The sequence below is a fragment of the Semicossyphus pulcher genome, unplaced genomic scaffold (genome assembly GCF_022749685.1).
Source record: "Semicossyphus pulcher isolate SPU_LCO1_2020_fin unplaced genomic scaffold, fSemPul1.0.p SCAF_18, whole genome shotgun sequence".
Taxonomy (NCBI): domain Eukaryota; kingdom Metazoa; phylum Chordata; class Actinopteri; order Labriformes; family Labridae; genus Semicossyphus; species Semicossyphus pulcher.
In genome coordinates this window covers 7,812,749-7,951,821 of record NW_027211691.1, presented here as the reverse complement: position 1 = coordinate 7,951,821, position 139,073 = coordinate 7,812,749, and the positions used below count along the sequence as shown (strand labels likewise).

The following is a 139,073-nucleotide window of genomic DNA, read 5'->3' as shown; positions in this document are numbered from 1 at the left end:
GCTCTGTGGGGGCCATACCATCACTTCCAAAGAATTGCTGAACCTTTTTGCGGCTATCGGGTGTATGCCACTGAGCCACAGCGTTAACTTTTGCTGGATCCATTTTTATCTTTCCAGGAGCTATGATGAAGCCAAAAAAAGATGGTGTCAGCATTAAACTCACTTTTTTCAGCTTTAACATACAATCGATTCTCTAGCAACCACTGGAGAACCTGACGTGCATGGCGAACATGAGAGTCTGAGTCTGGTGAAATGATCAAGATGACCAAGTAAACATAGACAAAGTGGCTCAGGAAGTCTTTAAGAACATCGTTGATCATGACTTTAAAGACAGCAGGAGCATTAGTCAACCCAAATGGCATAACAAGGTATTCATTATGAACACCAGGTGTGTTAAAGCCCGTCTTCCATTCATCCCCCTTTCGGATTCAAACCAGGTGATATGCGTTTCTCAGGTCTAATTTGGCCTGCTGAAGCTGCTCAAAAGCTGATGACAAGAGTGGCAGAGGGCACAGATTTTTAGTAGTAATGTCAGTAAGTGGCCCATAGTCGATACATGGCTGGAGAGACCCATCTTTTTTCCCCACAAAAAAGAACCTTGCCCCTGCTGGAGACGAAGAGGGATGAATAAGGCCAGCCTTTAATGAAGACTCAATATATTCAGTCATGGCCTTCCATTCAGGACCAGAGATAGAATACAGTCTACCCTTAGGAATATGGGCTCCTGGGATCAAGTCTGTGGAACAATCATATGGTCTGTGAGGAGAAAGAGAAGTAGCCTTACTTTTGCTAAAAACTTTACCCAGGTCATGGTAACAACTTGGGACTGACGTCAGGTCTGGAGGTTAAGGGGGTTTCGTTTACGCTCCTGTAAACAATTGTCAGTTCTTATGGCTAGGGCTATCAAAGAGTCTAGGTTAGAAGGCAGATCAAGGGGCACTAACAAATCTTGAATCTGGTCAGAGAGTCCTTTAAGAAAGACATAAAGGGCTGTGCCATTCCATCCGCTGTCGGTCGATAGGGTGTGAAAACGAATGGCATAATCACATACAGAGTCCATACCTTGCTTCATATTACTCAGCTCACGTGCTTTCTCTCAGTCTGACGAGATGGGGTCAACAGCTCTCCCCAGAACCTCTCTGAATTCATCGAGGGATTCACAGATTGATGAAACATAGGACCACTCAGCCGTAGCCCATGCCCTCGCCCTCCCTGTGAGATGAGAAACCATAAATGCCACTTTGGACTGTTCTGTAGGAAAGGCTGATGGCAAGTGTTCATAATGCATTTCACAGTCAACGATGAAAGGTCGGCGTTCTCCAGACGCACCGGAAAACTTTTCTGGCGGAGAGAGGCGAGGAAAACCCGGCCCGACGATGCTTCGGCAGGCGCCGGAGAGGGTGTGGCTTCTGTGGCAGGAGAGGAGGGATCCTTCGTGAGGTGAGTGAGGACTTGTTCTTGGGCAGTCAGGAGGTTCACTTGGGTGGTCATGGCTGCTTTGAAATCCTCCTACTGTTCGCCAGCTGCTTCACTCCATGATGCAGAGAGGAGATGATCCTCCTGTTGATTCAGATGGACACCTTGGGAGCGAATGGCTGCTGTTAGGTGATCTGAGTCAGCTGGGTTTATGTTGGCCAGTTCATACTGTCACAACTGAACTAGAACTTGAGACCAAATGCACGACTCAGGAAACAGAGTTCAAATAAACAATCTTTTAATAACAAAGTGCAAAATGAATATCCCTCTACAACAGCAAAGAAACAAAAAAATCACTGACAAAAAAACTTCTATGACAAAAAAAGGCTAGACAAAGTATCAAAATACCACAAGCAAGAGTAAGACAAAGTATCAAAATAATACAAAACCTGACTTGACAAAGAGCATGGTATAGAAATGGCGTTGGGTTTATGACTCACGGGACAAGACGAACTGGCACATAACAAATAAAAAAGGCAGACAATATATAGACAAGGTAATGGGGATCAGGTGGAAACAATCAGGGCAGTGAAGACAATCAGACCAGCTGGCAACACACAAGGGGAATGGGCATGTTACCTAAAACGAGAGGAGAGTTAGATTTCAAAATAAAACAGGAAGCCACAAAACACAAAACAAAAACTAATCAACAAAACCAGATTTCTTTGACATGACAGATAAGTATCTGCCTGTATTTCTCAGCATTGAGGACACCATTAATCCTGACCAAATCTCTAACTCCATTTGCAGAAATGCAGCCCCAAACTTGCAAGGAACCTCCACCATGCTTCACTGCCTGCAGACACTCATTATTGTACTGCTCTCCAGCCCTTCGGTGAACAAACTGCCTTCTGCTACAGCCAAATATTTCAAATTTTGACTTGCTTGGCCTTGTTTACATGTCGGAGGTATGGCTTTTTGGCTACAACTCTTCCATGAAGACCACTTCTGGCCAGACTTCTCTGGACAGTAGATGGGTGTACCTGGGTCCCACTGGTTTCTGCCAGTTCTGAGCTGATGGCACTGCTCGACATCTTCCGATTTCGAAGGGAAATAAGCTTGATGTTTTTTTCATCTGCTGCACAAGTTTCCTTGGCCAACCACTGCATCTACGATCCTCAACATTGCCTGTTTCTTTGTGCTTTGTCAAAAAAGCTTGAACAGCACATCTTGAAACCCCAGCCTGCTTTGAAATCTTTGTCTGGGAGAGACCTTAATGATGCAGTATAACTACCTTTTGTCTTGTTGCTGTGCTCATGCCATGGTGTATGACCTGTGACATGAAACTTTCTTCCACAACCTCACCTTGGTAGCAGAGTTTGGCTGTTCCTCACCCAGTTTTGAGCCTCCGACACAGGTGTTTCTCTTTCAGTTGATGACTGTGTTTCAACGTCAAATTGATGATCATTAGCACCTGTTTGGTGTAATTGGTTGATCATACACTTGACTATAATCCTACAAAATCACTGACTTTGTGCAAGTGTACCTAGAAGAATTGATGCTGGATTGAAAGCAAACTTTTCTTATCCGCTTGGCTTATCCATTTTATGTTCCGTGGATCTAAAGACGACGGAGTTGTTGTTGTTGTTAAACTACAGCTGCTGATGTGACGGAGTCTGACTAATGACTGCCTGTAAAATCCGGACTGGACTCACGGAAGTATTGTAGGATGCGTGAGCTTTACTTAGTTTGTTTCTTTTTTTCTTTCATAACCCTTTTCCACATTGAATTGCAATGTTGTTTTCTGTTGGAAATTAACTAAAATTGAACTGAAAATGCCAAAGGTTGACTTTGATGAGCGGTTTTGAGTGTTGATTATGTGCTGGTGAAAAGAAATCCCGGACTGGATTGTTTAACTTCTGGAAGGAAAGTGTTTCTTTTGTCTTTGTTTTCCCTTTTTTTTGCAATAATAATCCATTTAAACTGAATTTACTCTGTTTGTGTGCTTAATTGTTTATTGAGTGTCTCTGTTGCTGGTTGATTGTGTCTATTTTGGGTTATATATATTATATTATATTATATTATATTATACAGTACATATATATATACATATATACATATATATATATATATATATATATATTTATATTTTTATATATTTATTTTTTGGGACCTTTGTATGGTTGACTTTTATACAAAATAAAATACTGACTTGGGGCGGCTCTGGCTCAGTGGTAGAGTCGGTCATCTTTCAATCGGAAGGTCGGAGGTTTGATCCCCAGCTCCCTCAGGCTACATGTCGAAGTGTCCTTGGGCAAGACACTGAACCCCAAATTGCTCCCGGTGGCATAGCCAACGGGTATAAATGTGATATCTGATTGACAGTTGGGCACTTTACGTAGCAGCCTCTGCCATCAGTGTATGAATGTGTGTGTGAATGTGACATGTAGTGTAAAAGCAGTTTTGAGTGGTCGCAAAGACTAGAAAAGCGCTATACAAGTACAGTCCATTTACCATTTCCCATTTACTCACAGACCATGACATCAGTATTGTTAGGCTGCAACCTAACTGGCACCTCGGCATATGGTCAAACTGCTTCAATATATAAATGCAACTTCGCTGTCAGAGTTTTCGAAAGAGTTGCTTGTGTTTTGTTAGTCACTGCTAGCACAGCCTCAAGCAGCTAGCCTCAGGCAGGGATGAAAAGTGTGCTACAGAGATCTGTCAAGCTTACTTCTTTCTAAGTGGGCCACCACTTTAGGAAACAAGAAAACAAATACAGAACTAAAACACGATACCACATTATGTAAGTTAGTCAGTTTTTTTTGTCATAAAAATGTGCAAGCTTTATATTTATTGTTTCAGAACTTCAAAACTGATTTTATTTAACCCTCTAGACCCCATAGCGGCCGCGGACGGCCGTACTGCATTTCCCTGTAACGGCCGCGGACGGCCTTTGTAATTAAAGCATGTTAATCATATCAAAAACTAACAATAAAGTTGTTAGCAGTTGTTAGACAGCTGGTCTAGGTTGTTGCCAGTTTTACTAAACCGGAAATCATGTATGTTGTCATTGTCGTTTTTCGAGCATTCTCCTGTCAAAGTTTGTAGTCCTGAAAATGTCGGATCAGCAGCAGCCTCCGCGGAAACGTCAGCGTCTTTATAATTCAAAGTAGGCAACGCAACTTATTTTCGAAGAGGACCCTGATCTACCATGTAATGTGGAAAGTGATGATGACATTGTAAGCTGTAATTGATAAGTATAATTATATCTTGCTCAGTAAAGTGACTCACCATCAACTATGCTATGAAGAGGGACTCCGCCGCGGGGGTGAGAGTGCTGCTTTGCGGGGGGCAGAAACAGCGATTACGCTCACCCTGATTGACCGGTTGTTGAAGCGATTTCAATCTTCTTTTGTTCGTGTCATCTGATCATATCCTTATCTGTATACACTGACTGTACGGGATATTCCTGTTGATAGATGTTGTTTCGATCCGACTTTTCACAGCGCGCGAAAGTTGACAGGGGAAAACAACATGGGATGGCGGGTGTTCCAGTATGCTGCTCTCTGGGCACGTAGGGGAGACCGGGGACAACTGTCACATTTTTCTCAATTTCCTTCATAACTCACTGTTTAATTGAAATACACTTGTCGTCTTTTAATACAAGATACATATACATGTGCACGACTTATTAAAGCTATCAATATATTTAAACCAATAAGCATAAGAATATTTTATTTAATTTAATAAATGAAGTCTGCCATTTCTTCTATTCAGTGAACTTAGTATGAACTTACTATTTACATATTATGTACATATTAGATGTCTTTCTAAGACCAGTTGGTTCACTTGAAGATTTCAAAATACATTTTTATACAGATATTTATAGTTATTGGTTGTTGTTTTTGTTGTTTTTTCAAAAAGTTATTTATTAAACCGATTTTTACAAAATAGACAAGAATCCGTTTGGCATATATTTGGTATCATTTTAAAGACAAAGTTGTGCTCTTTAAAATAAAAAAAACTTGTAATTGTCAATTTTGCTTTGTTTTTGAGCTTCAGCTGTTTGACTTGAAAATTTCAGTAAACAAGCATTTAACAAAGAATTCTCAGGGAGCTGGAGCAACATTCTAAAATTCCATTGGGGTCTAAAGCTTATACAACTGTTTATTTTCTGTATTTTTTTTGGCCAAACATTGATTTGTCTTTTCATTTGTTTTTCTGAAACCTGCAGAGTTGCAAGATTTGTGTGCAGTTTATGTAGATTAATAAAAGTCTGGTAATGTGCTGATATACCAGTATACCTATGCCACCAGCAATGATAGTTTTATTAGATTTTTGTTGTCACTCCAGATGATGAAAAACATGAGTCAGTAACAGCTGCTTGGAAGGTAAAAAACCCATTTGTTTAGTATGTAACAGTAGAAACCAAACAAATTGTACATGTACCAATGAGGTTAATGTTACATGTAGGGTGGATATCTCACTGGTGCTGAGGGTTTTTTATTCTGTTTAGTTAATTGCTGTTAATTGCATTTGGTTGCAGCTAGTTGCATCACATTTAACGCCATCCGTTATTAGGTTGATAGAAAAGCAGGTTGGTTCTTGGTTGTCTCAGCATGATCAAGCTGACGTGACTCATACTATGCCAGTGCCATTTCTGGTCCATGTATTAATTTCACAAAAGTATAATTTCTATAATTACTTGGAGCCAAGTATAGACCTAGAGTAGGGATTCATTTTTTGGGACAGTTCATCTAAGATAAATAAGAACTTCTGTTTTTGTTGTTCTTCTGTGATATCCTTGCCTTTTTTTGCCTGATACTGGGGGGCATATCATGAAATCACATCACATCATAGAATCTGAAAGAAGGACTTAGCAATATGTAATATGTGTATAGCCCGTTGCTGTAAATTTTGTGCAATGAAAAAAGAAAACCCTTGTCTTTGTCTTTGCAATAGTTTCTTTCAATCCTGAGAGAGGCATATTTTTTCTCTGATATCATGGAAACATTTAGAAAATTGCAGTGGGACATAAGTGAGCAATGGCCAGGGTTGGTCATCATTATCATCATTCTTCATCATTATTCACTGTATGTCATTTGTAAACGTATTTAAGACTGTTGAGGCCATTCAACAAGTATTTGGGAAATTCAAATACATATTGCTTCATCATATTTCCCAGAAAGCTGGGTAAGCAATTTTTAATTGTTTATTCTGTAAAATCAGTGATTGAATGGCACTGAGCTCTTGTTGTTTAATAATTCACCACTTGAGGGTGCAGCCTGTACACTCGGTTGAAGGTGGAAATGAAACCAGGGCTATACACATACAGACCCTGTAGTTTTTCCAGTCCTGTAATACTGCTGATGTTTTTCTAGAACCTGCACCCACTGAATCTAATACTTAACTACTCTGTCACATCTAGTGAAGTTTTTTGCTATTTATCTGTGGTGTCACTATTTAAGGAACATTCTTTCTAAGTATGCTTGTCAATGGACCGGCATGCTAAACTGAACTTTGCAACATTTAATTGCAGTGCACTAACTGCTGACCTCGAGCCATACTATGTTATGTTAAAAATGCAAACAACGGGTGCTGGTTGGTAGCTCAGTTGTTAGAGCAGGCACCCCATGTATAGAGGCTACAGTCCTCAATGCACTGATCACAGGTTTGACTCCCGGTCTGCCTTTTAGATGTCCTATCTAATAAAGGCAAACAACTAATAATCTTAAAAAAATGCAGAATTTATTACATAACACAATGAAACACATCAGCTTTCATTTTACAACACAATGTTTAAAGATATTGTATTGTTGGCAAATGAAATAATTATATATTTTCATGTGGATGGCAGCCTCGTTATGTTAGTGCTTATTGTTGTTGTCTTGTTGATACAGTGTCTTCAGCAAATTATTTATTAATTTACTGGATATTTCCCATCATGCAGTGGAATGCTGGAGAAGGGGAAAACATGCCTGTTTGCTTATGCATCTCTGCTGGCATGAACTTGCCAGTGTTAACAGGAATGTTTTTCCAATATGCAATCACTGTGCAACAAACTGCATGATGAAAAAAAGTCTATTTTATGGCAGGGAAAATACTATTTTTCTTCATCTTCCTTTTTGTGCATCACTTAATTGTGGTTGTTTTGATCACAACCGGAGTGTGCTGCAGCCAGCAGGTTTACAACTTTCCAGAGCGGATAACAACACAGAGCTTTCATGCAAAACAAAACGTTGGGATATCTGTTGTTACACAACCAGTGTTAGGCTAAGTGTAAAGATCTTACAGTGATTCTACACCACCTTGATTGTTATGATCTGTGCACATGAGTCTGTGGCACTGAGAGCACTAACGACTGACTATTTTAACATTTCAGTTAATTATTCAGATATAAAACTCTTGTTCTGGTCTGTGGAAAGAATTACAGGCTTTGTAATTAATAATTCCAATTAATCACATATATCAATGATTTCTGTGAGAAGCACATCACATGTAGTGATTACTCAGTCTGGATTACCCTCTTTCTAGATGTTATATCTTACTTCCACACTTGAATTGTACTCTCTTCTTCACCTTATTAAGTTTTTATTCACAATCGACTTTAATCTGATCACTTTGCTTTGCTTCAGTCCCCCCAACACACCTGCACCTCTGCTCTCTGCACAGCTGCTGGCACCGCCCCACTCTTTCTGTCTGTCTCTTTGCGTCCGATGTCGGACCCTCTTTTGTCGTTAGAACACTGTGTGAGGAGTAAACTGATCCCTCTGTTGTTTATTTGGTTGCCATTACTTCACGTGTGATTGATGTCCTGTCACTGTTTCAGTGCTCTTCCTCAACGAGGAGAGCGGGCAAACGACCGTTCATTTGGATCGGACTTTTTGTATTTTTGTGTATATTTGTTGCTCACACCAGTTTGCCACAGGTGGCAGTGTAGGTCGGTGGTGGTAGATTTACTAAGAAGGGCACAGGTGAAACGGCTGACAGTGGGTGGGTGAGGGGAAGACACACGGTTTTTACCACTCGTCACGCTTGCCGCTCGTCATGCGTGATCATCACCTCCACTATCACTGAAAAGTAAGTTTTGCTGTTTGATTTTTTAATAAATGGGAACATCACCCGACAGTGATTACAGCTCTGATCTTCTTTGTTTCTGCATTCATTGATGGAAGTGTGCAGAAACATGTCAGGATAGTCACTACAGACAAGGAAACAATCAATTTAATATTTAAACCTGCAACTTAATAAAAGTGACAGAAACTAACCCATGACTGTGTGTTTGCTTTAACTTACTCAAGTGCTTTGATTAAACCTGTAACATAATGCTTACACAAACAAACCAGGGATAGTAAGTGCTGCAAAGGTAAATTATAGCTACATAAATTAATGTCCATAGTTTTGTGATATGTAAATGAACATAAGGGACAAGTGGTGAGAAAGGAAAAAGGTCTCACCCACTTTGTCACACTCTCGTCTCCTTAAATCATAATATCGCTTTCAGTTTGGTGCCAATCTGGCGGTGCCAGAATAAGTGTACAAGCTCACCGATGCCTCCACACATGCCTGCCTCACATCAGGGAGATTCCTGCTAGAGCCCTACATGGGCCACAAACTCAGGCCTGAGACCAACAACTAAGAAGTAAAGTTATTATAATCCTCCAACATAACCACCTGTGGCACAGACAATTGTGCCCACAGATAATTAATACACTGTCCAGTGTCCATTATGCAATCACAGGAGAATACAGCTGTGTGATCCAGCAGCAAAAATAAGTAAATAAACATGTAAAACTTACCTTTCTTTGATGGTAATCACACAGAACTTTAATAAACATAAGATCCTGTCCGAATCTGATGGCGTGTCTGGAGATTTAAATAATGCGTAAACGTACATAGCGTCTCTTTTCATTTTCCTTTCTGCTCTGCAGTGGGATCGCTTCAGTGGTTCTAACATCAATCCGTGCATTGAGATATATTGTACAATGACCTGTGTGTGTCATGCGTGTGCAGTGGCACAGTGGAAGGAAGTTATATATGCCGGCTCAAGCCTGGTTTATATAAGAACAAAGGCTGAAATCCACTGTGTAAATAGCAACACGCCTACCTGCAGGCACACCTGGCTCTTAAAAGGAAAGAGAGCTGACACTCAGTCGAGGCAGATGGCTGTTCAACATGAGTCTGGTTCTGCTCGAGGTTTCTGCCTGTTAAAAGGAAGTTTTTCCTTGCCAATGTGCCGAAATGCTGAGTGCTACTCATGGTGGATTCATGTTGGGCCTCTCTTTAAATAACTTAACAAAGAGTCGGTCTAGACCTGCTCTTTCTGTAAAGTGTCTCGAGATAACCCTGGTTATGATTTGGCGCTATACAAATAAAATTTGATTGATTGATGATTGATTGACTCTGATTGGTTTGATTCATGTTATGCCAAAAACACACCTTTGGATAATCAAGGGACCTATAAGTCAACCTCTTTGCGCCTTGCGTCTCACTGTTGAGAACACTTAGCCGTGAGGGCACAGGCACACATAACTATCAGGAGAAAGTCCAAAATAGTAACACTGCCTGGGCACTTCACAAAGATATTTTCAGCCACTCCGCCATGAAACAGTAACCACAGACATCTTTGAAACATTTTTGAAAACAAATACACAGTTTGCTTTTCCTCATTCGTCTTCTTTGGTTAAATGGTCTTTGTAGTGTAAGCCGTAGGTTACAATGGAGGGATGGGCAGTTTTTTCAGCTTTTGTGGACACAAACTGGCTGACACTGCACACACTGAAGAAATTGAGCTTGACCGTATGAGCATTCGCGGTGGAGGGTTGCTGCGCAGTGTGTGATTGACAGCAGCCTGAGAGACTGCACAGCTCGGATTGGTTGTTGTGGACCGGGAGCAGTGGATTCTTGCAAATGCCATTTGGAGCAGTAGGAGGAGCCAGAGGAACATGCATGGATAAAGTGACAGAACAAATATGACAACAAGTTAGGTTTAATAATATTACCTACTGAACCTTTAACTAGCAAAAGTGGGTTGGACTTGTCCTAAATCACTTAGCGCCATGACTGTGCGCTGTGTAAATAGGGCCCAAAGATTTCTAGCTGCAACCAGCAGCTCTGTTGGTAGATTGGTCCACAAAAATTTTCCTTTCTTTGGCAGTCACAGATTCAGCCCGAGGGAGACTGAAATTGGTGTGTGTGTGTGTGTGTGTGTGTGTGTGTGTGTGTGTGTGTGTGTGTGTGTGTGTGTGTGTGTGTGTGTGTGTGTGTGTGTGTGTGTGTGTGTGTGTGTGTGTGTGTGTGTGTGTGTGTGTGTGTGTGTGTGTGTGTGTGTGTGTGAGAGAAGGGGTGGATTTGTGCTCATACCAGATAAAACCTAGAAGGGGATGTGGCAATTGCAGTTGCCTATTGCAAAATGTTGCATAACTTTCAGAATACTTGGAAAATATTTTTTGGAGAGGTTGGTCATGAACTATAGGACAGCTAGAATATTTACTCACATAGATTGATGTTCATCTGTAGTTGCAGCTCTTGCTAATTTGCATTTGTTCAAATAAAAATATTTTACTACAGCTTCCTAACCTTATTCAAGTTTACAGAATGATGAATTATGAATGCCACGACTTGTATTCCATTCAGAGCCATAGTCGTCTCACTCAAACTAAACGTATAACCCTAGCTATGTGAAGCCAGGCTCTACAGCAGCACCATGCTGCACACACTGTAATAACCATCCATCTCCTTCCTCCCCATAAGGGTCTTGTTGGGTCTGGTGAATGGGTTTGTGTACAGATTGACTTGTGATCAACGAATGGCTTTGTTTTTTCCTGAGAGGGGTGAGGAAACAATTAGTTTGGATTAGAAAGCTAATGCTTTGATAATGATAGAGGGCAGAGCATGTGCTGGCCTGCTGTCACCTCCTTTCTAAAAACAGAAAAGCAGACAGTTAACAGATGTGTTGTTTCATCAGCTATTTGGTCAAGATCAAATCATCTTAACAGCAAACAGATATCAAGATGTTTTATTCGGTATTTGTATTATTTATTTGTCTTTATGTTTATTGTTTAACAAGGACAGTGCACTTTTATATTTGTGTAAAGCATCTTAGCCAAGAGGCTATTTTTGATGTACAGTCACTGTAAAAACAGAATATAACATTAAAGTTATTGAGAATTATAAGCATACAGAGCGATGATCAGAAAGGAAATGGACATTTATGTTCGTATCAAACATCATACATGAACAAATGATAGTCCACTATGCTCTTATAGCATGAATACTTGCAGTGAGTAAGTGAAATTCTCTGGACTTCGTGACCTGCCCTGGGTGTGCGCCAATGTTTGTTGGGATATTTTCTGGCCACCCACAACCCTGCAAAAGATGAGCAGTTAAGATGGATGAATGGTTGACGATGATGGAAATTTAAAAATGTATGAAGAGCTGTGATTGCTCTCAGCTTCTGATGGGCTGTGACCAAATTTCAAATCAAACTTTGAGAGAAATCACACTTCTTAGAACCATCTTTGATCAGTTTAAGAAGATGGTTGAATTACAATTAACTTTCCCTATAACTTTCAGTAATTGAGTCACCTTTTTTCATTTGCCACTCATTTGGATGTGTTTTTAACAACATAAAGCAAAACTGTAAGCAAAACTTTGTTTTTGCCAACCCAAGACTAGCCCTCCATGGCTATCACAAACAACAACGTCAGCGGATATGTGCACTCATTCTAACCTTTCACCAGAGTTGATTGTATGAGAACCATATAATCAACTCCATATAAGTTTTCTCCTCATTCTAAGATTTTGCATATTGACACTGTTTGGAAGTTTCACTTGTGCAAATACAAAATATAATAACATTGATTGACTTATCTGTCAGACATCCAAAGAGCTGTGATACCAAACGTCAGTCATCAAAGTCTGAGCTGCAGCCAGTATCAAAACATAATTATTGTTTAATTTCAAAAACTATTGTGGGACAAGCCATATGTTGTATGTCCTTATGTGTACGTATGTAGGACATAGGATACGTATGGGATCCTTTACTTTACCAGACCAGAAAGACCAGGTCATGTGCATAGGGGCACTTAGGATATATCATAGCCCCCTGCCTTTTAGTAGTGTAGCGCTATGGATGAATGTGTCAGCCTTTTACTTTTGTCTAGACTAAAACAAGCAATACTATGTGGTTCAGACATCAATGTTTCCCACCGGATGACTCATGATTACTTTGGTGGTACTTAACTTGCTTCAGCGCAACGTGCAAACTGACATTTTTGGTTCAGAGTGAAATGTCTCAACTACTATTTGATAGATTGCTATGAAAATTGGTATACATATTCATCCTCCTCTCAGGGTGAATGTAATAACTTTGATGGTTCTCTGACTTTTAATCTGGTGCCATCATCAGGTCAAGCTTTCAATTTGTCAAGTACTTTGGATTACAATGTTAATCCTTGCGGAACTAATTACATTCCCCTCAGTCTTAGCTTTACACTCTGAAATGAACTCTGCAAAGTGAACAGTAACTAGTAACTAGCTAGTAAGTAGTTGTAGGTTATTCTGAAGTATGTGCACTGTAAATTTAATCACAGTACCTTTAAAATAATCTAATTATTAATTAAGTAAGAATCAAAGTACTTTACTTGTTGTCATCACAGTATTATTATGCTAAATGTTTTTTATAAAAGCAACTATTAGATCACTGTAACAGGCATTAGTTAATTCTTCTAAACGTTTATTTTACTTTTCTTCTACAGACAAATATAAAAAGGGCCAAAGAAAAACAACAAAGGGAAGGGAGTGTTAATCATTGTTATGTGCATGAAAGTAACAATTCATGTTCTATTTACAAACAAAACTGTAAAAGCACTGAAAGCGATCCATACTAGACAGGGCAGAGAACAGACATAATAGTATTGTTAAATAGGATCAGCAGCTCTTTGATAGGTTGAAGTGAGCTGGTGCAGGAAGTAGCTCTGCTGCAGAGGCACACGAAGACACCTTTAGTTTGCAGCAGCTGCAACTTTGTGATTCAGTATGGTGATGGGAGGAAGTTTGTGATCCCTTAAGTGGTGTGGGTTGACATAGTAAGCTGGGTCAGTCTAGAGTAAAACATTTCTGTAATAACAGTTTAAAGACCAAACTGAAGTCCTCCAACAGGATTCTTGCATATGACCTGTAGCCAGACCTGGGGAGGATGCTTGACGGCGAGCGTCTGGTGGCCGGCCTCTCATCCATAGGGCTCGGCCGGGCGCAGCCCGAAGAACAAACATGGAGCTGCCGCCTTGTTGGGCCGCCAACCGCAGGGAAAGGCGTAGGGGCTGTGTGCAATGTAAACTGGGCGGCAGGCAAAGACGGGGGCCTTGGTGTGCTGATCCCCAGCAGCGAAGACTGGTTCTTGGTACTTGGAACTTCACCCTTCTGGCAGGGAAGGAACCGGAGCTGGAGCGCTACCAACTACATATAATTGGGCTCATGTCCACGCACAGCTCCGGTTCTGGAACCAAACTCCTAAAGAGGGGATGGACTCTCTCCTTTTCTGGAGTTGCCCAGGGTGAGAGGCGCTGGGCGAGTGTGGGGATACTCAAAAGCCTTTGTTGGCATTTTCCCCAGTGGACGAGAGGGTTGCCTCTCTGCGACTGCAAGTTGCAGAAAGGAAGGCTCTGACTGTAGTTTGTGCTTATGCACCAAAAAGCAGTAAAGAGTATGCCGCCTTCTTGGAGTCAATGGGTGGAGTCCTGGAAGAGGTTCTGCCTGGGGACTCTATAGTTTTACTGGGGCACTTTAACGCTCACGTGGGCAATGATGGAGAAACCTGGAGGGGGATGATTAGTAAGAACAGCCTGCCCGATCTGAACCCGATTGGTGTCTTTTTATTGAACTTCTGTGCTCGTCATAGATTGGCCATAACAAACATCATGTTCGGATATAGGGTGATTCACAAGTGTACCTGCTACCAGAACACCCTAGGCCGCAGATCAATGACTGACTTAGTTGTTGTGTCATCAATCTGCAGCCGTATGTTTTGGACACTCGGGTGAAGGAGCAGAGCTGTCAACTGATCACCACCTGGTGGTGAGTTGGATCAGATGGCGGGGAAGGCTGCCGGACAGACCTGGTAAACGCGTAGTGCGGGTGAGCTGGTAACGTCTAGCGGAGGCCCCTGTCCATGAGATCTACAACTCCCACCTCTGGAAGAATTTCCCTTGCATCCTGGGGGAGGTTGGCAACATGGAATCCAAATGGACCGTGTTCAAAGCCTCCTTTGTGGAAGCGGCTGCGAGGAGTTGTGGACAGAAGGCCGTCGGTGCCTGTCATGGCAGCAACCTTAGAACCTGCTGGTGGATGCCAGCGGTGAGGGAAGCTGTCAGGCTGAAGAAGTAGGTCTCCAGAAGCAGCAGACAGGTACCGGGTGGCCAAAAGGGCTGCAGCTTCAGTGGTTGCGGAATCAAAACCCGGGTGTGGGAGGAGTTCGGGGAGGCTATGGAGAAGGACCTTCGGTTGGCCTCAAAGAAGTTCTAGCAAGCCATTCGACGACTCAGAAAGGGTAAGCAGGAATTGGCTCAAGCTGTTTTCAGCAGGGGTGGAGAACTGCTGACCCGGATGGTGGAAGGAACACTTTGAGGAACTCCTAAACCCTACTTACACATCCTCTGAGGAGGAGGCAGAGTTTGAAGGTCCAGGGGAAGCCTTATCTATATCCTTGGCAGAGGTCGCTAAGGTAGTCAAGAAGCTCCTCAGTGGCAAGGTGCCTGGTGTAGATGAGATTCGCCCTGAGATGCTGAAGGCTCTGGACATTGTTGGGCTGTTGTGGCTGACACGCCTTTTCAATGTCACGTTGAGGTATGGGACAGTACCTATGGAATGGCAGACCAGGGTGGTGGTTCCCATTTTCAAAAAGGGGGACCGAAGGGTGTGCTCCATTTATCGGGGTATAACACTTCTCAGCCTCCCGGGTAAAGTTTATTCCAGGGTGCTGGAAAGGAGACTCCTGCCAGTCGTCGAACATTGGATACAACAATGCGGATTCTGACCTGGCCGTGGAACAGTGGACCAGCTCTTTACCCTTGCAGGGCTGCTTGGGGAGGATGCGAGTTTGCTCACCCAGTTCACATGTTTTGTGGATTTGGAGAAGGCCTATGATCGTGTCCCCCAGGGGGTCCTATGGGGGGTACTGCGGGAGTATGGGGTACAGGGGCCATTGTTATGAGCCATCCAGTCTCTGTATAACCAAAGTGAGAGCTGTGTCCACATACTCAGCACAAAGTCAGACACGTTCCCTGTGCGTGTTGGCCTCCGCTAGGGTTGTCCCTTGTCACCGACTCTGTGATTTTCATGGACATGATCTCAAGGTGCAGCCAGGGGGAGGAGGGTTTCTAGTTTCTGGACCTCAGAATTTCATCTGGCTTCATCAAACTGGGACCTCCCACAGGCATTGGAACGGTCTGCAGCTGAGTTTGAAGCGGTTAGGTTGAGAGTCAGCACCTCCAAGTCTAAGGCCATGGTTCTCTGCTGGAAAATGGTGGATTGCCTCCTCCGGGTGGGGAGAGAGTGTCTGCCTCAAGCGAAGGAGTTTAAGTATCTCAGGGTCTTGTTCACAAGTGAGGGTAAAATGGATCGGGAGATTGACAGACGGATCAGTGCAGCATCAGCAGTAATGCAGGTGTTGTACCAAACTGTGATGGTGAAGAGGGAGTTGAGCCTGAAGGCAAAGCTTTCGATTTACAAGTTGATCTACGTTCCAACCATCAACTATGGTCATGAGCTTTGGGGAGCGACTGAAAGAATAAGATTGTGGATGCAAGCGGCTTAAATGAGTTTCCTCTGAAGGTTGTCTGGGTTTAGCCTTAGAGATAGGGTAAGGAGCTCAGACATCTGGAGGGAGCTCGGAGTAGAGCCGCTACTCCTTTGCATCGAAAGGAGCCAGTTGAGGTGGTTCGGGCATCTGATTTGGATGCCTCCTGGGGCCTCCGTTTGGAGATTTTCCAGGCACGTCCAACTGGGAGGAGACCCTGGGGCAGACTCAGAGCTTGCTGGAGGGATTATACATCCCATCTGGCCTGGGAACATTGCTGGGGAGAGGGACGCCTGGGTCACCTTGCTTAGCCTGCTGCCACCGCGACCCAGCCCCGGATAAGCGAAAGATATTGGTTGAATGGATGGACTGTGGCTCATACATTAATATCATGAGGTCATTGACTCCCCTTTGGCCAGGACCTTTTTGTCCCTGCCTTGGAATAAATAGTCAACTCTCATTCCTTCTCATAGACAGCCTATATTTTCCCCTCTAGGTAGCTGTGGGGGCCAACAATTGACACAGCAATAACTTACCATTCTGGCACATGTTCTTGATGATATAGGACAGGAATCAATTGATTTGGGGGGGGGGGGGGTTCACGTTGTGTAAGGGTCACAGTTTAAAATCTCAATCTAGTTCCTCAGCTGTTGCTTAAAGTGTAATATACATTGCAAAGGTGTTCTCTTTTTTGTTTTGACTCAAGCTATATATCCACAATGCTTCAAGCAAGTTACACGACTGCTCTAATGGGGTATTCAAGCAAACAAGTATTATTGCTTCTGCAAAGAATTTTACCATAGGCTGTCTATCTGCAGCTTCTGGTCTCTTCCTCTGTACAAGACATCATCATTTGTGTTTTTCATAGCACAGAAAGTATTGATCTCAGAAACTAGGCTATCAATGATGGCTCAGAATTGGGTGAGGTATCAGGATAAGGTACAGTCAAAATAGAGTCAAAATGAGTCATTTCCAGTGACTCATCTTCCAGGTATCGGGATGGGCACTTTTTATGGGGGATCCCATTATGCATCACCTGGAAAAAAAACAGACAATAAAGTGCAAATTTCAACATTAACAAAAACATAATAAAAACAAAACAAGCCTTCTCCTGACTGACCAGAGACAGAACAATCTTACAAAGTTCATTAAGGTCATTAACATGGCAAAGTGCAGCCAGTCCTCTCTGGTGTTTATAACCTGTAGAAAGAATTTCTAGTATGTTTTATTTCACCTGAGTTTAACAGTTTTTTTAAATGGCTATATCGAATGTGATCTTGGTGAAATTCTCTGTTAAGTTATGCTATTAACCTAATATAATATATGTGAACTCTTTTCATTTCATTTCAGTTCATTGTAATTAGATCAGGTTTTTCCTAATATGTGCAGTTGATTCTTCCTGTGATACTAACTATCAGTGGAAGTTAAATGTATTTACTGCCACTCTACAGTGACACTGTACAATCAAATGTGTGATCAGGGTATTTTTTTTAATATAGAGTTAAAATAGATTTGGTACAGTAACAGGAAGGTTCTCTAAAAATTGGAAATTTGGCAGATTATTAATTTAAGTTTTTTTTTTTTTTTAAGAATAAATGACTCACTTGTGAGCAGGAGAGAGACGGAGATACTGCAGGCAAAATTATTCAAAGTCAGGAAAATAACATATTGTAGAGGTGCCCCTGCCAATTTTGCCCGGGCATAAAAATAAAGTCCTGTGTGTTCCATTTTGGGCTCAGCAAAATCCTTGAGCATATTTTCCCATTCAGACTATAGAAAAACAGTTTTCAAGTTAAGCATGTTGGTGTGGTGCAGCAAAACTTACAAACTGACACTCGTGCTGAAGTGAGTGGTTTTGAGACAGTGTGGGGAGGTAAAAAGCTTGCAAGCTGATGAAGCACGAAAGCTTCATTTGGATGCATCATTAATTGAAACACTAACAACCCTAGAGAGAGTCTTGATCTACTTTGTAATTATCTGCCCACCAGTCGCCAGGAAAGAGGTTTCTCTAGAGAAAGCACACATGCCAGAGTTTGTCCAGCAATTTCTTTGCTGGATTTACAGTGGTTAGCTCTCATACTTAAACTACAATATAACACAATATTTGGGGTCTGTTTTTGGATTGGCTCCATTTTTAATTTGCTGATGCCTTGGTTTGCTGTTAGTGCAAATTCGACACTTCCCTCACCATTACCTGCCATTTTAATAAATTCAGGAAAGTTCCCATAGCACTATACTTTATGCCAGCTTTACATTTTTTTATGCTGTACTGATGTTCTGTTTTAGACAAATAATATTTGTAGTTATTTTTTTTAAATTAATCACTGCTCTTTCTAGGCTTAATCCAAAGGTCACTGTTTAGCAAATGCCAGGGAAAATAAAAATGTATTATTACTATTAAAAGTCTACCAGTAACTCAAAGGGCATAACTTTTTCGGGAATGCTTTTTGTTAAATGTAAAATCCATAGTACCTATAGTTTTTACCTTGCTTTTATAAGCCACCTGCCTTTTTTTATGCAATGAACAAATAAAGGCCACTCACCCCCTGCAATGTTTAAAATGTGTACCTCGCTGCTTCACAGGGGACAGCAGCTGTAGTCACCCTGGAGTCACAGGTAGAAACGCATCAAAATCACTAACATTAACTTAATTTCTATGCCTGCCCTTTTGATTCAACTTGTGTTTGCATCATATAATAAACATCATAGAACTCATTACTGGTTGTCAGTGTACTATTATAATTTTGTAAACGATGACAGTGTGTACATTTATTAATTTATATAAATGTGTTATTTTTAGCCACACTAGCTCTAAAGCTTTAGGTATACCACTGCTTTAAGTGCAGAAATTCATAGAATCAGGCCCTCTGAATTTTGCCGAAGATTTTTAGTTCCACCAGAAGGTCTAATTTTTCACTTAGTATTGTAGAAGGTTGGATTTGCACATATCTTGTTCCCAAATGATGAATACTATTGACTTGGTGATCCCCTGACTTTTCTCGTACCACCATGAGTATGTCTTTCTTTTCTGTGGACCCTGCAACAGGCCAACAGTTGGCCATCAGCCAATGTAGAGCAGTTGGTGAGCATCTATGTGCCTGTTTTTTTAATTGTGTCTTGCAATTATGGCATTAACCTGCCCTGGCCTGCGACTTTTCAGGAGATTGAGGAGAGAAACACTGTAATTTGCTGTTCAGTTAAGCAAATCAGGCATTCACAGAGAAATAGTAGTGAGAAAAGCATGCAAACAACTAGTCCTCTCTCTCTACCACAGGCTAAACCCCAAGGGCGGAAAATTAAAGTCCCATTTTCAACCTTTTGTCAGACATTCTTGGTAAGAAGAAGTTACATTACAACACTTGTCGTGTGAAAATGGAAGGCAAACACTACAACTGTAGTTGTTGCAATCCAAGGTCTTTTGGTTTCCCCTTTTTAATGACAGAGTACTGCCACTTGCTGGTAGAGATAGTTATGTCCTCACATGTAGGTGTAAGCCATCAGCTTAAGCCTTTTGGATGTGCTGAAATGCAATTTCTTGGCCCGAATTGTAAATAACTTGTGGAATTGCCATCAGCCTCAGCCGTACTTTGTTTTAGGTTAATTATCAAATGTTATGTTAACACGTTCACAACAAATTATAGCTGTTTAACATCAATGTGTCAATCAAAAATCTGCTTCTGTCCCTGCAACAACCTAAATATTATATTAGTATATATTGTATGTTCTTCTTGATGAGAGCTGGTGACTCATGCATGTAGAGAACACAGAGCTGCATGGCTGCCTCTTTGCAGTGCTGCCCTAGCCTTCAATCTCCACTTCCTCCTATGCCTGCCACAATTATTTTCATTCAAAAACATGGGCCTGCAGGAACAGTCCTCACATCAGCGGGTCGCAAGAAAGACACTGCATGAATTTCTTATGAAGTGTGACATACCAGATAAGCCTTGGCTGCTTGAAGCATGCTACTTTGAAGTTTTCTCTTCTGTTGCTTTGCTGTTAATAAGAGCTCTTTATTCACACGTTATGATGAAATCAAATCTGATGTGCAATTAAATCAGAAAGCCATATAATTTGGGGCATATTCCTGATAATCCACACTTACTCAGCAAATCCTCACGCTCCTCTCTTAGCTGTTGCTTGAGTTAATGTAAAAAAAAAGAAAACTCTGTGGAGAGATTGATATGCATTTCAAAGTGATGTGTGCGCTTGTTAGCCAAGGTATTTTTGCATGCCTGGTTCTGTGAGGTATTGACTGTATCTGGGTCACACTGCTGCCTTTGGCATAATGGTGCAATAAAACACAATGTAAGCATTTCTCATATCTCAACCACAACACGCCTATTTATAGATTCTCAGTCAGTCAGAGTGATGTTGTCTTGGCAGCATTTCAGTTCATTTTTAATGGTTTAATATATTTTGAAAATATCTTAGAGTGAAATATTTTAGGCTGATTTCACAACACAGTATACAAAGAACCGTCTCGTCTGTACATGATAGTCTTGTGACCCAGTGAAAGGGCCAATTAACATGTTGGAACTATTAATAACCTGTTCTCTTTTGATATCAGACAACCACTAATTTAAAAAATCTGTAAACCTCTCTGTGTCGAGGTAATTGGATAACTTTCTCTCCGTACAAAGGCGAGGGCTTTCAAAGTCTGACACTGTTAGCTTCCTCTCAGGGAAAATTAAGATGTCAGCTACTGCATGTCCTACACAGATACAACATTTGTATACGAATGAACAGAGGTGAGTGTCAGTGTTCCAGGAATATTACTGGTGTAGGAGAATGCAAGACTGTAAATACACATCTCTTTTACAACACAGTGTTTAACAGAGTTGTTATGTTTTATTTTTTTGCAACAATGGCAACATGCAAATAGGAGGCACATGTGCAGTGTCCCACCAGGCACCAAGTTTAGAATAAGCATGCTTGATAAGATTTATTTATATATATATATATATATATATATATATATACAGTCATGGCCAAAAATATTGGCACCCCTGCACTTCTGTCAGATGATGCACCACTTCTCCCAGAAAATTGTTGCAATTACAAATGCTTTGGTATTCACATGTTTATTTCTTTTGGTTTAGTCAACTTTTCTCCATTTTAACTGGCTGCAAGTGTGATTTCTATCTTGCCAACACTTGTTACTTGCCACAGGTGAGTTTAAATGCAAATTAAAGGAGCATCACATGCTTGAAATACAATTATTTCTTACAATTTTGAAAAGGTGCCAATAATTTTGTCCAGTCCATTTTTTGAGTTCTGTGTAGAATTATATCAGATTTGACTTTTTTTCTCTGCTTTTTTGTGTTGTTCCAGTGCAAACAAAAGAAATAAACATGTGAATACCTAAGCATTTGTAATTGCAACAATTTTCTGGGAGAAGTGGTGCATTATCTGACAGAAGTGCAGGGGTGCCAATATTTTTGGCCATGACTGTATATATATTTCAATTGAGCAAATTGACTAATTATTGTAAATTATTTTGTTTTGACTTTAGAGATAATAGATAGATGAACAGTATAAAACTAACTACAAATGTCCGTTTTGTACCTCTGTCAATGCACTATACACAAATTATTATTATTATCATAACTGAAAACTACAAAAATAGAGTCTTAGTCTCTCCCCTGTGTCAGTTTCAGCAGTAAGTTTTTTGACTTTTAAAAACATTTGTACACTTTCATAGGCTGACTCTCTTTACCTGGGTAATATGGCAAGATCACTCTTAAGTCTTATGATAGATTTTTAAAAAGGGCATGTTTATCACACATAAACGATGCAGTTATAAATAAATCATATTTATTTGAAAAGGAAAATGGATTCAAAGCCTTTATTCCACTGAAAATAAATGGCCCTTCGTTGTTTACAGTTAGAGCAGTTAAGAACAAAAAGGTTTTTGTTTTGTTATATTACTGACTAAAATTGTGCTTTTTTCTTACTTTAACTAGTCACTGCCTTAGTCAAAATGTGTTTGATTGTGCTTTCATGTTCACTACAAGTGTTTGTGTGTCAGGCTCGGGGTCTTTTCATGCTTTAATGCTGCTGCTGTGCAGTGGGACACCTGTATTCACCAGGCAACAGAGCTCATTAGTCACTCCTCAGGGAGGAGAGCCAACAATCTCTTATGAGACGAACAAGACAAATACAATATGCCTGTCATACTTTGCTCTGATGTCATATTCACTGTGGCAGCTTTTTTTGTGTCCTACTAGATACTATAACTATACATTACATCATATTATAATAATGTTTAAGATTTTTGTTTGTTTATTGTTTAAAGCTGCAGCCCGGTAACGTCAAAAGTCACTGCAGCTCCTTCCGATCCTATCAGACTGTACAACACAGGCTGTTTGCTGTTAGTCACTATATTGATCTGTCTGTGAAGAGGTGTGTAATTCAGTGCACTCACATACAGTAGCAGTAAGATCAGCTCCTGTATTGTTTCCCTCACTGTAGTTTTTCGTTGCCATGGTCACGTGTTGCTGCAGCAGCAGGTTGAGTTGAGATGTAGCATTCACAAGAGAGACAGACGACCGCTTCTCAGTGCAGCCGAATCTTCTGCCGACCTCGCCAGCAGGTCTGCCTCTGTGTTTACTTTGAACACTCTCATAACCCTTACTTTTAGGAGCCTTGCAGAGCATCAGTTCACCCAAAAGACAAAAATATGTTTTCAATTCCCCCAGTGGAATCTTTCTTTTTTATGTCCTGCGATGTCTGTCTGTAACATTTTGGTCTCCAGCCCAATAACAATGGTGGCAAATGGAGACAGTGATATACTGTTTTGGGTTTTTTTCTTTTACTCAGGTGTATATCAAGCTTGCCTTTCTTGAATTAACAATAACAATAACAACAACTTTATTGATCCACAAAGGGAAATTCACTTCTCTGGCATCTCGTCTACCATTTACTGCAGAATTTAAAAAAATCTGATGGCTGTGGGTACAAAAGATCTTCTTTATCTCTCCTTCCTGCAGCGAAGAGAGAGGAGCCGTCGACCACTGTTGTTACTTTGGTCCATAAAGGCGTTATGAAATGAATGATCCGTGTTGTTTAGAATGGCCTCAAAAAAAAAAAAAAAAAGTTTAGTCTGTATCCTGGCAACTATTTCATGGAGAACTTCACATGGAACCCCAGCACTTGCCTTGGGTGGGATGTACACCAGTTTCGATATGACTGAATTATCTTGGCACACAGTATAGTCGCATATCAACTGCCAATAATTCAATATCTGGACAACACATCTTCTCCTTGAAAGCAACATGAGCAGGATTACACCATCTCTGGTTCACAAATAAAGCCAGACCCTCTCCTTCTCTCTTGCCACTAGCTTTAGCAACTCTGTCTGACTCATAGGCTCATAGATACAAAGGTTCTAGCTAATTAGCACGTTTTGCACTACTCCTGCTTAAAATAACCTCATAGTGGTCATAAATGGATCGAGAGAGATTTCTTTTGGCTCCAGTCCTGATCTGCTGATACAGATACAATGTCTGATATAAAACTTATACACAAAACAGAACATATGCAATGTGATTACATATGTATGTGGCACATTGTGTACCTATGTCTGATGTCTGGCATTTCAAACGTTTTCATTTGCTACTTAATCAACTTAGATTAATGATGACATGAATTACGAAAGTTTAACTGTTGAATTTTGGCTCTCGAAATTGAAGAAAATGATCAGCTATTTATTTTATTAGAGACACTGATGACTCTGTGTATATTGAATAAATATACTGAATACTGGCATTGATTAAATAGAAAAACATCTGCTTCGATTATTCACCATTTTGACATTGTAAATTTTATGCTTAAAGTGAACTGCTACACGGTGTGTGTTGGAGGGTGTGCATATGCGTGATGCCTGATCTGTGCCTCAGCAGTAGAGCAGTGACTGTGATACTCCTCATAGGCTAAGAGAGGGACAGTGACAGATGGACCTGTAGGTCTATAGAGGACTCAACTGTGTTCACACACTCACAACTGCATACATAAACTGGCTAATTTGGCTGGATTTGGAACCTACTTTCTGCATGATTGATCCTGTGTGTTTGTGTGTAACAAAAACGCCACTTATGTGTAAAAATGAGTGCATCTGTGTGTGCAAACAGTATGTGTATAATTGTACTTATTCCCCTCGTATATCAGTGGATGAGTCTATTACATAAATATTTAACCCATTTAATCCCATTGGTAGTGACAGTAAAAAACCTAAAAATGTTACTGAATGATGTATCAATGCATTTCCAGAAAATATTGAAAGAATAAAACATAACATACATAACATATGTGCAGTTTCACATATGTAGTGTAAATTGTCACATGACCAGAGCTGATTACTTCCTGGTTGCACCATTAGAGGAGGATGACAAAAAAGGTTATTAAAGTATCTTAGTACAAAGAACAATTTTGGTATGCATCATCTTTAAGGTGTCTAGTATTGATATTTTTATTTAGAATCACTCAACTTTGTTCAGTGTGGTCACAGCATGAGTAAACATGTTGATGGCAACAATGGCGACATTGGGATAACACAGTGTATCTAGATATACACATACTTATACATATACAGAGTCCTTGTTCTACCTAACTTTCAACCATGTTCTGTCTGTTAGTTTAACCTTGAATTGCATCTATAGGACCAAGAGAACCATCCAGCCAAGCATGCAACATTGTAGTCTGTCTGTCTGTCTATACATTTGTCTATATGTCTGTCTGTCTATATGTATGTCTGTGTGTCTGTCTACATGTCTGTCTATGTCTGTCTGTGTCCGTCTACATGTCTGTCTTTGTATGTCTGTCTGTGTGTCTATCTATATGTTTTTCTATGTGTCTGTCTGTGCCTGTCAATATGTGTGTGTATGTGTGTCTGTCTATTTGTTTATCTGTCTATATGTCTGTCTATTTGTGTGTGTGTGTGTGTGTGTGTCTATTTGTATGTCTGAATGTATGTCTGTCTATGTCTGTCTGTGTCTGTCTATATTTCTGTCTGTATGTTTGTCTATATGTCTGTGTGCCTGTCTCAATGTCTGTCTGTCTATTTGTCTGTAGGTTTGTCTTATGTCTGTTTGTCTATATGTCTGTTTGTCCATTTGTCTGTATGCCTATATGTCTGTCTGTGTGTCTGTCTATATGTTTGTCTATGTGTCTGTCTGTGTGTCTGTCTATATACATATATGTATGTCAATCTGTGTATTTGTCTAAATGTCCGTCTTATATGTATGTCTGTCTATATGTTTGTCTGTGTTTCTGTCTATATGTCTGCCCATATGTGTGTGTGTGTGTGTGTGTGTGTGTGTGTGTCTGTCTGTCTGTCTATTTGTATATATGTCTGTCTATATGTCACTGTTGTGTGTCTGTCTAAATGTCTGTTTGTCCACTTGGCTGTATACCTATTTGTCTGTCTCTCTGTGTGCGTCTAACTCTGTGTGTGCCTGTCTAAATGGCTATGTGTCTGTCTGTTTGTCTATATGTATGTCTGTCTCTGTACGTGTCTTTCTATATGTCTGCCTATATATCTCTGTGTGTCTGTCTATATGTCTATCTCTGTGTCTCTCTGTGTATATATCTGTCTATATGCATGTCTGTGTGTCTGCCTGTATGGCTGTCTGTCTATTTGTCTATATGTCTGCCTGTCTATATATGAGTGTATGTGTGTTTGTCTATATCTCTGTGTCTCTGTATATGTCTGTCTGTGTCTGTGTGTATTTCTATATGTCTGTCTGTGTGTCTGTTTATATGTTTATCTGTATGCCTGTCTGTGTGTCTGTCTATATGTATATTTGTGAATCTGTCTGTATGTCTGTATATATGTCCGTCCGTTATATGTCTATCTGTGTGTGTGTGTGTGTCTGTCTGTCTGTCTGTCTAATTGTATATATGTCTGTGTGTCTGTCTATATGTATCTGTGTGTCTGTCTATATGTCTATCTCTGTGTCTCTCTGTCTATATAGCTGTCTCTATGTATGTCTGTCTCTGTGTGTCTTTTTATGTACCTGTCTAGATGTTTGTCTTTATGCCTGTCTATGTCTCTGTCTATATGTTTGACTATATTTCTGTATGTGTGTCTGTTGGTATGTCTGTGTGTGTGGCTGTCTGTATATGTGTCTGTCTATATGTTTGTCTATATTTCTGTATCTGTGTCTGTCTGTATGACTGTCTCTCTGTGTTTCTATGTCAGTCTTATATGTGCCCGTCTATATGTCTGTCTATATGTCTTTCTGTATGTGTGTCTGTCTGTATGTCTCTGTGTGTGTGTGTGTGTGTGTGTGTGTGTGTCTGTCTATCTATATATGTGTCAGTCTATATGTCTGTCTATATGCCTGTCTGTGTCTCTGTCTATATGTTTGTCTATATTTCTGTATGTGTGTCTGTCTGTATGTCTGTGTGTGTGTGTGTGTGTGTGTGTGTGTGTGTGTGATTGTAAGTGTGTGTCTTTCTGTCTGTCTATATTTCTGTATGTGTGTCTGTCTGTATGTCTGTGTGTGTGTGTGTGTGTGTGTCTGTCTATATATGTCTCTGTCTATATGTTTGTCTATATTTCTGTATGTGTGTCTGTCCGTATGACTGTCTCTCTATTTGTTTCTATGTCTGGAGTGGCTATCAAACTTTTCTTTTAGCCACCTGAGGTGAGGTGAGGAGTGACTGACACACACTTTTACATAAAGCACGCACGGAGATATCGGATGCAATAATCGAAACATAATTTATTCACGACAAACTCCGGTTGACTTTTCCAACAAAAATGAAGCATAATCAAACACAGGATTTACTTAGCGATGTGGTCAGAAAACTGTTGCTCTCCGCCATCTAACCTCCAATGGACAGAACACACACATAATTTAAAGCCACCTGTCAGCGCTCTCAGGACGCAGGATCCAGGAGGAGCGAATACGTCACACACACACCCCCAGAGATCAGGTAAGTATCAGGTAGGTTTCTATCTCCTAAATTATCAAACAAAGGTAAGTAACCAGAGTTAAACCAATAATTATAATAATATCCAATCATTCAAATTATAATCATTTAACCCAAATATTATTCTTATAATTGTTCCTTTCTTAATTCAAAACTATCAATCTGGTTCCAACATACATTACATTACATACAACACATTTTTTCCATGAGTAGTATTCAATCAGGTTGCTAGTTGCATCATGCTCTATTTTCAAGCTATTTACAGTGATGTCCTTTTTTATTTCTGGATCACTAGAAGGGATGTGACCAAGATCTTCTGGCACTAGTGGCCATTCAGGTTCCTCTTTTGACAGGAAGTTTGGGCCATTCAACCATCTTGTGGAATCCAAGAAGGCTCCTATGTGCAGTCCACTTGAGGCATCATCCGCTGGATTGTCCCTGGAACTTACATGCCTCCATTGCTTTTCCTGAGAGAGGTTATGAATCACTGCAATTCTATTTGCAACATAAGTGTGGAATCGTTTTGTCTAGTTGTACATTTATTTATTACTTATAATTGTTCCTTTCGTAATTCAGCACTATCAATCTGGTTCCAACATACTGGCCCCTAATTGTAGACGCCACAGCAAAACAATTACAACAATATCATTCAATGGAGCCAGAGAACACATGCATAGGAATAAGCATAAAGAATGTACATATTATGAACTTTCAATTCATTACATGAAATCACATTCTATACGTTCACATATCAATATACATATCATTATAATTCCATAATCCCTGCATAATTACCCCCAAAGTTCATGCTTTGTCCATGGTTGTGCAATAGCAATTTATAGTCTATAGGGTAGGAAATGATCGATCAAAGAGTGTAAAAAATGGTGCAAGAAAAAAGTCCATATATGCATGTTAAGGTAAGAGTGTAGGTAAGTATGTGTGTAGGGCCATGTTTGTGTTTTCATGCATGCATAATGGTCAAGGGGCTGGGGAGAGAAAGTCAAACTGTTGGCTCAATCCTCAGATTCTAGGAGCAAACAGAGCTTGCCAATGGGCCTTTGCAGAATATTGGTCTTTGTTTTGATGAGAACACTTCGCACAAGTCCTTTGGGCCCAGGCAAGGTCCTTACTACACGACCCAGAGGCCATGAGTTCCTTGGTGCAGTTTCATCCACAATGATGACAACATCATTCACTTTCAAATTTCTTCTTGTGTTGATCCACTTTTGCCTTTGTTGCATAAGTGACAGATATTCCTTAGTCCACCTTTGCCAGAACAGGTTTGCAAGGTACTGCACATGTTTTCACCTCCTTCTGGTGTAGAGATCATCTTTGGAGAAGAGTCCAGGTGGCAGGAGGGTTTTGGTCTTCAGTTGCAGCAGATGGTTCGGTGTTAAGGGCTCCAGATCATTGGGATCAGTAGACACGGTTGTAATAGGTCTGTCATTTAGAATCGATTCAACCTCGCATAGAGCCGTTTGCGGCATTTCATCATCCATAATTTGCTGTTTCAAAACTGATATTAGTACTTTTTTCACAAGTCTGATCAATCTTTCCCACACTCCTCCAAAGTGGGCTCCACCTGGGGGATTGAACAACCACTTGACTTGACTTGACAGCAGGGCATCCAGAATCTTTTGGTGGTCAAGCTGTATCAAAGCGGATTCTAGTTCCTTTTGAGCAGCCACAAAATTGGTTCCACGATCTGTTCGGATAGTAAGTACTGGCCCTCTCCGACATAAAAACCTCTGGATGGCATTGATGCAGGAGTCTGTATCTAGAGAACTGGCCACTTCTAGGTGAAGAGCTTGACATGCCAGGCAGGTAAATATCACCCCCCAACGTTTCACATGTGATCGACCTCTTTTAACTTCAATTGGTCCAAAGTAATCAATGCCCACATGAGAGAAGGGTGGAAGATCAGGAGCTACACGATCTTCTGGTAAGTCGGACATTTTCTGCTCACCAACTCTTGCTTGCATACGTCTGCAAAAAACACAAGATTTTATAATCTTCCTGGCAGAAGAGTTGGCAGAAGGTAGCCAGTATTTCTGGCCTAGTCTTAAGAGCATGTGGTTCCTTCCTGAATGCCCTACCTGCTGATGGATATCACACAAGATCAACTTGGATACATGTGAATCCCTGGGAAGAATTATTGGATTTTTCAAGCTCACTGGCATAGCTGCTTTGCTTATCCATCCTCCAAGATCCAGTTTGCAGATGGAGCTGTCCATTTTAACTGATTTACCTTTTTTTAAGCTGGTAAATTCAGAATCAAAATAGCGCTTTTGTTCATAGAAAATGATTGATTTTTCAGCTTCTTTCAGATCCTCCAGAGTTAATCCTGGCTGTCCTTCCATCATTTTGCCGTTGGTAATAACCTTGACCTTCTGACTTCGAAGAAGCAGGAGTTTTTTTCAGTTTCAACATCCAAGCAATAGCTCTCTGTAATTTTTTCCACGAGGAGTAGTATTCAATCAGGTTGCTAGTTGCATCATGCTCTATTTTCAAGCTATTTACAGTGATGTCCTTTTTTATTTCTGGATCACTAGAAGGGATGTGACCAAGATCTTCTGGCACTAGTGGCCATTCGGGTTCCTCTTTTGACAGGAAGTTTGGGCCATTCAGCCATCTTGTGGAATCCAAGAAGGGTCCTATGTGCAGTCCACGTGAGGCATCATCCGCTGGATTGTCCCTGGAACTTACATGCCTCCATTGCTTTTCCTGAGAGAGGTTATGAATCACTGCAATTCTATTTGCAACATAAGTGTGGAATCGTTTTGTCTGGTTGTAAATTTATTTTAACACTGATGTGCTATCCGAGTTCTGCAGCTGTATGTGTAGTTCCCTTTTTAACATCCGATCCATTTTAACTGCAAGCGTTGCAGCTGCAAGCTCAAGCCTAGGAATGGTGATCTGTTTTAATGGAGTTACTCTCGATTTCCCAAGTACAAAGGCGATTTTTTTCTTTTTCATTTGTCAGCCTGAGGTAGGTTACAGTCCCATTTCCTGACTCACTCGCATCACAGAAGTGATGCAGCTCAGCAGTCCTTACAAGTCCAAAGTTCTTAGGCTTAATGCACCTGTCCACCTCAAATCTGCTGAGCTGGTGCAATACTGCACTCCATCTTTGCCATGGTCTAGACCAGGGGTGCACACACTTTTTCAGCCTGCGAGCTACTTATAAAATGACCAAGTCAAAATGATCTACCTACTATAAAAATGCAAAACATATATTTATTTATAAATATATTGAGAATTCTATATATGTACAATATATGTTGGTGTACCTTGCATAACTGCATGAACCCATATTGCACAATACAACTCTGTGCATTTTTTGTCTTTACCTCACTCTGATGACTTGCACTGAATGGAATCAGCAAGGGATGCATAGTCCAGACAGTAGCTGCTGATAGCCAGCCTCAAGCACACTTCCAAATGATCATCAGTCATGGTGGAACGGTACTTGGACTTAACGATCTTCATGTGGGAAAAGGCTGACTCACATAAATAAGTGGAGCCGAATAACGCAGTCAAGGAGGTAGCACATTTCCTCATGTTGGGGTACTTTTCCTCTGTGAGTAAGTTCCAGAACTGTCCATGAGCCCTGGACTTCAGCTGAATGTCAGCCTGTAGTGTCAAAATCTCATCCTCCACTCCAGAAGAGTTCAGGTGAAACAGTGTTGCAATTTTTGATGCGAGTGAATCAACCTCAGCATCTTCCTGAAAAGGGTAGCACATGAATGTAGCGATTGGCTCGAGTAATGCAAAGTCTTGAAAGCGTCTGTCAAACTCTGATAGACAATTGTCAATCTGCTCTGTGTAGTAGTCTGTAGTAGTCAAGCTGCACACAGGCCTTCCCTTGCATCTCCAGCTCTGACTCGAGGTTCCAGAAGTTTGCCAAATCATGGTGCTGCAGCTTTGAGGAGAGATGTCGCATTTTTCGTTTGAAAGCATTAACTGAGCTGATCATATTGATCACGGTTTTGTCTTTTCCTTGCAGCTCTAGATTAAGGTCATTCAACATGTTGGTCAGATCGGTTAAAAATGCCAAGTCTAGCAGCCACTGATCGTCATTTAGTTGGTTGTATTCTGCATGTTTAGCTACACGGAAAAACTCCTTAATCTCCGGACAGAGCTCTCGAAATCTTTGCAGGAATTTCCCTCGACTAAGTCATCTCATGTCAGTGTGCAACAACAACTCAGAGTGGTCGCAGTCAGCCTTCTCCAGATGCGCACGGAACAGCCGTCTTTGAAGATATCTGGCGCAAATAGAACAGGCGATCTTCGTTGCCACATCCATTATCTCTTTCATGTTGAGCATTTTTGCGCACAACGATTGTTGGTGTATTATGCAGTGGTAATTGAGGAAGTCCGGGAGAGCATCGTCCTCCCTGCACTTGGCAATAAATCCATCCGAGCGGCCAACCATCCGAGCGCTCCGTCCATGGTGATGGACACCAATTTGCACACTGGGAGCTGGGTTTTCTCGATAAAGTTTTTGAAAGACTGAAATATGTCCGCTCCTCGTGTGTGTTCTTTCATGGACAGTACTGTTAACAGCTCCTCTTTTGCAGTCATATCAGTAAAAACCATCCGAATAAAAATGCACAACTGGGCTATGTCACTCACGTCTGTAGACTCGTCCAACTGCAGTGAGAAATACTCGCAATCTGCGATGTCCTTCCAAAGTTGCTGGGTCAAATCCTCGGCCATGGCTTCAGTGCGCCGTGTAACTGTAATTCTTGACAGCTGGAGAGCTTTGATCGAAGACAGTATGTCTGGTTTGTTTTTAAAGTCTCTGCTTTAACGAATGCCTCTTTTATCATCTCTCCATCTTGGAAGGCCTTCTTGTTCTTAACGATGAAGTGACTCACCCGGAACGATGCTTCGGTGGCTGCCTTCGCTTTTGAAGTTAGCTGTGAGAAAAATGACTGCTGTCCGGACAACTGGGATTTTAGTTCCTTCACCTTTCTCCTTCTCAGCACGCTTTTCGGAGGCAAGTCGGTGTCATAGTTTTTATGAACAGTCCGAAAATGCCGATCGCGATCGACATATTGGGCACCCCCGCTCTATATGTATGTGCCTGTCTGTATGTCTATCTCTGTGTCTGTCTGTCTATATGTCTGTCTATATGTATGTCTTTCTCTTTGTGTCTTTCTATGTCTGTCTATATTTATGTCTGTGTGTCTGTCTTTATCTGTCTTTATGTCTGTGTGTGTCTGTATACATGTCTGTCTCGGTCTATATGTCCCTCTGTGTGTCTATATGTCTGTCTATATGTTTGTCTATATGTCTGTCTGTGTCTGTCTGTGTCTGTGTCTGTGTATGTCTTTTTGTCTATTTGTCTGTTCGTCTGTATGTCTAAATGTTTCTCTATATGTATGTCTGTGAGTTACTTCATGTATGTCCATATATGTATGTTTTTCTGTCTGTCTATCTGTCTGTATTCATGTATGTATGTATGTATGTATGTACACTACAGTATATATTACACTGTGTTCCAAATTATTATGCAAATGATATTTTTCTCAGATTTTCCTAAATAGTCGATGCAAATGACAGTCAGCATAATTTTCAAGTCATCAACCGTTAGTTTAATGAATTCGAATGTTATTGAACAAACCTCCCAATGATAACAGTATTTTTCAAAAATAAAAAACGCACGACAGAGTTTTATAACATTTTATAGTTTGTTATGAACTGAAAATGCTCATCTTTTGAATTTGCAGCATTAGGAGGTCATATTTACTGAAATCAAAAGCTATTTCAATCAAAAACATCTTAACAGGTCAAGTTACATTTTAACATAGGACCCCTTATTTGATAGCAGCTTCATAATTCTTGCATCCATTGACCTTGTGAGTTTTTGGAGAGTTTCTGCTTGAATTTCTTTGCAGGATGTCAGAATAGCCTCCCAGAGCTGCTGTTTGGATGTGAACTGCCTCCCACCCTCATAGATCTTTTGCTTGAGGATGCTCCAAAGGTTCTCAATAGGGTTGAGGTCAGGGGAGGATGGGGGCCACACCATGAGTTTCTCTCCTTTTATGCCCATAGTGATGCAGAGGTATTCCTTGCAGCATGAGATGGTGCATTGTCATGCATGAAGATGATTTTGTTACGGAAAGCACGGTTCTTCTTTTTGTACCATGGAAGAAAGTGGTCAGTCAGAAACTCCACATACTTTACAGAGGTCATTTTCACACCTTCAGGGACCCTAAAGGGGCCGACCAGCTCTCTCCCCATGATTCCGGCCCAAAACATGACTCCGCCACCTCCTTGCTGACGTCGCAGCCTTGTTGGGACATGGTGGCCGTCCACCAACCATCCACTACTTCATCCATCTGGACCATCCAGGGTTGCACGGCACTCATCAGTGAACAAGATTGTTTGAAAATTAGTCTTCATGTATTTCTGGGCCCACTGCAGCCGTTTCTGCTTGTGAGCATTGTTTAGGGGTGGCCGAATAGAAGGTTTACGCATAACTGCAAGCCTCTGGAGGATCCTACAACTTGATGTTCGTGGGACTCCAGAGGCACCAGCAGCTTCAAATATCTGTTTGCTACTTTGTAATGGCATTTTAGCAGCTGCTCTCTTAATCCGATGTTTTTGTCTGGCAGAAACCTTCCTCATTGTGCCTTTATCTGCACGAACCCGTGTGTGCTCTGAATCAGCCACAAATCTCTTAACAGTACGATGATCATTAAGTTAAGTTAAATTAAGTTTTCGTGAAATATCTAAGGTTTTCATACCTTGTCCAAGGCATTGAACTATTTCACGCTTTTCGGCAGCAGAGAGATCCTTTTTCTTTCCCATATTGCTTGGAAATGGTCGTCTGCTTAATAATGTGGAACGCCCTTCTTAAGTAGTTTTTCCTTAATTGGGCTCACCTGACAAACTAATTATCACAGGTGTCTGAGATTGATTTCAGTGATCCAAAGAGCCCTGCGACACAATGCCATCCATGAGTTTAATTGAAAAACAAAAAATTTAATCTTTATGACACTTAAATACAATTTGCGTAATAATTTGGAACGCGGTGTATTTGTCTGGGAATGGGATATAAGAACTGGGTAATACTCACAAGCCCCCGTCTTAGCGCCGTTGTGTTGATGTTTTCCCTGGGGAACGAGAGGGTCGCCTATCTGCGACTGCAAGTTGCGGAGAGGAAGGCTCTGACTGTTGTTTGTGCCTATGCACCGAACAGCAGTTCAGAGTACGTGGCCTTCTTGGAGTCACTGGGTGGGGTCCTGGAAGGGGTCCCATCTGGGGACTCCATAGTTCTACTGGGGGACTTTAAAGCCCCTGGAAACTCAGCTTGAAATAGCAAAAATGCATATATGATATCAGTTGTGAGTGTGTCATAAAGCATCCACAAAAATCTGAGTGAAAATAAACGTTCAGAACCACTAGAAAATCTTCTTGAAAAACAGCAAGTTTGGCTGTGCAGACAATTTCTCAGGACTGTGTAGGCGTGGCAGCTCCCGTGTTGATTGACACCTGCCGGGGTCCGCCTGTCCGAGTTCTCATGGCAACTGTCAACACAACAATGGCGCATGGGAAAGCAGTGTTTCCTCTAGGATTTTTTTCAGCAGCAGGGTAGAGGGTGTTGTACCACCCAGGTATGTGCGCATGTGCACACCATATCAAAACTATGGCTGTCAGGTGATTAAAAAAATGAATCAAATTAATTACAGGCTTTGTAATGAATTGATTTCAATTAATCTCATATATCAATGATTTCTGTGAGAGGCACATAACATTTAGACTAACCCTCTTTCTAGATGGTTATTTCTTACTTCCACACATTAATTGTACTGTCTTCTTCACCTCATTAAGTTTTAATTCACAAACAACTTTAATCTGATCACTTTGCTTCAGTCCCCCAACACACCTGCACCTCCGCTCCCTGCACCACTACTGGCCCCGCTCAACCCCCCCCCGCCCCCGCTTCTGTCTGTCTCTTTGTCTGCTGTGTTGACTGTCTTCATCAGCAGTCTGTTTAATTAAGTCACAAAAGTTACATATTTTCTCTTTCGCAATTCAGTTCGAACAGCACGTGAGTCGCGTGTGCACCTAGGACGTCATTAATGACGTAGCGATCTAAACGATCGATCGTTACCAAATGACATCTCCTTTTATAAGCTTTTTAAAGCGCGACAATCAATGTATTTACAGTAGGGACGTACGGAATTAGACAGACAATATCTCCTCATTTCAGTATAATATTGTGCAGCTTGCTGGAGGGAGATCGCCAGGGAGCTGAAAGTTTGATACTGAGCGCACAGCTGATATGGGCACATGGATTGTTTACACTGCGTATTAGAACTGCGTATGTATGCTGATGTCAGCGATGCTGAGCGGACCCTCTTTTGCCGTTAGAGGTAAACTGGTTCTGCTGTTGTTTATGTGGTTGCCAAGACTTCACGAGTTCACTGTTTTAGTGGTCTTCCTCAATGAGGAGAGGATGGACGATTGTTGATTTCTCCAAAGAGTCGTTCAATTACAACTTCTGAAGCAGTGGCTGCAACAATTCATTAAATGTATGTGGCGGAAACACTGCTGCTTCTCCAAGTCCGCCGCATTTAGAAAATAAAGAATGACACGTTGTCATCTCAGATGGTGGATGTGCACCCGGGGACAGCACACACAGACATGATGGGGAAAAAAGGCGATCGTTAGGTAGGTAACTGCAACAGGTATGTGCAGAGATGTTCAAGGTGTGTGGACACGAGTTAGCGCAGACTAAGAGAGAGGGATTGATCGCAAGCCCAGAAGTGTTATGGCACCTGTGAGGGCGGGGCAACTGCTGTTGATTATTTCACGATTGGTTCGAGAAAATTTATGACGACATAAATATCTTCACTGACCACGCCTAATTTAACCCCAGCGTCAGGGAAGTTAGCAAAGTAAGAACTCCAGTTTGGATTAAAAGTAATTTCTAAAACTTTTAACATGCTTACAAGTATGTACATAAGACTTTAAATTGCATAGTGAGAAGGATTTTGTGGATTTGGGTTTCCAGGGGCTTTAATGCTCATGTGGGCAATGATGGAGAAACCTGGAGGGAGGTGATTGGGAGGAACGACCTGCCCGATCTGAACTCGAGTGGTGTCTTGTTATTGGACTTCTGTGCTCGTCATGGATTGGCCATAACAAACACCATGTTCGAACATAGGGCTGCTCATAAGTGTACCTAGTACCAGAGCACCCTAGGCCGTAGATCAATGATCGACTTTGTGGTCGTTTCATCCGACCTGTGGCCACATGTTCTGGGCACTTGGGTGAAGAGAGGAGCAGAGCTGTCAACTGATCAGCACCTGGTGGTGAGTTGGATCAGATGGCCGAGGAGGTTGCAGGACAGACCTGGTAAACCTAAACGTGTAGTGAGGGCGAACTGGGAACGTCTGGCGGAGACCCCTGTCCACAAGGTATTCAACTCTCACCTCCGGAAGAATTTCTCTTGCATCCCGAGGGTGGTTGGGGACATGGAATCCGAATGGGCCGTATGCAAAGCCTCCATTGTGGAAGCGGCTAGAAGGAGGCCTTTCGGACTTGGTTAGCCCAGGGGTCTCCAGAGGCAGAAGACAGGTACAGAGTGGCCAGAAGGGCTGCAGCTTCTGTGGTTGTGGAAGCAAAAACCCGGGTGTGGGAAGAGTTCGGAGAGGCTATGGAGAAGGACTTTCGGTTGGCCTCAAAGAAGTTCTAGCAAGCCATTAGACGACTCAGAAAGGGGAAGCAGGGACTGGCTCAAGCTGTTTTCAGCAGGGGTGGTGAACTGCTGACCCGGACTGAGGATATTGTCAGGCGGTGGAAGGAACACTTTGAGGAATTCCTGAACCCAGCCAAAACGTCCTCTGATGAGGAGGCAGAGTCTGAAGGTCCAGGGGACCTTATCTATATCTGTGGCAGAGGTCGCTGAGGTAGTCAAGAAGCTCCTCAGTGGCAAGGCGCCAGGTGTAGATGAGATTCGCCCTGAGATGCTAAAGGCTTTGGACATTGTTGGGCTGTTGTGGCTGACAGGCCTGTTCAATGTCGCAAGGAGGTCTGGGACAGTACCTGTGGAATGGCAGACTGGGGTGGTGGTTCCCATTTTTAAAAAGGGGGACCGGAGGGTGTGTCCCAACTATTGGGGTATAACACTACTCAGCCTCCTGGGTAAAGTTCATTCCAGGGTGCTTGAGAGGAGGCTACAGCCGATTGTCGAGCCTCGGATACAGGAGGAACAATGCGGATTCCGACCTGGCCGTGGAACAGTGGACCAGCTCTTTACCCTGGCAGGGCTGCTTAGGGGGCATGGTGTTTGCTCATCCAGTCTACATGTGCTTTGTGGACTTGGAGAAGGCCTATGATCGTGTCCCCCGGGTGGTCCTGTGGGGAGTACTGCGGGAGTATGGGGTACCAGGGCTGTTGATACGAGCCATCCGGTAGCTGTATAACCAAAGTGAGAGCCGTGTCCCCATTCTCGGCACAAAGTCAAACATGTTCCTGGTGTGTGTTGGCCTCCACCAGGGCTGTCCCTTGTCACCGATGCTGTTTGTGATTTTTATGGACAGGATCTCAAGGCACAGCCGGGGGGAGGAGGGTTTCCAGATTGGGGACCTCAGGATTTCACCTCTGCTTTTTGCAGATTATGTTGTCCTGTTGGCTTCATCAAGCTGGGACCTCCAGCAGGCATTAGGGCGGTTTGCAGCCGAGTGTGACACGGTTGGGATGAGAGTCAGCACCTCCAAGTCTGAGGCCATAGTTCTCTGCCAGAAACCGGTGGATTGCATCCTCCGGGTGGGGAGTGAGTCTTTGCCTCAAGCGAAGGAGTTTAAGTATCTCGGGGTCTTGTTCATGAGTGAGGGTTGACAAGCTGATCGGTGCAGCATCAGCACTAATGCAGGCGTTATATCGGACCGTGGCGGTGAAGAGGGAGCTGAGCCAGAAGGCAAAGCTTTCTGTTTACCAGTCGATCTATGTTCCATCCCTCACCCATGGTCATGAGCTTTGGGTAGTGACCGAAAGAATGAGATCGCCGATATAAGCGACCGAAATGAGTTTCCTTCGGAGGGTGTCTGGGCTCAGCCTTAGCTGTAGGGTCAGGAGCTCGGAGATCCGGGGGGAGCTCAGAGTAGAGTTGCTTCTCCTTCGTGTCAAAAGGAGCCAGTTGAGGTGGTTCGGGCATCTGGTTAGGATGCCTCCTGGGCAACTCCCTTTGGAGGTTTTCCGGTCACGTCCGATGGGGAGGAGACCCCGGGGCAGACCCAGAGCTCGCTTGAGGGATTATAAATCCCGTCTGGCCTGGGAACGCCTCAGAATCCCCCAGGAGGAACTGGAAAATGTTGCTGGGGAGTGGGACGCCTGGGTCACCTTACTGAGTAGGTGGCCACTGCGACCCGGCCCGGATAAGCGGAAGATAATCGATGGATGGATATGAAGTGTCACAGGAGTGACAGGCTGTGAATCTCTTTTTGGCCAACTTTCTCCGAAACGGCTGCAGCTGGATTAAAAGCTCTGTTCTGTGACAATAACTGAAATTAATTTAAATATGTAAAAGTTTCGAAGAATATATATTCGATATATATGGAATATATAGCTTATTAATTATTACATAATAATATATATTTCCTGACTTTGTATATGTTGACAGACATGGCAATCATAACACATTCTCTAGTAGACACTTCCCAGTGTGCATTATTCATTGCAATGGTTAGGGGGATACAATAATGGATTTATTATTTTTTGAAGGAAAAAAAATTGTAGTTTAATATTTTTGTGAGGTTTTCAGATTCAATAATAACTAAATATCTGTAAAACTAAATACATCCCCATCAGCCTAACTGCCTAGTGCTGAAGGGGGGCTGCAGTATTACCATTTAGCTCATTATCTAACTATTTAGCTGCTATTGTGGCTGTCGACACTTGTCCTGTCAAAATGTATTGTTTTCTCTCTCAATTATACAGTAAAAACTGCAACATATCACATTTTTAGGCCTCTTTAGGCCGGAGGCACTATGTTTTCGGGTTGTCCGTCTGTCCGTCCGTACGTGCGTACCCCCGTACCATTCTTGTGAACATTATATCTCAGAAACGCCTTGAGGGAATTTCTTCAAATTTGGCACAATTGTCCACTTGGACTCAAGAATGATGCGATTAGATTTTGGTGGTCATAGGTCAAGCTCACTGATCTCCCAAAACACCTTTCTGGTTATATCTCCAGAATTCTTTAACTAATTATGATTAAAGTTGGCACAAACATGTCCATTCTATTCTTTTGAACACGATATCTCAAAAACGCCTTGAGGGAATTTCTTCAAATGTGGCCCAATTGTGCCACACTTGAACTCAAGGATGAACTGATTAGATTTTTGTGGTCAAAGGTCAAGGTCACTGTGACCTCATGTGCATTCTATTCTTGTGAACACGATATCTCAGAAACGCCTTGAGGTGGAGTTTGTAATTCTATTGTACATTATGCAATTATGTTTTCAATTCAAAACATAAGAGAAAGCAGATAATTCCATAAATTGTTGCAAAACATCCAAGAAGTGCTTCCTGGTAAGGTTCCTGTAAGGTTTCATGATCATAACACCAGAGTTTACTTATACAGCTATAAGCCTCATAACACTGGAGTCAAATTGACAAATGCCTACTGTAAGTAACTAAGCTACTAATTTCTTGTAGCATTATGAGGTTGAAAACATGCATCATTAAACATCTCTTGTATGTTTGAGCATGAAACCAGCAACATATAAATTTGGCCTAGTTACTATTCAAATGTCGGCTGATGACAAAGTGACACTGTAATGACAACCATTACTCAGAGCTGTCAGAGTGTACCCACCTGAGTCCACACACCCTCTGGATCTCCATCTTTATCTCCATCTCTGTTTGCCTCTCCCTCTCAATCCATCTTTCTGTCTCCTCTGACAGCCTTCACTTATGGATTTCAGCGTATCAGTAAAGCAGATAAATGTGTTTCCGGTGTTCCAAGACAGAGACAGAGATAGAGTGTGGGGTATGAAATAAGATGAAGCTTCAATGATCCATGTGGGGAATGGAGGCACTGCATCAGTACGAGGGAATTAAATAAATAAAAAGAAAATAGAAATAACTTCAGAGCTAGTGGTGGGTATTTAGCATAATGCAACCATTTAGACATCTCAGGAAGTTTAAAGTTTGAAGGCTTATTAGAAAAATTATAGAGGAGTGCACACAGCAGAAGTGTCTTGTGGAAGTATGGCAAAAAATAACATGGAGTTTGGGCTACGGAATTTGGGGAAAATCCAAAATAACAGGGATCCCTAATCATTTTTGGAACTTGCAGGGTGCATGGATAGTGGTCTATGTTTGCTCTTATCTGAAACTGTCTGGCAGAGAATGTTATGCATACATAACCTGGAATATTGGGGAAGAAAAACTGGAATTTGAAAAACAGGGTTTCTTTCTTTTATGCAATTGACACAGCAGCAAGCGGTTTGCATCGCAAAAATTTAGTTTTAGTACAAACCTCTTTCGCCATGATTACCAGGGGTGTGAATCTTTAAAAATCTCACAATTTATTTCTTAAGGTCACAATTCGATCCAAAATCGATTCAAACCGATTCCCAATTCACAATCAGTGCCCTATTTGTTACAAAGGGGTGCTTATTTCAGGATTTACTCCAGTCTGCTGTGTGCTAAGAAAACCGCAGTGGCAAATTATTATATGCACAGTAAAATGTGTTCAAGATTTTGCAGCTTTTATATTTGATACAATATGGTAGATACACAGTGGCAAACCTAAGACAAAAGACAATGTATTTTTGACCCGCCGATCTCTACTGCGCAACTCTTGCTCCAAATGATGGCAGCGCCTATGACAGGGGCTATTTTGGCATCAATTCCGTACAGCTAGAGCAGATGGAGATGTGTCGTCCTTACAGTCATTGGTGCAAACTGGCTGATGTTGAACATTTACTTTCCAAAAAAAAAAGTTTATAAAAATCAATTTTTTGAAGTTTAAAATCGATTCAGAATTGTAGAAATTAAGAATTGGGATTCTGACATAGAGGTAGTTTTGTGCAAAAACTTGATAAGTTTTGGTAAAATTTGGTAAGTGACCAACTTGATTCAGTTAACGCAGACTGATGAAAGCTGATGAAAAGCTTTAGCTACCATTTTTACAGGTATTCTTGCATTGTACGAGGACTGTGTACTTTGCTCTCTTTGATCTACAATAGAATATATTTGAAGGGGCTCTCTTTCCTGTCATTATGATAAGAGGGAATGATTATAGCATGTGAAACAACATGCAAAACAGTTTCAATTGCATACATGAGCATGTGTTCATAGACAGACTTGAAAAATGTAAAGCAATCCTATAACAGTGATAATGAAGAGAATGAACGGTGAACTCGGGCTTCTCTCAGTGCGATGAAATAACTAACACTTGCCTACTTCATGTAACTTGCTTGCAGCCTTTTCTCATTTCTCTCTGATGAAATATGAGCCTAATGTAGAGAAGAGAGCTTTAGCCTCTGCCAGTGGTCGAGCCTCGTATGACGTCTACAGCTCTCACCCTCCCCCTCTCATATCCTTCATTCTTTTTTTATCTCCTTCTGCTTCTCTCCTAAATTGGTTAAACATGGCAATACATGCTTTGGTTCTATGTCCAGTTTACACTCACGCACGCACACACACACACACACACACACACACAGAGGGAGCTGTCAGTCCTCCAATTTGCTCACATGTCCCTCTAATCTGTCTCTCTCACTTACACACACATAGGCTCACACACCGACTCTATCTCCCTCCCTCTGCCTTACTCTCTCTCTCTCTCTCTCTCTCTTGCTCTTGCTCTCACTCATACACACTCACACACGCAGACTGTAGTCGCAGCAGCAGGGAGAGGAGGGAGCCAGGGCAAGTGAGCCTCCACAGCGATCAGAAAGCAGCTCATTGCGTGAAGCCGAGCCGTCATGAGCCGGTCAGCAGGAGTCGGTACCGCCGGGGAGGAGGAGGAGGCTGGGTAGGAGAGAGAGAGAGAGAGAGAAAAGGCTTTGTTCTAATTAAATGTCTCTCGCTCTCTGTCTGCATCATGCTGTACTTCCAGCTGGTGATCATGGCCGGGACTGTCATGCTGGCCTACTACTTCGAGTACACCGACACCTTCAGCGTGCACGTGCAGGGCTTTTTCTGCTACGACACCGCCTACACCAAACCTTACCTGGGACCGGAGGACAGCAGCGCCGTCCCACCCATCCTGCTGTACGCTGTTGTGGCTGGGCTGCCCACGCTGTTGGTGAGTACACACACTTCATTAGCAAACTTAAGTCATCAGATCTGCTGGTTCATTGATGTTCATGTTCAAACAAACTGCAGGTTGAATACAGAACCAGATTAGATATCCTTCTCTACAAATCTCTTTCAAGTATAAGCTGAAGCCATTCTGGGTTTACTTCATCTAACCATGACTGTCACACTGAATCAGTAGTTGTATTAATAAATACTGTCAACAACTTGAACAGCTGATTAATTATTTGCTTACATTTTTCAATCAAAAGCACTGACATCATTTGGTTGTAGCCTCTCCAGTGAGAGCTTGTTGCTGCTTTTCTCTATGAAGTGAGTGTTGGTTGGATCAAATAACAATTTATCAATTGATTATTCATTATTTTTCTATTTATTCAAACTCAAACAAAACAGACAGAATAGCTGATAATGACAGTATTTGTAAGTCAATTTTCTTGATTGTTCTATTGATAAAAAATTACATTTCTACTCACATTAGTTAGTTCTCTCCCTGATATAATGCAAAGAATGACTTGTGATTGATATGGTAGGCTACATGATAAATCAGAAATGACAAAGATTTTGATTTAAAATTTTTATACAGGCTGCCTTTCCCATAACTCATTGCATACAGTCAAATGTGTAATCTGTAGTGACTGGATCTCTTCTGAATGCACCAATGCAAAATGACTGATGGCTACTATGATGAATTGTACGCTGTCACTTTGGAGGGACTAGTGGTCTGATCTTTGCTCCGTGATACGAAATCAGACATGACAAGATCGAATCTCAAATGGCATTCAGAGACTTTTTCGGCTTGGCATTGACATTACTGAAATCTACCTGTTTATTTGTATTGATTTTATTACTTTAAAGCAGAGCCAAGAAAAAATACAAATTATCATCCTGACTATTAAATCATGAGCAGCAGTCTCAAAGGGAATATTGTTCTAAAACGGCACTGACAAATTATTTCCTTAAGTTAAAATGGGATTTGGCGACACAGAGCAACATGAGCATTCTTTGAAATCTGTTTGTCTTCGGATGATGAACGTAACTTCAATATTGTCTCTCCTTTAACTGAACTTTAACGTCACTGACAACAGCTGCATTCTGCTTGAAACCAGGTTAGAGCGGAGGTTATTCTGAATAGAAAGCCAAATCAATATAATTTACATAGACATTTAATCTATTATACATATAAAACTTAGATTACTTCAGCTTTAATATAAGTTCCTTATCTGTATTGATGTGATCTCTTCATCATGGAACAAGAAAACATGCCAAAATTGGATTTGATCAGTCTGATGAGTTATTTGTCACCATGTAATCATCTCAGCATCTCTATGTTCCTATGGTTTATGCCAGATCAATGTTTCTCATTATAATCATAAAATAACAGGATCAGATTTATCTTAACCTGCAGAGACCTCCTTACCTCACCATAATAACTCCCTGGCCCCCTGAATGAATGATGCTTGTGTTATGTTTCACTGCTCCTTCATTAGCTCTGCCAATTATGAGCTGATTGTGGAATGAACTTATAAAATGCAGTCAACAGGGATGCAGTGCACCTTGAATGTTAAGTTCAGTTATTACTGCTGCAGTAGCTGGTTGAAAGTTTACACACGGTGACCCTGTTCTAGCTGGATGTAGGAATGTCTGTCCGCCTCTGCGTCTGTTTAGCTGCTCTCCTGCTTTTGTACAACCACACACACAAACACACACATTCACAGTTTAAATCACAGTGAATAACTGAAAACAGCCATGGCACCCTGGCACATTGCACTGCACACAGTCTCAAAGCAGCGATATTACATTTAAGCAGATTTATCGGCATAAGTTTCCGTCTATCTCCTCTGCTGCCATGGGAGTTTCTCTTTGATGGAAGCCTTCATTACACTGCATACTACTTTCTGATGTAATTATGTCAGGATATTCTCATTCAGATTGACAGAGGTATAGTGGAGAAGGGGCCCGTTTTCCATCAGTGTTGCACACCAATAAGTGCAATGTTTTTTGCAATAGACCTGGCTTAACAGGGATTCAAATTGCAGGGTGTGGTGATTAATAAGTACACTGTTAGCCAATAACATCATTGGTCTCACTGCTTTGAACCAGCTGAGCCAATCATAGGGAAACATGACAACAATATTTAAAAAATGGAAGGCTTCTTCTCATAAATCCATATTGTTGTGGTGGTGTGGGTTTCAAAAACGAATTAATACAATATTAATGAATGACAAATCATGAATGCGTTTTTATGATGGCATCATTTGGATGGTAATTCATTTTTAATTTTCTTGTACCATGCTATAAATAGTCTAATAATTTGCAAATGTTGTGCATTTTAAGACTACAAATGCACCTTTTCCAAAATGATAATAATACTGACAAACAGGAAAGAAACCTGCCCCCAATAAAAACAAAAAAAAGTAAAGATAACCGACCAGTCTGCAGCCTGGAGTCTAAAACTACTTTTCCAAAATTACAACAACTTGCTTTCCACTGCCCCATTTGAGTGAACCTTCACCCTTTCGTGCCTCTTCTCTGTGCACTATGCATAACAAATACCACACTGCAGGGCAAAGCAAAATTTATGGTTAAGGAACATAACACATTGTCAGATTACTTGGGTGTTGTGTTTCTGTGAAGAATTGGGCTCATGAGGTTTCTTCAAAAGAAGTGTGATCCAATGTATATGGGAGCTTGGCCACTAAAAATGAGTCCCCCATCAGTTTGAAGGGACTAAAGTACTAATTCATTGCCCCGTTAAAGAGTAAGGCTGGCATCCAATTAAAAAAATTTAACTAACCAACATTATATTTGATCTGTCAAATGCTTTCTCACATTTATTCTGTACCAAATTTTGTGGTTTTCAGCCCTGAGTCTAAGCACTTGGGATTTGCTGACATAAAGAAAAAAATCTCCGGACTCCTCTGAATTAGCACAAAATCTACATTAAAACTAGGTTTAAAAAAAACCCCATCAAAGTAGCAAAATCCACACTATGAATATGTCTGATGGTACTCAAACTATTTCAGGAAACATGAATAACAAATGGATAGAAAAGACTTTAGTATAGACCCCACATAGATAATATGACTGTTACTCAGCATATTTCTTTGTTAATTTAGAGTTTTGAATGTATATTTCATAACAGACTGCATTCCTTTTGGATATACTGCCACTGTTACTCAGGAAATATATCAAACTGTTAAGTGAAATCAGTCGAAAATTTGGTAATTATGTCTATCCATCTATCCAAAGTGGTCGGCAGTAAAGAAATAGGTGATGGAATAGGAAGACAAAGAGTGTAAAGACAATGCTTCAAAGTCCCTGCGCTTGCATGCATGTGTCAAGCACGGTAAGGGACTTTGTCAATGAATATGAGAGCACCTTCTGTTGCACAAAGACGTAATAGTTAGCTTTGACTTAATTATGACCAGAAACTGACAGGACAAAAATGTACTCACTTCTACTCTGCTGTCTTATGAGTGCTAATAAGTTACTGTCAGTGAAACAAAACATTTCCTGCAGATAAAAAGTCTAGAAAATGAAGCCTTCCAGGAGACCCGCTGTGGTAGTTACCCTCGTTGCTGAACTGCTACTATCTATCTGCATAATGAACTGCAGCAGTAGAGAATGCCTACTACGTAAGACCGCAAAGATGAGGCAAACATTTGGAAAATGGTCCAAACCATGGAAATAATACAATGTACAATATCTTAATATTGACAGCTACTGGCCTTTGGTCAAGTGTTTAGTATGTGTCTGTAGAGGAACTCATTTGTTTGCAAAGATGACATGCCTAGTGACCATCTTGTAAAGCAGTCTATGTGAGAAATAACAGGATATATAAAGCTGTTGGCTATTTTCAGGTATGGTTTTGTTTGCCCAAATATGTTGTTATTTAATGGTCCTAGCTACCTTTTTAAATCACTTTTTTATGGCAGCTTCAAATCTAGCATGATTCCAAGGTTTTTAAATCAGAAACCACTTTGAGCTTTTCTCTTTTTTACAAATATCCTGGTTGGTAAATCTGTGGGTCGTGATGAGGAAAACATATAGACAGTTTCATTTATGTTTTGGTGTAAACATCAATTGCTTTACCGATCAGATACAGGTACTATAGCTGTAGTTGGTTTGTTTTTGCCTTTTGATAGTGTTCCATATGTAAATAAAAATAACTATGTCATTGCTGTACATATGTATGTTGAAAGACGGAGAGACTTGAGGGATGTCATTAATGTGCATGCTCAATATACTGTAAAAGGGCCCAGTATTAATCCTTGGGGAACTCCAATGTTAAAGTTAAAAAGTATTTTCTTGAATACTGTCAATACAGATATTTTGCTTCCTGTAGATATGAGTTTATTCTTTGCATGGCATCAATGGATACATTAAAACAAGAGTTTTAAAGCCTATGGCTCACACTGATCAAAGTTCTTTATATAGAAAAAACTGTACCTATATCTCAATCTTCATTTTATCCAATTTTCTCTCTGACTGACAGACTTTCTGAAGCCATGTGTTATACAGAAAGACTGTACACAGAAGGACACATCCTTGAAAATGTTGATAGCATTGTTGCTCAGTCATTCTCACTTTAATAAGAATGAATAAATTGATGAATAACTGAATCACTGGGAACTATCAGGCCCCCTCTCAAGGTAAGAGAGAGAGTTTTATCTATTGTAATCATGTTTACCTTCCAAGCAGCAACACATCTTGAAAACAAGTACAGTAATACAGGTTACAGTGATACCTTTGTAAATTAGGTCCCCTTATAATGTACACCAGTACTGTATTTTTTAACGTAATCTTTCTGACTTTTTAATGGTTATATCTGCCATTTATATAATGGCTTTGTACAGTAGTTAATTTTTTAGTGTTCATTCTCTGGACCATTAGCTCTTGGAATTGCATACATATTGAACAATTCTCCACCTGACCATATACCTCCATGTTGGACCAAGTGTGTTTTATATAAGTATTGGTTTGTAAAGTAAGGATGTGGAGGTCTGGATGGAGGTGTACTGCTCAGTATCAATTCAGGAGGTCCTGCTGTGTCACATATTTGCAGAAGACATTTTACAAAGACAACCCTTCAGTAACCGCTATATGAACAGTATTGGTGTCGACTGAAAATGACTTTATCAATATTTTTATTTTAAAGAGAGGCAGAACACCTGGTGAAGAGATTCATCTCTTTAAAGAAATTAAGTATTAGTCATACTGCCATACTTCAACTTCTCCCTGCCATTTATTGACTTTTTTTTGTAGATCTTCCAGCTTGTTGTGGAAAAGAGACAGTAAGAACTAATAACAAAGCTGAACTTTAGGATGGAGTGGAGTGTGTAGTCTTATATTCAGATGTTTATAAAATGTAACTACAACATGTATCATTTTGCTGATTAGCTCCAACATCAAAAAAATACTCTGGAAGCAAAAGCTCTCATTGCCTGTAGACTAACCCATCATAATAAGGAAATACATGTGGGATAAGTTTGTTCTTATGAACAATACTTGATTAAACTATAATAACGTTAATGAGCAGCACAATTGTCTAACATGACTGAATTCCCTCTACATGCCTGACATTGCCCATGGTAGTGTTCTCTCTGAAAGTCTACAAAGCACACAGTGCTTGTCAGCTTGACTCCTTACATCTTACATCTGCTTATGTAAAAACTGAATTCATCCACCCAGTGAAGCAATGTTATTCTCCATATGCATTCAGGGATTTTATGCAGTTTTATTCTTACTTTACTCTAAACAAGAATCTCACCAGTTTTAGTGTTTTTGCTTGGCACAACCTTGCTTTGTTATGTTTTCCTTGGCTGAGAAAATCCCTCAGCAGTATGAATATTTGCTTTCAGAATCCACACATATGAGATGAGACACACATGAGATGACACACATGATTGGCAGCTTGAGGGTCATGGAATATTCTTTGGAACCATCAGTATTCCCAGCTGAAGTTGGGCTGCTTTAGAGGCTGACATTAAAAGAGTCATTGCGTAGAATGGGAAGGATACTTAGTTGACTTGTTAGAAGTCACTTGTCTGTTGTCCCAGTGCAGAGTGGTTGATTTGATGTCTGGCTTCTGTGGTTTGAAGCCATGCCAGGCAGTTAGCATGGAAGTGTACCACACTGGATGTTATTTTCCATGAGAGAATAGGACACTTTGATAATAACTGTGATCTGGTTAAAGGCGCTGTGTGATGTTACACAGTTCTGCTTTTAGGGAGATTTCTAGATAACTCTACGAAATGTTTCCTCACAGAAATAATGTCCATTGTCATGTTGGCATTTTGTAAGCTGCATAAAGACACCACATCTAGCATTTCATTATACAACTTTGTGTTGTAAAATGAACCTTGTACCTTTAAAATCAATACTAATAGCGGGTATATTTTACCTGTTGGCGGTTTTAAGTATACTGTGACCCCTGGCGGTTCTAGTGTTAAATTCTTATCCTCCAATCACCATTCTGACCTTAATGTTGCTCAATACAACTCCAGTTTGATCTGTTGGCCAATAGACAGCTCCACTGAAACAGTAATTTATTCTTTGGCAAGGGTTTCCAAATTCTGACTCTGCAGTTCCCCTGGTAAAACCAAGACACCTGTCACCAAGCCTCAATAATGTGGGGACTTTAGATGATGGAGAGTCAACAGAAAATATCATGTTGCCATAGCGTCAGTATGATAGCTGTGGGCTTCAAGATAAGCCTGTATTTGTTTACATTTTAGCAAACTTTCCCTATTAAAAGTAAACAGAAAAAGCTATTAGCAGTCTCTGATGTACAGACATGTATTGCTCGAAAACTTTTAAAAATGGTTCTCAGACATGCTTTTGAGGTTTAAGGGGATCATTTTTATCAGGTGTCCACACTTGTAATCTCTGCATGCATAGTTATAAGCAGATTTAGGGATGCTTTCAACAGAACTACTGTAGTGAACTACTGAATCTAAGGAGTATAATTTCAGATGCATCTCGCTGCTATCAGGGGCAAAAGGTTTTAAAGTACCTTACTTACCTCTGGGAGCTGTTTCACAGTCATGTTAGTTGCAGCAATCACTGACCGTTTAACAATAAGTGGGCCACATCAGTGGATAAGTAACAAAACTAAATGTTGTTGTTTTTTTAGAACATTCATATGCCCCTGTCTTTTATCTCACACAATATTTGCCTCATTTATCTTCCTTGGTGCCCCATCTCCCTGCATCCTGTTTTTAGGTGCCTTGCGGTTTGACAACTTCTGCTCTAGGGCATCTTAACCAACCCTGTATCCTACAAATTACTGTGATAAATTAAACATTTGGGAGGAAACATAATTGTTTCCTGAATAAAGATCCTATCTGGTGCTTCAAGTCAGCTTTCAAAATTTAGAACAGGTTCAAAATGGTCATCTAAAAATATGTACAATATACAATTGAAACAGAATTGGCTATTAATCTGTTGTTTATGCAGACAGTATGTGTAAATTTAGAAGTTTAGGAGGTCTAGTTTCCTGAAATATGACACAAACCAAGCAAAATCTCAAAAACATACAGAATCTGGGTTACCAACCTTTTAGCTGGTAGAGATAGTAGAGATTTGTAAATTGGTTGCTGTTGACTTTATGCAGCTTGCCAATTTCGTTGTTTCTTCTTCTTGTTTGTCTTTCTAACTTTATGGCTAGAGTAAAAGTAGAGAAAGTTTACATGGCCTTATATTCATTTCTTAAAGTTGGCAACACAAATGTTTAAGGAGGTCCTGTGTCCAGTGGCTTCAGTCAACGGTTTTATCTGGATATTGATATAAATATTTTTTAAGTCATACATCTCCATTTAGGAAACCCAAGCAGGAGCACTTTATTATAAGTTTTTAGTATAAATATTGGTAATTAGTAAAGGAGTTATCCCAGAGGCATTACGTTTCTTTCAAAAAATATTTGCTGTAGTAAAATAGTTATGTGTGAACATGTTTTATTGGAGAGGTTTCCAAAACAATCACAATTTGGAAGGAATTGAAGTGCAGCTAAATTGCGTGCCTGTCAGATATAAACTGCTGTCCTGGGGATTGAACAAGCACATTTATAATTAAAACAGTGAACCTATAGTGCTACTCACAGTTATGGTGCTCACCTCCACTGTGCTTCATTATGGCAAATTGCAAGATGCAATTTTCCTCCAGTGTTCATGGTAACTGCCTCAGTGCCTTCATGAACAAACTGAGTGAGTAAACAAAGCAAAAGCAAAAAAAACCCTCCACAAATGCCTAATTACCCACAACCATCCAGCAAGTCAAGTCCATATAGTTTTTCAGCTGCACATTCACCCCTACTGTTCTGAGTAAACTATTCTGTTACAAGAATGAAAGTGCCACAGAGAGTTTGGCACAAATCCTCAGGTTACAGAACTGAGACAGAAATCCATCTGAAAACTCTGTGACATGCTTTAAAACACAACTCATCACAGTATACACAAGAACCACGGCCCCATATGTTCTTTCTTCTTTTTGGTTATTTCTCTTTCCTTTTGCTCTGAATAATTTCCTAGATAACAACAGGGGGAGTAATAACATTTGTATGAACAGACCTCTCAAATTACTTTAAGGAACTACAATATGTTTCTCTTTTTTTCCCTTTCCAGTAAAACCAAAAGTCACAAGAGGCCAATATATTGTCTGGTCTAAAATCCCTGAGAAAGATGTTCTTTGAGTGTATTTTTAACTTTCCGTCAAAAAATTATGTCAAGAATTATGTCACAGAACTACGACGGCATATTAGGACCATTGTCCAGAAAAAAAGAAAACAAACAGAACAGTAATATTCAAGGAAAAAAGATATTAGTTGAACATATGGCAGAAAAAAACAATTGGATATTTCCAAGATTAAAGTAGTAAATTTGCCAGAAAAAATGGCAAATTTAAGAGAATATGCTGGGCGTAGTTTTTACATTAAAGCAGTCGTATTGTCTCCTTCAGAATGAAGGAATGCTGTCACATCTTAAATAAACTTTAGAACTCTAATAAAGCCTTTTTTTCTTTCTCCGTAATTCAAGGTTTGTTTACTTTTAATAGCCGTCATTAATGCGTAGGTTAACTTGTGTGATTGTAACCCCTGTGGCAAACGGGGAGCATAGCAGGGAGCGTATGTTTTTGAAGCAGAGGGAATCTTCTCCGCTATGAAGTCTGCTTCTTGTGTACTTTTTGGGGAGGATTGCAGCTTAAAAAGGTTCCTATAAACACATTTTCCTAGTTTTTGTTTGTTTTCAAAAATGTGCTAGTTTATTCTCGCAAATTTCTGACTTCATAATCTCATAAATGAGTTATTTTCTTACAAGTTTGCCATTTTTTTGTGCCAAATTTATGGCTATAATCTGGGAATTTTCAAGTATTTTCTCTGACTATTATTCTTCTCCTCTGACTGATTTTTTTCTTTTTCACGGTAAGAAAATATGCACAGGAAAGTTGTGCTGTATGATGGCGTAGTAGGGCATACGCCATTGTACAGCACAACTTTCCATGCATATTTTCTTACACTGCACTGCTTAACTAGTTATTCTTTGCTTGCTTATGTGGTGTAAATAGTGGTGTAAATATCTTTCCATACATTAATGAAGCTTGATTGAGCTCCACTGACACTGAGTGTTGACCAAATACCTCTAATCTTTTTTCCAATGTATTTAAACAATCAATTATAAACCTCAGCTTCAGATTAAAATAATGCCATCATGAAACAACCAGAGGAAAATAATATTTTTTAAAGATGAAGAGAAACAACAGATACTGCAGTACAAAAGAACTAAATGCATCTGTGACACAGGTTATGTCATGACCACATGTTTAAGGTCATTGATGAACATAAAGGAAATCACAAATCGCTGCAGTAAAAATAGATAGGCAGGGTGAGATGAACTATAAAGCAAAGTAAATACAAGGCTGACTCATACTGCTTTGGAAAGCACTGAAATGAAATCTAACATCTCTGAGTGGTTTTGTTGTAAACTGGAGGTACATGAGCTGTCAGCTAATAGATTGACACTCTGCTCTACAGTGCTATTAAAGAAACAGACTTAATTGAATTGGGACCGTGCTCTCCACAACGAGTTGATTTGAAAGTGTTTATAATAGAGTATTTCCTTAATACAATAATACAAGCAATTCACACAGCGGATAATTCCCCTCTTGAAAAAAGAAACACTGATTATGCTATCACTCACTTGATTACAGGGCAGGTGGCTCTAAATATCTAGCTGCTTTTCATCAGCTGCCTGTGGATTTAGGAGCAGAGTTAGCTTTGTGAAGGATGTGAAGGATGAAACGAAAAAGAAAAGAAGAAGAAGAAATGAGACCTGGGAACAGCCTAGGTGCATTGATTGCATGAATATCTCTGTACTGTACTGACTAAAATGTGTTGATGAAATTTCCTTCAAACGACAAAATATGTTGTTTGTAACTGCTCTGAGCTGACGCACTTATCGAGAGGATGACAACCTATGTGTGTGTGTATCGTGGCGACAGTTAGTAAGTCAGGCCAAGTCATTTTATTTAAAAAGAACATTTATTAACAAAGTTGAGTGCTTTACATTTCTAGGCAGGTGGGTAAGAATAGGCCTTAATAAAAGTAAACATATTATTACAACCTTTAACAGCTAAAATGCTAAAATCACAGTTGTAAAAAAAAAGTAAAAGGCCTTAGAAACAGTAAGAATGGACATAAAACAAAATCAGGCCAAAAGGATGCAACTTATATGAAGAGGAAAAAGGTGGGTCTTAAATTATTATAAAGACTATTCCAGAGTCTTGGAGCGAAAGCCAAGAAAGTTCAGACATCTTTGTTTTTGAGGCAAGAGTGAGTGACTTAGATGAGATATTGTTATGATGACCCAGTGGACCTGGGGCCAGGATATTGAATAAGCAGCTCTGTAATTGTGTATCGTGGAGCTGATGTAATTGTTTCCCCATTTGCTGTTGCTCTTTTCGAATACACATAAACATTCGGTGTAGGCATAACTCCAGACTCTGAGTACAGGTGCAGCCCCCAAAGCTAATGGTTGTTGGTTCATCACTCGCCCACTTACAACGTAGACTCAACCTCAATCAAAGAATACCTCAGTCTCACCTTGTGTTTAAGTTCGACTGAGATCCTACCATCCATATAAACAGCCTTTTCTAGCCAGTTAAATGAACCAGTGGGACCCAAAGCTTAGAAGGATGAGCCTATACTCATACTCGAAGCAGGGTTAGGCTATGTAATTAACATTAGCCTAGCAACAACAGTGCGCTATACAGCACTGACACATTATATGTGCACATGGCACAGGTATAATACAAATGATATACCTGATGGTAACCATAGGAGAATATAACTAAAAGCATAAAACCTACTCTGTGAGAAGCAGAGACAATGGTATGTCACTGTAATGAACCGGCATAGAGCAGAGTACAGAGGAGAACACGGCTCTCAATGCACCAAGAAGCATGACAGGGAGCACAATGATTAAGCACGGCAAATAAAATATATAATAAAGGGGATAGTATTATTCTTAAAACTGAATTGAACTTCAAGAAAAACACATTACAAACCCTTCCACTGATTATGGTAAATGGTAAATGGACTGTATTTATATAGCGCTTTTCTAGTCTTTGCGACCACTCAAAGCTGCTTTTACACTACATATCACATTCACCCATTCACACACTGATGGCAGAGGCTGCTACGTAAAGTTCCCAACTGTCAATCAGATATCACATTCATACCCGTTGGCTATGCCACTGGGAGCAATTTGGGGTTCAGTGTCTTGCCCAAGGACACTTCGTCATGTAGCCTGAGGGAGCTGGGGATCGAACTTCCGAACTTCCGATTGAAAGATGACCGACTCTACCTCTGAGCCACAGCCGCCACAACGTTATCCGTGTAACAATTAGGACACAATGTAGCACATTGACCATAGGCTACATAGTCTAGCCACATAAAAGATTTCACCTAATCTTGTTTCAACAGTTGTCTAACAATGTAGTATAACAGTTTCATACACATCTATTATCTTGCTCATGACTTATGAGAGAGAAAGTTAAAAAAAAAGTCAGGCGGTATGGACACACAACAAATCTATATTGGGGGGGGGGGGTGCGGTTGTGGCTTAGTGGTGGAGTCAGTCATCTATCAATCAGAAGGTTGGTGGTTTGATCCCTGACTGCTACAGTCACATGTTGAAGTGTCCTTGGGCAAGACACTGAATCCTGAATTGCTCCCGAAGGCATAGCCATCGGATATGAATGGGCATAGATCTGAATGGAGATTGGCACTTCGGCCTTTGCCATCACTGTGTGAATGTGATGGTGAAAGTGACATGTGGTGTAAAAGTGCTTTGAGTGTTTGGAAGACTAGAAAAACGCTATGTAAGTGCAGTCCATTTATTGCAACAAGAAAAGAAAATGAAAGATTCTATACATTGTGTAAAAGGAATCAGTTCACAGAGAGGCATCTGTTTTACTGAGTTTAATCCCTACATACATAAAACTCCAAATGAATGCCAAATTCATGTCTGTATTTATCTTGGTTATATGAAGAAGTCCACTTGGGGAGAAAAACATCAGGAACCCATCAGCTGTTGTCTGCCAAAGATGAACTATTTTTTACTAAACTTTATAAACAGGCTTCTGCATATTAGATTTTGTCTCTCCAGTCTAACTCTTTTACTGGGTCTGAAGTTGCTAGTCGGACTGTAAACAATGTCCAGTGCATATGAAAGTTGTGACCTGGATATCTTTTATCAGAATAACAGCCTGCTAAACCAGGGGTCCTGAAACATTTCATGGGCCCCTGCAGGCTATACTGTTATTAGACTAGAACCGATGGCTTCCTAGTTTGCATTAAATCAATCCTTCTCAGTGTACTGACAGAGTTCCTGATTTAAAATTTTGATAGACTGATCATTTTATGACCTTGATACATGATTGAGGCTACCAGTCCACTAGGTACCCCCGTGATAATAGTCCAAAAGCTCAAAGGTGTAGCTAGTGGTCATGTCCCCTGACCCTAAAATTTATACCAACTCCTTTTCATTTATGACCTTAAATATGCAAATACCCCCATCTCTCATCACCTCTGTTATTATAATTCAGTCCACACATTGGCTTTAGGGTTTGTAAAATATTGCTGCATGGTACTGTGTTTAAAAAGTAATGAGAGGAAAAGTGAGAAGGAGGGGGGAGTTAAAGGCTTAGCTGCGAGCCAAGAGAGACACATGCCACTCTAACCTTGGCACTATAATCATGCAGTATGGATTATCATCCTCATTTGTAATAGCCCAGTGAACCACTCTGAAGACCACAACCGTGGATCTCAGTGTGGCAGAGGAGATAGTGGAAAATATAGATTAATTTGCTTAACTTTTTGAGACCGCTGCAAAAAAAACACATTATTATGGATTGAGTTCCCAAAGTCATTGCAGTCATATAAAAATGAAAATAAAAAGCATTATTATTTATACACTAAAACTTTCCTCATTTAGGTCCTATATCTTGCTTTAAAAAGAAAGACGGCAAAAAATAATGCACATAAATAATTTTAATCAAAGAAATGTGCAGCATAGTTGTGTTGATAAACCTTAAGTAATGTCGGCATATCGTCCACTCTGGCAGCAGCTTCAACCTCCACGACTCCTCCCTGACCTCTATGCAGTCTGTGCATTGGGCAATAAAAGTTATGAATCACTTGTTGTTCCTTGTGAGGTGTAATTAATACATATATAGTAATAGGCAACCTATATGACAGTATAAACATTTCTATACACACATTTCTAATTGGCAGCTGGATAGTACAGGGTCCCTGATTAGACGTAGGTTTGGTATGATCATGCATTCATTTTATGTCAAGCTTCATATAGGCTTACATCTAAAACTAAATTTGCACTCAAAACCCTTCGGTCTTAAGCCCCTAAAGTGACCTGGCAACACCGATGACAACTACAAGTGCATCAAATTTAAGTTTTAGGCTATGAAAAAACAAGCCTGTTTGAGAGCCGTTGGAGCAGATAGGACACATCATGATGAGGTGAAGACAGGTCTCCAAACTGCTTGAACTAGAATCCTGATTTCCTGATTGGTATAGATTCTGTGCCATCTCAATAAGTCAAAGAGCAAAAGATGTATGATTATGGAAGACAGGCAACACAACATCTGATGTCTGTCTAGTTGTTTTACTGTAGGAAGAGTCATTGTTTACTGTTCAGAGCTTACCTTAAGCAATTAGATAAAGGGAACAAGAGAGATTTTAAGGGTTATCTGTCTGACTTAAGTTTGGTCGTCAGTGGTATTTTTATGTTCTTTTTGAAGTATGCATCTGGAGGTCATTTGAGGAACGACATCTCATTTTTGCTTTTATCGGTTTTGGTTGCTGGTTTGGGATGCTTTTTATGGCTTTTTCAAGTGTCTACCTTGTATGACTGTGGACTACAGAGACCAAAGGCTTCATTCATGCTTCAGTGGCTGAAATGAAAGACTTTGTTCCTCCTCTATCCCCAGAGTCTTTTTCTAAGTGTGTCCAAAGGCCTCTTCCATTGTTCAAATGTCAGGCGCTGTCTCACTTTATTGTTCGAACTTGTTGCAACTGCAAGCCCAATTAACTTGTTAATGGAGACATATTGAGACATTGAGCTTTATTGTGAAAACCCTGTCTGGAGGCAGGAACATTGGCCAGCAAAGCCTTGCTCAAATATTGGTTCAATGTCACTGTCTTTTCCTGTTGGCTACACAGGAAAAAGATGAAGATAAATAAATGTCTTTACATACACTGGTGTGAAATTAAATAAGTCAGAGTCTAAGGAGGAGGGATGGAGAAAAAGACGGAGAGTTAACAAGTTCAGCCCTGACCAGAGGAGCAGTTGGGTAAATAAGCAGCACGGTCACCCTGGCCCTGTCATCATGACTTAGCCAGCAGGGAATAGCTCTACAGTGGGGGAGATGGAGAGAGAGAGAGGGCAGGGAGGAGGTAGTTAAGGGACTAAACAAGCAGCACATTGTCACTGTGGCCCTGTCAGCTTGTGTTATAGCCGATGAGAAAATGGGACAAATGGCCTGTGGCTGTCACAGTACTGCTCAGGCTTTTTGGAACTCTGGCGGCCCTTCAGCCACTACTTGCCATTATCGATGAAATCACAGGCAATAAGTTTAAGCTTCTGAAATGCATGGCAAATATAAGTATATAATAGTGATAAAAGCCTTAAAGAGGAAGCTTATTAGTAACTTTATAATGATGCATATTCATGATAGATCCTTTAGTAGCCATGACAACTGGTATGCATATCACTATGGGAGAGTAGGTATTTTCTCTGATGCATTTGGTAGTGAAAAGCAGAAATGTGTTGCTTGTGCCTTCCCCAGTGTTTGTTATCAGTTCCTCATTAAAAAGCGAGGGAAACCATAGCAACCACAGTTAGTATAAAAAAATAAAACAGTGAAAGATTCCTCTTTTGTCTCTTTTTAACTAAAAGTGAAATTGTGATATTGTAGTCACAGTCTAATTTCAGGCTTCCAATGGTCAAGGATAGATATAGTAAGAGATATGTGAATAGATGGATGTATAAACAGATGTATAAAATAAAGACATATAAAAAGGTAATAAAAATGAGCACATAGTTGTAGAAAAGTTGCACAAGTTTGGTTGGCGAGGGCTCTTGGGTATAGACAGAGAAATTGAGAGGACAGATGAACAAGCAGGGCAACTGGCAGCCCTGGTCATGAGCCCCTGCCATTAGCTGTGGCACTGAAACGCCTGATGGCTGTGCCGGCATGGGATCTCCTGAACGGTCCAGTCCTGCAGCACAGTGATATGAGCCATCCACTGCAGCTGCTTCTCTCAGCTGCCAGGTTATTGTGGAGGGGATGACCAATAGATGTCCAGGATGGCCTGCACCTTACTCTGTTTGCCTCTCTCCACCACAGTCCCCAAGATATCCATCCTCTGCCAAGCGCTGAGCCAGCCCTTTTCACCAGCTTGTCCGACAGCCTAGTGTCCCTGCCTGTCCTACTGCCTCCCGGGCCGACCCCAGCATAAAAGAGGACACTTGCCACAAGTGACCGCTAAACTATGTGAAGCATTTTACGTTATTTTAACAGACCCAAGGTTCCCTTGGAAAAACAGCCCTTCCCTTTTTGTGGTAGTATTTTTAAGTCTTCACCCCCTAAGTGTCCATCCCTTGAATGTTGACTGGCTGAAATCGAGGCTTAGATCTGCGAGTCCAAGTCCAATATCATCTTCTTGGTGTTGGTGGTGCTGTGGTGGGTTTCAAATAGCAGTAAAAGGCAGTTCTTATTACTCCATTTGCTGAAGCCAGCCTCACAAACTGGGCTCATCCGGTCACATAGCTAGTCAGCATACCCTACTTTGGGTGCTTGTACAAGAAAGTCTTTTACAGCACTAAGACCTTCCCAAATTTTTAGACCCAGAATCCTCCTGGGAGGCTCGTCCAGTTGGTCTGCACAGACCGTAAGCAGTCTTGTACAACAACATCTGGGCTGGCTGCCTTTCCTCATATGCTGTGAAGAACAGGGAAAAGGGTCTAGTTGAAAGTGGGATAGACAGCTGCAGTGAGGAGGGTACAAATGTGTGGAGGAGATGCAGGAAAGGGAATCTGTTGATACACTCTGAAGTAGAGTATGAATCAATGAGCCAGGAGAAGCTAGAGTATTGAAGACATTGCTTTTACATAAGAGGGTACCCATGTTTGATTGCTATAATGCAATCACTTTTAACACACAGAGGAAACCAGATTCTATGTATCTTATTTTATCTTATTTCCCCTTAAAATGTATTTCTTACCGACTGACACATGAGGACACAGTGCTGAGGGATGATAGGATGCTGCACAGCAGCTGCTAGCAGGTCAATATTGTTGCTTGGTGATGGATGGTCAAACACCCTGTAATGGCAACATCCTTTCATCACACTGATAAGACACTCAAGAGCCTCAGAAAGAATTCTCATCTAGAACTGGTGATCAGCTGTGTTAATACCTGACATCTACATGCATCTCACGTCTATGTCTGTTTGTAAGCTCAGCTTCAGCTCTCAGGTGTTTGCTTCAAAGTGTACTTGGCCCCTCTTATTGGCAAATGTTATTTCTCTCTCATGGACAGTGCATATCGCTTTCACTCAAAATATTAGTCAGAATGATGCCAAATGTAGGGAAATCATATTTTGTGCATGTGGGCGCACAAGTGGGTGCAGTAAGGTGCTGAGGAGATGGCAGTTTAACACAGCTGCTGTCAGAACTGGCAGGTTTGCCAACACATTCGATCCCTTTCACACCTAGAACTTGTGTTCAGCCTGTGTTTTCTAACAGGGTTTGACCTGCATGCCACCTTTTTAAAACCACACCTGAAAAGCCCCATGATCTCCAGTCAATCCATTTAGACGGGATGCATTTGCAGGTCATAGAGTGTATGATGTTGTTATCTTCTCTGTGGTTAGCCAGCTTATCAGCTGATTCATGTTGACCCTTATTCACCAAGCTACCTGCATTACATTCACATGTTCAACACTTATCTCTAGGTGGTTCTTCTGTATGGGAAATCAAAGCCAAAGCCTTGCCATAGAGAGAAAACTACAATGTTTTTTCAAAGCTCCCCTGACAAGGAAAGACACAGAATGGCCTTATTTGGGTCTACCAAAAGGATCAGACGGTTTGATAAAACATACAGCCCTGATTTAGAAAAGTCATACTATGAATCACTCTCTCGCTTTGCTGTTTAAGGGAATTCAGTGAGTGTGACCGGAGGAAACTTGATGATACAAGCTTACTATTAGGATGGCGAAATTGTCAAACTCAGCACAAGATATAAGATATAATTTGACATGTAGAGCTTAGAACAGATTTAAGGCCGTGCTTGAACAGCATTAGCCCTGAATGATAAAAACACAGTAGCCTCATGTGCAAAGTGGGGTTGCATACACGGAGGCATCTAGCAAAGAAACAGGGTTATTCAGCAAAATGCTTCATTGGACAGTTTAATAGTCATTTTCCTGATATGGGATTCTGATAAATTACACTTTAACTATCAGAAACAGCTAAATCTTCCTCAGATTGTGGTGTTTTTGTGTATGGCTCTGTTACTCAAACTGGAATTCCTGCATGCTTCTCTTGTTCCATCAGTACCTGGAGCAACATAAATCCAGGGCTGTTTTCAGTCTGAAAGCTGTCTAAGTCATTCCTCATTAACTCTTCTAATTGCTGAATGGCAATAAATGTTAGAGACTGATGTTAGAAGAGGTTAAGCAAAACAAGACTTGGATATTGTCTGTTGCATTGCCCATTACTGTTGATTTTGGCTGACAATTTTCACCAAGATGGAGGTTTATCAGACAGTTGACAGTTATTTTCTGATGTTGCTGTAATTATTAATAACTATACTTTTATAACTAAGCCATGGTAAAGAAGGCTCCACCGTCGTAAAAAAACATAAACAAAAGGACAAACAATTGATGATCCTAGATCATTGATAGGGTTCTGTTGTAAATTTCTTCTGTTTTGCGATTAGTTTGAATCAGCAGGTGAGTTAAGAATAAAACAAACCCCTTTTTGGATGGGCTACACAATAGTGGGGGAGGAGATGTTCTTTCTGATACTATGCTGTAACCAATGGTCCTAAGATATGCAGTGAAATCTTAACACACAGATGTCAACAGATGTCATTTGTAATTCATATCATAGAATATCAGTATCATAATCTGCAAATAAACATTAATAAATAAACACAAAAATAAACACAAAATTCATAATAAATCATAAAAAGGTGCTCTCGATATTTTCAGAACTAACTGTATCAGGTTTTTAAGTTTTATTCAGCATAAAGGAAATCCACAGGTTGCACATTCAGCAGGAAGTGCTTATTGCTACCTTGGCTTAGACAAATAAACGCCACAACAAAACAGTACCTTCTGGTAGCTGACATCACAAGGACGGCTTGATGACCTTTTATCAGTCTTGTTCCTTGATGAATTTAGGTTTTATTCTGTTGTCATTTTGGTTCCCATAGGTCCATATGGGTACTTGTTAGTATGTTTGTATTTATTTGACAAAAATATTGCAAAATATGTGGATTTACTACATTGTAAAACAAAATGAGCTGATTAGAATATTAAAGTAGAAGGTAAAAAATGCAAAAAATACCCCTTTTACACTGACTCTTAAATACAGGAAATTTCTGAAGGACCAGAGAGTTTACTGAAGAATAGACACAGTAATTGCAGCTGAGTGGTGGGGTTAAAAAATTACCCAAACTTGATTCAAGCTTATGCCAGGGTTCTGATGTCCCTCAGGAAGTCTTGTGGGGTATTTATGGGATACAAGAGCCACTAGTTCCTTAACCAGCTGTGTTTATTTTCTTGGCAAGAATTTCAGCATGTTTTCCTTTGATGTACGGCTCGAAAAAAGGTTATTGCTTGTCACCTATTCGGTGGGATTTTAATTTATAGGTTCTCAAAAAAAATTATGCTGGGGAGAGAGACAACTTGACCTGCTGCCATCATGACTCAGCCCCAGATAAGTTGATAAGTTGCAGAAAATAAATGGATGGATGGAGCAGAATGGTGTAAAGAGAAACTCTCTTTATGTCGGAGAGAAGGTTGATACAGTGCAACATCACAAATCAGACATGAAGGGGACACCAGCAGTATTATGTTTTTATGTTCTCTATTTGTATTTTGGAATTATTGTCAGCAGTGACGAAAGCTGTCTCAAAGAGGAGGAGAGAGGAAAGCCCTTTTTGACTTTTCCCACAAGTGGCATTTGACATTTTCTTTTTTCCTTTTAGAATGTTGTCTACGGCCTACAGATATCTAAAAATGTAAATACACAGTACGAGAAAAGATATTCTCTTAAAACAAATAAGCGATCTGCTAAAAATAATGGAACTGAATGTTGCAAAAGGAAATGTGGCCATGGTATCCATTACAATAATAGAAAAAAACATTAAATACAGTTTTTCTCTTAATGTCAAAGGTGAACTGCAGTTATTGTAAAGTTGTAGTCTGCGTCACGTTTCATTGCAATTATTGCAAGACTTCTCTAAGCAACAGAGACATTTTTTTTACTTAATATTGCAGAAGGCTTTATTATTATGGTTGGGAATTTATTTATGGTTTGTTTGATAGGGACAGATACGATATACATAGACAATCCTTGTGTTTATAGCGTCTGCTAGTTTGCAACACCTGTCCCTAGAACGGCTTTTAGGAAATTGAGAGGTTAGTAACAGAAACGTAAGAAAGAAAATACATTAAATATTAAAGATACAATTATTCAACAACAAACCTGCACATGTCTAGCTTTTTAATGTAATCTTTTTAATGTGTGCTTAAACCAGGATTTGGTAACTCTTTTAAAAGTGGTGAAGTTTGCAGCAAATTTCAAGTGATCGGGTAGCTAGTTTCAAGACTTTGTTCCTCTCACCGAAAAAGCTGTCTGATGTACAAAAGATGTGAAAAAGCTGCCTTGGTGGATCTGCTCCAATTCTGTAATCTTTTGATGTTTTCACTAAGAGGCTTAGGAGCAAGTCTATTTAAACATTTAGATACAAGCTTTACGTGATGGAAATTAACAAAGTTTACAAAAGTTAAAATCTTGAACTTACTTCAAATGCGGCAATGGTGGTACCTTATTTGTTTTTTGTCCAAGATTTTCAAGGCCCGATTATAAAGACACTCTATAGATTTAATTACAGACTGGTTGGCCTGAGACCAGGCAGCCAAACCATAGGACAGATGTGAAAATATCATTGAATTTAGAAACAGTATGGCACAGTCTGATGTCCAGCAAAATCGCAGGGTAACTCAGGATACAATACATGATACATGGCCCACGATAACGACAATATCACAATACAGTGATTCTGGGATAGTCGATAAATTCCAAGAGACTTTTAATGATACATCACCATATCTGAACTGAAGAGTACAATATGCCCCTAAAATGGTTAAGTGCATGATTAATGTATTTATTCACTGCAATGTGAAGTGGTGACACAAACTGAGATGAAACTATATGTGTTTTGAATCTGTAAATAACATTTTCAGAACTATAGAACAAATAAGGACTTTGGATTTGAAACTGCCTGGCACATCTCTTAACTTCTTTTTACCACTGTTAGACATTATACCACTGTCTTCTTCTTTTATTCGGCTGTCAACCTTCTCTTCGGCTAATTAATTTCTGTTCACATTACCCTCATTCATGTCATAAGCGCCACCGCAAGGAGTCATGATGTAGTGACGCGGTGAGTCAATATCAAAAGGGGAATCTGTTAAGAGCACCATATACTTGTAAATTAAATTGTATTGCATGAGTCAGGATGATGATACATTGCTGTATCACCCCTATTTAGTATTAGGGGTGGGGCAAAATAGCAATATTGCAATATATCGTCGTCCTGACTATGATACAATTATCGTATCGCCAAATATCGATATTTCAATAAGTAAAATATTCCGTGCTCTAAACAGATCTCCCTTCCTATTTGAGTCACCGCATCATTATTTATCTCAATTTGTGTAAACAATCTGTAAAACTGACACTCAATCGCAGCGAATAATACATTAATTCTGCACTTCACCTTTTTAGAGGCATTTTGTATTCTTCAGTTAATCAGATATCATGATGTATCATTATTGTCTTCATCATCTGATATTATCGTTAACGTGGGCCACGTATCTGATCGTATCGTGAGTTACCCTGCTGTTCCCACCCCTATTTAGTATTGTTTGACATTACTTTGTTCTAAACACTTCCATATGGTTTCAGAGTGTAGTTACACAGATGGTTAGAAAACAACGAGGACATGGTGAAAAAAAGAGTTGTTTTTGTGTCATAACCAGTGCAAATCACTCATGGAATGCGTTAGAAATGCTCAATAACCTAAGAAGGAAATGTACCCTTTGGCTCAGAGCGCATGACTAGCTGTTAGCATCTTGTGATCTGATCAGGGCCATGGATATTGTTTTTTTCTTAATGAATAGTGCTATGTCTTATGATGGGGGTTTGCTGATGCCATTTAATCTTCTTGCACTATTCCATTGGGCATTTTACAGTTATGAGATACAATACAAACTGATGTGTCATATTTAAAAGGCTTTTTTACTTGGACTGTATGAGGAAGAAAGAGGTGGAGACGGACAGAAATAATCAATGTCCTCAAATGCAGTTGACCTTTAACACACTATAATGCTTCAGAATGAATGAAGAATCTTTTTACATAAATTTATTTCTAAGCTAACAGTAATTTTTGGGGTGTTGAAAAAATAATAATAATAAAAAAAAATCCCATAAAATGTAGCAAGTTAGGTTCAAGTTTGTTCTGACCCAACCAGAGGCTAGCTGTTTAACTTTCTGTATGCAAACTTGTCACCTTCCGGTTTCCTATGATGCAATTGTTTGTGTATACAAAGAAGAGCAGTGGGTAGAACACACAACCCTGGGGGGCACTGAAAGCTTGATGCAATGTTCCCCAGACCTACCTGCTGCCACCTCCTTCTGTTAGGAAGTTTGTCATCCACTGACAGGAGGGTACACAGCCTTGTCTCTGTAAATGGGGAACAAAAAAACAGTACCTCATAGTGGGCTACACAACACAATTCCAGCCAAATAGCAATAGGAAGTGTTTGTGCATGTCATGCCAACATCTATCTTTGCTGGTACTCTTAGATATCCTCACCAGAGTGGAGCAATGCCATGATAGCAGTAAAAATTGGTTTCCCTTTTGAGGTCAAACTCACTCCGGCAGCACTTGCTCCTGACTCTGCCATACTATGTACTATATATTATTATCCTTAAAAAGTATTGTGCTTGAAATTGGGGGGTGGAGCTTCTAAAAGAGCACTGAAGGGAGGGATGTATTTGTCTGTCGAGTTCAAATAACAACAAAGGTCCTAAGGGTTCTGCAAGTCAGTGGCTGAATAGATGGAATCAGCATGGGTTATACATTTTGCAGTGCAAGTTGGAGTTAAGATAGACATAATGTTTCAAATAAGCATCCCGAATTACGTTTTGGACACTTCTTGGTCAGCTTGCTCTCATCGGCTGATGCAGGTTCTGCTGAATGATTTATCTCTGATCCTCTCACACTAAGTGTGATATTTGGATTCAAAAATCCCAGAGACCCAATTCCATTTTCAGTAACATTAAGATTGTCTTGATACCTGTCACTCGTGGGGCATTTGGTCTGATAATCTGTATTGACCAACCTTAAATAAGGAACAACACTGCTTTTATTAGGACAGGTGAGACCCAAAACCTGCTCATTTATGTGTTGCCAGCTCAAGAGCTGTCTCACAGTCCCTTTTCAGATAGTTAATAGTGTCCCACTGGGATGCTTCTTGCCAGAAGTGTCTGTTTTGCTTTTAGATCTCGTGGGCTGAAAGCTCTAAAGCTAGTGTGTGTTGAGATTTTTTGTATTTTGTTTCCAATTTTAACAATGAACTTCAATGCTCATTATCATATGACCATTTATCAGTTATTCAGCACCCATCATTGCATTTTGTATGAGAAAGTTGGCTTGTCTTCATTATATAATCGCAGGATGGAACATTGGTACATCTTCCTTTACAAGGCGATACTACATGATCTGCCTTCTTACTTATGTTCTCTACTGTCTCCTAAAACTCTCAGTGGCCACATCCTTCGGTCACATGGATATATCATGTTTGTCATTCCTCGAACTCAATCTGTCTTTGGTAAAGTGCTTTTAATGTCTTTGCTCACTCATCATGGTTCGAGCTACAGGGTCACCTCAAACTAGAGAAATTAATTAACTTGGAAGTCTTTAAAAGCCGAATTAAGGAGCATTTGATCAGTAAATGCAATTGTCCTAGTGCTGAATGCTATTGAGCTATTGGTTGATGAATTTCTTGCCTGTCTTAGTCAGTTGCCTGCTCAGCACTTAAACGTTTATGTTGCTGTTTTTAGTCAGTTGATTGTTCGGTATTTGAAACTTTTTATGCTGCCGTCTTGGCCAGGACTCCCTTGTAAAAGAGATCTTGCATATCAATGGGATAATTTCCTGGTAAAATAAAGGTAAAATAAAAAATAGATAAAAATTAAAAAATAAGTGATTAACATCATTTACTGTTGATAAAAGACAAAGAGTAAATTGACATCCGCCAAAAAATGCTGATTATCAAGTGGGCGCAACAGGTGAATGACAAAGGGCTCAACACTCCATACTTGGCTCATTTAATCAGTGTTAAATTTGTTAAATATACAGTACACCCCAGTATGTAGGCTACCACAAAGGAACAATTTAAACTCGAAAGACAGGGGCTTCAAGGCACCATCTTTATTATTATTATCTGAAGACCCCTTCTTTTGGAGAGACCTAAGAAAAAATCTTGTACCTTAATTACTTTATTCTGTAAATGCACATTGTTTATTTTACCAAATACAATTTCAGTGACATGAGATGGTATAAATTGTCTTGCAGAGACTTATCTTTCTGGAAAATAATACAATTCTTGAGGCTACAGAGACAATGACACATTGTTTGACAGGTACATATATTCAAATTTAAAGATAAAAAAAGAAAAAGCCAAGTTTTTTCAAGTTCAGTCAAAGTTTTCCTCTACCTTGTCCGCCCTCTTTACCAGTCGACCTGAATAAATCACTGTGGCAATGCCTGAGTGCATGGCAGCTCTGTGGGTTTCATCTCCTGGCCTCAGTACCCATCACCACCACACACACTGACCAGCACATGTGCACAGTTTCAGACATGCTTGGATGCACTGTGCTGTATCCACTGACAGGACTTTATGCGTCTGAAGCTTCAGCAAGGTGGAAACATTTAGACCCTGCAAGGTCGGGAGGTTGTCGGTACAAATCCCACTGGGGCGTACCTGTAAATTAAAGATTAGTGCCCTCAGTGCACTGAGTGTGAAATCAGCCAAGCGCTGGAAGCACAACACTGGGCTCAGAAGACATGGGGGCATGGGGCAAATCCTGGAGACAAGCGGCCACTATTGTGTTTATCATGTCCTGTTTTGGGCCTCTGGTCATGGCAGCTTACTGAGAACACAATGAGCTTTAGCCAGCAGTGCCAACCTAGCCCTGCAGTCTGGCCATTGCGCCTTTATCACAGGTCTGTGCGGGTCTCTTCCTGCAGAGGGTTGTTAGGAAATGGCCTGCTGACACTGCAAAGGGGTTATCAACTCCCTCCATGTGCTGGAAAGATACTGTCTAGCCTTTTCTTTTCAAGGCTTGGTAAATCCACCATATCCCCCATTTCATGAGTAAAAGTACAGCTTTCACTTCCTCACTGAGCTCAACATGCTCATGCACACAAAGGTTTCCATTGGCAAAATGAGACTCTAGCCTAACAAGACTTTCTTTTTAAGACACTGCAACAAAACACGGTAGTTCTATTAATTCACTGCTATTACATTGTGCAACATATTTCAGCTGTCATGTAGGTCCATGATCTCCCACTTTGAAGTAATTATCTATAGACTGAGATCAGCACTGTATATTTTAGCTATGCAAAGTCAGTCCATTTCACTATTTCACTTTCAATGTGTTTTTGTGTGATAAATATGTGACTATTGTTTTGATTCTACCTTTCAGCATGATTTTCAACCCATAAAGGTGCTTCACAATGGTTATACTGTGCTTTAAATTGCAATATTTATCAATCCATATTAAAGATTGTTATAATCTTTATCCATTGGAATGTAACACTGTTACACCACCAGTAAGCTGTGCAAGCATCAAATAACATATTCAGGAATATTTTAATGGTGGATGGATTGTACCTATAATGTGTCCCTCAAAGTGGTTCATACTACATGCCATTAACATACTCTAACTGATGACATGGCCCTTCGAAACCATTATGGGTGCAGTATCTTGCCCAAGGACATTTTGACATTTTGACAGGAGGAGATTTTGGATCTAACAGCAAATCTTGCTTTTAGTGGGTGACTTGTTCTAATGCTGCTCCACCGCTTCCCCATTTCTTTAAATAAATAATTATATTTTAGCAAGAAAATTAACACAAGACTTCAGAAGTCTAAATCATACTTCTGCAAAACCCCAGGGCTTTTTGAGCTTCTTACAAAGCTTGCTCTTAGAAGGATCTGAGAGAGCTTGGTTTTGTCAAAACATTTGTGTGTCGAGAGTGCAATTTGGTGCTACTGTATCAACAAGTTAACAGTGTTTTTAATCTGAATGTAGTGATGATGAATTTTCTTTTTGCTTGTCAGCTTTTTCAGACCTAAAATATTTGTACTGACTCACCCATATCAGGACCACATGCTTTGGTCTTGAGGTAGAGGTAGGCCCATTTTGAGTAAACAATTCAGAACCTGCAGCTTGACTGCAAAAACACAGAAACACTCTTCCTATCTGTTCTAACTTATTATTTTGGCTCTGACTCACACTGCTAATCCATACACACAGATAATTGAATGGTCTCACTGATAACAGATCGTATAATTAAGAACATATTTTGCATTCCGTAGGGAAACGTGATAAATACAGTCGTGTTCTTCTTGTCAGTAGGGAAAAACATAACACAAATAGGAAAAAAACACACAATCATAAACCAGGACCTTTTAACTTTAACAGTTGAATAACCTTACTTAGTGAGGTACTTAGTTAGTGAGTGTAAGTTCTGTTTGTGTTAAGTTGTCCTTGTTGAGTTATTTGAGCTCCCACTGGGACTTAAGATTCTTTGTTTTGCTTATAGAGGCTCGATTTTCTGCAGTGTCTTTAAAATAATTCTTTATTTTGAAACATTTTGCCTTGAAATCCAACAGATTCACTCAGATCATAGTCTCAAACAATGATTATAAGGACAAAGCACAGGTGACTAAATGCTACTTAGTTTGATAAGGCAGATATCTACTGCAAGCTCTGGGCTATACCAAAGGTAGTTCTCACACATCAACAAAGCTAAAAGAAGGTACATAAATGTATTTGACAACAATATCATTTAGAACGTATGAATAATGAAAGCCTTGATAAAGACTGTAAACCAGTTGATTATGACTTAGAAATGTGCATATATTGGCTTCCATTTGCTTGCCGCATATGACTTATAAATGCACCTGCAGTGAAAATTGTTTAATATGAGTCTAATATCAGGCTAATATTTATTAGTAAGAATTTTGATGTCCTTTAGACTTGAAAGACTGATTTTATTGGCTTTCTTTTCTTATTAGCAACACTATTTTGTATTTTGTACAAAAGCAGTAGCTGTAAGCCCAACGCTAACTCGCATTGCAACAAATGTTGTCCTGGTGGTTATCAATATGTCTGAGGTTGCTGGTGGCTGTAGTCTGATGGACAACAACAGCAGGTGTAATGTGGCTGGCAAGCTGTGAAGCTGTTGGCAGTAAAGTGCAGCAGCTGTTACATATTGACACTGCACTGATTTTGGAAACAGATACATACAAATACACACCAGATGACTCTTTTTAAGCTCATATTGATACACATCCTTCAGGACTGAGGTGTCTAATTGCTGAAATGTATTTTACACAAATTAAGTGAATTGAAGATTTTTGTAAGAATAGGATTTTACTTTGGTAAATGTTCACCACAACATCAAAGATCACATTTAGGGGCAGTGCCATTCACTCTGTGTCAATGACATTCAAGTTTATGAAACATCCATAGACAATGGACTGACTTCAACAGACATATCAGGACATCCTTCTCAGAAAGAAGACAGCATAAGTTTGATGGGAACCCTATGGACTATTTCATTGTTACTGCCGTGCCCCGACAGGCACACAGGCAAAAGGAATGTGTAATTGTTATTCATAGATAGGTCATAGAATGCTGCTTTAACAAACCAGATCACTGTTTTTTTCTAGTTTTCTATTAACAGTCAACTTCAGTGAGATATGAGTTCATGAGCCAAAAACATAACAATAAACACTGTAAAATATCTTGACTCTATTGGTTATTCCACCGTTAAAATAGTACCCCTCAAATTGACTGTTTTTACCCCTGCACATTTACTAAAAACTACAATTACCAGATGGTTTAGGAAATTACTTAGGCTTGTTTGATTAATGAAACTATAGATATATGTGCGTTTTTATTTAATTTATTAAATTTAGCAGGAGGAGCACATTGGGTTGGAATGTCACAGAGATGGTAGGAAAGTCAGAAAGTAGAGAGACATACTAACATGTAGTTGGTTCATGTCTGCACATGGGATTAGTTGGCAATTGAGGAACAATTTGACAGCAGATTTGTTCTTTAACCAAAGACACATGGGTGTAAATTGCAAAATTGCAAAATAACGGTGCACATAAAAACACTTTCGTCCCAGTCACAGAGGAATTTTATCGATGCTTTATATAAATGTCCTAAGCCTTCGGTTGTGCTGTAAACATGTCTAAAGTGTCCAGTTCTTTGGTTTGGCTTTGCACAGGATTTGAAATCCCTTCTGCACCATTAAATATTGTTTGTGTACAAGTTTAAAGTTCAGTCTTGAAAATAATTAAGATACTAACAAAATAATACATAGAATCCATCACTGACAATTAGTGTGGAGTTGATCTACTCCTCAGTTGACATCAATAATTCAGAGATGGAGTGATCTGTGGACCAGGTCCCATTAAAAGAAAAAAAGAGTCACCCTGCGTGCATACAAACACAGCTCTGCTCCTTCTTCCACAGTACAGTGAGCGGACTTCCTCTCTCCCGTATGTTCTTGTGTATTCCACAGCTTTGTCGGTACAGATGGAGCCAACTGAGAAAACAGTCACAAATACTGGGCTGTGTGACAAAGTGTGAGAAAATGACACTGCCAACAATGGAAACTTTGACTAACAAATAAACCCTTACTCAGCTCATCTGAAATATTTTCTCTCTGTGTCTCTCAGATCACAATAACAGAGACTGTGCTGTTCCTGGTCCAGTACACATCCAAAGAGTTCGACCGCTCAGAGAAGACAGTGGCCACAGGGGACTGCTGTTACCTCAACCCGCTGGTGCGGAGGACCTTCCGCTTCCTTGGTAAGTCTCAGAATAGTTTTCCACTAACCCCGACAGCATTTAAACTACTCTGCATTTTTGATTAACAGCTGAGTTTCACTGATGCATTTTAATGAATATTAAGGTCAAAGACTTGACTACCAATCGTCCTCTTTGAATGGGAAACTGAAACGAATGTTGAAGACTTTTCTTTGTTTGTTTTGCTTCCATAGCCCAAACAGTGTTAGATCAAATTGGCTGCTCTTAACTGGGTGCAGGTGTGAAGTGTTGTTTATCTGTGTGTGTCAACCCCGTAATAGGCTTGCAACATTTCCGGGAAATTGACTTTTTCACTTCAAGGATGTGCTTTGGTCCTGTTATTTCTTCTTTTAACTTTTTGTCTAGTGGGAACATGTCCTATTGTGTGCAGTGACCACCTAGCTCCCACATTACCTGATAAACTGAATTTTTCAGCCTATCCAGTCAAGGCAGATGGCTGTTCAAACATGAGCTTGGTTCTGTTCAAGGTTTCTGCCTGATAAAAGTAAGTGTTTCCTTGCAACTGTTGCCAAATGTTGCTAAGTTCTGCTCACGGTGGATTCATGTTGGGTCTCTCTCTAAATAATATTAGAGTATGGTATAGACCTGCTCTTTTTGTAAAGTGTCTTGAGTTAGCTATATAAATAAAAATGGATTGATATATTGAAATGACAAACCATAAATTTAAGCAATTATACTGCATAAGGGTTTCACAGAGCTGTAATAAAATGCAGTATTCATCAAGTTGAATCGTTTAAAAAAGTTTAAAAAAAAATGAAATATGACAACTTTTTAAGGCTCAGCTGAATGAAACTAGGACACATAAAAACACACCTAATAGAAAAAATACAAGAGAGGGTTAAGATAAGAATATTTAACATGTCCTTGCATAAGGCAAAATATGCAAGTTTCATACCTGAATGTCCTTGCTTTTCTTTTAGTTTTACTCTTACTCATTTTTGTCTCATTCATGCGAAAATGTCAAACTCAAAAGCAGATTTTATCTGACATAGTAATCATGCATCCAGCTACTCACAGATCTACCTGTTCCACAGGTATGCTCCTCAGAGATGCATGTGGGTAAATCAACGTCAGAACATGTTGATAAACGTTGGATCTTTCTGAATGAAAAACATTTATTCACATGTCCACGCACACACACCCACACACACCAGTCTGAATTGTACAATACTGCAGGCACAACAGTATAGATTGCACACAGATATGCAAATATGCATGCATTCTTACAGGCAGGACATCACCCTGACTGCTTTCTGATTGAATACATTGACTGTCAAATGTACACATAGCAGCACAGCACTGGCCTCTCCTCGTCCTCTCCGCTGCTTAAGTGAGAGCAGGAGATAAGGCAGCAGAAGAGGATTATTACCTAGATCCCTCAGGGGGTAATCCACTTGGTGCCCCAGCTTTACCGTCACATTTACACATCCAGCATGCCATTCACGCTGCTCGTTAATGTTAACAGGCTTCTCATTCCAGGCTAAAGCTCCTTTCATCCCTAAGAGACTCATTGGAATTGGTTATCATGTATTATACACTGGAACAGTGATGTATCTGAATAAGGCTTATGTTGGAGTGTTAATTGATGTCAGTTCTAAAGAGCATTGTGTGATGGCTTTATCTTTAAGGGAATCTTCTTCCTGCAGAGGAAGGAGGATAAACACATTCAGCTGTCGAGTTTCCGTTGTATAATTTTGTTTCTTTAGTAGCAGTAGCGCACAATCGTAAAATTCCCGCCGTCACTGCAAGGGGAAACATTTATTTAAGACACCTGCATCACTTTACCCTTCAGCACACAGCAAGGGTAAATGGACTGTACTATATATAGTGCTTTTCTAGTCTTGCAACCACTCAGAGTGCTTTTACAGTACATGTCACATTCACCCATTCACACACACATTCACACACTGATGGCAGAGGCTGCTATGCAAAAGTGCCCAACTGCCAATGAGTACTAATCACATTCACACACCAATGAGCTGGATTGAGCCACCAACTTTCCGATTGAGAGATGACCTACTCTACCACTGAGCCACAGCCGACTGCGGAGAGTAGGTTTACAATAGGTTTTCTTCACTTCATGTAGATCTTTGTTCCTTGTCCTATATTATTGTGTTATTGGCATTCAAAGCATTAATTATCGCTAGATTATATTTGACAACTTCCACTTATTCTTGGAAACTATGGTCTTTGGACCATTTATTTCAGAATTTTTCAGCAAAGTTCCTGTGAAATGTAATTCTGCTTTCCTTAACAGTCATATGTATCACTCACTTAAAATTTTTGCTCTGGAAAATGTAGACAAAGGCAGGGTGCAGTTAATTGCTTCGTCTGAAAACAACCCCCCACCAGCGGTTTCAGCCATTAAAAATAACTATATAGGAATATTAATTCTTGTCGCTGATGGTCTGGTTTGCTTTTGTTGATCATATAGAGTATTGTATAAACAGTCTGTTTCATAACCAGCGAAAAACTCCTCACAGGAGCTTTAAGTGATTTGTCACTTGTTCAAATGAAGAAAATAGGGCACTTATTGAAAAGCACTTGGTTGGTCCCTATTCTGATTACAGGAAAGTGTAGGAAAGGATGGTTCAGACCATGTTAGTTGATCCAACAATCATGGTTGAATCATACTGCGACCTTTAGAAACAGGCCAAGAAGTTTGGAGTTGAATACCTGGCTGGTTCGGACAGCTGAAATGGAGCCTACTTAAAGCCTCACACCAGAAATACCATAAATAACAATGAATTTGTTTGTAACGTGCTCAACTGTCTTTTTAGAGTCTTTTGACCCACTGAACTTTGTTGTAGTCATGCTGAAGATCTGACCTTTACTTAGTGAATAACATGTTATCATAACATGAGTGAATTTTCCTTCAGAAGTTGTTTCAGGGGAAGGTAATGATGGCATACAACATCTTGCCCATCTGTAAACTGAGAGAGTTGGTATGTAGTTTCAAAGCTGGATGCAGTCGTCTTTTATGTTATGGGAGAGCTGCAGAATAGTGCTTCTGCCCTTTAACTAAACGCTTACGGCTCACTGAAGCAAACTGCATAACAGGTTCAGCATTTGCTTCTCCTTAGCATCATCAGCTAATGGGTCCGTCGTGAGCTTTCAGTGCCACTTTACAGCAGCATTAGCAACAGCAGTTATCCCCAAATTACAAAGCACTGTTTAACATACACAATCTGGAATTCCCATTACATACAGTGTGTCTGCCTGCATTTTATATAGTGCATTTGATCCATGGCTATTGATAACTACTTTTGGCAGGCTTGTTGGCACAGTGAATGAGCACAGAGGAAAGAATCCAGTGGAGACCGCTGTGCTGTGTTGAGCGATCGGGTCGCTCTGAACTGCTGGGCTTCCGTTGGGAGGCTGAGTGCTGTTGCTTGCCTGCCTTGGAGCCAAAGGCCTCCTGAGTTGATTTGACTTATGTGTGGAAGGATTTGTGTGTGAGAGATCAGAGGGCATTAGGGTTTTAGAGCTGGAGAATGGCACAGTGGCTGGCCTGCACTACAGGGCTCAAATTGCACCTGCTGGCAAAGCAACACTGGAGCTCCATTGAACAAGAGTGCGTTTAAAGAGCTGTGCAGGCAGTCTGCATATAACCTGCCTGAAAAAAATAAGTGTGATGCTGCTACTGTCACAGATTGTTGCCTAGATGCTAGAAGCAGACATTTAAATATGCAAAGCACCTTTTCATTGCAAGTCATCTCCTGGTGCTTGTTATGAGTTAACAGGAAACTCATGGTTCTGGCCCATGCCCCAACTTTTAAAGTTCTCAAGACACCTTTGCCCAAATCTGCCTGACTGAACATGCACTTTAGTTTTTTGGTGAATATTTTGAATTTGGTTTGTTTGCCTTGATATTGGCCGAAACTGAAAAGCCAGAGCTGACCACGCCAGTCCTCTGCAGAGCAGAGACAAACCAAGGGGTTTTTGTGCAGGAAACAGCACCAGTGAGGGCGGACTATCCTGTTAGCACTGCTGTTACTGAGGATTCATAAAGGTTTTATACTCTTGAATAGTGCTTTATGGATGCACATGCATTTTTCCCACCTATTTATTCTTTCTTTTACCTTAATCTGTCACCTTCCTGTCAAAGTTTACAGGACAGTCACCCATATCTGCTGCTGATCCCCCTGATGTTTTCCTCTGGTCCTATCATCAGGTAAATATATGGATTTTCTGCAAAACTAATGACGTCCCGATTAGCCTCAACTGTACCTTGTGTTCAGTGATAATCTGCACAGCAATCATGCAAATAGGCTACACTTAACTACTAGCTTCCATACTTGAAAAAAAGAGCAGCACTAGGACAGCTGCATGCTTTTTAAGCTTGGATTCTGCTGTCCTTCATAAAACTCTTGACATGATATCTAAAAGGATGTTGAAAGCTCTTTTCATGTCAAAAATGCATTATATTGAAAGTTGTGTGACAAACTCAGCAAAGAAGATCACATCCCAACAGATGGGGAGGCAGATGGGAAAATAAACAGCTGTTTTCCATACATGACATCTGCGCCCATCTCGAGCTGATAGGACGCTCCTCTGTGTTTGATTTCATGAGATGTTCATTCATTTTTCTCACGAGCCCTATCCAAGCCCTGACTTATGGAAGTGATACTTAGTCTTAGAATACTTAATGACCCTTAAAATTTAATGTACAGTTAACATTCAAGGGATGATATTTTTTGCTATAGCTTTCTAGTCGATACTTGTCAGAGTCAGTAACTTTGTCAGAGCTGGGCTGAAACATATTCCTGCAGCATCACTTAGTTTGCCTTAAGGTAGTCTTGGGCAGGCAGTTACTCACGTGGTCTTTCTCACCACACATTCACAATTGGGTCTTGGGTTCTAAATATGTTTTGCACAGCTGGTCTTCTTCCACATGTTTTTATTTTTTTCCTGTTGCCAATACATGCTCCCAGCGTTATTTGTATTGTCATGGTGAGTCTAACAGGATCTCTTCCACTACATCAGTTGGTTTAAAGTGCATGTTTGTGCACAGTCATGTACAGTACAGGTGTAGCTCCAGTGCTGGGAAAAGTATTAATATCCTGTCCTTGGGTAATATAACAATGTAAATAGTCAAGTTTTTACATTTTCTTAGCAAAATATACTTGAATAGAACATTAAAACAAAAATGACTCTTTGTCTTACAAAACTGACCTGTGAGTGTTAAAAAAAAGTGTCAAGTTCTCCCACCCATAAAGCCACATAGGTCAATCGTTCTTACCATCTCATACAAACCAAAAGCGTATTACCTAATTTACTGCTTCTACCAATAGCAGGCAACACATCCTCAATTCTACACATCCACACAGGAAATAAAAAACAAGCAAGACCTAATGTTGTGAAACTGTTGCAGTTTGGTTGGGTTAAGAAAAAGCACTGTGCTATGGGTCAAAAGTTAAGTTAAATTACATAGATCGCATGAAGTGTATTATGTTACGTTAAACATTCACTTTTGGTTTGACACGGGACTCAGAAGTGACTCTTATGTTTGTTTGACCTGTCCATCGCCACCCAAATGGCCTTTTTCCTCTTTTTATATTTATAAGCTTCTAAATATATTTATATATTTTGACAGTAATATGGGTCATAAAAAGCGGTTGTAGGCTTCACGGTGCTGCAGTGGATAGCACAGTTGCCTCACAGCTAGAAGGATCCTGGTTCGAATCCCTGTTCGGACATAGGGGGCCTTTCTGCTTGTTCTCCCCGGCTTCCACCCACAATCTAAAGACATGCTGCTAGGGTTAATTGGTGACTCTAAAATTGCCCATAGTACGTATGTGTCAGCCCTGTGATTGACAGGGTGTACCCTGGCCCTCACTCAATGACAGCTGGGATGGGCTCCACCCCCCCCCACAACCTTCAACAGGAATAGATACTTGTGTATGGAGGGAAAAAGTGGTTGCACAATCTGTCTGTTCTGAGGACAATCTATAATTGTTAAAACAGATACATGAATGCATAAGCACTTTACTGTTAATGTTTTTCTGCTTAAGGTTGAGCTAGTGTACGTTTTCAATTACAGGCAGTTTAACCCATTGGCCTCAAACAGAGACATTGGGCTTGCTTCAAAGACTCACAAGTCTCTAATCTTTGAATTTCCTTAAATATTTGTTAATATTACGTACTTGGTTGAGAGAAAATTTTACTTGACTAGGCAAAGCCAGAAGGTAAAATGGTGATAAATTTACAAACAGGATGGGAAAATGTTTTCCTCCATTATCTGAATTCATTAAAAAATAAAGTGTACTTGCATTTCTTTGAATCATTTTAGAGTCCTGGGGAATCTTAGTCCAAGACCTCAAGAGCCATTGGCAGTCGCTTGTGAATTCTCCTGGCCTTCTGACCTTATTTCCACAAGGCTACGATGGACATATCACATAGTCTTTGTCTGTTTCTTGGTCTCTGTGTTTTTAATACATACATCTTCAGAGAAGTAGTACAATATTCTGTGGGAGAGACAGGGTTAAACTCACACTGACTGTATGTGGCCTGGGTGTTCTTCCAAGATCATAAGTCTTAAAAATTATTTAAAGAAAATCACGTGTATGTTAGCAAGAAAATATCCCTCTAGGGGAACTGCTTACAAGTCATGGACATCTGAATCATGTGCCCTGACTAGACACTGCTGTTCTGTGTGGAGTCACAAGCCAAAGATATTTAGAACCAAGTTCAATCCATAGATATAATACTAACACTGATAGAAATATAAATTTCAGAAAATTATCATTTTATTTTATTTTTTGTGTGTGTGTAAAATCTCAATCTGAAAACATGGCTAGAGTTGTCAAATTAAAGTCGGGCTGTCAGATGCCCCATATGTCCTTCAGAAACGTAATTGTGTAGGAGTATAAAGTGGCATCAAGATCAGTGTGAAGCTGTTACTCTTTCACCCAGAATGCTCTGCTGTTTCCTGCGTCTGTCATGCAGAAGCTACAATTCTTTCAGCGTAGCTGCTCACAGATCATGTCTTTTGTGTTTTTCTTGCCTCTCTTCACTGAAGTCAGAGTGTGCCAGTGTTTGCACGTCACACGTTCCATGTGCGTGTTTGGGCTCTGTGTATTTATTTGTGTGTGTGTGCACCCAAGTGTGTATTCATGCACATCAGTATGTATGCTTGCACACGTTTGTTGCCAGAATTTACATCTGCTGGTGAGCAGCACAACATCATGTGAGCCCGGCCATCTCGCAGCACCACAGCCCTCCCCTTTCACTCAGGCCTGGTGTTGCTTTGCATAATGACTCACAGAGAGACGTGCTGTTTAAATTTAGAACACAGCCGAGGGTCGTAGTGCTCTCTCACACTTGACTTCAACAGGGTGTTTTTACCTTCATGTGTTTTAAGGCTTTACAAGTTGAACTTTATATGTGGGAAGTTTATGCACATCCCTCTGTTTCAGAGGCATTATGTAAAAGAGTCTACATAACACATAAAACGATGAGAGACCAGCCATTTGGGACAACAAAGCACTGTTATTTGACAAAGTTTTAAAGTGCACCAGTTCTATTAATATAGACTTCAGCAATAGCCCTCTGCATTCAGCCTCATGAAAGTAATTCCCAAGCTTTCAGACTCTACACATTTATACCTGTGCAGAAAATAATACAGTCAAATAATATAATTATAATTTTTATGATCATAGAGGTACAATTTCTTCCTGTGACTGCTTGGTAGACTACACATTTTACCTCTACCAAACACATCCCCAAGCCATCATTAACATCTTGTGTGGGTGTCAGAGAGGAACTTCACTGTTCCAACTGACACCAGTGATGGATGTTTTGTATGTAATGGCATTCTCTGAGTGAGTCAGTAAGTATGAAAAAGGAGATTAAGTGTGGGCGAGCATCAGACATAAGCATGCAGAAAGTAATGTCACACCAAAGCACAGTATCCATAGGAATCATCTCCATAATGGACAACTGCTGTAACTCACAATTGTCATTGCCAATAGTTAGTATCATTTCAGGAAATAATGAGTTATGAGTGTGTGAGACTGAAAATCATGTTCCATTAGCTTTACTTAACTTATAGGCCATTATGGTTACAAGATCACTGGAATGATTATCTTCTCCAAATTATCACTTTGTGTGGATGAGCGTCATTTACTGTTGGTTCACATCACTGAACACCCGTAGAAGTAATCAAACTTTAAAGAAATCAGAAACATAATTTAAAACATCATCAATCAGAAACATTTTGACATCATGACATTCTTCCACTTTGACACATTATGTTACATGACAACATTATGTTACATGATGACATTGTAACATGATATCAGGAATTAACTGAGTTCAGCCACATTAATTTTCCTGCTCACCATTGCAGTCCCTGGGTTCCACTCCTGGTTGAACATCTATGATATAAAATGCCTGTATTTGCAGATGGGGAGGACTCTTGTCCTCAAGTATGGACTCACAAAGAAATACCTCAACACCTGAAGGTACTCCAAAATAAACAAAGGTTTTTGTAAGTGCAGTCGTGGTTTGGCACACGCAAGTTTGAAGTCTGACTATGGATGCCACGGCCAATTCCATTCTTGATTTGTGATTTACTGGAATTCCATGTTGTTAATAAACACTTTAGTCAGTGCATTACCTAAAACAACAGGACCACTCACATCTCATTTCACCAGGAGCTGTCCTCCATAATCAACACTTAACAGCACAGCAGAACCTCCCTGCCTTAATCTCTCTCTGCACCTCTCAGCATTAACGTTTCATAATCTATGTCACACTCCTCTGTCAGTTAGAGCTGTGTCTCCAGAGACTGCAGTATTGTGGCTGCTGAATGCAGCACAGCTCTGCTCTGACAGTCTGATTCCACTCAACACTGAAACATCCCCCCTGTTCCTCTGGTTGGGTTCGACCTCCCTCCAAGGTTGCTCTGCACCATGAGCACTCTTTGAAAATGTTCTAAAAATGAGCTTTCAGAATGGTAATCCTCAGCCTCCTCAGTGTTTTCTTTCTTCTCCATCTTTCATGCTGCAGCATTCATTGCTCCTGCTGTGTTTTGGCAGTAAACTTCAAGTCTGAGTTTGTGACTCGGGCATATTTTCCCAATGTGTTCATCCACATCTATTAATTTATTCCAAACTTACTTACACATTTATAAAACCACTTAATTGTGTGTTAAAATAAAAATGTTTTATCAAAAATTTAACCCAAGACCTTTTTTGGCACATATCAGGAATAATGCAGCATCAAAAAATGCACCCTCACAGTGTAACTCAGTAGTGACTTATTCTTGACGATAATAAATCCAAGTTTACAGAAAAAAAATTATTGATTTTGTCTCATTATTTTCTGAAATTGGCTACCATTCTAATTTTGAAGTTTGCTGTATTTCCTGTTTATTGAAGAGGTTTGAATTGAAAATAAAGCTGTTACTCACCCTAATATTCAGGACTGTAATATACAAGCTGCCATATTGCTATGATATTATATTGTATATGTGTATATACTTTTGCCAACATTTGTGCTTTGCGAATACTAGAGGTCGCACATGACTTTTATGAAAAATGACCCTGTCCTGTTCAATTAGTACTCCTTTGCCTCATCTCTTTTTAGATTTGCGTACCTCACAATTTCGCAGATCCTCTGGACTTTTAGTTGTCAGATGTTGACTGAGTTATTAATTAGCTGTTAGGGGTGGCAAGGCACATCTTCAGATGTTGCAAACTAAATGTTTAAGAGGTCCTCCAGTGATTTACTGTTGCTCCTCCATAAAAGAACTAGGGGAAGACACATTTAAAAAATGTCCTGCTCTGATCTGTTTAATCCAACATCTGATGCTGCAGATGTTAAGATACTGCCATTTGATTTGCAGATCCCATATCCTTCAGGAAACCACTTATTAGCGTCACTTTATTTTCATGTACTTATACGCATATACTGTATCTTCAGTGTTTTCAATGTATTGCTTGTTTTTTTTTGTTTTTTTACTTGAATGTGTAATGTGTGAGGTGTTTTAATTTCCTAGTTAGTTGGGTTTTTTTTCCTTTAAACACAGAGTTAAGACAGCGTAGGTCTGGCTCTAAAACCACGTCACACAACTGAATAGTGTCTGTTGTACTCCAAACATCCATGTTTTTCTGTTTTCTGAAAGTGGCTCTCTTTAATACCCACTGCAAACTAGTATCCGATTGTGGAATTAATAAGACAAAGAAAAACTAAAACATTAACAATTGTTTTTGCATTGATTGCAGATGATTGTTTTGACTGAGACATTGCAATCCTGCTAATGCTTCAAATGTTCAGTGTGTGGCCTTCTTCTCTACATGTCCTTATTGTTGCCACCGCAAAAGAATTCTGCGCTGATTCATTCATATCAGTATTGGAAGGCTAATTGCTGTAATGATGCCCATTGGCAAAGCTTATCAGCAGTCTGAATTGTAAAGCCGAAAAAGGCTCGTCTGTAACCGGTGCAGCTGTGAAAACACATATACTGGAACACTACAAAAGAGCGCAATAATGGAAATAAGCAGAGCCTAAATCATCGCAGTGGTTTTAGGCTGTGTGATTTAATTTGCAGTGGAGAAAAATGTTTTGGTAAAAGATTAAATACTTAATACAATGTGTGTACAATCTGATAATACCTAGAGCTGGTAAGAAACTACGGATCAGAAGTACAGAATTTTTACAACCTAATATTGGAATATTTCCTATACCCAAGGTTTGCTTTGCTGTGATTTAATTTTATCAATTTAATATAATACAAAACTATTATAATGCAGGTTTAAATAAGGTTTTAGTCAAAGACTTTTCAATTTAATAATTTAGGACAGATGATTCAACCTCAGATGTTTTATTCTGGATGAAATAATAGCTTCATTGGTGTGAATAGCTTTTTTATTTAAGCACTTTTCAACTAGCTGCATCTACAGCCAGATTAAATACTATAAAACTAACTAACTGGCTCAGCTGAGAGAAGAAGGAATGAAGGAATAACAGAAGACCAATGTAATTATACACAAGTAAGCACCTAAAAAATTGTCAGGAAGTCTGATTAGGTGCATCGTCATTTGTGAAAACTGGACAACACATGATAATGTAAAATTGGAATTTCTGCTTGTAAAGGAGTTCCAGGTAAGCAAGAGACATGCAGGATAGTGAATTACTTTATTCCAGGGGTCTCCAACCTTTTTTTTATTTGTGAGCTACTTTGAAAAAATGAAAGTGGCCAAGAGTTACTTGCATTACATCACTGTAATTGCTGGTGGCGCACCATGTTGATTCTTTTGCCGACTGAAACGTTGGCACCACAGATGAGGCACACACACCTGTCTTCCACATTTGTGAATAAAAACTTGCTTTACCACTCCTCTCACTAGTATGTTTTCTGCTTTTTCTAGGCGTGGCCACCTTATCCATCATAAATCTGGCTAAACAGGCTTGCTAATAGCACCAAACTCCTCACTAGCTCATCTAGCGTATAGCATTTCTGACCAGACCTGTCGATGGAGGTTGCTGCAACATTGCTGTGATTGGTTAGGTTCAGACGTTGACAAACTTGCCAGGTTTTTATTGACAGCTGATAGGCCTATCCTATTATTTTGTATCGGAGGGGGTGGGACATCTGTGTAATTGATTGAATTGAAGTGGGAACAAGCTTTCAAGGTGCATTTACTGTCGTCAGATTTTTTGCACAGAGTCTGTGAACCTCTTGGCGAGCTACTAAAATCCAGGTGAACTACCTGTTGGAGACCCCTGCCCTATTCACTGTGTAAGTAGAGTGGTTGGGCTTTAGCTGTGTCTGGTTGGTTCTTTGCTGGTATGACACTCCTGGGATAGGGTTTTATATTAAAAGAGGGGAATAGAAAGTAAAATGGATTCCATGGATCAGAAGCTTGTTGCTGTTATGCTGTTTTTTTCCAAATCTTGGTTCGTTGTTGTCGAAGCTTACAACAGTACAGAATGGAAAGGTGATCTTTAATTGTTCAATGTTGCTTTGATCTCAGATTTTGGGTTGGAAGTAATACGAGTTTGAAATACTCCACTTTACACCTCACTTAAATATGATGGGGTTTAAATCTTTCTAATTCTGTAACATCAAGTTGAGCCATATCTTGATTTTAATTCCTCCCCCCAGTGTTGTGAGGTCTCTACTTTGTGCATGTTAAAGTGTGAGCACACAGGGAGCTGGGAAACTGTGAAAACTTCAAGACAAACTGGGTTGTGCCTTACACTGCAGCATTGTTGAGACACTGGCACCGGATCAAAGAAGAGGTGCATTGCTTCAACCCCCTCACCCTCCAACACTTACAACCCTTCAACAACAGGAGTATCACACACACAATACGCATGTGTACCTTGACTCCACAGCACATACACATACTTGACTACAGTGTAGCTCTGCCACAGATCATAGCTTTGTTTGAAACAGGCGAACTGATTCAGATTTATGCCCCAATAAGCAATTTTGGTCATCCGGCTCTGTGTTCCAAAAGCCAGACAGGACGAGAGAGGGGGTGTTCACTAGTGAGTGTAAGTCGTCCGTAAAGCACACAACGCCCACATTTCCGTGTTAGTGTCGGAGAAAGTGGGACAGCGGCAAAACGATGTGCTTCGTGAGCTTTCAGTGAATGAGTCACACGACGCTTGACAAAACCTATTAGGTGCTTATTAAGAAATGGACCTGTCAGCATCTGGAGCTTCACCAAAATGCTCTGTGCCGCTGATGACGAATGAGAAAAGAAAGGAAATGAGCTGGATATGAAACAACAACTTGTGTGAAACAAGAATACAAATTTGTTTTGCTCGACAGCCGTGTTGCCTCGCTCCATTTTCACGAATGTCTTCTGGCTATATGCACTTAAAAACCTGGGTTGTATTAGTTTGCAGGAGCACAAACACTTGATTGGAAAAGCTGCCCTTGTTGCCCCAGCAAATAATGCATCCTGGATGTGTTTGTGTGTGTGTGTGTGTGTGTGTGTGTGTGTGTGTGTGTGTGTGTGTGTGTGTGTGTGTGTGTGTGTGTGTGTGTGTGTGTGTGTGTGTGTGTGTGTGTGTGTGTGTGTGTGTGTGTGTTTGTGTTGTGGTGTGGTGAACACCTCTCTCAGTGTGTGTGTGAGAGAGAGTTGTCTGACTAAGCGCCTGTTTGGTAATTTAGTGTGACAGAGGGCGGGCTCTTGGAGGAGGGAAGCAATTATTTCTGTTAAAGCCCTTCAATCACTGAGACGTAAAGCCTGGCTGGTTTGGCTAGGAGCGTAATGAATGGACGGTGGCACCTGGGTGACTGTTACACAGTTTGTGTGTGTTTGGTATGGGTTGGCAGCAGGGGGAGTGTGATTCCAGATGCTGCATACGACTTATTGCAAATATGAACAAGTCTACTGGCAGCAGTGTGGCATATTTTTTCAAACAGAGAGAGCAAACTATATCCTAATGTCAGACTAGACTAAGAAGTTAAACATATTATCCATTAGCTAAACGCAACACAGTTGCATCTGCCAAATGCAGCAGGGACAGTGTGTGAATTCATATACTATTAGCCTATTATGTCGATGCCAATTCATTAGTGCATGAGTATAAAACTAATGTGTTGCTTAGATGTATTCTGAGACAATTTAAGCCTCTTATTTCAGCTTTAACCTAGGTGCGGTCAAAAGGACTAAGGCCCACATAAAAAATAACAAATTAACAAGTAGGTAGAAGCTATTGTGTCAATTAGTCTTAATGTTAGAAAGATATCTGGTAGAGCACAATGAATTTTGAATTGTTTTCATACAGGTTGATCTCTTACCGCAGACATAACCTGCTTTGGATCAGTTAAGCTATGCAGCATTAGTTAGCATGGCAGTTTACCCTGATAAGAAGTGAACCACAACTGTATCCCCGAAAAACAAAGCGCTGAACCTGAAGTTACCTTGCTAACCTCAAATCATCTTTCCGAGTACATGCCACTGTTTTTTTGCAGCGTCACAACATGTAAGGAGTAGCAGGTCTCTGCTGTGGGATGAGCAGGCTTCGTCTGATGTTAGAGAGAATCATGAACATTAAAAATACAAGTTGGTTGAATGCTTAATGTCCCGTCCTTGTAGATTTACGAAGCACTCTGCTGGTGTCTCAACACGATATGCCTTTTTTAGGAGATGAGGGAGAGGAGACAAAGCAGAGCTACAGACCAAGGAAACACAGTCTGTACAAAATGCATCACTTTAAATGCCATTCATGTGGGATGAAAAAAAAATTGCATTATGGCATTTTTGTTAATTAGTATTAAAAAAACTAGTATTAAAAATGAGACAAATGAAAACAAATGGTAAAAGAGTAAACAGATAAAAATGGTCTAAAATGCTTGATCCTGATGTGGGTTTTCTTATTTATATAGGGACACACAGACATACAGTCTCTGTAAATGTCTGTCAGACAGTGAGTGGTTGCTGAATCTGCCTTTTATGTTACAAATGTCAACATGACCGCAGATTTTGGGCACCGAGGTGGCAGCAGCAGGCAAAGAGACAATGGCTGCCTCTCTCATAAATGTGCACAGCTGTTTGATTCCGCTGTCTGAGTTTATTATGGCTGACCGTGTTGTCTTGGCATCCACAGAAACTAAAACTATTCAGAAGCTTATTGAAGGGGTATCTGAGTTGACTCAATTGAACACGTTTTAATCAGCAGTAAACAAATGGATCAATTAACAAAAAAGCAACAGCCTGATGGTTGTAGTGCAGGTTGGATGTAGCTGGTAATAGAGGGAAATAGAGAATATACCCTGCTGCCATTTATTTACCATATAAATGTATGTAAGTTCAAGTCAAATTACAGTCATCTGATTTTTCTTCATTTTAGTCTTGCATTATTAATTTTCATGTCCCCTGAACATTTTGAGGTTACATCTGTTGTTTGCATCTATGTGTACAGCTACCATGATTGGAGTCATATGACTGTTGTGAGGTCAGAGGGAATACACTGTTTACTTGTTTACACACTCACTGGTCCATGTAATGATGCCCTGCAGCAATACAACACACTGATTCTCCTCAGTAAAGCCAGTAGTCATTATAAGCTCTGTCTGTTTGAACAGAGCTGCTGTCTCTTTGTCCCAGTTCTCACCCAGCATCGCCACAGATGCATGTTCTCTCCTCCGCAAAACAGCAACTCATTTAGAAGCAGGATTTACTACAGTACTCTTCACTTGTTTTCCTTTAGCTGGAAGAAGATAAGAAATAAGAAAACATTTAATTAACAATTAACTAAATCTTCCTTTAGATGCTTGCTAAAGTTTTATCCTGGAATTTACTTTCCTTCTGATAGCAACATGAAAGATAGCCAACTAAAGGGAACATTAATGTAACATCAACATCAGCACTTGTGAAAGTTAGTAGCTTGTCTTTTTGAAATTGTCATATTATATAAGTTATTATAGCCGTATTGTTGCTGCTTCTTGTATAAGTTTTAGAGACTTAAAGATGGATTTCGTCCCAAAAATCGGCTTAGCCTTGTTCTATTCATGAGAAATAGGTTGTAAACAAATATTTGATAGTTTTGAACATGATAGGTTACCATAATTAGCTTCACATTTTCTGTCTTGGTAAATCCAATGTTGCTGCTGATGGTAGCTCCATCTCTCCCATGTGTCCGCTTTCTTAACTTCTTCTCTTTTCCTTCCCAGGAGTCTACACCTTTGGCCTCTTCACCGTTGATATCTTTGTCAACGCAGGCCAGGTTGTGACTGGGAACCTGGCACCCTACTTCCTGACGGTCTGTAAGCCAAACTACACGGCACTGGGCTGCCAGCAGGCCCTGCGCTACATCAGTCACCAGGAGGCCTGCACGGGAAACCAGGACGACATCCTGCGTGCCCGCAAAACCTTCCCATCCAAGGAGGCCGCCCTCAGTGTCTATGCTGCGCTGTACCTGGCTGTGAGTTACTCTGCTCCTCCTTTTACCTCTTAATCTATATATTATGCAGGGCACATTAAATTGTGGTCTGTAAATGATTTTAACAAAAAATGTTTAGTTCACATTTTTAAGTTTGAATTTAGCAGCAATTACTTGTTGACTACCAAGTTATCCTGGCTTATATAAGTTATAGCCTTAGCTGTACTATAATATAAGTTACAATAAACAAGAATTACTCTTTAGGGTCTGAATATCTAAACCCGGCTTGGCAGCCACTAGCCCCGCAGAGCGGAGCATCAACACTTTGGCTCCACAAAGTAAAGGTCTTTGCTTTGGGCCTTGCCAAACAGCTATTTATGATAGCATTTTCTTTAGTTTCTTTCCTTTTTAGTTTAGTTTAGTGACAATCATTCAAGCCCAGATGAACCACACCTAGCATATCATATCTAGGATTTTAGAATGTAAACAAATATACGAAGATAAGTATAAAAATAAATCGGTTGAACGTAGAACCATAGAATGTGTAAATGACTTGAAATGATTTCTAGTAGTACCAAATTTGTGTGCTAAATGTGTGTTTTTTTTGATTGAATGAGACGCTCAGATTGCTATCTCTCTATCTCTTGCTATCATGTGTTAAATAAGGAAAAGCAGGGGGAAACAGCTAGCCTGCCTCTGTCCACATTTGGTATATTTGGAGTCATGTCATCACATTGAGGTTGCCAATCAAGCAGCAGAGGCTCCAGCAGGTCACTCCTCAGGAAGAAGGAGAATAAAATCACATTTACCAAAAAGTTGAATGATCCAATGTTGAGTAAATTCTATTTTGTAGTCATTGCATGGCTGTCAAGTCATATTACACAGGAAGTCAGACCAAGTTAGCATTTTCCATTCCCAATTTTTCTGCCTTTTCTGTAAGTATGAGAATGTGGACGATATATTTATGCAAATCATATTCAGCCTAAACTGCATTTGCACACAGTTTACTGCAACCCCAGTCTAAAAGCAGCTGATTCAGCCGTTGAACTGCCGCCCTCAGTTATGCAGTCAGAGGAAGGAGGTATAGAATCCAGGATATCTCAGTTTTTCTCTTGTTTACTTTTGCTATCAAATTTGGTGCCAAACAAACCTAACTTTGACCAAGGATTCCAACAGGGGTGTTGAAGGGCAAAATCCATATTGGATAGGATCCTCATGCACAGAGGTTATGAGGCAGGTTAAGAGGCAGATATTCAGTCACCAGAAACAAAGTAGCCTACTTCTCTATCAGCCAAGAGATGCAGATTTTACACAGTAGAGGTTATAGAACCTTAAATTGCTTCGGGAAATATTTGTGAAATATTATCTTCAGCCTCCATACTACACCCACATTATATTCTACTTTGGTCATTTTAATACATACTAGCTAGATGAATATAGCCACCTCACTAAATCCCACCTGTATTCGCTGTCTATATTAAGTACCTCAAAACTAAATTAACCTTGGAGTTTTAAATAAAGTTACGAGTATTATTAGCAAGAATTATGTAAGTTCTCTAGCATTTGGCTTAGAACACTATAAATGCAAATATAATAAGAAGGTTGAGAGTCTCATTATGCAGCCATAAAAGTCTCATCCATAACAATTAGAAAACCTAGTTCAAAGAGCAGCTAATTCTGCTGTTGAGACCATATCACAAGACTGTGTGGGCGCAGCAGATCAAGTTTTGATTGACATCTTCCTTGCTCCACACAGAAAAACAGCACATGTGACAGTCAGAGTAGTGCAGCCCTTAACAGTTCTGAGGCAGAATCAGAGGAAGAGGCAGAAGCCCTGGCAGCTTACACATGCAATGTTAGCTAAGATGCCCCTATGTGTTCTGTATGTTGTGTTCTGTTCTGAATGCAATGCTGCTTTCAACATTTGCTGCCAAAAAAAGACCATCAATGGCCGACATTAAAGTAATAATCTAGAAGATTTTGATTTAAATAAATGTCTGTTAAGTCACTATCTATTGCAACACAATAGTGATTGAGCCTATGGCCCACTGATGAAAGCCTTTGCATTTGCAGTATATAGTAGAATTACGGACTTGGTGTCTGTGGCGACTTTCACGGAAAAAATCACAAGCAACACCCAGTTAGTGACGCGTTTTCCATCGCCTTGGCAGTGGTCTGCCACAGAGACTAGGCGGAGCTAAGCAGATGCGTTTCCGGTTTCTGTAGAGTGACTAAGGGAGCCAACCGTGGACACCTGGTTAAAATCGTAAGTGTCCTCCCACAATTACCGTATATCGCCATTAGGTGGTGCCCAAGAGAACGAAACCCACGAAAATAGTTACCTGCAGTTGGCCCTCAACATCTATATAGGTTGTCAATAGCTGTATAGTAGATGCTTTGGAGATCTAGAATAGTAGACAGTTGCCAGTTGTCAGTTGTTTATTAGACAGTTGACAGTTGTTTATTAAAATAAGACCGTGAATTATATCTTTAAAAGGCTGCAGTGAATTTGGGTTTACAGATGCTTTAAATTAAAGAAAACTTTCCAGATTGACATTGAAATGCTTTCAGGTGAGACTTCAGTCCACTGACTGGATTCTGTTGATACTGATCTTCACAAACACTTAAGATAGGATGCACAGAGTGAGACAGAGTTGGGTGCTTTACTTCACCATCCTCTTCTTTAAACCACATCATGTCAATATATTGTTATCTGAGCACTGTGCAGTTACAATGCGAGCCTTTGTATGCATGACACGGATCTAATCTCTTTGATTTCTAATAAGATCATTGCATTGAACTCCCAATTAATTTCCGACTACTCTTATGTAAGGCTCAGTTTAAGATCAAAGATAGTGAGAGAGTGACAAAGGCGCTTACCAGACTTTATGTAAGAGGTCCGCTGTCTCCTCTCAGAGATAAAATATTTTAGAATGGCTGGGGCAATTGTGATGAAGAATGCCACAAATGTGAGGACAATTTGCCTGTCACCTTAATGACTGGACTCCAGTATAATATGTGACTGGGAAATATTTGAGTATATCACGTGTCCATCTATCATGTTTATGAGTCTATTTTTTTCTCTAAACATTTGTTATTATAACTGTTGGGGGAAAAAATGCCAAATATGATTCGAAAAACACAAAAAAGCTGTGTTGGCTAACCTAACTTCTTCTACTTCCTGTGAAATCAGTTTAAGTTACTGTGAAGCGTTTCTCCGTAGAAGGAGCTTTGAATTAAACTGTAAATAGGTCATTCTGCATTTGCTTTTTTACCCAAACTCACAAGGAAGCCTGGTAGGCTTAGATGTGCCAAAATGTTGCATAATTCTATTCCACACATGTGCACACCCATGTAAACAAGCACATATGCTCACTGTCCATGCCTGATTGCAAACAAAAAAAAAACACATTGTGGTTGTGGTTTTTCATATTAGTTATTCATATATTAGTGAAATAGCTGAATCTAATGTTTTTGCAGTGTAGACAGAAGGGTACTCGCTAATTGGAATGGTCATATATCAAATGTGTTGTAAGTGAAAATGTAACACATTGTGCCCATTGTGTCATGTAAATAATTTCAATTCACACTATCTGATGGTGTTTTTGTGAGAGCCTTAAATTTAACCCAAGATAAAAAAAAATAAAAAAACGCTGTGAAATTCATGTTTCCTGCAGCAGAAACAAAGGAACATAGAGATTATGTAAGAAGGTTTGAGACTACTTTATTACTACCATCTCAGCTGCCTGTCTGCCAACCGAATAACATCATTTATATTCACATAGGTGTCAATAAATGCTATTATTTCTCTTTGTATCTTGGATAATGCCATCACAGTCTGGCTAGACAGGGTGCCTGTCAGGCAGGTTTTTTCAGTTATCCATCACACACAAGTCTGATGGAACAGCAGCACTGTGTCCACAAACTCTGGGGCTCTGTGTGGAGCCATGAATATATTTCTATTCAGAAACACTATCATTCACATTTATTCCCCTTCCCTTCTTAATTGTAAGTGTGGAGCAGAAATTTTGGAGCGCAAATTGTACCAGAAAGTTTTGGCAGTGCACCAGTTGTTACCTATCAGCTGAAGCATGATAGTTGGCTTAGTCAAGCTCAGTGGGCAGCGATAAGTGGCAAGCTGTGTGCCCACATAGTCTAACATAAGTTGGGTTTGTCTAGGAAACACACATTCATGCCATGCAAGATGGCATTATCCAAGTATGTCGATTAGCAGAAAAAGACCAAAACAGACAGGAAGGCAAGTCCTTTCCCCAAGAGCATCACTGCAGATTTAGACCATGCCAAAGTACAAACTTATGTTCGAGAATGTATGACTGCAGATATGCCACCATAGTCGGTTATAGAAAATACTAAACCATTTGTTCCCTGCTATTCAGAAAACGTATCAAACCATGACCCCAAATTGAGGTACAAATGGAACCATGACTTTGGGCGGCTATTATTATATATATTATATACTACCACTACTTACCAACAATTCTTTCTATAGGTTTTTTGTACTTACTAAATAACGATGCAGGAAATAACAACATTAAGCCTTGAAAATTACTGTTTTTATTTTAAAGTACGCTCACTTACAGTATAGCATTGTACTTATAAGGGAATTTAGCATCCAGGGATATGTGGATTCACACTGATGTTGGCATTGCTGCAGTTGTAAGTAAAGCTGCAGTCTGTACAGCTTTTTCTGATAAGGTTTGAACAGTAAATACAGCTCTACTGAAAACCAGAAGTGTCCATTAAGCATTCTTCTTTCAAGATCGTTACCCCATTCCTTCTTAATATAATAATTGATACAGATTGAGGTACTTAAGTTTACCATGTTACCATGCTAAGTATTGGTTGGTAACTTACTTTTATCATGTACCATGGAGGGTGAATGACCCCTCAAGAAAAAAGCAGATATCCTATTTGTAGCATTTACATCTAACTGACCTATCAGCCTGTGGTCAGCAGTTAAACAAGCACAAAAGCAGAGGAGAAGAACATTTCTCCCTTGTGTGATTCACTGTGGATGTATCCTTTAAGCAGTCTGTATTCTTGCTGACGGTCAGATTGCTTTGATTTTCTATGTCAGAGAGCCAGTGTCTGCCCCAGTGCCCATGAGCGATGGCTGCATGGCTTTGGACCCTCAGTGACTCCCTGCACGATGGGGGGAGCAGATTGCCTCTGTTATCTAGGTCATTTAGCAAAGGCCATTGTGCGTGTGCAACTCAACATTTAGGACATACATGCAGTTTGCACAAAGAGACACTTACCAGGGGGGTACGAACACACATACACACACACAAATAGCCCCGCAGCTCTGCAGAGATAATCATTGCCCCTCGTAAATACTCATTGTCTTGGTCATTACAGCAATGCCAGGGCCAAACACAGACATCCAGCATCCTCTGAAACTGAGGATTTATCAAAATGAGATGGTAATGACCCCATTCAAATGACAATATAACAGAAATGTGGAGAGTCAGACTTACTAATTGTTACATTCTGCCATGATTCTCCTCAGTAAGGTCGTTTCATTTTAGCTGCAACTAACAGCAAGTTTGAATTATTTGGTACTAAAAGTGTCCTTGTATGGCAGTTATACTTCTGTATCAACCTAGGCCGTGTTATTTCCTTTTTTGACTCATTCCTGTTAATTTTGAAAAATTGTATTTGCTCATATTTCATTGCAAAAGCATTAGAACAAAACACAAGCCATTACACAGGTTTGTAACAAGTCCAGTTTAAACTCATTATCTAAACCACTGATTTGGAAGTGAAAAGGAAAGCAAGCTTTGTTAACCAAATTGTTCACTGTTAATTGCACTGCAAAACAAACTTCTGATTCCTGTGACCTAAGATATATGTAGAATAGTGCACCGAGTTGACCTTTACAATTGAGTCATTTATGTAAAATAGTTTCTGAAAGAAAATGTATGTTTTCTTCTTACTTAGCTTGGAAATTGTTTATAACCAGTCACTTTACTTCACACTTTTGTGAAGCTGTGGTTACCAGTGTTGCCTTGTCTCTGAAACAGTATTTGTGGGCAACATAATGTTGTGACCAATACCAACCTGTTGGAAACAGGCTAGACTTTGCCATAGGTTACTTAAAATCCAGCCTGCTTCCAGAAGCAGTTATGTTTGTAACCTTGCAGCAAGTGTATATACACTATAGAGCTACAGCAAATACAGTATGTTATTTGAAAAAATAAAACACATTTATTCATCATATCAGAGTCTGACCACTCTGACTTGGCCTGACACCATTTGAAATACAAGGTTAATATCCGGCTAAACTCTAAAATATCTCTGTCATAAAACTAGCTTAGAGGACCCTAGAGTAAAATATCTCTGTGAACTCTCCCTTTAAATCAACCTGATATATGAAGACAGCAGCCTGCGCTGGCTCCACAGCTCAGTCTGCCTGTCTCTGTCTGAGCAGGTCGCCCTCGGTTATACCACAGGACACCATTTGAACTTGGCAAGACAGAGAGATTGATGTCTGAACTAGCGTCAAGCGGAGGACGAGCAGCTCAACCTCGTCTCCCCAGGTTGAATTTTTCATGTCCCACTCTCCATTTAGGTGACAACCGTCTGATATAGTGAGCATGCCACAGCTGCTAATGTCTGACATTAAATGGGAAATATAGGTTAGAGCCTGCACCCAGCTATGGAACACTTGCAAAGGCCGTTAAGACAAATCAAGTTGGCCTGAGGAGTCTAAGGTCAAATGAGGTCCAACATAGACACATCATTTATGCTATTCATATGGTGTATGTGCGTGTGTGTGTGTGTGTGTGTGCGTGTTTAGCAGAGGTCAACTAGAGAGTCTTTCTTTGCATCAAAGTATTAAATTGATATGATTCATTGATGTGACAGCTTATACAAGCTACAAAGACTCACAGGGAGAAGTCCCCTTGAACTGGTGAAGGACAGCCTTACATACATACCCACACAGACACACACACACACAGACACAGACACACAGACACACACACACACACACGCACACACACACACACACACACACACACGCACACAAACGTTTCACATATACCAGTTGTCAAAGTGACATGAATCATAAACGCAGAGTAGGGACATGATATGTTGTGGGGTAGTTTCTACGCTCATACTGGGTGCAGGCCACAGATACACGTTGACCACATAACAAACTAACAGAAAGCTTGGATGGTGCACTCTGCTTTTAAATAACCATTTAATTAAAACCAGTCATGAATAATAGAAAGCAAAACCTACATTGTGCAGTATATCTACACATGCAAATCATGATGTTCAAAAAAATACTGTTGACATCATCATTTGCTAGCTAACTTTCTCACAGTGACATTACAGGAATAACAGGGAAAACACTGGCAGAAGCAACAGTAATAGTAGTAATCATTGTATTGATATCTGTCTATGTAGGCCGTTAGGAAGTGTGTTCAAAATAGGGTATTTGGCTCTGAGTTCTTTTGGGTCACACTTAACTTACTCCCTTGCATGCGCTGGTTTGACATCTTGGTGTCTGGCTTTGCACACCAGTGGGGGAGGGCATAGTAGAGGGTGAAGTGTGCTTTGCAATCATTGTGCCATGAACGAGTGCCTCTGCCCACCTCTGTCCTCTGCCCAGTTCCTGCGGGCTTTATTCATGTTATGTTCTTCTTCCGAATACTTATACTCACTGACTAATTAAATTTACAACATAATGCGTTTCATTTGCAATATGTTGTGAATTCCAATAAGACAAAAAAATTACTTGGTTTTATTAACATCTAATGCGGTGCATTGTTAAGCCACAATTACACTTGACAGCTGCTGGTTAAACATCACCAGTCTTACAGAATAATTACAGAAACCTCTGTGCTTTTGTGCACATCAAACTTGTTGGTTTGATTCATTATTCTAACAATATTCTAACATATATTATTATTTAACAGGAGTGTTGAAAAAAATGAAAGCAGTTCACACAGCTCCATGAGAAGGCTTTGGTCTCATTAATAACTTCCTGAGGACTGTTAACTTGCATCAATATGGAGAGTAAAGTCAGGTAAAGGTTAGGGCAACAACTGCATTATATTTTGAACTAGTCCTGCAAATGCTCCATCCAGTGGTGTGCATTTTCAATTACATTACTGATAGTACTGCTCCTGTGATAACAATAACAGTAACAATAACAATCACTTTATTGATCCCCAAAGGGAAATTAACTTGAGCAACATATTGTGATAGAGATTTTTCAGGGAAAATTTTACAGTGATTCCTCCAAAATCAGCAAAATCTGGCTTAAAGGACAGAATCTGTCTGTGGTTATGTCTGTCCCTCTAGTAACTTGAGAATCGCTCGCCTCTGCTTCAGACTTTGGAGGTGTTTTGTTGAAGACCCAAGGGATTGCAGTATTGAATTTGGTGCAAATTTGGATACAAACCTATCTTTATCAGCCACGTCCATTTATGTCTTGATCATTTTCTTGCCATTTTTAATTCTGTCTTTTTAGGTTTTGCTCCACTCTTTATAGACATTTTTACCAAACAGCTCTAAATTTGGTACAAACCATCTCTGAATCTCTGGAAACAAGCAACATTTTTGATACTCTATAGCTGTGGGCAAGGCTTACATAACAGAAAAGTGAGCCTTTTGTGCTTTTGCAGCCACATTTGGTTGACGTGTGTGTGTGTGTGTGTGTGTGTGTGTGTGTGTGTGTGTGTGCACTCGCGTACCTATCCAACAGTGGACCTGGGCGTCGTTACACACTCACCAAGAGGGGACTTGACAACCAACAGGGGACTTTTTTGAGGTCCCCTCTTGGTCATGCTTTAAATCAACTTAAAAACATGTCAAAACCACTCTGGTTAATTTTTACAACTTTTGCCAAGAGGGGACCTGAAAGTGTGTGAGTGTTTAAGACCCCGCTCAGTAGTGTCTCTACAGGCTCAAGCAGGAATTGTAACGACCCATACACACACGTCGTTTTCTTAACACTCCTCTATTGTTTGAATGGCTTGCAGCCCCAGGCAGTCTTTCAGGCTGGAGAGGGGCTATTACACAGGGTGCTTAGAAAACAAAGCAGTCTCTCAACACAGGATTTGTTAGAATAACATTTGTTATTACTTTTTTTGTTAAATATAAAGCCTCATACAAAATTTGAGTCTGTAAAAATAAGTTAAAAATATTAAGGCTCAGAATTTGTAGGCGTCTTAACTTTAAACTGATAACTGTAATAAATACATATCTTGTACCCAGAAGGCAGGAGAGTAATAAGTATTTCAGAATTTGAAAAGTAAGAAAAATAGGAAACACTGATGAAGTTAAGAATTTAATTGATAGCACAAAGATCTGTTTTTTTTTCAGTTGTAACAAATAACTAAAAAATGATTTAATATCAGGGTTCGACTCGATAATTAATTCATCTTTTTTTTTAAATACTCACAGGACAAACTGTCACTGGATGTCAATCATTAATTATTTGTGTGTGTGCTCTATATGTGTGCTCAGTATCCACTTACAGGAATGAACTTTGCTTTTTCATGCATGACATAAAAATTGTCCCCACTTGTATTATATGGAATGACAGGGGTCCACTGTTGGCTGGCACATAATGACACAGGTTCCCTCTTAGATAGCATGGAGTGACATTCACACTCCAACATGCATTTAATAAGGAAACAAATCACACATCCATTTAATTTTCTTTTTAAGAAAAGCCTTAACCTTTGAATAATAATTATTTAATTATTATGTAAACATAATTTTTTATTATGTTTTCAAAGAAAATATAAAAGCTCAGCTTTAATGGATATCTTAAACAATTGTAATCTTTACACTTGATGAAGAGCTTCTCAGAGGGTAATGGAAAATAAATACTTTAAAATCTAAAACAGAAAAGAACATCACCAGGTTCAAAGGATTAATATAACACTTAGCACACTCCCCTGTTTAGTATTTCAATTAACAGCTATAAAAGATAGCAGACTTGATATTATACTGTAATTCTTCATTCCCTAAATACTTAACTGACAAATTTTCACAAGCTGTGGATGTCAATTCATTTTTTCATGAACCTCTGTGAAGTCTAGACTTGAAAAAAATGATCTTTGTGTGTTGATGCACTTCACATGAAAAAGAGGTCCACACTTGTATTGTATGGAATGACAGGGGTCCACTGTTGGCTGGCACATAATGACACGAGTTCCCTCTTAGATAGCATGGAGTGACATTCACACTCCAACATGCATTTAATAAGGGGGGGGGGAGTCCTTTAGTAGTCCATACTTTAAAAAGTTTTAATCTTAACTTAATAATTCAATAATTATTCTTGAAACATTTTGTTACTGTGTTTTGTTTTGTTTTTAAACAAAAATTAAAAGCTCAAATAGATGGCTGGACCATTTTCCATCTTGGCACTAATAAAAAGTAGGGCTACCCAAAAAGCAAGTATGGTACAGTACGGTGAGTACTTTAAAATCTAAAACAGAAAAAACATCATCCAGTTAAAAAATTAATATTATGCTCAGCAGCACATTACGGTTCTTTTTACGTTTAAATTAAAAGCAAAAACAGTTTAACTGGCAAACATTTACTAGACATTAAAATGGTTTTTAAATACTCATCTGACCAGTTTTCACAAGCCATGGATGCCACATAATTGTTCTATAAAACTTTGGGGGGAGTCTTGACTTGTAGCAATAAAAGAGACTGACAGGGGTCCACTGTTGGCTGCTACATAATGACACAAGTCCCCTCTTAGATAGAATGAAGTGACAGTCACACTCCCAAAGAGTATAAAAGGAAAAATAAGAAAGTATGAATCTTTCTCAAGAGAGAACATTTATCTAAAGTTAATATGATCTGGACTGTTGTTGTAGTTGGAAACACAATGAAAGCCTATCATGTTAAATCTTAAAAGGAAAAATGAATATTTCAGGTATTGATATTAATGCACTGCCAGACAACCTCAGTGTAACATGGTAAAGTCTTCTCCGTTAGGTTTGCCCCTGGAGATTTCTTTCTGTTTGCTGTCATGGAAACAAGTACTTAAACTTATCTGTTTCACAAGTCATACATTTATCAGCAAATAATAAAGGCCTATGTGAGGGCTTTCGGATGATGCAGATTAGTGACTATAGTGTGCATAAATGCTGCATTAGGTTTACACTGATACTCAGCAGCTATGTCTCTTTATGGGTCCACATATCCCAATATGGTAAACTTGTCAACCTGGTATGTTAGTGTTTGTAATGGTTATTATAATGGTGATAAACTACCTACAGCTTACCTCAGAACCAACAGGTAACATATTTATCAGTTTGTTTTGTTCTGAACTTTTTCAAACAGAAAAGTTAGTCTGCTTTAGACTGTACAGAAAGACAGAGGTCTTCATCTTCTGCACTAAATGGCACTAGTCCCTTTTGAAGTGAATTTAACAGTGCTGTAACCTGTTTATTCTTGTTTTAAACATTTCACAAGTCTTTTGTATAAAGATAAAATGTGTGTTGGTTAGTTAATTTATAACTCAGGTTCCAACAACCAAGAAAAAGAAAACAGTACAAAAAAACTTAAAACCCACATTAGCTTCATCCTAAACAGATTTTCTCACTTGCTCTTGCTGCTATCAAATGCACTTATTTGTATGATATTATTATGAATTAAAATGTCAGTCAGAATTATTATTATCTAAAGCTGTCTCATTAGTGGAAAGACTTTCACTGCACCTACAGTTCATCTATGTAACTGTACAGAAGAACCTTGTACACTGTGTTTAAAGGCAGTCAGGGATATTTAAAATTTCCCCTGCTTAACATGATTTCTTATCAAGAGTTATAGAGAGGATCAATACCATTCTGATACATAATTTTGAAACAAGCCAGTTAGCTTGGCTGATTGAACACAGGTAAAGACCTGACCTGCTCTGTGAACAGTTCTGAAACACTGAGGCCATCAGAGCAATCATCAGTTTGTTCTTTTTTATTTTAACAGATCAGATCATAAAACAAAGTTAAAAAAAATAAAATAAAACAATCATTATTTATTTTGTTAATAAACCCCTATTTCTATTCTCAACCATGCGTTAACATTTTAGGGGGGAAATCCTGTGTTAGCTACTTTGAGCTGTACAGCAGGTAAATGACCGGGCAGCTTGAAAGATGATACTGACGTGTAGGATTAACACCACATTTATGGAGTGAAATTATTATTGATGGGAGTTTAAAAATATTTTAAGTGAAACTGATTAAATGGCTGTTCATCTCTCTGGTCTAAAACAAATAGATAGAATGTCCTTATAGATGCTGTAGTAAGCAATAGGACTTTATTCAATTCCCACACAGCTTTGTCAGAAGAGTTGCACATTTCTTCTAAAGTGAGGGGAAGTGATCAGCACCCTCGTGCTTCACAGCAGAGCCTAACTTTTAAGGTTGAAGTGTGGTGAGTGCTGTCTCTGAGACGTGAGCGACCTGGAGCGGGTGAGGGGCGCGAGTCTGTGACTCTGTGAGAGTCAAACTGTGACCGTCTCTACCTGTCCTTGGGTTTCTGTACTGTGGGGGGTTGGGCTCCTGTAGCTAACGATGGTCGTTAGAGATTCTCACACCTCTCAGAGCCAAGATTTTCTATCGAATCCATCCTGACTGAGGGTCATTCCTCTCTCCTGAGCTGAGCAAGGGCTGGTTGAGCATTGAGAAAATTACTTCTAATTCTCCTCAGAAGAAGCAGCTAAACAGGGTATTTTTTGCATTAAGAAAAAGTACTGCAAACTGAAATATTCCAAAATATATGTGGAATTTATCAGTTTATTTAATTTAAATAAGTTGGGGTTCAATTACTTGAAAATTAAAATATCTGAGGTAGTTGTTCATGGTGATTAGAGCTCTTTGGTTCTCAGTACCTCTGCATGCCTTAGTATCTTTATTATTTGACCCTGGCTGTTGTAGGAAATAGACAGAAATAAACAGAAAGGAAGGAGGCCTATTGCAGGCCAACTCTCACCCAGAGGACCAGCTATCCACAGACTACAGTCTGATCTGGATGTCTGTCTGCTCAGTGCTGTCAAACCAGCAGCTGCTCCACTTCTTCTCAATATGAGACCAAAAGATCTAAACATTGTAATTATACACACACCACAGGTGTCAAACTCAAGGTACAATCTGTACTACAAGATAATATATTTCCATAATAACTGGCCCGTTGGTATATAGCACACACACCACTGATACTGATACTGATACGCCTGTGGGAGACTCAGATGCAGCACGGAAACTTGGGTCACTTTTCCTGTTGCCAAACAATGACCAACCAGGTCTCCACCGCTGCAGGCACGGTGTTCCCAACTGTGCATTTTGCTGATAAATTAAAATTAAAATAAAGAAATTTGAAGTGCTCAGTCATCTGTTTGCAGTTTATGTGGAAAGAGCACCTGTAAACATCCAAATGCAACTGATAGAACTCCAATGTGATGGCACACTCAAGGCAATGATTCTGAGGGCACTGCACAGTTACACTCTTCGTCCCCAAAACAAGGCTCCAACTCAACATGTTTGGAGGCACATACCTGTGAGAGCAACTATTCTCTGTGATGAAGATATCTAAAACCTCACACAGGAGACGTCTCAGTGATGCACACCTTCACTGTGAGAGTGTTCATAGCTCAAAACCTAACCCCAAACATTCATGAACCTGCAGCTAAGAAAGATGCCAAGCATCTGACAAACGGCATAAGAGCAGAGTGCACTGAAATGTTTTCTTTTTGCACCTTTTCCTGTTATCTCAAGTAAGACTGCTGATGGTGATGTCATCAGATTGATCACGTTAAATAGTCTGATTTTGCTTTTAGTTCTCTGTCATTTTTGTGGATGATGCTGATGTGTCGATTATTTTAAGTTTGATTCTGATACTCTTGGTTTGTTCTGAATTCTATAAGATGTCTTAGGAGCAGTTAAGTTCATGATTGTTGACCCCGTTCGGCCCTCAACTTAGACCCAGTTTTTAATTTTGGCTCCCTCTCTGATTGAGTCCGACAGCCCTGATATACACTGAATACGCACTTTGTCAGAGGGGTGGAGGAGAGTAACTAAATGTGTTGATGGAGAACTTAAGCTTCAAACTTGGGCTGGCTGCTGGTTTTACCAAACATTCACTTTTTTGGACATTTTACAATGAACACATTTTAACAACTGATAATGATCATAGATCCGTTTCAGGCACTGTTGTAATGATGTCTTTATTGTCTTAAAATCAAATGTAATTGTGCTCTTAAGAAAAAGTTTTAACATTTTTAACAGAGAACATTAGTATTGTAACAGATCTTTTCAGATCTCTGCTATAGATGTAAAAATCTGATTCTGATAGGTTGTTCGTTCTCAATGCTGCAGACTTAGAACTCTGAAACTGATGAGAAAGTTTTTTTAAAAGAAACTGACATGTAAAATAACAGGCACAGTTATGTAGTGAAATGCTTTTCTGTATGAGGCTGACTTCATTTTTAATTATCTGATTAAATTCTTGATCCATTTTCTGTGATTGGCCAGACACACTACCAACAAAAACAGTTGTACTGGCTAAAACCAAAATGTAACCGACAGCTGTGTTCATACGATCAGAGTCCGCCTGTGAAGCAGTCTCACATCCTAACCTGTGCTGGTCTCCCACTGTGAAACAACACTTCACTGAAGCCCCTCTGCATAGATGAAGTGTCACTCTGGGGGTTGTGAAGAGACCTTTGACCTCTCCCTTAGTTTTGTAAAAACACAAAGTCAGTATTTTGATTTAACAATTATAAAGTGTTTGATGTATCCCATAATGTGTATTAAAACCTTATACACTTACACAAACATACAGTTACTCAGATTAACACCTCTGCTATAGAAGAAAATCATTTGATAGTCGTTCTTCTGTAGTCCTAGCAGAAGTGTTCATCACCTTTAGCTGTCTTAAAAAATATCTGTTGATGTTTTTTACTTAAATACCACGTTATCACAGTCAGTGGGTCCCATAGTTTATCCTCAACCTGGTATTAGTACATTTAGTTTTAGGTCCGGCAATTAGGCCATGAATTTACACAACTTGCACACTTTTCTGCGAATTCATCTCTGCTTTGATTCACTGGATTTGACAAGAAAAGGGTGAGTAAATCGCTTAAAACTTTTGCTTTTCATTATTACAATGTCTACAACATGTAGATATTTTGTTATTGTGGAAAGCCTGTTGTGTCTATGTTGCAGTTTTAGAACATGGGCTTTAGTGGTAGTCAGAGCAGCATGTGCCCTTAGATGGGCTGTTAGATTCAGCTCATGTTCAAACATAGAAAAATGTGATAAAATTAATCAAATGTGTTTTTGATTCACTATTACTAAGTTGTTAAAGTGTTTCTCTTTTAAAAGTTCAAATTTGGACCAGAAATGAACAAATTAATAAACCATATCTAGCTGCAGAAGTTTAATGTCTTTAGTGTTTGAACTCTATCTGTGTCATTTAAGTTATAGAATACATTGCAGTGATCCTGGGCTCTGTCTGGGCTCTGTTTGCTTGTTATATTAGGGCAGAAAGGACTTCTGATTGTTCTGTGGGGGTTGTATTCAGAGGGAGAAATGAGAATGGTCTGGGGGGTGCCTGTTCATTGTTCTGGTTCAGGTGAGAATGGTCCTGGATGGGGGGGTGTAAGCGTCCCAGGGAGATGAATGGATTCCTTGTAATAAGATGAGAGGTTAACAACCAGACAGTCTTGTGCTAAATTAAATATTCTGATGTTTAGTGGGTAAAATACTGGCTGATCCCCTTCATGTTATTTCTAAAATTAATTTAAAAATTATTTATTTATTTTTATTTTATTTATTTTAATGCTATTCACTTGTTCCATTTCAGAATGCCACATGCAAAGACAGGTCTTCTGCACAGTGTGCAGGAGGTAACAGATCCAAAATGGAGGCAGTGATGCTGAGATGGAACCAGAAGACACTGGAGCAAATGAAGAAGACGAAGATGAAGAACTTGATGAAGTTGACAAGGACACCAACAAAACACTGACGGCCCTGCAGTTATTGAATAGATATGGACATCAGGCCCAAACCAACCAAACACAACACCCCACGACAGGTGTCAGTGGATGAAAAGTGTTTAGTCCTATATTAGTGCTCAATGGTGGCACAGTGTTCAAGTAAACCTGATAAAGTGCTCTTTTACGTGCACATACAGTGTATAAATCAGGATAAAGGAATGTCTGAGGTCCCTTCATGAGTCCACAGCTCGCTGAAAACTGAAACTAAGATGAAATTCAGCTTTCTAAATACATATTTCTATTTTTTCCTGTAATAAATGACTCTTAATAAAAAATATGACTGATTATTGTCCATGATAAACTGTGAACTGTGGCTAAATAAGAAATAAACAAAAGCTAATTTACCCTTAGTTGTCCTGTGTAATGTTTCAGACAATGTGAGTGCGTACAGATAAATTCTGCTCTCAGTGAGGCCCAACGTTGTAATATTACAACATTTCATTACAAACTTAGTAAAACAAAAACTTAAACACTCTTCAACTCCTGCATCAGAGGCCTGCATCTGCATCTATCCCGCCTGCAGTAACTCAACATTCACGTTAATGAAGACAGTGTGTCAGGACATTCAAGAGTAAAACTGATCACACATGAACAATGTGTTTTACACTTCACCTGCTTTAATCGCTTATTGACAATGATCCGATCTTTTCTGACCTAATGTTTACATACGTGCAGGAGTGTGAGCATCGCTCCATAACATCTAACAGGGGACCTGTGTCATTTAGTTCAGGCAAAGAGGGGACTCAGTCATTCCTTACAGTCTGTCCCTCCTGTTTTAGAGCACTTGAGACAGTGTTTGACACAAAGAGGCTGAAAAACAATCCAGTCCATATTCATAGAGTATATAGAGTAAATATTAACTAATATTTAAAACTGTGAAGTGAAAAAAGGTGTTTAAAAAGGTCGACAGTGAGTGAAGAGAGGGCGTTGCATTAGAGTCAGAAAAATAAACCCTTTTTTCTGGTTGAGTTCTGGTGGTTATTTTCTTAAGATACAATAAAGTGCTCACGTTCCTGCACAGCTCTGCTTTAAGACGACACATTCTGTTAAATCAAGTGTCCACCTCATTATTTAAAACCCTCTGTCTGTCCTCTTATGGAGTTACCTACAGTCTCTCTCAGAACCAACACACTGGATTCAGACATTTAAAAGGGATTCATGTGTAGATTGTTGTTTATAAGTCGAAAGCAGAAGAAGTAGTCCCCACTTAGACTGTGCAGAATGACTGAAGTCCCCTGTTTGCCTGAACACAATGACAGAGGTCCCCTGTTATACTGTAAGGAGCGACACTCACACTCCTATTCATTAGGACAGAAAAGACTGATCAATAATGATTCCTTAGCGTTTGATCAGTGTTGGCTCATTATAAAGAATATATTTAGTAAACTTTCTCCAAAGAGACTCAAAATTACAGAATCATGTACCTGCATGCAGAAATTAAAAAGTAAATATTTTTCAGCTAAGCTGTAATTCATGCTTTTTAATAAATGCTAAAATGTGTGTCACAGAGATGTACATGCACATGTGAACAGAGATGGTTTAACATGTTTAAAGGCTGTCTTATGATGCAGAATTGTAAACATAAAACTGAGAGTTTGCATTAAGTTAAGGGCAAACAGCCCATGCTGTATTATTGTCACACTGATACTCAGCAGCAATTGCTCTTTACTGGAATTTACATTCTAATTTTCTCAACAGCTTGTACAGTGTAACTTGTACAGGTGTGGGCCCTGTGATGTTCAATGTATTGAGAGCTTTAAGAAAGCTTCATGTGTAGAATGTATTTTGTTAATGCTGTGAAACAGAAAGAAGGTAACCCCCTCAGAGTGTAAAGAAAGACTGAAGTCCCCTCTTTGCTTGAACACAATGACAGAGGTCCCCTGTTAGATGGTATGTCATGACGTTCACACTTCTTTATGGATGAATCCATTAGGTCAGAGGAACACATTATTTTTTGTTCGAACAAACTTTTTATAAATAAACAGGAGCTGCTGAGTGTCTGACTATTTTCCTCGAGTGTTGGTTTCCTGCTTTGTCTCTGCACTTTATCTAACACACAGGATGAAGGAAGCCCTTTTTAAATGTTTACTGTAACACACAGGTCAAAATGACCCAAAGTAACACTGAAGTCCCCAAGGAGAAATGTAACATTATAAACTGGTGGAATCAGTCTTTAAACCTTTGCTCTTTGCTGGAATATACATTCTCATGTTGTCAGGTAAAATGCTTTTCAGCTTGTACAGGGTAACTTGTACAGGCGTGGGCCCTGTGATGTTCATTGTAATGATGGAGTCATCAAACACCTGTAAAATAACAGGATGCAGACTTTAAAAAGAGCTTCATGTGTAGAATGTATTTTGTTAATGTGTGCTGTGAAACAGAAAGAAGGTAACCCCCTCAGAGTGTAAAGAAAGACTGAAGTCCCCTCTTTGCTTGAACACAATGACAGAGGTCCCCTGTTAGATGGTATGTAATGACTTTCACACTCCTTTATGGATGAATCCATTAGGTCAGAGGAACACTTTGTTTTTGTCAGCGGCTGGGTTAGATCTAATACACAAGGAGAAATGTAACATTAGTAAACTGCTGTAATCAGTCTTTAAATGTACTTTTGAGAATATATTTGATATAATTAAAGTCTGGATGAAGTAAATCTTGTTGCTAACAATGCTCATACCTGATGTTAATATAAGCAGCCAAGTAACTTCTGATTTCCAGGTTAAACTTTATCTTTTCTCTCTTAAACTGACCCTGATTTATTATTTATGAGTGATTTATTGTCCTGATATATGTATCATATACATGTTTCAACATTGATTACATTTAAGTTAAATGATTCATTATCATAAGAAACAAAGAAAGTCTCTGCAGTACATTAGCAGTCATTAGGTGAGAGACTGGGCACAGCTCTGCTGCAGTATATGGAGGTCCCCTCTTAGATAGGCAGCAAACACTCAAGTCCCCTCTTGGCAACTTCTTTAAAAAAAATAAAAATCCACATTTGAAGTAATATTCTGGTAAAAGACCTTTAAAGTAAATGTGCTATTTTATTTTTGTATTTTTAAAATGAGCAGAAACAGGAGTCCCCTCTTAGATATCCCACCATGACAGTCCCCTGTTGGTTATAAAGACGTGTATGTGTGTGTGTGTGTGTGTGTGTGTGTGTGTGTGTGTGTGTGTGTGTGTGTGTGTGTGTGTGTGTGTGATATGTGAGTGAATACAACAAATTTGGTAGCATTTGTGCCAAAAGGCTGTGCTGAAGTTACTACATTTAACTCTTGTTCTGGATGTTTATATGTTTGTATCACTATCCTTTGCATATCTGTATAACACTTTATCTGATCAACTACACACGTGCTGGATGTATTGCTGAGGCATTTTGGAATTTTTGCAGCCATATTGCTGTTCTAAACAATGCTTAAAACAGCAGTATCAGGAGCTAAAAAGTTTAGGAGTTTAAAATGTACATCGCTTTGGACAATGAAATTGTAACAGTGTAAAACACCTGAAGTGTCACTGCACACACAAAATTACCAGAAGGACATTTGGCATGCTCCAATGTACTCTATAGGGTGTACTTCATTGCTGTCTGCCCTCTACCAATTTATCAATGACAATTCTGATTTCTTTGTGTCTCTAATGTAAAAATGAAGTGGCATATCTGTCACACAGCCATTTACAAAGGAAGAAAAGTACAAAGACAGGGAGCTAAAGCCATGCAGGCCATGTGTCATGACACTGTTCTAGGATATGTCACCTGTTAATCCATGAGAACTGTGTAAAACCTTACAGAGTGCTCTCCTTAACCACTCTGCTGTGTAGCCATTTTACTATGCAAGTGGAAAAACATGATATTTAAGTCCTGAATAACCAGAGAGATGAAAAATAAATGAATTGCAGAGCGAGAAATGGAAACATTTGATCTTTCTTTGGAGGAGATTGCGCATTCTAATGAAAATACAATTAGGCCCTCAGAGGCTGTCTGCTGCCTCAACACAACAGATTAGTGAGTAGAGCCAAACATGGAAATGCTTCTTCTGGTTTATATTTGTCTGTTTCTCACTCTTTGCCCCTATTTCCTCCATCTTCTCCTGGGTTGTTACCATTGCACTAAAAAGAGACCAGATTGCATAGTAGCCTTGCATAGTAGCATTGCTTAGACACATTGTTGACTTGGGTTGAATGGACTCCCTAAAGGTATTCCCAGTAGAAGGCTTTCACATTTGAAACTATAATACAGGTCGCATTGTGTTTGCTTTGTATCTGCTGTGGTTTGTTTAAAAATACAAATTCATATAAAAATGACTTAAACTGTAAAGAATTGTGTATAATTATTCTGTGATGCATCTGTTCCACCTGCAGAGCTGAAGGCTGTTTTCAGTGCAGCCAGTACCCGAGGCTCCTCTCCTCCATCCTCAAAAATGTCACATCATTTGGTCAAAGGTCTCAAAAGGTCGTTACATGAGTGAGTTAGACACAAGTGCAATGAGAGAGCTGTTTTTTTCACATAGTGTGCACGTGGTAGAACCATATGGCTTAACGATAATTTAATGGGACTTCAGTGCATTTATTTATTTTTGGTCTTGATAAATCTTACATTTTACTTGAAAACACTGATGTAATGGTAAACAATCAAGTGATTTCACTGTGTGCTGTAGTGGTAAGTGAGCAGGCCTTATGAAAATTATATATTATTTACAGCAGTTCATCTGAAGCACAGATGGCACAGCGAGGAGAAGGAAAGAGGAGGGAGAGGAGAGGAGGATGCTGCAGGCGTTACTCCCATCTTGACTCTCTGTTTTACATGCCCATGCATGGGTGTACAAAGCATCCCTGTAAAGTCATTTGACAGAGACCAGGTGTGAATTCTGAGTTCCACATGTAGGTTAGGTTTTGCCTACATTTTAGTAAACTGTGGGAGAAGGTGGTTGTACTTGTGGGCCTTTTGGCTTTTTCAATATTTAAGTAAGGCCATCCCTGAGTGCTTTGAGTCCCCTAAACAGAACCGTGAAATAATTGATCTTCTCTGAGAATGTTTTGCAGATACACTCAGTACGGACATTTTCTGACTTTGCAAATCATAAATTAAAAGTATTTCCTACTTATGTCTATTTAAAACCTTTATATGTTTCTCAAAATGCATTTGATGTGGAAAAAAACTATTATGCAGAATAACTAGGACGCAGGGTTTCTCCCCGGGTGTGTCTTCTTTTTTTTTATTTACTCCCTCCATCTCTCTTCACCTCATCTAACTTATTTGTTACGTCTTTCTTCCTCTGGTTATCTTCCTCTTCATCTGCATCATTTATTACCTTCTTTCTATCTATTCCTCTCCATCTGCCTCTTTCTCCTTTTTACCCTGATTTCTTTCACGTAGAGGCAGATCTGCCAGCACTTCTTTAAATACAGAGGAGAATATAGAAGTACACCCTGAGGAGAGACTTAAGATATCATCTCATATTTACACACAGTCACAGCTGCCTGGTTGCATGTCACCATTGCACATGGCTCCATTTATAGCTTTTAATAAAAAAATAAGGAGCGAAGGAAGGACATTTCAGTCACACTAATGTTATGAAGATTTATCCTGCATGTCACGAGAACAGTTTAAGTGTAGAAAGTATTTGAATTTGTGAGCAAAAAGTCCCACATTTGTACATTGCGTGTCAAACCAATAAGCACTATTTACCGATAATTTACAAATATTTCCTACAGTCAAAACACAAAAAAACACTGTAATTACTTTAATTTAGCAAACAGACCACATTACAAATCCAGCAGACACGGATAATATTAACGTTCTTTTGAATTACATTTCTGTTGACTTGATGAGTGAGTGGAATATTCTCCTTTTTGCTGTAGTTTGCTGCAGCTGGATATGAGCATGATGAAAGCAGAGTTTGCAAGCTGTAAAACCAAAGCAATGATCCGAAAAAGGCAAAAAAAGAAAAGAAAAAAAGGTCTGTAGAGCTGAGGGGAGCTGCAGAGTTTGGGTTTTTTTCTCTATGGGTCCTCAAGCTTAATCATGTCATGCCCTGTGAAATATCACCATTGTTAGTGTTAAAGTTTGGTTTGCTTAAGGCTCAAAACCTGTGGGTTAAGTTGTGCGAGAGTACAGATTTATGGAGATTCATTGCCTCAGTGTGTATTTCATTACTTTCTTATCATAGTTCATGGTTCTTGAAAAATATTATTTCAGCGGAAGCAGGTGAATTGTTTAAGTAGTGTCATATTGAATTAGCATGAATGACTTCTCTGATCTCTTCTGTAGCAAAGCAGGACCCTTAGTTTTGCTATGTTTGTTGACTGAAAGAGAGAACTGTAATTTTACAGATTTTAATCATGTAAAAATCTTCGGATGATCTAATCCTTGAATCTCTCCTCTCTGGCAGATGTATGTGACGTGCACGGTGCAGGCGAAGGGCACTCGTCTGGCCAAGCCAGTGCTGTCCCTCGGTCTCATGTGTATGGCATTTCTCACCGGGCTGAACCGCGTGGCTGAATACCGCAACCACTGGTCGGACGTCATCGCCGGCTTTATCATCGGCACTGCCATCGCAACTTTCCTGGTGAGACTTACAACCTCGAAGCTTTAATGCCTGTTTGTTTGTGTAAGGTATTGAAAGATTTGGAGTGTGTGAGAAACAGAGATGAATTATTTCTTTCTTTATCTGTGTCTTTTCTACCAACAAAATTACAGCATGGTTTAAACCAGAAGTCATGCTGAATTAAGCAAATCTTACTTAATATTCATTGGCAATGCAGTGCCTTTAAAGCATGCATAAACTAACCGAAATGAAGGAGTTAGAACCATTTATGGCAAGTGATAACTTAAAGGGACTTAAGTTATTATGAAAACAATATATCTAATGGCAATATAAAAACAATGTGACAATGTTAGTGTCTCATAATACTGAAACTACAGAGATGTGTCTACTGAATTTACAGAGCTAGTGAGTTTTAGCATTTTGTTTAGCCATCCAGGCTGCAGATTTGGGTTTGCTCTCACAGCTATCAGGGGCAAAATATTGAAAGGAGTGCACAGTTTTTGCCACCATTACAACTGCACAAAAAGGCAACCATGTTATTCTCAACGCACCTGCATAGGTTAAAATGCACCCCTTAAAGCCCTGCCAAGCATGTAGCATCCCAGTGCATTGAGTATATTTGGATTCATTTAAATGTGGCTTACATTTGGAGCAAATTGGGCCTTTTCATTTGCCAATGAGCCTCATTGAAGGAAGTCCAAAATGTCCAAAGAAAAACAACATTGCTTGTAAATACTATTTTGACATTGTTATCAGGGGTTAAATCTGTGGTCCTGTACAGGGATCAACCCTGACACTTACGGGCACAATCCCAGATGTCAGATCTGGAGCTGTTATCCAAGATGAGGATAAGAATGTCATTTTATCTGGACAACCTGCTCTTGCTGGCTCGCTCCCGGGAGGAAACCATGTTACAGACGGTAAAACTGGTATCACATCTGTCGAGCTGTCCCCCTTCCCTTCAAACTCATCATCTATTGGGGGGTGGAAATTAATTTAGTCAGCGTGATAGCTTGGCTCTCGCAGCACAGAGTGTAGGCGTTGAAAGCTCTTCTCAGCAATCAGATGCATAACAAGGAAAGAATGTAATCAACTGCAAAACTTTATAGGCATGTTTGCTCTGTAACATCATTAGCGCAATGTCTTTTGTTAGGGGTTGTAAGTGAGACACATGGTGCAATCAGCAGCTATTTTTTGTGAATTCACCCTTTACAGTGAGCAGCTCTGCCTCCTGTGTGGCTGGGCGTTACATCCTTCCAGAGGTCAGAGACAAACAGATGATTACTTAGCTCTTTAACACTGGGATGTTGCAGAAAAAAGCAACTGTTTGACAAATCATTGCATTTAACGTCTATAAGATGAACATCTTGTTTTCACTACCCCCATGTGTCACAGAAAAGTTTTGTAGAGGTGTTCTCTGAGTTTAATGTTCCTGTATCAGCTGGTCAGACATCAAAAGGAACATTTCTGTCTGGAATGAAATAATGTGACCTGAAGCAGAGCTCAAGCTCTTGATGTCATATAAGACATATGACTTCAAGAGCTCGAGCTCTGCCTCAGGTCACATTACTTCTACCAGTAAGCTACTGGTTGCCTAAATTTCCCCCGGGATCTAGCTAGCTAGTTAGCCAGCATCTTATACAAGAGTTTCAGAGTGATATTTTTTTGGCAGGATTTTATTCTGTTTTCACTTCTTGGCAATAGTGGAACACTATTTGTTGCAGCCCTGCACACATAACAAAAGAAAATAATCTGATTGTGAGCATAGACTGTATAAAAAGGTGGACGACATGACAGCTCCCTAAAAGTGAAGCCGAAACATTTTGAGTGCGCCCTGCTGACTGGCTGCAGTATAGGTCATAAAACCCGCCTCCTCAATGCTAACAGGTGGGACATGAGTCAAACTATAAAATCTAAATACACGCCAAATAAATGTTGCTCAAACATGGTTTCTGTCATTAAAGCTAGGTCTTATCATGCTGATTTACGTCCAAGTTTATTTTTAATTAGTTATTTGATGCCTTCAAAAGAATGATTGACAGCTCTGTTGCAGCCGATCTGTTCCGGATTAGCAGAGTAGAGGGTGATGAGGAAACGTAACTAAAGCAATCAATCAATCAATCAGTTGAGGTTTCCATATCTGTGAACCTCAGACAAACACGAACAAGCTGTTCATCTGTTACATACGATGTGCGGGATGCTTGCTGTTTTTTTCAGTAAGTTCAGTCCAGATGACGTCACCACCGCAAGATGGCAGTGCCTATCACGGAGGCTATTTTGGCATCAATTCCGTACAATGAGAGTAGATGGAGACAAGTTGTCCACCTTTGTATACAGTATATGCTTGTGAGCTTTAAGACTTGAAGTTCCCAGGTTGCACTGCTCTGTAAGTAGGACTGCAGGGGACCTTACACTGCTCCGGCCCTCAGAGTTTCGCTGTATCTCTTCTCTGCTCAGCCAACTTGAAATTGGTTATTTCATTTGTATCCTCAAAGCCACAATTTGCTACTTATTAGAAGAAGTCTTGCAACTCCCACATCCATCGTAGCTACAGTAGTACCCCCAGGAAAGAGTCCATACACATATGTGACCTACATACTTGGGTTACTTTCCTAATCCAACCAACCACTCAGGAATGTGTCAGTCCTTGAAATTCAGTCACACGCATATCTCTGTCCTCTGCTGGGAGACTTCGGTGTGTTGGTGATGTGTTTGTCTATAGCTGGTCCATTTTCATTTATGTGTTTATCCAGTTATCTTCAATGTGGTTGTGTGTCATAGGTGGTGTGTGTTGTCCACAACTTCAAAGGCAAGTTACTGCTGAGCGACGAGTCACCGATGGAGCAACAGCCCAATATAGGAATGCTGAATATGGGCCGAATGGAGAGTCCTCTGGAGAAGTATATTGCTTCACAGGTTAGTATGGCAAAACACCACCTCTGCACTCAGGTATTGTCAGAATACACACCCCTGAGTGCTGAATAAAGTCTGATCTTAGATTCATGCTGGCATACTGTATGTATGTATTAAGTACTTTAAACTCATACTTTACATGAGCTTTAAACCAATATGGGTTTTTGAAGGCTAGTGATGTTTTAATCCAATTTTGGTTGGTAGCTTCACAATATTCAGTTTAACAATTGACAATTTTCATGTTTATTAATTTTTAAATGTTTTATTATGTTTTATTCGATTTTAAGACAAGGTTGAGAGGTGTCAGACCCCTGTCCCAGAGCTTGCCTTGCTCTGAACTCAAAGCAAATTTTAGATGTCTCGATTGCAAAGATCCAAAATAAAAGGAAAGATGCCACTTAAATTGCATCCACTTGAGGCTGTAGGACTTTATACGAACACTTTTGTGCAAGGTCAACATTTTTAACTTCAGTGGAAAATTGTATTATTCTGCTTCATAAATGTACAATCTCAAGTGTCATTAGGAAGAAAAAAAGAAACCTAACTTAACCCAGTCTACAAGGAGTCCTACAAATCATATTCAGCAAGAAATGGTGGTAGATGGAGTTACAAAGGGCAATACATTTCAATTGGCTTTCAAATTTCTGTTATTTGATAGTTTGGCTGCACACCTTAAATGGTTCAGTCCAGGTAAATGTAAAGTGACAGGTGTCACATACAATCAGTCAGCAGCGTATGGCATGTGAGGCTGTGATGCTGCTAGTGTTCTTAGCGCTATCATTTTTTATTCTTTTCAAGCTGTTTAGTAGAATCACAATACTGTGTACTTCCTTTACTCTATGAAGATTTGGTTACATTATTTAATCGTTTGGTCTTAGTTTCATATTGGAATAAGTTGCAAGCACAATGAATGAAAAAAATGTGATCTTTGTTTGATTGTTTGTGTAAAATATTTAACATTCGAAGAGTTTGAAAAGAATACAGGACTACTAGGAGTGTGTCACCCGTCACATATGAATACATTTTATTCACTGACTATAAGATGCAGCAAAAATATTTACAAGAAAAATTAAACAAGCTAAAACAGGGTCAGTCATTAACCTTATCGGCTGTGATTGAGACCATAACATTAGCAAGGCATTTTCTTCCTCCATTTTTCAAACTTTTACTGCTTCAATAGAGCAATCTGCTGCCATGTATCTAAACAGCAAGAAGACATCACTTTTAGTTAGACAAGGTTAAAGCAGCCCTTGTGGTTCTTTATGTTTCATGTACCTTAGATATGTGCCTTCTGGAATGGGTTTTAGTTGTAATTATTTTCCTTTCTATTCATGAAGGAATTGAAAGCTTCTTTAAAAAGACATTTGTTGCTTAGGTTGTAAGGGTTGTTTCAGAGAAGTTGGGTTACTATCACATTGAGGTAAACTACAATAAGATTGTAGATGTTTCTCAAAGTTAGCATTTTCTCTCACATCTTTACAGTTTGTGTTTCTGTTTGCACAAAATACCCAGTAGTCCTTAAAAATGGTACAGGTAGTAGTGTCCAAATTTTAATGGTACACCCACACACACACACACTGTTTCTTAGGAGACAGATGATGAAGATGAAGAGTCTAGCTACATTAAGGAGCGCTTCCTGGCCTTCCTGCACTGGCTGCAGGGTCTTGACTGGTTCCGGCGTCTCAGAAGAAAAAGGCAACAAACTTTGAAGTGCTTTTAATCCTGAGCTCTGCCAAATCTCTGGACACACTTTTTATTCCACATTTGAGCGTGACTGCTATGATTTGCAGATACTGTTCTGCAGATCGGGTCCTTTGTTAGACCTGCATGATAGCGGAAAGTTTAACAAAAGTTACAACAAAAGTTTTAATAGGGTTTGTGCACTGCCATCCCACTGACAAAACTGGTTAAATATATCAAGTCAACAATGATCCGACCAGTTCTGTTCTGCCATGTGTTTCACAATAGCCAGGAGTTAAATGCGTGTGTTGGCTCTATGTGAAATATTACAATTAGGTTTGGAAGTCCTATATTATCAGTTAAAGTGTTTTATATTATAAACTGACAGTTTCACTGGCAGTACCAAGAAGCATAAGTGGAACTTATTATAAGTATATATATAAGTTGACAAAAGTACTTATATTTCACAAATACTTTATTTTAATAAATTTTAATTAAAATTATATTTAATAGATTTTCCCATCAATGAGTTGTAAACACAGTGACATCACTAAAAAGAAGTCTGACAGGTCACGAAAACACAAGAAGTCAGATGATCACATAGGTTGTGAACAAACCAACACTGTAGTAAATCTATAAATGTAAGATAAGAATACAAATGTGGAAAGGAGGACATCATACTGGCAGTAAATCAGTCTGACTACAACAATAGGGAGGGGCTATGAACCACAATGTAAATATTTGAGATTCATAAGTCCCCATCTTTTTGTGATTATTTTCTATCATAAATTAACCTAAAACGCTGACTGCTCTCCTGTTTTCCCTCCCAGACATTCCACATTAATAACTGAGTCACGTCTCATTCAACATCGGCAGGTTTGAAATGTAGACTGAAGTCCCAAAGTTTTTTTTAATGGTCCACCGGTATATTCTCATCCGTATTTCAGATTGTGTACCGCTCTGACCCATTGCCTGCAGCGTAAACGGTAGTATTTCACTACAGCATCTCTTGCTGGGCCGTTCCTTTCAGAGGGACGGGCGCAATACATGCAGGGTGTTGTAGGAATGTAAAATGGGCGAAACAACAAGCTGTTTGTACAGCTTTCTCCACAGCTATGGTGTCAATTTCAGATATTATTGTTTCTGTCAATTACAGAGAACACCAGCTTTGACTGACAGTGGCAAATTTCTCACTTACAAGGTACTTCTCAATTACAGGTTTTAGTCTGTGCATAAGGTTACGTCTCAGTTGGAATTGCCTGTATCATGAGGGTTAACTCCCAACATTTCACATGCTCCCACTTTAGTTTGACCGCCAAATACAGTGATTCATTTTATCTGGTTAGACTGTTGGTTTGTTTACAACCATTTTGTTTCTTGCCCTGTTGGACCCATTTTTAATGATATCACTATTTTCCTATCACAACTATTATTCTGGTGAATATAACATATTTTTTGCTTTTAGAAATGAAAGACATGAGTACAAAAATAAGAGTCAGGTGTAATTGGTGGGGTTCCCTTGAGCACATCTATTTATATTGGTCAAACCCTGGTATTTTGGCCCTGTTGACTACCCATCTGTTGGGTTGGGAGCTTGGTCTGCAGTGACTGAACCAGTTTGTATCAAATAAAGCCAAAAAGAGAGGATGAGGCTGATTCAGCCAAATATAATGCTGTCCAGAGTATTTGGCATGTGTGGTGTGGTTGAAGTGCTTTTTTTCCTCTTTCTCCTGCAGTAAACTATTTTTATGTATTCAAATTCCTGTTGCTAGATGTAACAGCAACGTGTTTCTATTTACTCTAGCCTGCTGTGTTTTTCTTCACGCTTCCTCTAACAAGATACAAATTTAGCTGTGAAACGTTGAAAATACACGGCTCCTATCTGATGATTCAATTCACGGCTTCCTGCTGAGAGAGCCTGCGCTCCGTTGTTTTAAAAGAGCACAGATTCTCACATTCTCACCTCAGCTACGACCAGCTCAGTGGAAAATTGCCTGCTCCAAAAATAGCTCAGCCTAAAGATGCCTGGAAGCTAAACAAGCCAGAGTGAACAAAATGCCAGGGCAGGAAGGAACGTTTGAACAGTACAAATTAATACCACATTCTTTTTCTTCTTTGTTAGGGTAGATTGATATAACTTTATGTCCCAACTTCATGCTAAACTCAGCTGGAAGATACCAAAGCCATACAGGGGTATCCAATTATCACTGGCTAAGTATGATTTACCTGGAAGATAAACAAATGATAGATGCTAATGATTAGATCCGATTTTTGCACCTAAACTCCTTCCCTAAACCGAACAGATTACTTATTTTAATTAACCACCCGGGAGGAAATCAGACTTTCTTGTTAAAAAGGGTGAACTATTACTTGTTTTATTAGAAACATAACAGGAGAAAACTGCCACATGAGGGAGATATTTTCTCCAATATAAATGCTAATATATCCCTCCATGCTCAAATGAAAATAGTAAAGGATGATTCAGGAGTCAAATCAGTAACTTGAACTGGAAACTTAGCAAGACGCCTCAATGGGATTATTTGAGTTCAACCGTCAAGTTTGCTAAATCAGGTAGTGTGTCTTATAATAGGAGAGCAGTCACACAACATTAAGGCAAAATGAAAGAATATTTTTTAGATTTCATACATATGACAAAAAATAGAGCGTGGTATAATATACAAAAACAGAGAAAGGATGAAACATGAAACATATTATATACATTTGTAAAGTAGCAAAAACAAACCGGACAGATATACGATTATATCAGTGATAATATTGGTGGTGGTAGAGGCACTATTACTATCATGGCATTGTTTCCCAATGTAACTGCTTGCAACTGAAGACGACATTGTTAATAGCAATCCTGTTGCTGCTGTTTTTATGTAGGACATGAAAACTGCATTTCCCTGGTGATTCACTTGTGCACACCAATTTCCTCAAGTATATTATGCACACCAGTGACATATGTTTTGATGTCCCATATAAAGAACATATCAGTAGTCAAAGTGAAGAATCAGTAACGGCAGTGGATCATTTCAGGCAGCACTGATGACAAAATTATACTGAGAAACTGAGGGAAATATTTACCTGAGATAGAGGGGCACAATATCACATGGCAAAAAGTTGTGAAACAATCCAAGTCAATTTGAGTAGCAATACATTAAAATGTTGAAGTTAACTGATACATTTATTTGAATCGTCCCCCTGACTGTCTACAGTCGATGTGGGGAGTGTAAAGTAAGCATGACCCAGAGAGTCAAAATGACTACCTTCACATAATATATGCCACCTTGAAATATCCTTATTTTCTGTTCCTTTTCTGATTCTAAACTTTTTCCTATTTTTTTGCTTTGAAAACCACCATAAATAATGATGTTTTCCTTCCTTCCTGCAGAATCACATCGCCTTCGCTGAGGTCACATGACGTGGAGTCGGCCGTGTGGCAGACCCATTGGACGTCCACACTTTTCACCGTCCAATCCAATTAACCAGAGTCCAGCGCTAAACCCATTCCATGTGTGTGTCTGATCTGCAGTATGTTGTTGTATGTTGTCTTTATCAGGCCCCTGTTGTCCTCTGCAGCTTCTTGTATTCAAAGAAAAAAAAAAAGAAAGAAGAGTCAGGAACTCGGCAGGACAGGTTGCTTCTGCTTTCTCCATCTATGCACTTATTCTGAATCCTTGTTGGACTCTTTCCTCCCAAATCAAGCTTGTTGTGAGGCGAACCGAGAAGAGTCTTTGCACACTGTTGGACACGGGAAAGAAAACTGAAGAATTGGATTGTATTGCCTTGATATAATAAGATGGCTTTAAGGAAAACTGTCCAATCTTTGAGTTGGGTGAGCATGTCCGAACGAAAAGAAAAAAATGTGTTTCTTATCATCATTATAATATTCAGAGGATTTCTGGGAATATCAGAATTTGAAACTGATTGCTGCGCCCATATTTATCAAACACATGTATTGAGATTATTTCCATACAACGTGAGAATGAAAGCCTTTTACTTTATGTCCTCTGACTTAAAATGCTCCTGAATCTAGAAGATCTCCAGAGGGCTCTAAGTTGCCAAAGTATAGCCCCTTAGGGTCCTGGATGGATGTGGTACAAAGATGAAGACATTAACTGAAGCAAAAGGTATTATTCTGAATTAGTTAGTCTTACCTGTTTTTGCTAATGCTCTCTTTTAAACTGTTTTTGACAGTATTTCACAACAGCATTAAAGACAGCAATAGAATTTCACTTGTAGGGGTAAAGTAAATACTTTGACTCAAGAAATCATGCTGTTCAGCAAAAGAAAGAATGTCTGACTGTGCTAAGCTTTGAAGAAAAAAGAGGAGGTTTTCATATTTTTGTCTCACCATCAAATATTATATCAACCTGATCTGCAAGAGAGATATGTTTAGCAGTCAGACATGATAAAAGCTTTTGCCTAATGAGTTCAGTCCTTAACCACACACGTTCCCGGCTGGTGAGCAGCTGTCAGCTTGCTAGCTTCAGTAGATTTACCTTTATGTTCTCCCAGACTTTTTCACTTAAGTCCAGTTTGGTTTCCATTTGTGACAGTTGAAGCAATTCCTTGGGTTGTTGGCTCCTCTGTGTCCTGTGGTTACCATTAACACCTTTAGAGCCACAGAGACATTTGCATGTATCTTTGGAGAACCCTAATTGCTGCCTCAGTCCCTTTGTGTCTTGGTAAATTATAATCATAACATATAAAAAAAATGTTGTTGCCTAAATGTTTTATGACAGACACTGGTCTGTCCATGCCATTAAAAACATCTATGTGGTGGAGAAAATACCTTACTGAGCTTGCTTTAAAAACAGGGGTTGTGGAGATTGAATGACGAGGATGTTTACAAGACAGGGAGGGTCCCTGGCAAAGTGTCTCAACTTTTTGGTGCAATACTTTATCAATTACACTGAGTGTCTTTGATAAATATGGGCTCAGGTCAAAGTAGCAAATTATGAAAACTCTCTGTCTCTATATTCATGTGTCTTTCAGTTTTCTTGACATCTCTACGAAGGTTTAGGATTTGTACACAAGTGTATATCTGTGTGTGTACAGTAGATACAGTCAAATGCAACCAATGAAAATACTTTACACTCTGTATTATAAAACAAACATCAAGGGTTTCTTAGCCGCACCAGACAATCACCGTCTCTCTCTCTCTCTCTGTTTCCTTTTTATCTCTCTTACTCTTTTTATTGTAGTTAAAAAAAATAGTTATTCTGTGTGGGGTAGCAGATTATGACCCAATGCTGTATATGAGGAATGGACATGGTGAAAAAGAAGACAGTCTCTACAACCCATTGTTGAAAGAATGCACTTAGCTTTCTTTTTTATGTTTAAACTTTAAAATATAATGGTCATCTTGACTCACAGGCCAAAACTGAGATTTTTATTGTAAGCGTCAGATACAATTAGTTCTGTTCTTGCCTTCTGTTTGATTTTTTCTGCTATGTCAAATCAGGTTACAGTTACGTAAGAAAACCTACTGTTCAGTTTTTTCCTCCTCTTTTCTCAGAGATCGTATATATTCATGGCCAGTGTCTTAACAATCAAAGAGACACAGAGACATGCTGGGCTGCCTCGGCACCGGCAGTTTCTGTAGTTCCATATCTCAGCCGATCAGGACATGAACTTCTTTGATCGTTGGCGAGACTTCACAATTAGTTTTTGCACAGTTTCAATCTCTTAAATTTCATAATGTAGCTAAGTGCAACGTTAAACATGAAAGAAACATTTTACTGTAATCTAGTTGGCTTTTTAGTAATTTATTTGTACATCAATTACAATCCCTTATTATGAGTATAATAATGTTTCTTTTAATTTATAAATGTTTTGTATAATTCAAGGTATAACTGAAGGAACTCCTGTGTACTTATTTTTTATTTTTGGATGTTATTAGGCTAGCTGTTTACAGGACACACAGAGATGATATACATAGTCTTACATTACTCGGGGTAACACAGCACATAAACATAATTCCCAAAATGTGGGAGCACATTATAATACTAAAGACATAGACATATAATACTATATATAGTAAAACTGCAAATGTTTGACCTGTGGATTTGATAAATGACTTAAACCTGCATTAATCAAATGTTTGGCTATTGGCCCCAGTTTGTGTAGTCGTTCATCTATACATATATATATATATATACATATATATATATATATATACATATATATATATATATATACATATATATATATATATATATATATATATATATATATAGCAAAAGCATATGGTTCCCCATCTTAGGTTTAGAAATATCAGTCAATTTTTCTTTTCAGGCAACACATGCTCATCTCTTTAAATGTATATGTAATACATGAACCTAGGACGAGCTAACCAGCAGACATTAGAGTTAGCAGTTAGCAGGTAACTAAGCAGCCAAAGAGCCAAATATGTCTCTCAGGAGTTAGTTGAGACCACACCAGGGGTAAAATGACTGTGAATATGATTCAGTAATGCTCAGTGGCTCTGTCTCTTTTAGGTTGTTTGATGTATTTCCTGCCCTGTGTCATAGCCAAAAAATTGATTAACGCAGCTTTAACTGGTTCATCAACTGATTCACTCTCGCCAGTCCTTTGAGCTGGTGACTGTTTAAAGCAGTAACTAACATTTATGTTCGTGATAAATGGACACGTATATTGTATATTTTAATTATGTCAAAGTGTGCCACCCCATGTTTCTGTAAGTCATTTAGTCCATTGTAGCAATAACATGTCAGACTTTCTTTACCATCAGCAGAGGGGATAGATACACGTTGAAGATCTAAATCTGTTGCCCCTTCAAATCTCTATTTTTGTAATGAATACTGAAGCACTTACGAATAAGGACTCCAGGCAGGAACATGCAAAAAGCAGCACTTTAATCAGTCTGTAACTCCTCTCATTGCTAATGAAATGGCACTCATGTTGCTGCTGCTCGAAAACAAACATCACACAGAATATTCAGGACTCTAAAAAAGATAAAAATCTGCACAAATGTGCGAGCTACTACACTATCCTAGTATATTTAAAGGAAAATAAATATATAAATAAGTATATCCTTTTGATCATATGGTACATTACTGCTGTCTATTTTCTTATGACTGTGCACTGTGTGAGTGTTCACAATAAATGTTTCTTTTATTCCTCAGATAACTGTTATTGCTTCTTCATGACATTTTATTCAAATGAGGTATATTTCATGTTATTGTGCAGAATTACAGTTGCTTTTAATATGTGTTTTGTGAATAGTGACATTCATGTTATTTGTGTTAATATTTATGTTTCTCACCCTGCTGTGTTTTCCACATATTTCCTCAATTGAGCTTGTTCTGAGACATAAGTTACAAACTTTTCTAAACTTGTGGTTTTTATCTTTTTTTTAACACAGTCATGTAATTTCTTTACTTCTAGTGGAACATTTTGTATAGATGTTGTATCGCAGTTTTTTTTTATATTATTCATATATTTTCCAAATTTCACTTCTTTTCAACTTGAGTTCAAATTGTGACCTTTTACACTGTAGAAAATAAGAAATTTACAGCCTTTGAATAAAAAAAATTAAAAGGAATCAAAGATTACTTTCCCGAAATTGTCTCATTTATTTTGTTTTTGAAGCAGTGTTATGTTTGCTGTTGTATATGTGCTTTTTTTTTTTAAGTAAATTGTCATGCTCCTTTCTTACATTTGTCTCATGATACTTTTGAGCATTCCTTGTTTTGAAGGCAGTTTTCTGCCACAGCTGTAGTCTCTCAGGACAATGCTTTTAGTATTCTGTTTCCCGAGTTCTAAATCCTGAGAATATAGTATATAAATAAAAATAAGAACAGGTCGACTGCCTTCATACAGCACTCGCCTACCTTACCTGTCCCTCTCCCACCTGTCTTTATCTAATATAAATACCTAGAAAATACTTTTTCAATACTTGTAAGAAGACACGAGTGAACATATGAAACGTACAGACCCCTCATTATCAGACTGTATTTTACAGAAACATTTGGATGAAGGAATGTTGCTGATGTAAATTTGATTCTAAAGACAGATTGTTGATATTTGACATCAACAGCCAAACAAATATATCCAACCCCCAGTTTCATAGATGTGCATAGTGGAATCCAGAGCGTCTGCTGCCCAAGAGGATGTTAGAAGCCTTCTTTGACATGTCCCCATCAGCATGACAACATCATACGTCTGTGCCTTCAAAAACGGTCACAAATCACAGTTGGAAAACTTGTCAGAGTCAAAATTGTTTATGGTAGTGCCAAAGACACCCACTCCGATGTGGAGTAAAAAGCAATGCAGTGTTGCTTAAATATGGAGATGTAGTCATTGTTGAAGTAGCACTCTGACGACACAATAAAAGTGACAGAAATAGTTGTGTAGAGTATGGAAATAGAGCTAGAGAGCGTACTTCAAATCCTGGCTCTCTTCTCACTTCCACACGACTGAACAATCATGGCATGAGGTGGGTGTGAATGTCAGATTGTTGGTTCCAAATATTATACAAATGCACCCAGAAAATCTGAAAATTAGGGCATTCTTATGCTCTCCAGTTTTGCTGGAACACAATCATTTCAGGTGTTCAAGCTTGGTATGTATTACCTTTATAATATATTTTTTATAATATACACAGGCAGTTGCCTTTAACCTGTGAGATTGAAACTATTTCAAGAATGCAGCAAATCCATTAATAGTGTATTTTCTGTTTATGTCCTCAGGGACATCGTTATTGCTGAAGAGATTCTAGGGATTTTCAGGATCTCTGCTGCAGACTTGATTCACAAGTAAGCAGGGAAAACAAACACATTCTTCAGCCAATACTTCCGACACTAGTTCAAGATGTTTGATGCGATAGATGGACTGACAGTTCTCTGTTAAGAAAGAAAATCAACAGCCAAAGTGACGTCAATCCCTACTGATTAGTACGCATGTCATCTCCCAAAATCTTTCTTAGTCTCTTCATTGAAATTGCAAATCAGACAATTTCTTTAATCTGTACGATGTCACCCTGACTGATTAGACCTCAGCTTGAGGTTGGGCCATGCAATGTTTATAATTACGAGAGGTCTGGGAAAATGTCAATCAGCTGGTGTCTGCACACGAAGTCGTAAGGTTAAATCCGGCCAAATAAGTCTGGAAAAAATGGAAAGCACCTTTGTGCGTGGACCCATGGAGTGTGGAGCCTACATGATCCGAGGTTGGAGTGATGACTCAACCAGGGCAGCACTAAAAATGAAGACATATTAGTTGGTGACCTTTTCTTCTGAGTCAGTGGACGTGATATGAAGCAGAATTATTGGGGTCCAACCAAGCAGATGACTGGACAAATGGTTGTTAACAACACTGATTACTCACAAGCCCCCGGCTGAGCGCCGCTGTGTTGGGATTTTCCCCGGTGAATGAGAGGGTCGCCTCTCTGCGACTGCAAGTTGGAAGAGGAGGGCTCTGACTGTTGTTTGTGCCTATGCACCGAACAGCAGTTCAGAGTACGCAGCCTTCTTGGAGTCACTGGGTGGGGTCACCAACGTGGAGCCGCCGCCTTGTGGGCCCATCATGTGCAAGGATAGGCATAGGGGTCGGGTGCATTGCAAACCGGGCAGCAGGCAAAGGGGGGGGCCTCGACTTGCTGATCCTCAGCAGCATAGACTGGTTGTTGGCACGTGGAGTGTCACCTCTCAGGTGGGGAAGGAACCGAGGCTGGTGCGGGAGGTGGAGATGTCTGACGGAGGCCCCTGTCCGCAAGGTCTTCAACTCCCACCTCCGGAAGAATTTCTCTTCTATCCCGGGGGAGGTTGGGGACATGGAATCCGAATGGGACGTGTTCAAAGCCTCCATTGTGTGAGTTGTGGCCAGAAGGCTGTCGGTGCCTGTTGTGGCGGCAACCTGAGAACCCGTTGGTGGACACCAATGGGCGAGGGAAGCCGTCAGGCCTTTCGGACTTGGTTAGCCCAGGGGCCTCCAGAGGCAGCAGACAGGTACCAAGTGGCCAGAAGGGCTGCAGCTTCTGTGGTTGCGGAAGCAAAAACCAGGGTGTGGGAGGAGTTTGGGGAGGCTATGGAGAAGGACTTTCGGTTGGCCTCAAAGAAGTTCTGGCAAACCGTTAGATGACTCAGGAAGGGGAAGCAGGGATTGGCTCAAGCTGTTTTTAGCAGGGGTGGAGAACACCTGACGTGGACTGAGGATATTGTCGGGTGGTGGAAGGAACACTTTGAGGAACTCCTTAACCCAGCCAAAATGTCCTCTGAGGCAGAGTCTGAAGGTCCAGGGGAAGCCTTATCTATATCCGTGGCAGAGGTTGCTGAGGTAGTCAAGAAGCTCCTCAGTGGCAAGGCGCCAGGTGTAGATGAGATTTGACTTGAGATGCTAAAGGCTCTGGACATTGTTGGGCTGTCGTGGCTGGCACGCCTGTTCAATGTCGCGTGGAGGTCTGAGACAGTACCTGTGGAATGGTAGACCAGGGTGATGGTTCCCATTTTTAAAAAGGGGGCTCGGTTGGCGGAAGCGGTTGGCTTCATCAAATTGGGACCTCCAGCAGGCATTGAGGCGGTTCGCAGCCGAGTGTGACACGGTTGGGATGAGAGTCAGCACCTCCAAGTCTGAGGCCATGGTTCTCTGCCGGAAACCGGTGGATTGCCCCCTCCGGGTGGGAAGTGAGTCTTTGCCTCAAGCAAAGGAGTTTAAGTAACTCTGGGTCTTGTTCATGAGTGAGGGTAAAATGGATCGTGAGATTGACAGGCGGATTGGTGCAGCATAAGCAGTAATGCAGGAGTTGTACCGGACCGTGGTGGTGAAGAGGGAGCTGAGCCTGAAGGCAAAGCTTTCTGTTTACCAGTCGATCTACATTCCAACCCTCACCTATGGTATCGAGCTTTGGGTAGTGAGATAGAATCGCGATAGAATGAGATCGCGGATACAAGAGGCCGAAATGAGTTTCCTTCGGAGGGTGTCTGGGCTCAGCCTTAGAGATAGGGTCAGGAGCTCGGAGATCCAGGGGGAGCTCAGAGTAGAGCCACGCTTCTTCTTCGCGTTGAAAGGAGCCAGTTGAGGTGGTTCGGGCATCTGGTTAGGATGCCTCCTGGTCGCCTCCCTTTGGAGTTTTTCCGGGCACGTCCAACTGGGAGGAGACCCCGGGGCAGACCCAGAGCTCGCTGGAGGGATTATAAATCCCGTCTGGCCTGGCAACGCCCCGGAATCCCCCAGGAGGAACTGGAAAATGTTGCTGGGGAGAGGAATGCCTGGGTCACCTTACTGAATAGGTTGCCACCGCGACCCGGCCCCAGATAATCGGAAGATAATGGATGGATGGATGGATGGATCTACCAAACAGTTGTGCTGTTGTTTGTTTTGCTTAATATTCTTCCTACCAGACCTCCTCACTCAGTGGACTTTGTCTCTCTAATGACGTTCCCTGACTTTAGCCTATGCTTCCATATTAATTACCATGTCAGCTATGTGGCCATTGTCACTTTGACATAACTTTATGACCTCTTTTGGAACTCGCTGGAATAACTGATGATGTCATTCTTCTTGGAAAATATGGAATATTGACGTCTCCTGTAGGAAACTTCTCTACCACACATTGAGATCTGTGACCGATTTGTACCATGAAAGGGCAAACCAACAGACAGTTTGTCTCTTGTGATGGATGGGATCTGTCAGTTTGTGATATAAAGACAGGGACATAAAAAAATATATATTACCACAATGTAGACTCATGTGATGTCTATGGTGCATTCACCTTTTACCAAGGAGAATGCTTGTTGTGTTATCAGATGACACTGCTCCCCTCCCATGGGAGATTTTCAAGGGCTGTGCATATACACCCTTCATATAATGAATATAATATATAATATAATAAAGAGTTGATGTAAACATGATACTAAAAGTAAACGTCCCTTTGTAGTTTACTCTAAGAAGCCATTTTTCTTTCTTTGTGACTTTCTCTCTGGACATGTTTCTTTAAAAACAATGGGATTTTTACAGCACACTCTTAATTTATCATGGATATCAGTTATCTGAAAATTGTCATGTAGTCGCTAATGTCTGAGGATGAATTGCACTAATTTGACATCATTATTTGTTACTTTACCAATAAAAGAGAATCATTTCTTGGCTGACAGCCAGTCTGTTTCTCTGTATTAGAAAGCAGCAGTATTATGGCCTTTTGAGTTTTTGTTTTATTTTGCTGTTGTTTTGCTTTGCTGAAAGCACCTGTTTCACTCTAAGAAATGGCAAGGTTTTGAAAAAGATAAGCCTATCAATGTTTTGTTTTATAGCAGTGTAATATATTATGCAATAGGTGACCACAATTACTACTATTCTTGTTTTAATATTTCAAAGGTTATAGCATAGAGTCTGGCATGTTAATTTTTTATTATATAGTTTTACGACCCTGGCTCAGGGAAAGCAACATAGAGGAGTCAAAGTCTATCAATAAGCAAAACAAAGTTTATTGCAAATAATATAAACTAACTAATGAACAAAACAATTAAAAAATGGTGGCTAACGCCATGTAGCTGATCGTGGCTGCAGTGTGAGAGAGAGAGAGAGAGTAGGCGGACCTTCACATACTTTATAGTCCAGCCCACAGGTGCTAAGGATCAGGAGAATGGCTTTTCCCTTTATTTTAATCATTCACAGCAAGTGGTGCTCTGTGTACTGAACAGGCTTTCAAATTAGCCACAGGTAGATCTATCCCACATCACTACACTGCAGGGTAACTCAAGAAAGAGGAAGTAAATTGATTTTATTTTTTTCTTACCAAAAAAAGTGATAAGTGATTTAAGCCCTGAAGTACAAGAAAATTACTGGCATGACAAAGTGTCATTTCAATGTCAGAAAGACTTAGTATCGACATCATTGTGAGAAATTACTGTTTTGAAACAAGAGTTTGAGTGCTGCAGACGTTTGTGTCAAACAGGTTCCGTGTAAAAATGAAAAATAACACGTCAATGGCATTCAACATTTACTCTAAAACCGTACAAAGCAGTGATTTTACTGCATTTCTCCGAACAACATGCTTGAGATTGTTTTCATGTTCAGAGTCTGCTTTGTGCCTTTCATGTATCTTTGACATCAAAGGACACTGAAGCCTTTATAGACACTGAACTCAGTCTTTCCCATACTACAGTATATTTGACTCTTTCTATGGGAATACACCCAGTCTTACTTCAGTATTCTTTTCAAATGTCAAAGGAAACAGAGAAACTGGCATGAAATATAGAACAAACAACAGACATAGAGAGAATATATACTCTACATGAACTTGGAGGCTTGTTTCCAACATGCTGATTTACACTCAAAATCAAAAACATCAGAGTTACAGTTTATACAAGTGTTAAAAATAAACATAGCTAATTATGCTTTAATGGAAGAAAAACTATATCATTATGGAAAACAACCAAAACAATTAAAGAGAAGCATGTAGAAATATGGAAGATAAAAACAGATTGGCCAGTCAGTAAGAGGCTTTGCCTAATTCATTTTCATGTTTGAAAAGGGATTGATGCTGTATAGCCACTTTGGCAACACTGTTATGCTCAACCGAAACCTCCCTCAGCATTGATGTTTCACAGAGTGCTGTGTGTGCAGGGTTTATACCTGCTTGAGCAAACAACAGCAAAAAGACACATTTTATTTGTCTAACTTTTGGAAGAAACCAAAAGCTCATCAAGCTTTAAAGGGATAGTTTGGGTTTGTGGACACCAAGTTATATGAAATACTTGCTAGTAGTGTAGTGGATGCAAAGCTCATCGAGTCCCGTTGTCGGAGTTCTGGCCAGTTCCAAACGCAGAATAAGTAGTTCCAATCAGATGCCAGGGTCATGAAACCCCCCCCAAATTTTTTTAAATCAACACGCAGGCAATGGTGATCTATTTCCGAAACAAAATCATCATCCTAGGATCATCCACTATTTTCTCTTTTAAATAATAAAGTATCACTATGTCTGGTTGCACAGCTTCTCTCTCTCGCTCTCCTTTCTCTCTCTCCCCGTTCTATGTCCATCTGATTAAGTTCAGCATCAGTATATTCAGGTTAATTCCCTTTCATAGTCCGACGTGTACTTCAACGATGATGCGAATCTGTCAGAATCAACGTGAAATAGCTGCTAGGTCAGCTTACTTGAGAAACTGGCCTGCCGCAGGTGTAGTGATACTGGATTATTCAAGAGAGAAAATAGTGCCAAAAAAAGGCACAGTATATGAAATCCTAAGATGATGATTTTGTGTTGGAAATGGATCACCATTGCCTGTGTGTTGTTTTGAAACCTTTTGGTTTCATGTCCCTGGCATCTCGCCGGAACTACTTATTCTATGTTTGGAACCTGCCAGAACTCCAACCATGGGACTCGATGGGTAAGCTAATAGTTTTGCATCCCCTACACTACTAGCAAGTCTTTCATACAACTTGGTGTCAAAAAATCCAAACTATGCCTTTAATGGGCATAATGCCCCTGCTAATAGTACACCATCGAAGATTAATGGTGAGGAGCATTGTAAACAGAGCAAAGTGGAGGAGGGGGGAAGAAGAAGGCACAGCAGGGCAGCTGGCATTCAGGGCTAAATGGTACAAGCGCTGGTTGGTGAGAATCCCAACCTGCCTGAAGAACACTGCAGACACTTAAAACTTAACAGAAGCTACCAGAAGAATCCTAGTGGACACCCTTATGTCAGATTATAATTTTGGGCTGTCAGAACAACAGAAATAATTGGAAAGAGGTTAAAGGTAATTGCCCTGAAGTCAGAAGACTACCTGAGAAAAATCAAGGAGGACATTCAAATCTGACACCAAAACCCATATTTGAACAGAGACAGTAGTTACAATGACCCCATTTATACCAGCAGCCGTTTTCATACACTGAGATATGGCTAAGAGCTCTGGGAAACTAGGTAAGTGGGCCTTGTGATAAAAAAATGTTTTTCTCCACTTTGCTTTCAGTATTTTTTACAGAGACTTTTAAACACATTTTGTCATGTTAGAAAGCTCACAGCCTACTGAGGACCAGCCTACGCAGACACATATTACTGGCCCAGATTCACAAATGATGGAAATTTGTGAAAGGGAATGAAAGAATGGGAGAAAGAAAGTTTTGGGATCCATTGTCAAGTGGTGACAAAGCCTTTTTCCTTGGCCTCTCTGCTGCTTTGATAGTTGATCCTTGGAGAGCTGCATTGTGCCAGTGGGCTGCCTCTTCGTCATCCTCCTCATGTGCACACACATGATATCAAGGGACTCCTCAGCACGAGTGACTGGATGCTGCTTGCTGGCACTGACAGTGGGCCTGAGCTCACTAAAGCCTCTGAAGCAGAGAAATGGAAGGCCTTGCTGGGGGGGTTGGACACATTAAATTGCTCCCAGCAGGGGTTGATGGAGGATAGAACTGAAATACAGCCAGGACAGTGTAGCATCTGCCGCATGGCCACCACACTACTATAATCCTTAATTCCAAACATCCACATTTGATATTTGTGATCCTGTCTCATCCAGCGCTCTGTGTGAAATTCATTATCACCATGTGTGAGAAGATCGGAGGGGAAGAGAAAGCCAGGGAGAATGGGAAATCACGCATTCATATATAGAGTGTGAAATGAATGACTTTAATCTGGTCCTGCTACTTATCTGTGGGTGTGAGCGCTGGATTGCTGCAGAAGAAATAGCTTCATTGCATATCCAACTGCACGGAAGATGAGGTGGATTACTTACTCAGAGAAAATGCGGTCATTATGAAGGAAATGAGTTGGTGAGTGAACTGTGAGATACATAACCATGAGGAAAACACTATTCCTTTGTGCTATCACTTATAAGTTCTGCTAGTATAGCTGCACATACATTTGCATATTTAAATAGTTCAGGGAACAAGTATTAATCAGTGTGTATTTTTTTATTCATAATGAATGACAAGCAATAAATGACCTATAACAACAACAACAACAACAACAACAACAACAACAACAACAACAACAACAACAACAACAACCGTGAAGTCAGTAGACACCATGAAATATTTGCACAAAAAAACAAAATTCATCAAAGTGATCACACCATCATCACAAGCTGAAATCCTTTACTTCTTAAAGATAGCCCTGATAGTAAACAGATGCATGGTCAGAAAGCACATCAATTTCCGGATTTTATTTATTTTGTCATTCTCATAAAACATCCTAAAGTTGACTTCTGATTGGGGCGGCTGTGGCTTAGTGGTAGAGTCGGTCATCTTTCATTCGGAAGGTCGGAGTTTTGATCCCCAGCTTCCTCAGGCTACATGTCGAAGTTTCCTTGGGCAAGACACTGAACCCCAAATTGCTCCCGGTGGCATAGCCAACGGGTATGAATGTGATAACTGATTGACAGTTGGGCATTTTATGTAGCATCCTCTGCCATCAGTGTATAAATGTGTGTGTGAATGGGTGAATGCGATGTGTAGTGTAAAAGCAGATTTGAGTGGTCGCACTTGAGTCTTACAATGCTACGGTCCATTTGATCAAAAGGGAAGCAATTTTTAAAAGAAATTATGGAGATGCTGTGTCACAAAAGCCTAAAACTTTGAGATTCTCCCGACACCTCTGACTGGATCAGATTTGTTGATGACAAAGCATGAAATTGAAATTCTTATGACCCATTTCCGAAGTGGCAAAACTTCATACCACAGCAGTAAGCCGTAAGTAAGATTTTATACACAATCTGCTAGATACAGCAAAACTGCCACTCCCTGGTGACAAATAGACTGAGTAGTCCTAGAGCGGCTGTGGCTCAGTGGTAGTCGGTCATCTTTCAATTGGAAGGTTGGTGGTTCAATCCCCAGCTCCCTCCATCCACATGTTGAAGTGTTCTTGGGCAAGACACTGAACCCCAAATTGCTCCCAGTGGGATAGCCATCGGTGTGAATGTGATGATTAGCATCCTCTGCCATCAGTGTGTGAATGGGTGAATGTGATGTGTAGTGTAAAAGCTCTTTGAATGGTCGCCAGACTAGAAAGTGCCATATAAGTACAGTCAATTTACCATTACTGAGCTGAGCCTAGCCTGACAACTTGCTCACAAGTGATCCTTGAGTTACATGAGACAATGATACGCTTTGGTTTTGGTCTGAACACAGCTTAGGTTAAACCAACCATCCATTACCTGTTCAGGGTCGCGGTAGGGGCTGGGTCCTATCCCAGCTGTTGTTGGGCAGAAGGCGGGGTACACCCTGGACTGGTCACCAGTCAATCACAGGTCTGACACAAAGAGACAGACAACCTTTCGCACTCACACCCACATCTATGGGCAATTTAGAGTCACCAATTAGCCTTACAAGCATGTCTTTGGACCGTGGGCCGGAGACCCCGGAGGGAATCCACGCATGCACAGGAAGTACATGCAAACTCCAAACAGAAAGGCGGACTTTGCCCAAACCAGGGTTTGAACCAGTGACCTTCTAGCTGTGAGGGAACAGCGCTAACCACTGCAGCCAGCTTCTTCTCCTTCAGACCAAATTTCCTTTTTTTTCTGTAACTGATCTCCTATTCAGTACAATGTATATCATGTCTCATCCAAACCTCCTGTTTCAGAAGAAAAGCTTCACTTGAAGTAAAAATGACATTTCAGGGTTTTTTGCAAAACACAACTAGAAGTAACATCACACATTTTAATATAAGATACTGTTGCCCAAGTATGAAATTCATATTATACAATGGGAGAGTCTGCAGAAAGTCAGTTAAAAATGGCTGTTCAAGTAGCTGTGGTCTTTGAGCTGTCTCACCATATTTCCCAGTTAGATAAGCGTGTATATGAGCAGGGGGCTCCCGAGAGCCAGAGCTCTACATCACAGACGGGTCTATAAACATCAGCTCAGAGTCTACTATGACCCAGACCCTGATGGATGAGTGTACTCAGCTTCCTGTCAGACACTGTGGGCGCTGCAGACTCGCTGCCTGAGGTGTGCTACTGTAAGAAGAAAAACATGTACACCACCTACAGTTAGACTGATACTCAGCTTGAATCTTTTTTCGTTTTTTTTAAGTCCCATCATTTTTCTTCAGGGAGTCGTTCTAGTAGAAAAGCAGTGCAGTTTGTTTCATTATATTTTTATTGTATGAAATAAATTGTAGTGGACTATTGGAAGTACTTAAAGGGATATTCCCCTTTGATTCTCACCCAACGCATTTCAGCAGATATTGTGTTTGTACTTTACTTTGGTAATGTAGCCTCTCTTGGTCCTTTTTCTTTTGTGCAATTTGCTACATCTGCAAGAATTCCTTTAATAGCCTCCAAAGACCCCCTGGCATTTTACTTTTAGGAGTAAGTAAAAAAAGATACCAGCACAGAGATAATAACAATTGCAAGGTTCTTTAATAGCACTATCACCACACCATTATAATTTTATGTATTTATCAGTTTGTTTATTTCACAGGGAGAATACAGCTAAACATTGTCACACATACTACGCAATTTTCCCCAAAACTGAAAAAGTAGTATAGCTGACCCAAACCACAGAATTTATGTTAAGAAGACAGACCTTGACTGTGATGTAGCCGTTTTAAAAGTCTTTTCCAGTTCCAGTTCTTTTCCACAAGTGATTTTTCACAGTTTTAGAAGTCACAGGCAAATGATGTGATCCTGTTGACACTAACCTCACACCAAATGAAAGTCTTGCTTTGATGTCGGGGTTTCAATCCCTGACTGCTACAGTCACACTTCAAAGTGTCCTTGGGCAAGACGCTGAACCAACTTGCTCCTGAAGGCATAGCCATCGGGTATGAAGGAAAATCGCTTTGAGTGGTCTGAAGACTAGAAAAGCATCATATTAGTACAGTCCATTCCATTTACCATTGCTTCAAACCTTGCGGTAGTAATGTACAGGCATGCTCCATTATTATGGGTGTGAATACAAGTTCAACTAAACTAAACACTGATCACATTCTGCATACTTAGTAAAATTAAAACAGTTGTAAATGCAGTTTCAGTAAAAGGTCAAGGTCCAAGCACCAAAGTGCTTTACAGCAATCATAAAAACAAACTTTACAACGGAAATTAATAAATGAAAAGAGCACCTAAAAGATTATCACATGACAATTGAATATCTGAAATACTTGGATAAATACATAGAGTGCACATGCAGATGTGCACACAGACAAGCTTTGGTTTAACAAGGTAACATGCAAATCAAGTTAGTCATCAATTGCAAGGGTAGATAGGGAGTACAAGTGAATCTTAATGTATTTTCTAAAGCAGTCAAGAGATTTTATGTGATAGGAGGCTATTCCAGAGTGTTGGTGCGGCTACAGAGAGGGCTCTGTCTCTGAAAAGTTTTTGTCACGGTTTCAGTTGAACAAAAAAGGTGAGGACCCAGATGCAGACTTAGATGCTTATGTTTAATAAACAAAAGACAAAAAGGAAAATCAAAAGACACAGCAAAAAAACTTACAAACAAAACCAGGAACAGGGTAATCCAAGGAACACTAGGAAATCAGGGGAGGCATGAAGATAATCCAGAGTAAGGGACATAGACAAAACTCCAGAGAAGGACGACACAGGATGGACGACATAGACTCACGTACGATGGATCACAAAGACTCACGCACGGTGGATGATACAGGATAGACGACATAGACTCACCCACGATGGATGACAATGAACAGGCAACAAGACAGGGGAGCACAAAGACTAAATAAACTTAGGAGGTGAGGCTAATCAGACACAGGTGAGACAATCAAGGGGCAGGTGAAAACAATCAGGGCAGGGCACAGAATCAAACAGGCGGGAAAACACACAAAGGCAGGAAGTGGACCAACACGAGAGACAAGGTGACAAAGTAAAACAGGAAATGATCTAACCAAAGAGACACAAGTGAAATACTTAACTAAACAAGACTAAACACTGACAAGAACACAGAATAAACTAAATACAAAACTAAACGATGAAAACTCATGACAAGGGACAAAGTGACAAGGTAAATCAAGAAATAATAACTGAACACCGAAATACAAGACAAAAACATAACTAAACTAGAATGACTCATGACAGTTTTCTTTGTGACCTTGGGATGGTTAGTAGCCCTTGATCAGACGATCTGAGGGGCCTAACTGTACTGTATGGGCATACAAGTTCTGTTACATAGCTCGGAGTGAGGCCATGAAGGGCTTCAAACACAAACAGAAGAGTCTTGTAAAGGATTCTGTACTGAATGGGGAGCCAGCGCAGGGATACAAGGTTGAGTATAATGTGTTCCCTTTTTTGCGTCTGCATAGGAGTCTGGCTGTGGCATTCTGAACAGTTTAATTTGTAGAGTCTGGAGGATTTTAAGGCATGGATGACTTTTTTTTTTTAGATTTGGCAATAGGAAAGTCCTGATCGGCTATGATCCTGAGTCCTAAAGGCCTAGGGGTCTAATTTATAAAACAGTGCGTATTATCAATACTAAAACTGTACATACGCAGAAAACCTGAAAATGCATAAAAATGAGTCGGCTGATGAAAGAAGGTTATTTACCATGATTCACGGAAACAACCAAGAGGAAACCGAAGGAAATGAACTGTCTGACACAGATGGAGGTGCTTGTGGATGAGGTGGAAGTAAGAAAGCACATGTTGTTTGAAGGACGAAGCAGGGGGTCACAAACAAAAGTGAAATCAGCAAGCTGTTGATGTATTCACGTAGTTCACCAGCAGTGCCAGTGCATCCATCAGCACGAGTCTCACCACTGTATTACAGAAAACACACTGATTACTCTGTATTATAACAGAATGTTCGAGTCAGTCAGTGGTCTCCTCTGCTCAGAGATATTATTTGATAGTAGTTTGATCAGTGAAATGCAAGCTTTTTAATTTGTGTCGGTTTAGTTATGATGAACATGGCCCGGCTCTATGTCTGATTAAAAGCATATGTAATGATTTTGCAAGAGTTGTCACTCGCTTTATTAACAGATTTTACTCATTCACACAATCGATATGTGCAGGCATCTGCGTCACATTTCCCCTGTCTCCAAAATGTGCGTACGCATCGATTGGTTAGAGTTTGCTTACATTTTCCCGTCAGGTTTGTTTTCATGTATCACAACTTAGCTCTGGTGCATCGTACGCATCGTACCACTGCTCTGTTTCCCCTCCGAATTACAACTTTGCCAAAAATGAATGCAGACGTGATGTCTGTGATGGATTACACAACCCAAAAGTTGCAGAAGTCTACTAGTTTGATTTTTATGCCACCAGGGACTGAATAAAAACTAAAAAATACTCAGAAGAAGCATCATTAGTAGAAATAATGTTTTTGAGGTTCCTGCTTTACCAAAAACACCCCTTGCAACTGCAGTCACATACATCTACTCATCAACTTGTTCACCCATACACATTAGTGTGGCAGTGTTACTGACATCAACATATTGCAGAGGTTTGATCACTGATATCGATAGATTTCCAATTTTTACATTTAACTTAATGATCATGCCACCAAGGAACACAAACTACCAGTTGCTTGTTTGAATCAAGAATCCCTAGTTTTTTAAAAATACTCAGCTGTTTTAATTCACCTGCACCAGTCATGTTATGTTGGAACAATAAATCATGCTGCAGCTGTTGTCACTGTACCTGCTGTAAATGCCCGGAAGTCTTATTTTGACTGACATTCTTCTATGAAACAGCTGAGGTGCCAAAAGAAATGACGAATGCTGGCACAATATTAGAAATCACTTCAAACTGAAACCATCTGTTGCTAATTTCAAACATCCTGGCAAACAGGAACATGCCCTGATTAGTAAAATGTGTTTTAAGTGCTATTTTACTTTGTTTCTACTCTTACGACCTGAACATTCATTAATTCACATAATTTACAATGTGACACAATGCCTCCTCTCATAAGACATTTTATAGGATAAAACTAATACTATATTATAAATATACTAAGATTGAGTGTCCCTTTACTGCTAAGAACAAACCTTTTAAGACATGAAAATTATAATACAGTGTGGTTTTGAATGCAAATTCAGCAGGATCTACATATCATGAATCTTAAAGTTTAAAAGATTACAAAAAGCAGTTTCCAGCAAAACAATAAACACAAATGATAGGGGCTAATGAAGGTGAGTAAAGATCATCAGAGGCAGGGGAAATACCTTTACTCTGGTGAATTAGGCCAAATACATACTATAAATAAATACATTTTCAGAGCTCTAAATCCACCAGAACAACACCAGAGCCACATTGTCATCACTAAAACTCAACACTTCATATGTTACGAACTTAAAAAGAGAAAGTCATTATGTACTTGAAATAGAATGCTTTAATATGAAACATCAAGTGACAGTAAACCAACAGGATCAAAAAACACGAAATGAAAGCAACATTAAATAATAATTATTTGAAAATGTGTATTATTTAAGATAAGATAATCCTTTATTGATCCCCAGGGGGGAATTCAGCTGTTGCAGCAGCACGAAGACAACATAGCAAGTAAGTAAATACAGTATTAAAATAAGAATAGATAAAAAAAACAAAAACAAATAAAAATATGAGGTATACAACTGTTAAAGTGGTATGCAGGAAGAGATGATACAGTATGGTATGAGGTCTAAGGTTTACAATATGGTACTAAGGTACCATATAGAGAGGCAAATAAATACAGTGCGTAAGTAACATAATGGTAAAAATTGCATTTAGAGCTTGGGAATTGAAAAGCACATGAACAATGTCAGTCTAGTCTGTAGACATCTTGTTTTCCATATATGATAACATTAAAATCAACAAAATGCAAAGCATTTATACTCTGTTGAAAACTTAGGTAAGACCATAAAAATGTGCTTGTTATATACTTCTTGTGTAGAGATGAAAATACAGACCTGAAGGAATTATTAGGGGCCAAAAATAGCCGCAGCTAAATGGACTGTACTTATATAGCGCTTAATCTTCCGACCACTCAAAACACTTTTACACTACATGTCACATTCACCCATTCACACACTGATGGCAATGACCTAAGTGCCAATTTCCAAGGACACTTCGACATGTGACTGTAGCAGTCAGGGATCGAACCCCAACCTTCCAATGGAGGCGACCGACTCTCTGTCTGAAAGTCTGTCTCTTCTCCTCATTGAAGGTGACTGGCCTAGCTCCTCCACTTGAAGTAGTTGTTTTACACTTGTTTTAACTAGCATTCCGAGCCACAGCCGGCCCGCAGTTAGTGTAATGTTATCCAATCTACTGGTTTTTAAAGCACAACAAATTCATATACAACCATCTTCTGGGGCGAATGAATAGCCACTGTCAATCCCATCAGAATCTGTCCACTAGTAGTAAGACTTAACCCCGTGTTATAAAAAGGACCTTCAATTAGAATGTTTGTAGAACATTTTGTACTTTGGATTCTTTAATTATCAACATTATAAGGACAGACACAGCAGCAGCAGCAGCAGCAGCAGCAGCAGCTGTGTCTGTCAAACAGCAGGCTGCTCAGCCAGCACAGGGCTCTGTTGTCTTGTGTTGTCTCAGCTCGCATAATAGAAGGTCTCTGGCTCTATTACCATCATTTAGCCCTGTGGCAGCATTCACACCCACTGTACAATTACACAGTGTCCTGCTAGGGCTGGACATGGACCAACACACATGTGGACACATACAGAGTAAATATGAACACTATATGTATTCTTACATATTTTAAACCAATTTCAAATATTAACATTAAGTAAGAAATTAATGTTTTTACAAAATGTAGAATACAAACCTTTTAAAACACTAGCAAGGACCAAGGCATATCTAGTCTTTCAGCGTGTATCACAATACTTTCATCACATTCATTTGCATATGACTTTGAGGGGTTCCACCTCAGTGTAAAGTGTGTAATCATATTTATAGATCTTCCTTCTTTATCTTTACCTCCCCATCCTTCCATCCAGCAGACATCAGCAGCACTGTGTTCTTCCCTTTCAACAAGGCCAAGGCAGCTTTCTCACATCCCTGCCACTGTGTGCGTGAATGAAATTCTGCCAGGCTGAATGGGAGTTTGATTACTTACTGCCGTGTCAGTAATCTACCTCCTGAGACTTCTAGGCTCCTACCAGATTTGCTGCTTTCATCCCTTTTTCTTCCCTGAGAATGAGTAGAGAGGGGATGAGGCAGAGAGAGGTAGTGGGTGGGTAGGTTGGTATGGGGGGAATTGGGGTTTAGAAGTGTGCATTCCCATTACTATAGGCTAGGTCTCCTTCACTGTCAATTAAACTGAAAGAAGCATCTGCAGGGGCTTAGGCTAAATGTAACAGGTGGGGATGACTGACAATCAACCCTGTGGGAATGCTTTTAATGAGGCAAATGTTATGTCGCTTCTGTCAGATGATGATGGTGGGAATTGTGGCGCGATATATTGAGAATGAAGTATTCTTATCAAAAGCCCCTCTCCTCAAAGGACACTGACACATGTTGAAAATACACTCAGTGGCATTAACACTTACACAGCAGGCAAAATCCTCTTTAAATCTTTTATTGTTAACTACTGTTAGATACTTCAATGAAAGCCGGTCTTTGGTAAACATGATTCATGTGCAAGGGGAATTTTCTAGAAATATGACTTGATTTTCTTTGTTAAGGATTCAACCATGGTTGTAGATAAACACAGTT

General features: G+C 39.8%; 1 protein-coding gene across 1 annotated transcript; it reads left to right on the top strand.

Annotated features, from left to right (window-relative positions):
- The first annotated feature begins 42,158 nt into the window (after nt 1–42,158).
- Nucleotides 42,159–119,034, top strand: plppr5b (phospholipid phosphatase related 5b). The gene is made up of 6 exons (XM_069667243.1): nt 42,159–42,428; nt 71,298–71,430; nt 87,089–87,339; nt 109,741–109,917; nt 112,678–112,812; nt 117,884–119,034. The coding sequence occupies exons 1-6, from the start codon at nt 42,225–42,227 to the stop codon at nt 117,911–117,913; spliced, it is 930 nt and encodes a 309-aa protein (XP_069523344.1). The 5' UTR covers nt 42,159–42,224; the 3' UTR covers nt 117,914–119,034.
- Nucleotides 119,035–139,073: the final 20,039 nt, after the last annotated feature.

Excerpts from the sequence above, each read along its gene's own strand:
- plppr5b (XM_069667243.1), top strand. The coding sequence starts at position 42,225 with ATGCTGTACTTCCAGCTGGTGATCATGGCCGGGACTGTCATGCTGGCC. Across the intron at positions 42,429-71,297 it reads CTGGGCTGCCCACGCTGTTG|ATCACAATAACAGAGACTGT; the intron begins GTGAGTACACAC and ends TGTGTCTCTCAG. Across the intron at positions 109,918-112,677 it reads CTGCCATCGCAACTTTCCTG|GTGGTGTGTGTTGTCCACAA; the intron begins GTGAGACTTACA and ends TGTGTGTCATAG.